The sequence below is a fragment of the Etheostoma cragini genome, chromosome 24 (assembly GCF_013103735.1).
Source record: "Etheostoma cragini isolate CJK2018 chromosome 24, CSU_Ecrag_1.0, whole genome shotgun sequence".
NCBI lineage: Eukaryota > Metazoa > Chordata > Actinopteri > Perciformes > Percidae > Etheostoma > Etheostoma cragini.
Genome location: NC_048430.1, coordinates 7,369,055 through 7,511,624, shown reverse-complemented (window position 1 = coordinate 7,511,624; position 142,570 = coordinate 7,369,055). Strand labels below are relative to the sequence as shown.

The following is a 142,570-nucleotide window of genomic DNA, read 5'->3' as shown; positions in this document are numbered from 1 at the left end:
GAATGCTGTCACGGTGTTTTACTATGTCATGCTGTAGTATTGTTTTATATAGTTAAACCGTGTTTATATTCACTCATATTGCATAGTTCATTTTGCATATACTTTACTCACTGACAATTAGGGGGGAATTCTCTGGGTGGGGAAGCAGAGAAAGGGGAGGTAACCTTGCCCCTTATGAGGTCATGATTCCAGATCGGCCCATGTGAGCTTTCATTTTATCAAAGGCAGAGCAGGATACCCAGGGCTCGGTTTACACATGTCATCATTTCTAGCCACTGGGGGACCATAGGCAGGCTGGGGGAACTCATGTTAATGTTAAAAAATATGAAGTGACATTTTCATGCCATGGGACCTTTAAGGCTGTCAAGTGGCTTTTAGGTGGGTTTTTATAAAATGTTTAGTTTGCTCACATTTATCTATAAAACTAATGTCTATGTTGATCTACATTCAATATCTGGCACTAAATATGTGAAATGTACCTTCATAATAGTGAATTGGTGCGCTATGTAAAACAAAGCAACCACCTCCAATATTCTCTTTATACAGAACAAGAACAATAAAACTAAGCACATGGTTCGCTTTGTGTGAACTGGATTATTCAATCAGCGATTCAAATATTTATCCAGGCTTATCACATTGTTCTGAAGCAGTGAATCCTGTTTGCCTAAACAATGCGAACTCAAAGTGCAAAGCATCCCAAAGCCACTGGATGCAGCAACGCGGGCCGACAAAAACAGGGGCGCTGCCGTAGATCTGGTCTGATGTGAAACGCTTTGAGCTGAGTCAGTGACACGGCGGGAAGGCTCCAGAGACTTAACAGGAGTTGTGTATTTTACACACGGCATAACTGAGTCATATCAAACAAGGTGCACTTTTGACCTCTGAAATAGTGTTTTTATGGACATGATGTAATACTCTGTAAAATCAACCAAAAAAAAACGCTGAACAAATATACCTACACATCTGCCAACAATACTGACTAATTAAAGTATTGTTAATGAGCATTAACAGTCTAACAGTAAATTCACATTGTGGAAACTGATTGGCAATCTGTATTAAAATGATCTGTCCATTTATAAGTATCATTACAACATTTACCTCAGATATTTCTAGTCCCCAGAAGATGAATCCTAAATTATGTAGTGAGCCACCTGACATTTCCTGTCGTGCTGCCATCACAAAAAATGAAAATCTCAAGGTGGAGTTTATATGGCACCACCCTCAGGTAAAAGGTAACATTTTTGAACTGGTAGGGATGAAAGAATACTGTAGGTGAATCAACACTTCAACACTGAACGATGCAGCTACGAGTGCAGGGATTTAGATATGTAGCTTTTTCATTGTAATGAAACACAGCGGACTTACTGTACATACACGTGTGATCTCTTAATTGTTGTAGAGTAGCCACGGGAGGTATTTAATTACTGTTTTAATTCCTGCATTCTTCTCTTGTAGGAGTTAAAGCATTGAAATGAGGTGCAGTATTGTTTGGAATGAGAACACTTGGTCATATTTCATCATATTTGATCCTGACTGCTTTATTATTGCATTGTCTGACGTTATCAAGCCCTTACCTCATTGTCAGAATTTACTGCCATTATCTTTATTAGGCCTACTTTTACTTCTTTATCCTATTCTTTAATCTTTGTTCTGCTCTCTTTTTTTTAACAAGGTAGAGTGGAATGCATCTATGATGAAACTGACTAACAATCGACTGGCGATAATGAGACATTTAAAAGGGTCCACCACTTTATCTTGTTGATGTCAATTTACTAGTTTGAGTTTAGAGACTGCAAATTTATAACAGGAAAGCGTGTGTTACAATCTGCAGACATGGAGTTTAAGAGGTGTACCAAGCAGGGAAAGTCTAAATAAAGAAGCTGCAGAGTTGCATTATGGGAGGGATGCCTATTTTTAACTTTGTCACTTGCAAGTTCGCCTAAATCCGCGTAGTAACCCGTCAAGTTGTGTTTATGAGAAAACAATGTTTTAGCATTTACTTTCTCAAATGATGTGATCATTTATGTCCATTATTGCAAACTAGTGGTCTTGCATGGGACGTTTTTTACAAAAAACTACATAAGAACAGTCAGCGTTTTGATTTCTCATTTATTGATGGTGTTGTGTGAGCGTGGCCATTTGGAAAGGTCTGGATCCCTTTCCTGGTCAAGGCTGAAGCTGAGGTAGGGTTAAAACTCTGTGATCCTGCGGAAGGAGCCGACACCAGGCAAGGCTGCCCCCCAGTCGCCGTGCTGCCGGTACTCGCCTCGCTCCAGGAGGTACTGGTGCCCCCTGTAGTTGGGGAGGTCGTAGAACACCCAGGCGCCATCGGTCACCACGCAGGAGTAAGCCTCGCGCATCTTGTAGGTGTCATACACCGAAGGACAGTCATCGGAGCACTCCACCACCTGCCCTCCGAAGTCCGGCCTCTTGTACAGCCTCAGCTTCCACGCACTGCCATACGCCTAAAAACACAAGAGAAAAGAAGAGGAACTGAGGTTCGATCCCCAGCCCTGTTACTGGTCCAATGAGATGATCCATTTGTTCTGGGAAACACACAGGAATATCGAGTGAAAGGCTACATTTGGCCCAAAACACTGATTGCCAAATATGATATAAACCCACAAAAACGTTGATCTTTAAGTGGAATTAATACATTTATTCTGTATCTTTTTAATTTGTGCTAATTGTTTGGGCACCACATTTGTTATCCATATATAAGCCTCATTTTCTTTAGAATTATTTAAACGTGGCATGCAAGTTTATGGTTATTATAAGTCTCTTTAAAGCTGTATTTAACTCTACAAGAAGTCACACATGTTTTGTGTTGTGGTTGATGTGTTAGGGAACCATTGCCAGTTCTTACAACCAGCAGACATTTGGAGTTGCATTTCCGGCCTTTGGGTGAATTTAAGTTCAATTTTCACTCTCCTTTTTAGCTTAGTTTGGTCTCCAGCAGCTCCTGAGCAAAGAAACCCTTTAGATGTTAAAAGCTCCGCCATTTATAGCAGCTGTTTGCTGTGTCTGTCTGTCTTGGGTGCGATGCATGTAGCAGTTCATCTGGACGCTGAGAGACTGAGACAAAATACATACGATATGGTGCCTAAAATCAGAGACAATGGGCAGAGACACTAGAGTTAAGGTGAACTGCGGTTATCTATGGGGAGAGATGAAAAACCCCTTTGACATTAGTCACTTGGCCCATTGTAAATATAAAACTATAAGTGTAGCGTGGACATTTAGCCATGTTTTTCAGCTTGTATTCCCCTTTAACGTCTTTTTTTGCCAACTTATACTGCCAAATACTTGTATTGTCTGCCCATTTAGTCTGTTGTGTTCCCAGAGCTGAGTCCTGCTCTGTTGACTGCCCAAACACTATATCAAACCTTAAATCCTCTATTCTATTAGACCCGAATGAAGACTCTTACGTTCTTTATGGGGCGGCAGGATTTCACGTTTTCGCTGAAGGCCATCCATTGCTGGCTGTCTGCGTACTCCCCCGGGCTGAGGATGTACTGGAAACCCTTGTAGTTGGGTCTCTCATAGATCACCCACACACCGCTCTCCACCCTGATGGAGCTGCAGAGGCTGAAGTACGTGTGCAGGTCGGGACATTCGCTACTGCAGTTATAGCAGCGGCCCTGGAATTTCTTCTCCTCGAAAAATGTGATCTGTGGCAAAAGAGAAAAAACCTTTACTTATAGGGAGTATTTACTGAACATAAATATCTTTAAAGGAATTTTAAAAAGCACACGAGCTGTAGTAGGTATTGTCTTACCTTCCCCATCTGAATGCACTGTAAACCTCATTCTCTGCTGCAGCCCCATCAAAGTATTTATTGATTAACAAAATGTGCAGAGTGCGGCAAGTCTTTGATACCCAAATGAGGTAGATTTACATATCAGCAAAATGGCTTGGTGCTGTTTGATTTGGCTTTTGTTCCAGTCTGATGGGGACTCTGTATCAAACACATGCTGGAACAGTGAAAGCAGAGGGTCAGTGCAACAGTGACTCGGCTACGGTAAATGATCTCCTGTGTGTTCACAACGAGGTGCAAAAGATAACATTACAACAAGCATGCAGCAAAATCAGACAATAAAAAGACAATAAAAAGACACGCGGACCAGAGGAGCCTATGTCTACATCTACAGGTGTTACACCAAAGAGTTGTACGTTAGCCAGTTAAAAGGAAGCAGGAGGAGATTTTTATTTAGAGAATATTCATGTTTTGTGGTTATTATGGCTGACACTGGGGCAGGATCCGCAAAGACAGAAAATAAGAATTGACCGGAAAACTAAATAAAAGCTAAAAAGGGACAGCACGGGTGAAAACACGAGTCAAACTTGGACAGTCATTCAACAGATTGAGATTGGAAGTCTTCCTCTTAGACAGGTATGTACAACGTCTGTTACATTTAGGAAATACGTTGTGAGACGCAATCAAATACCTCACCATTGTCATGTGACAGTTTTTAATCTTGCATAGCCACAAATAGATACATTACCTAAACACCATCTTTCCTGCACTTGCTTGCCAGATCAAGGTCTTTACGACACAAGGCGGTGGTGCTCTATCGCTTTTGTCCACACAGGCTGTCCAAAATCAAAGTTCCATGTAGTTACTGTAAACAATGTCTACAATCTTTGCCAGACCTTCCTCCACAGCGCTGTGAAGAAAGGTCTGGCTAGTCCACAAAGCATTCTAGGATGGGAGAAAAACATGCTCTGGTTTATTGGCATTTCTTTAAACCAATCACAATGGACTTGGACCTGAAAAAGACGATTTGCCTCTGCAAAACAGCCTCGGAGAGGATCTTGTTTTGATAGTCTAGCTAGCTGTCTGGGTTTACCCTGCAGAGATCTGAGGAGCAGGTAACCCTAGTCCTCAGAAATCCACCAGAGGTTAAAATGCCAAGACAAAGGAAGCCCAAGGCAACGGCTATCCGGCCTAAATGAGTGAAATCCGATGGAATTTCCATCGGCATTTGAGCAATCCCGAAAGAGGAACATCATGGATATAGACTACAGCCATTCATTATTTCTCTGTTGTCAGGTTGTCAAGGTGAGTTGGCATGAAATCCCCAGTTTTAAATGTTCACATCCACTGGATTGTAGAATTTTCTTAAAGATAATAATGAAAAATGTCTCTGCATTTCTTTCAGCATTAGAGTAAACCTTAACTCTTGTAGTCTTCACGTCAAAACTGAAAATCAACGCTTTTATTGAAGCGTTTTCTCAATGTTTCTCAACTTTTTCCCTTGTTTTTGTCCCTTGACAACACTTGACACGTTTCTCACTTTTTTTAATGTTTTCAACACTACGTAACACTAACTTCTTATCTAGTTTTACAGTTATTTTTGGAATTTATGGTCAATAAACCAAACTGTTAGGAAACCAATAAGTAACTAAATTAATAAAGATAATAAAGGTGCTCTAAGAGATGGAGACACTATTGATTTTTAAAACAATTGTCATTTTTCACCAAATAACAGGCCAAGCATAAGAAACATTGGATTCCAGCATGTTTTTATTTTTCCTCCCAGTACATTTGGAGTTAACAGGAGTCCATGATGCGCCTTATGGAGCTGAACCTCGTCATGTTGCTCATCGCCATCTCCCTGAGGTTCCTGTACTCTCCTGGCCTCAGGTACAGCATCTTGCCTCTGTAGCTGGGCTGCTCGAACATGAGCCAGTGGCCGTCTATCACGTTGCACGACTGGCAGTCAGACATCCGGAAACGATCCATCATGTTGTCACAGTCGTCCGTCAGCTCGTGCATCTGGCCTCCAAAGTTCTCCTTTTCATAGATCCTCATTCTGAAGGGTCCCCTGTGCTGCAGATGAAGAAAAAACATGGAAGGGACTGAGGACTTCTGAGCCTAAAAGAAACCCAACCTTAAGATATACACATTAGTGGTTTTACACTGGTGCGATACGACTGGTGTGGGAAGAGGATGGCCGTGGTTACCTTGGGATCTCGAGATTGATCCCATTGTCTCCATGATAACATGTTCCATCTCGTGATCGTAAACGCTTTTACAATATTCATTTGGTAAAACTAGACCATGTTTAAAACTGCCCTGGCCACATTAATATTCCCATCAACCACATAGCGGGTATGCAAATACCAATGATGACAACTCTGGGCAGAATCACTCCATCTTTGGGATCTGAAAAAACTGAGAAAACAGTGTCCGCTCAAGGTCCACCTACTTGCTTTTCCAGGAGCTTTTAGCCGAATGTCTCAGCCTTGTAACCTGCTCAGGAGTATCACTTAGTCAAAGATTGTCACTTTGCTGATTACGTGATTCCACCTGTGCAGGTTCCATTTGTTGAAGAAGGCTGTGAGATACCGTTGATTGTTAGTAAGTGGACCTTGAGATGAGAATATTTTATGATGTGTTGTCCTACAAGCCTTTTGCAATTGCTCAACTTCCAAATTTGTTCTGAGGGCCAATAGAAAAGCAGCTTTTAAGTGTCCTCTCAGCTCAGTCACTTTACAGAATCCTCTTTGGGAGATTATTTACTTTAGTTTTAGTTGCAATGTAAAGGAATCGTTCTTGTAATTTGTGGTGTGCCTGGGCTCTAACGCAGCTAAGCGTGGTAAACCTACCATGGGGATCAAGCGACTGGACCTGATGCAGTCACTCATACTCATTCCCATCAGGCGCTGGTTGTCTGGGTATTCGCCCCTCCTCACCAGCATCTGATGGCCCGTGAAATTGGGCTTCTCGTAGACCATGAAGAGGCCACTCTCCACCCTGCAGGAGTTGCACCTGCTCAGGTAGGAGGTGAGCTCGGGGCAGTCACTGCTGGTCTCATATGAGCGACCCTGGAAGTTCCGGTCCTCATAGAATATGATCTGCAAAAAAATGTGATAGATTAGCATTTTGTCTGTACGTTTTTATCTGAATTGTTTTTTTTTTCTGTTATTGTGTCACAGATGTTTAACTTACCCTTCCCATGGCCATGATCTTTGGGAGCTAATTTCAAATGCACTGCTTCAACATCGACCCTTTTCCCTTTTTATACATTGCACAGCCGTAGTATTTCCACATGGCTTGTGCTGAAAGCTTTGACTCATCACTCTATATTGTGGCAGAGTGCAGCACTATACGGTGGCAGACTGTACTGTATGTCAGAATCTGCAATAGTTAGTTATATTAAATATTTGGTTTTATACGTGCTTCCAGAAACTTGAACTATGCAATTCACATCTTGTCTGTAGAAATCTACGTGGAGTGATTGATGATGTGATCCGAAGAAGTGTCTTAAATTTACGGTTACAATTAAAGCAATCAGCAAATGCCACAAAACAAAAGCTCTGGCCTTCTAGCATTTGAAAACTAGACTCAAAACCAAACCAAGAAGACATAAGACAAGTTTAGTTTTCTGTGAGTCCACTTATATTACAATATGATTCAAGGTTCTTATAGAATCTTTGACCAACAGCGCGGAAAAACAACTGCCCTCACCAGTTTTAAATTTGGAAGGTACTTTGGAATGTACTAGGTCAATTTCATGGAAATCTGCATTTTATATTTTGAGATATCTTGTGTACAAAGCTGTCCTAAGGGGGGTGGTAGAGGGAGGACACCAATGGGACTGCCTATAATAGGAAGGTTTCATCCTCTGAGGAGCATGAATGTGTTCAGAAAATGTAATAGTGATCTGCTTATTACATTTTGCCTAAGTGGACATTTTGGCCTCATAATGACACACAAGGAAGGATAAGCAGGTCACAAAAGATATTGGGATTCTTCTTTTGGGCAACAAGATGTTTTGCATGCAGAGATTATGTCAATTTGGTGGTAATCACAGCATATTAGAACAAATATATGTCTCCTAGTGAGGAACGCTGTTTACTTCTTGTGTTACTTTTACTTAACAAGACCATTGCAATATTAATTTTAACATAATGAAACGTGTTTAAGGTATGTCAATGACGACCTTAGTGAATGTTAGTTAAACAGCATTATCTACCATAATCAAAAGTTTCAGTTACTTGCCAAGTTGCCAAGATAGGCTGTAGCAGTATTAAACTGAGTTTTATTTATTCATTTGTAAAAGAAGAATTATGATAGGTCCGACTTCAAAAGTTGCATATTTTTTCTTTAAATCAAAGCATTTCATTTAATCTTGCATCTATCTACATGTCAATCTGTTGTATAACGTTATCTAAACAAATGTGTCTGATAATGAAAATGCACAAGAAAACAAAAGTAATGCAATAACCAGAGTTTGCTTTGTCACTGGGAAATCTGCACCAATACGGTTTAATGTGTTCCAGCGTTGATGTATAATACAGTAGGGACTTCCATGCCGATGGGCTGACTCAGTTATTTTGCACAATTGAGGGGCAGATTCTTTTGATGTCACATGATGCATAAAAGGCAGCGCGCCAGTGGGAGGAACAACAGAAATCTAATAGCGCGACCATGAGCGGAAAGGTATGAAGGGTACAGATCTCTGCACCAGCCTACTCACTGATGCACACACTGCATCAAGATCATTCATAGCTTTATACTGTATATGTCCCAAAATAGTATAGCACATAACTTCTGCAATGCATCAGTGTGATTTGTGTTAGTTTATGAAAATCCCACTTGAACATATAGCTCTGGAGGTTTTCCTAATGCTGTGTCTTTCTCTCTAGATCGTCTTCTTCGAGGGGAGAAACTTCCAGGGCCGCTCGTATGAGTGCATCAGCGACTGCTCTGAAATCACCTCCCACCTGAGCCGATGCAGCTCCTGCAAGGTGGAGAGCGGGACGTTCATGGTCTACGACCAGCCCAACTACACGGGCCAGCAGTACCTCCTGACCAGGGGAGAGTACCCCGAGTATCAGAATACCATTGGCTTCAATGACTGCATTCAGTCCTGCCGCATCGTCCCTGTGGTAAATATGAGCATGGTATTACTGTGACATGGGCGTGAGAAGTATGTTTGGTTGCTGTCTTATCCAAATTCACATGAGAATATTGGGATTGGTTTCTCCAGGACTGTTTGGGTGGTGGGGGGCGGGAGCTCTGAACTCAAGGACCTTATGTTCGGTTTTCTCTCATCTTATAAGAGTATTTCACAGATTTGATATCTCCATGACAATTGTGCAAACTCCATCTGCTGATTAAGAAAATGGGATGAGCTTGTAAGGAAAAAAGGGGACATTGGGTTATGATCTTTTATCTTCTGTCTTGTAGCTAGAGGGCTAGCCTTGTAGCCAATGCTGCATTTTTCTTCTTATATTTCTCAACAGGAGGACGTTTAAGAGCTTTAAACGGATATTTAGCTTCTCGTGTGGCATGGCAATCAAGTTGATTTCTCAATAGAGCTGGTTCCTATTTCCTAGAATGATCTTTAGCTGTTTTTGGTAACATCGGAGCAGCAAGGTGAAACTCTAAACAGCATCTATACACCATGACTCATGCATATAGTTCATTGGACATGTTGTGTTTTAACAGCACAAGGGGCCCTTTAAGATGAGGATCTACGAGAGAGCAAACTTTGAGGGGCAGATGCATGAACTGACCGACGACTGCGACTCCATCCAGGATCACTATCACATGTCTGACATGCAGTCCTGCAACGTGATGGAAGGCTACTGGTTGATGTTCGAGCAGCCAAACTACGAAGGCAAGATGTTTTATCTGAAGCCAGGAAAGTACAGGAACCTCAAAGAGATCAGCAGCGACGACACGAGGTTCAACTCGATCAGACGCATCACTGAATCTTAACTAGTCTAATCGCTCACATTTAGCTAATGGGTTTTGCAGATGCTTTTGTTTTATTAACATTAACAAGATGTCGAAGAGGGAGGCAATAAGAAGGAGCCTTGTTTTTATCCTGAAACTGTGATTTGTGCATTGTTTGCATGTAGTTCCAGTTTTACTGTGCAATCCAGCCACGATGAATTTACCTCTATAACTGTGTGATGCACACAATAAAATGATTTGCTGCATATGTTGTGTGATTTTTTTGCCCTGAACATAATTTTTTATTAGTGACTGTTTGGCCAGTCACTGGTATTTATTAGATTTACAAACACTTAACGTCTGTTTTAGACTCAACTAATATGAAATGCTAAAAAAAAAAGGTTGTTTTCCAATAATTGACTAAAACAGAAAGTGCAAACTTGGTGGTGAAAGCATGTATAGCAAATTTACAGCAATGTGAATATATAACATCTCAAATGTGAGTATACAGCACAACAACACACTATATTTTAGTAACACTCAAATCCCTGCTTTATATTTGTTGGGGGTGTACGTATGTGCAATCTATGTTAATGAATGATGCTATTGAGATGTGAAGTCATAGTCATAGACTGTAGAAATAGTGGACATAGCATCAGTGACATCACTCACTGGCTTGTGGACTACTATTTTAAAGCCTCAAATTAATACAGCCATGGATGTATAAAACACACACACACACACTTGAACAAAGCGAGGAGAGTTGCTCAGTGGTGAGAGAGTTGCTCAGTGGTGCATGAAGCCGAAAAAGTTCAACTTCCTCATATAAAATTACCCCGATTGATGGGTGCTGCTTCAGCACTATGGGGCCCACAGACTACACTAGAGACCTCCGGTTTAAGGCTCCACTAACTTGAATGGATATTAAATGATTTAATTGTGCGTCTATTTTAAACTTTCTAAATATTATGGACCAAATGGATCAAATTCTGATCGTGAAATTAGTCATTTTGTGGGGTTGTGACGCTTCAAAACAAATAGTCCATTGATTTGAAGACGTCTCTTTTTGGGCCCCATTTCATGACGGACGTAGTTGTAATTCCACTGTTTAGCCACCATGTCAAAGGTACACTCAATGGGGGGGAATTTGCGATTCCCTGAATGGCGAAGGCATGTCCCGCCCTAATCTGCCTCTTTTTAGTTTACCCTGAAATTCTATGTTCGTGCCTGAACTTTACCAAGAAGAAGAACTTTACTAAATTAGATAGAATGCAGATTTAAGGCAATTCAACAGTGGCTTCAGTTTTTACACATGGCAGCATTGTCCACTTATTTATTTTTTACACAGTCTATGGTTAGAGTGGATGATATTTGTGCAGGTCTACAAATACAGTAACTTGTAAAAAACTTTCAATTTAAATGCTTAATTGACTTGATCATATTTACATGCACACCAAAAATGTGACTGTTGCTCACATCTATCTGCAAAGGGAAGAGGAAAAGGACTGACAGACATCAGACCAATCAAATACACCAAATCAACCAAATCTATGCATGTTGCATTGACTAATTAACAGATTATATATGGCTTTAGAGTGTAGAAGGACAACAGGAAACACCAATCGACTTGTGCTTTATACACCTTGGCCAACAGGGCACCCCAAAATATATAAATTAGACAATTTGTATTTTTGCATAATACAGTGCATCAACACTATAAGAAATATGGGTTTTCTAATACAATCTAAACTATTTTTAGGCATCTTAATTTGATATTAAGAATTTAGAATCTCAATAAACTTTTGGCAGTTGTACTTAAAGTGTAAAGTTAAAGTGCACACTGACAAATATGGGTTTATATGTGAGTACATTTAAGTAACTTGATTTTCTGATGTACTTCAGAACAGATATTTTAAATTGAAAATTTGATACATTTGCCTTTAAGTACTGTTTACACTTTGATGTTGTTAAATCAATTATATGCAGACTTTACCGAAATGGCTTTCTAGAGCTTAGTCCATAGATGATATCACAATATGGGGGGGGGGGGGGGGGGCAAACAAAAGCTAAACTAGAAGTTCTAGTGACTGCGTAGAACAAGCGGTTATGCTGACGTGACGAGAACGACGGCATCTGATTTGTAATTCATATAAAAGTTGCTGCTGAAATGCAAGGCAGTGGTTGTGATCACTTCACAGGGTGTTGAAATCACTCTAGCATTTAGAAAGTTAAATTTAACATCAACTGGACAGCATCACTACAGCCTCCTCACAGGGTACATACAGTATGTACAGTAGCATATTAATCTGCATTAACAGGGATACTTTGGATTGTACATGTATTTTGTGTACATTTAAAAGTATGTAAAATATGTGCTTTCCCATGAGTTTGACTTTCACGTAAAAAGGCCTTTTCAATAAATATGTATGTTGGGAGATTAACTTCTGGTTTATTTGTAGATTTTATATCATCGACCATTCAAAGGAAAGCCTCTGCTCAAAACAGCTGATTTGCTCAGTTGACCACACAGGACAAAATAGTGTCCCGTAAAGTGCTGACGAGCCTTCTCATTGTTCTGGATCACAATGACCCAGGTCATCCGTGGGTTATAAAGGCAGGGAGGAGCCCAAGGCTGCTGAAAAAAAGGCTAGGCGACACAATGGGCAAGGTAAGGCTGCTTGTTTTGCTCTGTGCCTTCTGTGCTTCTTTATACTTGCACAGATCATTCAGCCGAAAACGGTGAACCGGAAGCATTCTTTTCATGTGGTACAGACTTATACACACTTATAAACAAATGTTTGAAATTCCCTCTACTGATCTTTTCAGATCGTCTTCTACGAGGACAGGAACTTCCAGGGCCGCTCCTATGAGTGTAGCAGCGAATGCAGTGACTTGCATTCCCACTTTAGCCGCTGCAACTCCATCAGAGTGGACAGCGCTAGCTGGATGGTCTACGAGAGACCCAACTACATGGGCTACCAGTACTTCCTGAAGAAGGGGGACTATTCAGACTACCAGCGCTGGATGGGATTCAATGACTGTGTGCGATCCTGCCGAATGATCCCTATGGTAGGCATTGGTTCAAGCGCTTTAGGTTTACAATGAGATGTCTTGTGGTGACCCTTAACTGAATAAATCTTGTTTCTGCAGCACAAAAGCGCTCACAAAATTATGATCTACGAGCGCCCAGAGTTCGGAGGCCAGATGAAGGAGCTGACAGACGACTGCCCCTCCCTGTCCGAAACCTTCCACTTTAACGACATCTCCTCCTGCAACGTGAAGGACGGATCCTGGATCTTCTACGAGCATCCCAATTACAGGGGGCGCCAGTTCCTGGTACGCCCCGGTGAATACAGGAGGTTTAATGAGTGGGGAAGCATGAGTTCTAGGGTGGGGTCCATTAGACGCATCACTGTGTGAGAAGCTGATGTAACTCTGTTTATGTCAAGTACTGTCAATAAATAAATCTACCACATAACCACTACTCTGTCAACTGCTTTAGGTTTCTTAGGGCCAGTCAATAAGGGGGACTTAGTGGATTGAAAAGTTCGGTTAGTTTGCAAATTAGTCCTCATTGCTGAATATGTTTAAGAGGACAAAGCGGTATGCAAGTTTTCAAAACAATGGGGTGGAAGAATCTATGCCAAGCCATACTAATAACTGATTTCATGAGTGGATCAAATATTACAGAAGGAGGACAAGAACTCAAGCTAAACACAGAGACACACAAACACACAGTTTAAGTCCAGCATGTTTATTGAGAACAGAGAGTGGAAGAGGGTCCAAAAGACTTCTAGTTTAAGTCAGTGATCCGCCTGAGGGAGCCGATCTTCGGACTGGCGGCGCCCCAGTCGCTGTACCTGCGGTATTCGCCGGGTCTAAGGTAGTAGGGTCTTCCCCTGTAGTTGGGCTGGTCATACATGAGCCAGTGGCCGTCAACCACGTTACACGAGTTAATGTCAGACATACGCAGGCGGTCCTGGATGTTGGGGCAATCATCGCTCACCTCCTGCATTTGGCCGCCCATGTCTGGACGCTCAAACAGTTTGATTTTGTAGGAACCACGGTGCTGCAGGAAAAGAACATTTATGAGTCACACATGTGCTATACAGCTGTACTTTTTGGTGATTGTGAACATAAAAACAGTCCAGGGATAGTTCTAAAGTGTATTCCCCACCTTTCCAATCCAATTTGCAGGTTAACACAGTTTCACCAAGAATGTTTTGCAAATGCAGTTTGAAGCCGAAGATTCTCCTAAATTTAGTTTCTTTCAAGCCACGTGTAGTTACCAGATATCCTTATGTGATAAATCTAAGCTATCCTCTGTTTTTGCATTAGGGACATTATCTAACATGAGTTGTTGAGGATTTATATTCCTAGAAAAGTCAAACTAGTCTAGCTTCGGCAAAGCCGTTTTCACCTAAGGTTATTGTACTGTATTTCAGATTTGAGGGACATGGTTTTTTACTAATTTAAATTTCCCTAAGGACAGATGTGTCCAAATCTATTTCCTTTCCTTGTACATGTTTAGTATATTTTTCTCAAGCTGGGTGTGGACATACAAGCAGGATAAAGATAAAGTAATAACATTCTGTCTTGTTGCTTTTGTTTGACCTTTGCTTCTTCCGTTATACCCTTTGGTGTTAGTCAGTTTGACGTAAGTATAATAGGTTTTCTTTCCTTGATTTATTGCTTTTCACATAACACAATAAATCAGTGTGCACATGTGAATCAACAACAATACATTTCTCCTAATTAATTGCCTAGATACCTCTTCTATAAAACGTTAGGCTTACCACGGGAATCATGCGACAGGAGCGGATGCAGTCGTTGATGCCAATCATGCGCTGGTTGTCAGAGTACTCCCCCCTGCGGAGGAAGTACTGGTGGCCCAGGTATTGGGGTCTCTCATACACCATGAAGCAGCCGCTCTCCACCCGTACGGAGTTGCAGCGGTTGAAGTAGGGGTGCAGGTCAGCACAGTCGCTCATGCACTCATGATGCCGACCCTGGAAATTTCTGTCCTCGTAGAATATGATCTGCAAACGTTTGTCAAAGTACTAATTCACTATCAACTCCCATTGTTGAAACATCTAAAATGATAACAGGTTTTAATTCGGTATTTTCAGTAACATTACATAATGAGCTTACCTTTCCCATTGTGACATTAGTGGGGGCCAGACTGGCGCTCAGACGCTCTCCGTGCCGCTGTCCTTTTATATAAAGTAGCGGTGTGATGGCACAGCATAAAGTATTGTCATCCAAATTGGTTTTATAACACAAATCTGGTTATGTATAGCGACGCAGCACAGGGTGATGACTTATTGTTGTCCACTTTTCACATGTTCATCAAAACACCGCAGAGTGCTAAAGACCCGGGGGACACCACTCTCAGTATCAGCAAAACAAGCATTATTTCTGTCATTTTCATTCAAAAACGTTCCTAAAGTTAAGAGTAAGAGTATTTTGACTGTTCACAATAACTTAAGGAGACACACATTGTTATATCCTTTCAGATAACCCCACAAAACCATAAATTTAATCAAATAATTTTGCGTGAAATGTCCCCAGCTGGAGACACCTGATGGTTAGTGATGCTTTGGTGCACTTTTATCAATATTTTCTACAATAAACTGATAAATCCTTGGTCACATGACGATGAAATCTATCATCTAGCACCATCATCAGGTCAAAATGTTATTTTTCAATACTGTAGTTTTATGACCAAATACCAGCAGCCTCAGATATACTTTGTGGCTAGTGCTGTCCTGCTAACACACCACACTAAGCTAAGATGGTGAACATGCTTTACATTAAATATGCTTTACCAATAACATCAGCAGGTTGGCTCAAAGCACTGCAGTGGCCAAATACAGCCTCACGGAAACAGGCCAGTGGAGCTCAACAGTGACTTCCCAATGTTTTGAACGGGTCCAGTCCTGGAAGCAAATTTCCCATTCATTCATTCCATTTACGTTTCATAAAAGCCCAAAACCCTAAATTCTGAAAATGAATGTGATGTTCACTTTCGGAACTTCACTGCTGAGTTCTATTTGTCTGTTAATTTGTCCTTTACTAATTAATGATGTGTATTTGTAGGCAGACATATAAACAGAGTTAAGTGCCTTATACCACAGTATTTACGGTATTTGTTATGAATGCGATTGTGTGGTTGCTGCAAAAGACAGGCTTCCTCTTAGTAATACTTCCCTGAATAAAGAAATATAATAATGAGGTTAAATAAAAAAAACATTACCTGTTTGGCACTAAAGCTACTAAAAGCAAACTAGTGTTTTGGCATGTTATTTATCTATTTCATTAAATTCAAAAGAGCTTACATTCCAGAGTACTGCCTGGATTTTCTGCGCTGTAGTTGACATGTTTCCTAGCACAGACCAAAAGATTCTGTAGATTAATAAATTTTAAAAAATCAGTATGCGTGTGTGCAATTAGCATGTTACATATAGAATAGTTTGCTTATGTCAGTTAAAACACCATCAAATTTCCATTCAAAATAGATAGATTTTTTGACTTATTGTTTGTGTTGTTCCAGTATGATACAATACACACTAACCAGCAAATGTACTGTAGATGGACCCTTCACCTCAAACTTAACAGTTGAATTTTTTATTTACCAGCAAGTTGACAAATTGAAGTGCTGCAGGTGACTTCCCCAGCACTAAACTTGCCGAGTTGGCCCATGGACTCATTCGATGTTTTTATAGGCCCCAGAATCTAATGACAAGACAACAAGTTTAGGTTTTGTACAAAAATCTGCATTTGTGAGATCCGCCTAAACACACTTTCAAACTCAAACAGCAGCTTATTTGAAATATTTCGTTTTTTTTAGTTTGATGTAAAGGAGGCTTTTGGGATATTACACACATCTGAAAGGTTCCTTGAACACTTCTTTTGCAGTAAACCACATTTTGGAACCAGTCTAAAGCTCATGTACAGACGGTGGACCCAGACACACAGCTGTTTAATAAATAAACCTCAGAGGTCACGTGACTCGATCTTTTGTTGTTCCAATGAGCAGGCATTCGGTGCTTTTGCCACCCTGCCAAGGTCTGGATCCCATTCATACAGATAAAAACCCTGATTCATCATCTCTTTTTGGCCTAGAGACTGGCACATTATTATAGGATGCCCACAGAAATACATTGGAGTTGGTCATGTTTAGTGTTTCAAATGCAGCTGACCATTTCAACTCTCATTGACAGAAGGGTTAAACAATAGCCAATAAACAAATGTGTATCTATATAACAAGGTGGTCAACAATGGCAGAACACGGTGATTTTATAATACCGCAGTCATTATTTGGCTTGATTGCAGCATGCAGTAATGCAGTAAAATGCAAGTTGCATTGTGGGAAATTTAATATTAAGCATTTCTGTAACACAACCCATTACATTGAGTATATCTCGGTCTTTGCTGGTATAATTGACTTCTTTTTTTAAATCTGTCTCTTGTGAGCTCCATTCTTATGGAAATTCCATAAATCATTTGAGGAGTCCTATAATAAAGAGTTGAATTACCTAATTAGATGTTGTAAAAAGCATTTCACCGGTTTTGCACATTCACTTTCAATCACATGTTTCATTTCATATTTCATTTTTTCATATTTCATTTTTTCCATCCAACCACTGGTCTCCATTCACAAACATAAAATCAACTAATCACTCATGCAGAATTTTTGCGTATGAATGCAAAACACCGCTGCTATACCAAGGGAAGCATTTATTTCCATTCAAGAACTGCAAACACACTGAACTTAAAATGATGATGTTAAAACAGAGTTAAATATGTACTGCACATATCTCTTTAAGACAATGTAAAGAAATCACAAAAATAGGTTAGATTTGGTTATTCTGGTTATACTGTTTTACCATTTAACGGCAGACAAAACCCAAGTTTGAGCCAAGACTAAATATATGGAGTTAAAAATACAATAACTGAAATTGCAAAGGCATGAAAAGCACACTGAAAAATGTACATCTACATTTTTAACTATATTAAAAGCAAAAATACATCAAACTGAACAGAAAATGGATAAAAAGCATTTAAATGTAATTCAACCTGTAATGAGTTTCAAGGCAGGCTTGTGAAATATTTAGAAACAGCAAACTCAACCACATAACCTGCAAATCTAGAACAATCCAGAACTTTTAATAAAACTAGAAAAGAAACTAATTTACACTGAAAAATAACTTTTGAGAGAATCTCCCAATCACTTACAGTTACTGAATTAAGTATTTCAATTATTACTTTATTATTACTAAAACTACCGAGCAAGGCCAATGAATTTGCGGTTACTTGGAAGGTGCAGTTTAACAAGCCAAGTCCAGCTTTGAAAGCAGTTAGCAAACAAGACCCAGATCCTCGAGGCACACTGGTTTCTTACATGTTCTGTTCTATAAATGCGTCGCTGTGTGGATTAAAATGGTCATGTCGCTGTTACTTCTGTACCGTTTCAACAACACAGCCGCCTATTGCTGCTACTAAATTATTAAACCAATTAGAGCTGGTTTAAAAACGATAGACAAATCTCTTCACATCAGACTGAATGGATCAGAGGACGCCAAAAGGTCCCATCACCGATAAAGCTGAGCAGAGGTGATGCAATAAGATGCAGCAGCTCACTCACAGCGTCCAAATGTTGACTTAGTGACTCAAATTACTATACCAAAAAAATCTGCGTTGCTTCTTCATATCCTGCCAAACAAATGATGCAGAGGATGTACAGCATTGCTTCTCTGCACATTAACGGTGAAAAGGGTTGACCCAGCAAGAAAATACATCTTTGATATTCTCGGCTCTAGCATGGTGTCTGTATGCATGTAGCTAGGAGACTTATGATGCTGCAACAACGCTAAAAATGCAAAACTAAAAGTAGTTTAACAATCGAAAAAGGGTTCAAGTTACGCTCAACTTAATTTGGAAAGACACTAGATCTGGCCTTGAATGTCCTGCTCATATTGTTAACCAAGAATAAATCAGGTTTTAAATGTTACTGCTTAAACCGACTTTGTTCTCATATTGTACAGTTCAGGTTTTAAAACTAAACTTGAGTTTGATCAGCAAAAAACTAAAGAATTCAAGCTTGACATTTGATGGCCGAATGCCAACATGCTGTGGCCATCTCCTGACTACGTCACGGATCACAAAAGCTGAAGAACTTAGACATTTGTACCTGGAAATCTTGAGTCACAGATTTCAAGATGGATTGTTTAGTCATCTTAGTTAGAGTTATTGTGTTATCACAACTAGCAAAATAAATGATTTAGTGTAAACTCAAATCATTGCTAAGTTGATGTGTTAATTGAGGAGACATTAAGCCCTACTTCTGTAAATACTATTATGCATTGTGAGCCACTGTAATGGAGTGAGTTAATCTCAATCAACCAACTGTATTAAACGATCAATACCGAAACAGATCCGAGCGCTGCGAGTCTTACAAGGTGAGAGCATTCCTGGAGTTGGTGGCAACAGAGAATCTCTCAGCAAAGAGGCCATGAAAACATGTCATGAAACGTACTGCATTATGTTGCTAGGCACAGGTCAAACAGTTGATAGATTATTTGTCCGATGGATCCGAGGAGAAGGAACTAAACTCACGAGAGGTTGAGGTGCTGTGAGTGGGATTTGTCCCTTGACCAGCAGTCAGTGGGTTTAGCCTACATGAGAGGCGTCTGGAGGCGCGGTGGCTTCTGGCAGGTAGTGGTACTCCTTGTGATGGATGTAGCGGCGATACTTTGGCTTCAAATGGACCCGCGAGTGCGGAAACATCGGATTCTGTCGCAAAAAAATAAAAAAGAGTGACATTAGGACTCAGGGAAGGTTTAATTAAATGGAGAGGAATACACAAATTGTGTCATGTCCAAAATGTTTTGGTTATATAAACAAGGCCCCCCTTTTCTTTACCTTTCCAGGGTTATGTTGCAGAAAAATCGGCGTCAATCCTTCAGTTCTCTGAGGATAAAATGGGTAAACCTGCTGCACTGTCGTTGGCTCTACAAACTGCAAAAGTGTGAGAACACGTTAAAGTTGTAAGTTCAGAACAAGTTTACTAACACCAGCAGAATCACCATTAAACTAAAAGTATATGTACTCAAGTGCATTACATATCTGAAAAAAGCATGAAGTTGGCAGCTAGAAAATGAAAGACATTTTCTTGCTTATAAAGTCATACCAATGCTACAACATAACATTTCAAAAATAACAATGTATGTCTTTGCACCAAACAAACCTCTGGTGTGGTGTCCTCCATGGCAGGCAGAGGAGGCTGGAAAGGGGCTCCATCAGCAGGCTGGTACACATATTCTGACTGCTGGGGGAACATGACTGGACTGGAGGGCATCGGCGACTGAACAAAAACATTCACAACAGGTGAATATTGGCCAAACTCTCCAGAACTAAAAAGGAGGAAATGGCTTTATTTTGCCTACCTGGACCACATTCCAATGACACTGGTTTGGGGCACACTAGGCAGAGGGAAAAGAAGAGAGAAAGCAGACCTAAATAAAAGTGGTCATGGACATGGTGAGAAATCCATGGATCGCTACAGGGCTGGGCTGACCTGGTGGTGGTGATAGGCTGGTGGCTGGTAGACCGGCGGAAGGGACTGAGGAAGCGTCACTGGAGGAGCAGGTTGCTAGAAAAAACAAAAAACACACTTACAACATTTGAGTGTAGCGACCATCCTTAGCCTGTAGTAAATGTTCCACCACACAAATGGATCCTTGCTTTCCAAGAATGAATTAATTGTGAAGCAAATATTCACAAACCAGAACATAAACTTAAAAGGTCCCCTAATATTGTATCTAAAGTTTCTTTTATATAGACCTTAGTGGTCCCCTAATACTGGATCTGAAGTCTTTCAGTCACTAGAGCCAGTCTCACAATGATATTTCTTTAGGCTGTGCCATTTCTGTAGCTTTTAAAGAGGAGAGGGGGAGCAAGGTGGAGGTTGGGGTTGTGGCTTTGACCAACTGACATTTTGCTTGTTTTAATGCTGTCTCTCTCTCATGGGCCAAATTCTCTGGTTAGGCAAAGCGGAGAAAAGGGAACTCATTAATGTTAAAGTTAAGTGTTAAGTTTGAATTACATGGTTTTAACAACGCTATTCAAGTCAAGTGTTAGGTGGGTGTGATATCAGTGACAACTGACAGGCCAGTGGTGGGCAGGAGAGCTCATGTTGGGGCAGTGGAAGTAGGCCACTCCGTTGTGGTAGGTGTAGGGATAGCCTGCAGACGTGGTCAGGTGCAGGGCCCCACAGGACATCGGCACAGGTATGGCAGAGTCAGGCATGGTCACAAAAACACTCTTAGCTGGGAAAAGAAGGAAACCACATAACAGTTAACTGGACATTTCAGAACCATCAAAAACTAATTATGTCACCTGAAGGGCGAGAAACTGTTTGAAAGAAGCCAGCATTTGTGCCCTGGAACGCAAATGTGATTCAACTTAACCTTCCTACTTTCGTCCAGTTGTAAAACAGTTTTCCTTTACTTTGTTTTTTATCAGTAAAAAAGTGGGATATTTGGCTTCTGAAATTGTGACAAAAATCCCATTTAAGGCAATCACAAATGGTGAGTGAATTTGGTTGTCAAACGGGTGAACTACAGCTGCAATGCTGAGTGGAAGGTGATATACTGGAGCGTGGCAGTGCCACTGTGGGATGAGGGGAATGCCTAGTATCACACAAGGGAATTCACACAGTCAACTTACTTTGTCCTGGACCTTGCTGCTTGCGGACAGCCTGACCAATGCTCAGCTTCTTATCGTTAAAACAGATGCCATTAGCCTTTAATATTGCAGTTTGAGGGGGGGGGGAGAGAAGATGCCACATTAGATAATACATTTTGGCAGATGAACTACATCATTATATGCACCTTAAGTTTAGTTTGAGACACTTTTAGCCTGCTTCACTTACATTATGAAGGACTTTCATTGCATCATCTTGAGTCTCAAATGTAACAAAGCCATATCTGTTGATGAAAGGGGCAGAATCAAGACCAATTATGTTTTTACTTGGCGGACTGTAAATGTGTGTAAGGACAGAAAGTCATGGCTGCATCCATTAATAATTCAGTCACCAACAGTACATGACAGGAATGACGACATTAACTCACCCCTTCGACATTCCTGAGCGATCTATCACAATCTTCACCTCTTTGACGGCACCATGTTGAGAGAAGACATGTCGCAGGTCGTTCTCATTGACCTTCATAGACACACACATTTTTCATGTTAATTCAAAAGAAGGTATAGCGGTTGCTGATTTGTTTTGGTTCATTTCCAGAATTTTGCCCATTTTGCAGCAAATATTAGTCGGATGCACCAAGAGATCTGTAAAACATCTGCATAAAAGTTGGTTGGAGAACATGTAAACGCCATACTTTAATCTTCACCTTACAATGATAGTTATATACAAGTGTTGTTTTTGTGGTACACTTCCCAGCAGATTTTGGACTAAATGATTTTGTGACTAAATGCAAATGTTCAAATTAGAGCCAACAGGACAAAGTTAGGAAGGAGTGTTACATAAAGCCAAGACATGGAAGGTTACTTAATGATAAATGCAATGTGTAACTTTTAATGCAGAATTTAGAGGAACACTAACAATTGACATTTGATTGTTGACTAAGTTTTACAAAGCATGTTTTTTGCTTTTTTTTATGGCTGAATTAGCCAGTAGAGAGCCGTTAGGAAAGAAGTTATTTATTTCTGTTTATTGTACAGTATTTATTCTCATCTCACAATCTTATCCTCTTGACCTTTGCTTATTTTGCGTGCTTTGCTGTTGTCTAGTTTGTAACCCTCTACAAACAGGAAACTTAAGATCAAAAGATGCCAGTGTACGTCTGCAGCTCTCACCCTGTAGTCAATTCCCCCGACAAAAATCCGGTTGGGGATAACCGTGCCGTGGCGAGGGGTGTGGTGGGTCAGGCTCTCGTCGTGGTTTTCTGCAGGTAGCACATCAAGCGTGGAGGAACTGCTGCTGTTCTCAGACGGACAGCTGGATGTGAACTTAAAATGATTAAAAAACATTTTTTAGTATACTTCAGTGCCAGTAAGGAACAACCGCAATCACCTTGTGGAACAGTATGAAGTGACTTGACTCAGCATGGATCTGGTGTGATTGAGTCGTTTCCCGCTAGGATGAAGTCAAGCACTCAGTTTTAAAGAGAAAACAAGATCAAAAAGTGGCTGATGATCAGCCACTATACTACATAGGCCAATGTTGACCCCCTGGTGTCATGGTAAAACGGCGTGAAGGGGGGACAGTGAGCGGCCAGGGGATCGGTTCGTGTCGCTGTGCAACAGTGGCAAAAGCAATCAGCCAATGGCAACTGCTGTTATAGTGAGCGACACGTGCCCCCAGGGGATTGGCTCGTGCTTGTACCACAGTGGCTGACCATCAGTCACTTCACGATCTCTGCGCTACTTCAGTTTTAGTACTAGTAAATCCAATTTTAGGTACACAGGAAGAGTTTTAAATTTAGTGCAAGTGTGGTAATGAAATCAAATCAAAAGAAAACCACCAGCATGATCCATTCTGACCAGACAACACTTACTGACCACTATTTAATCATCACTCATTGAAGTCCAATAACTAAAATAAACAGTAGGTCCTTAGGTGTCTTTGAAGTCTGACTTAGCTGATGCACCTGCAGTCACTATCATTACGGACAATTGTTCATTTCATTTGAGGTGTCCATTCATTTATTAATGAGCACACTCCCCCCCAAAAAACTCACATTTGTAGCTATTAGCAAGCTAGTTTTGACAAACAATGATACGGTTGGACAAAAAGCTCCAATGTTTAACCAAGTGTCACTCTTTAGTCAGCTTAGCTAGCTACTTTCCTAAAGTAAACTAGCATGGTGAACCTCAGGCCATTGTTACATTATTTTTCAAGCTTGGTCGATTTTAAGTAAAATGAGCTAAACGAAAAAATTAAAACGTTCACAATGTGTGATGGACTAATCTGGCAATGAATATATAAGAACGTTAAATTTGACACAGACTTAACGTTACTTAAATACCATAACATTGTTATGCTAGCTAGATTTGCTCTGACGTTGCAGGCGGGTAACAGTTAGCTAACGCTAGCATTAAGGGTAGGCTTTGCAGTTCACTCACCCCGTTTTGGTTCTCCGCTTCCATAGCCACATTCATCCGGTTAACTTCTGCCTCCAAAAGACGAATGCTGGTTACAATCGCAAATTATTCATGGCCTAATAATATCTCGTTGAAAATGTAGTTAACTACTTTGTTTCATGAGCCGCCTGCTCCCAAATTTCCCAGAGCCCGCTTGCTCCCGCGCCGCTAACTTCACGTATGATCTCATCACTCTGCACGTGATTCGGACACGCAGCGTTGCCTAAAGTGGCGCAAAGCGTGGCTCCTTTTTTCGAACAAGACCAGTCAATTGTGTTTGTTTTTATGATGTCTGCATTTTATCTCTGCAACATTTCACATTTTGTTTAGTTATTGTTTTAAGACATTTTAAAAAGACCAGTGAAATTCACTTCAAATCATACAAAAGACTTAGCTACCCATGTAACACAATTGTTTCCAAATTTGACATGGTGAATACACTTTGTATTTATTTAATTATATTTTTTTCTTTCTTTGTTGCTGTAGTAGACTACATGTATCCAATATCCTGAGAATATAGCTAGTTAATGCATCGTTTTTCGGGGCCAGTGTTAGCCAGTCGGCTAACTTTCAACCGTAGTCCTAGTTACCTAGCAACCTATCTTATCTTTAATGAGTATGACGCCGAGCTGTTTTATAAGATGATTTATGAGAATTTACACAATATTAAAGTTACTGAGAAAGAAATTAAGCATGGTTCCCCCCTCTTTTCAAACTGTCAGCTAGCTAAATTTGTTTTTTTTTCTACCTGTTATCTAGCAGCAGGTTGTATCTTCAGCGGTGTTTTGTTATCCCACAGATGTCGTCTTTCCATCCGGAAGAATAGAATGTTTGCCCCGGGGGTTGTGGTGCAGTTTGGGGGGAACCAACGTTTCAGTTGCCTCTCGATTCTGCCTTCATCTTTAATCAAACGTAACCTACGTCGTTGCACATGTTGCGGCCTATGCACGCGGCACAGTGGCTGGGGCAGTGCGGAGGTTACATAATTAGTTGAATTGACATCACGTGTGTTCATGTACAACAATAAAACCTGAAACCTTCAAGGGGGTGTACTTTCTATGCACTCTGTGTAGGCCTAAGAAGATATGAATCCTGCACATTCATCCTATTGGGACATCAGGGGATCATGGGTTCCCTGTTAAATTAAGTTGTGGTAAACATTTGCACACATTTATAAAAAGTATACAAGCAATGGAAAATACAATAAAGAGCAAAACATTCAAATCTGTTACTGTCTTGCAAGTACAGTCCAAGCCAGGTTGGTGCAGTAGCCTACAACATAATTTCCACACAGGGGCGACATTTCTCTGGGAATAAAAATGTCTTCATGCTGTCTTCAAGAGGAAATGAAACCTGTGGTTGTATTTTACCATTTTTTAAAGGACTGACCTACACATATTAACCACTTTACAACAACAACAGCTTTGGTCTTTTGGGTAAATTTACAAGACTATGTTAAATGAGTTTGAATTTCCCTTTAGATTATTCATCATTGTCAACTGTATATGAAAGGTCACATAGATGGCTGCTCACTCACCCTGAGTGAGCAGCACAGAATTTTCACAGGCGGAAAAATCCTACCAAAAATCACCTAGATCCACGTAAAGCAGAACCTCAACGCGTCTACTTTTCCTCTCTCGGTCCTCAAGAAGCCAGTCCATGTTGAGTTTAAGCCTCATGGAGATATACTTTCTCCATGATTGGTGACAGTGCTCTGAAACACTTCCATTTGCATCTTTTCCCCTCCACATCTACCTCCTACCCTCTCATACCACAACAAAAGAAAGTACAACGCCGAACAAAGTGTCTCAGAAAAAAAAAAAACACGTCCAGTAATGAATAAACAACATATAACAGGGACAACTTACATTCTCCCAGAGCATGTGCATACTATTGCAGATCTATTTGCAAACCTCATTTTAAATCCCCCTTTGTCTTTTCAAATAACTCATTACTTTTTCAGTGTGTAATTCCTGTTGCACATTTCCCATCATTGCAGCCTCCTTTCTCCAGATTGTTGGTCGTCATCTGAGCAGCGGGCCGTGCCATTACTTGCCATTTATTTCCAGTTATTCTAAATTGTTGGACACATTTGCCTATGAGGTCTGTCTGACTGCAACATGAGAAGTCAGCTGAAAAGTCCTTTTATACTCTGCAAAGATCATTTAACACAAGTGCTGTCAAGGCAACTTGCCTGGCTTCAGTTTGCACAGAAAACCAAAGAGCAGGGTGTTAGGGCGTCATTTGTTGGCTGTGTTCGCTCTGCTCGTTGTGTTGACGAGTTTCTAGCATGATTTCCTGTTATATTGTGTTTTTTGTGTGATGACACACGTTAAGGCTTGCTGAAAATGTAACTTAAATCATACAAATAATGAGCACAGGTGAGCATGGCATGGCACATTTTCCTCCCGTTCATTTTCTTACCGCTGGACACAAACTCCTGAGCTTTACTTCATGTGTTGATACAACATTTTGTTTCCTGTCGTTCATTTCGTCGTCTGCCTTGTTTACCTGAAACGTCAGGAGGTGAGTAATGTGGCTCTGAGGTGAGCTGTGTGCTGTTGGAGGAAAAGGACCAGAGCAGGCCAGCCAGCCGTGCCAAACAGAGAGCCCCAGATTTAGGATGGTAAATCCCAATCAGCACTCCGGCTTCTCCAGACGCGAGCAATGGTTAATGTCGGAAATGTTTGACGCAACTCTGTGACACTGATGGAAAAGCTGGGGTTGTGGACTTGAAGAAAAGATGTGTTTTTTTCTTTCATATCGACAGAGCTAAGCTCTCAGGTTGCAGTCTTTGGGCTAAGCCCGGCTAAATATTAAACTAACATGTGGATTCTGATCTGATCAACAGCATTACAACGATGAAACTGCATCCTTTTCTCACTCAAATCTGGGTTTCACGATAAACCAGCGTATTTCTCAAACTGGTCCTTTAAATCTTGGGAATCTTGAGTGAATCAAAGCACATATAGAAGAAACAGAGGTCAAATATCAGGTCAGACATGCATTTCCCATCGAGAAAACAGCTATTTTACCTCAGTCGGTCAGTCAGTCAGACAGTCGTGGAGACAGAGGTTGATGAAAAATGAGCCATAACAGAAGGGTTCGACTCGGGCTCTGTAATTACTCTACAAATCTCTGATTTCCCCTCCTTCATCTCCTGACTATTTATAGCTGCTGCATTCCTCTTGGAGAATAAAATGATCTCTTTGAGACAGTACAATGCCAGAAATAACAGGTTTGGACAAACATTTGCCGAGGCGTGGTGGGCCTGGCTGACCATTACTGAGTTCCACTGTGGTTTCAGTCCACTGTTTTTTCCCCCTCGTCCATTTATTCATCTGTTATTCTAAATGGCAGTGGGTTAGTGGGGGGGAGGTGGCGGGTAAGATGTGATGGTTCAACAAAAGAGCTTGCATGAACTGTGATGAATTCATTTTGTCTGGCAGAGAGCAACAAGGTCACCCGGTTTTCTTACGTGCAAAGGAAAACACACACACGTAAACACACACCTTCGTGTCTGTGAGTACTCAGGTGACTACAGGGCTCAGACCTCCCTCTTTGTGCTCCGTTTTGTTTATGTTACAATCATAGGACTTCGATGGCAAATATGATCAACTCAGACATGCGGCTGTGTATGTGTATATGCAATCATGTGTGTGTGCGTCTTTGCATGTGTTTAGGATATCAGAGCAGGAAGGCTTTCCTATAGACTGTGTTTCTTGTCAACTTTTGTTTATCAAGACGAAACGAAGATCATGCGTAGCCTGCGTAGCATCCAGGCTTCGTATCCAACATATTCCCACCAGCATTCGTACCATGTCGCACTGGGAAAATGCATTTTAACTATGCACTACTAACCAGATGACCCACCCAAATTCAAGTTAATTTACATACTGTACTATGCCAGAACCTAGCTGTCTTTAAAGGAATAGTTTGACATTTTGAGAAAAAAGTTTATTTTCGTTATTGGCCTGAGAGTTGATACCAGATTGATAAATTGATATCAGATACATATGCTATTGCTTTAGCACCAACCCCTGGCACAGTTCCAAAGCAGTTTAATGGTCATAGAAACGTTAACATCTTTTTATCACATCTGAGACCAAATAAATGTTGTATCTCCAACCACAACATGTCCTCGTTGGAGTATTATTTGTAGCTAGGTGGGTGTATTATAGCTGTTTTGTGACTTGTTAATTGAGTTTTTATATGATCTGCTTTCCATTTTAATACATTACTTTAGAAATCGTCCTAACCAACATAAAAAAATAGACGTGTACATGATTTCGTAGATTAAATATTGTGACCATTTCACAAACTGCTGTTAGACCGGGTTGATGTTTCCTACAGCATACTATAAAGATAGTAATATTTTGATATTTGAGCATAAAGCCCTGAGTCTAGCTCTATATCCAGAACTCTTGTCAGTGTACCATAGTTCTTTTTACAATAAGAGTCTAGTTTTGGAGGGGCTATTCTGTCCAGTTCCCACACTGTTTTCCTCCTTTAGTGACACAGTACAGTATGTACCTTATGTATGTATGTATGTATGTATGTATGTATGTATGTATGAGGGTCTGAGGGTTTCTTTGGAACAAGGTAAAAACCCTACACTCCAAGCCAGAGTATATTTTCACTTCAAAGGTGTAATAGAGCAAGGCAAAATGTCACAGCAGACATTTTGACTCAAAAGGAAAGTGTTCCTAAGACAATTTGTGACGGCTTCTAAAAGAAGATTTAGACCAACACATGATACTAAAACACCCTTGTTGATTAAAGCCGTGAAATATATGTGTCGATCCCATTGTATCAACGTAACTACAGATATTGTCCCTTCTCTGGCTTTCTCCGCTTGTTGTTTGCTCTTTTGTGAAAAGGCCTCACCACAATGGTGTCGCATTCCGCAGCGACACCCGATGATTTCTCTAAATGCAGACATATTATTTAGGGTTTTATATGCCGGGGCCCTGGCTGTAGTTAGTGGGTGTGCACACACTGACCTACAATGAAGCAAACACACTCAACATGGCTCTGGCCAGTGAACTTAAAGCGAAGCCAAGTCTCTGTGATGTTTCTTTTTTACCTCTCTTAATTCCTTTATTAGATGTAGCAGGTACAACATTGTTATCCATTCAAGTCTGGCTCTGTGACATGGAGTCAATCCAGCTGGAGCCCATTTTATAGTATTTGTGAGCTCCCACTATAATACAATATTTCATCTGTGAGTCTGACTGGTAATGGTTATTTTCAGGGGTGTGTCATTCATTACATGATCCATGTTGTTCTGTAAAACTGCAGAAAAGGTTACATATAAGTCAAAGCCCCTTTCCTTTGGCTCGAATCGGGCTTAAGAGTCATGTGGGAATAAAAAGCTGGGAATTGCCCATTGTAGCTGTACTTATTTACTAGTTTCTGCTCCATGTGACAATTTAAATAAAACATGGTTCATGGGGGAGAGTGACAGAGACCGAGGGGAGGACAAGTCGAGTCGTTCTGCGATCATTATGGATGCGGGATCATGAATTATTTGCCACGAAGATAACACAAATCTTTCATTAGATTCACGGCCCAGTGCACTTACAGATTTTCACCCCCAACACACACGCATTTGTTGCAATGCCCCTCCTGACACCCTGTTGTTTGTGTACAGTGAATGTAGGTCAGAAATTTGTGTATGTGTGCATTTGTCGGTCTCTGTTGTGTGTTTGTGTGTGTGTGTTTACTGTGTGTGGCGGCAATGGACACACAGTGTGCTACAGAGGAGGTCTGTCGTCTCTTGACACAACTGCAAAAATTAATCAACACACACTCACACGCACACACACACACGCACAAAGCGTAATCCATCGGTAGGTCAGTTTAATATTTCATTTGGCTGATGGACGGCGTCTGCTGCTCAGTGAGCCAAACATCATTACAACACTCTAAGTGACTTAACTCTAATTAGAGCTGAAAATCACATTAAGGCTGCTCTGTGATACAGGAAGCAGCTTACCTTTCCCCCCTCACTAGTTTGGGTTTCTTTTGAAAACGCACGTTGCAGATATCAAACAAGTAACTGTAACACCTTAAACAAATTATGATTAAAGCACAGCAGAAGTTATGGGCAGCGGTGGGCAAACTAAATCCAGATATCACCTTATTTTATTATGATTAATCATCATTTAAATCTTCTTCCATTACATAAATCATTTTAATCTGCCTATTGATGCACATTTTGTTTATTTTTTATTTAACTTCCACTATTGCTGCTTAATGTTACTTATTTTTCGCTATAATTTGACACTAACACAGCAAAGGAATACAACAATACCTTAGCGCTTTTATCAGTGATCCTGTGCATCCTGTGTGTTTCAATGTGCTTGTTTGTGTGTATATTTTATTAATGATGAGGGAGTAAACAGCTTCCACTTTGGTAACATACTTTTGCACTTTAAATGCATGTGTGCGTGTGTATTTGTTTGGGTGTAAGCGTGTGCAGTTCTGGTGTGAATGAATTAGCAGCCTGTTATATGTCTTCTGTTTCTTTGTTTCCTTTTTTCCTTTTCCAATGTGTTATCACATCGCAGCAAGGACCATTACAGCAAACACACACCAATATATCCGCCATTTTACCACTGATCTGTAACAACAGAAACACTGGAAAGGGCCCGTGGCGTCTCACAGTCATATAGTAAACCCTGATACGCATTTACGAGGACAATTTCATTCAGAATGAGGTGAAATGAGCAGTGCAAAACAGAAAGGTGTAGGACAGGATATTGCAGCGCTTTGACGAATTGGAGACTTACAAGGTGAAAACACGCTGGGGCAGGAAACAAGAAAAATCAAGGACCATAATTCTTGCAGGGGAACAAACCACAAAACAACAAATTTGTCCGAGGCCCTGGGTGTAATTTTGGGGCAGTGAGCCACTATTTATTCGGAAAACAATTGAAATCCAAAGAAATGGACAGTTTATGGACAGTCCCAGGTCAGGGTTAGTTAACTTCCAGAAACGGACATCTATCATTAATTTCCCTCACAGTGAAGGTCCTTCCTTATCTTTCTAAATAAAGGGCTGTATTCTTTAAATATAAGTGTTTCTTCTTCTTAAACTAGCAACAGTCACTCTCTCCATCTGGATTAAACCTTCTTGGATTGCTACTTTAAGCACCCTTATGAAAGACAAGAACTTGTAAAACCTCACCAACCCCTTTCTTCATCCCCCCATCTATTCCCCTGCACAGCACCATGCTTCACCCATCGCGGGAGTCAGAGATGTCCTTGTTTTCTCCTCCCTCCATCCCTTCATCTCTCGCTGTGTTTGCGCTGAACAGATGCCAGCGCTGGGTAAAGTCCTCTCCAGAGTGGCTGCCAGCGGCATATTGGTTTATAATTAATGGAATTAGGGCCGCTGTCTGCCGAGGAGGCTTCGGTCCCAGTGTAGGATAGACCGCTGCCTGCCAGGAAGACAGAGGACTGGAGAGATCGAAGAGGACAGACAGAGAGGGACGGATGTAGTTGGATCATCGTCGATCCACTGGAAGGCCTCGGTGGTTTGCTCAACACCTTCTGGATCTGCATCTTCTTTATCAGTTGGTCTTCTTCTTGTCCAGCCGGCGACACAGTTAACTTTCTATTTTCTTAAAGGTACACTACCTAGTCTTCAAGCACACAATTGACACAAATTTCATCCCACACAAACTGTATTTTCTGCAGTGGACTCCGTTTTGACATTGCTGACCTTTGAGGGACCAGAGAGTCCAAAATGAAGAACGCTATCTGCAAATTTTTGTAACTTTTATTTGAGATGGAAAATTCAAGAAAACGTCACTTCCTAGACATAGATACAACGGAAATAATCAAGATGAACACTTGCAAACAGCTAATGCTAGCCACTTCATTGTTATACATGCTTTTAGAGATAGGGAGACCCCCTCAACCCACCTGGCCCACATGGAGAGGGACTCATTTCCAAACGTCAAGATATTGATAGACCACACTGAAATCACATGTTTATGCACGGCTGGGGAAAAAAATTAATCGTTAATTGATAAAAACACGTCTTTTATTACCCCTTTTTTCCTTAAGTAACATCATGGAAGGTTGTTATGGAACACAAAAATACCCCATGGACTGTTAAATAAAAAAAAGAAATTGTCATGCTATGCAAATATAGATGCATATTAAATTTTGATACTTTAATTAATAATTTGGTACATTTCGAATTAAATATTTAACATTGTTTTGTGCAGATTACTTGACATTTATCAGCGGAAGTCCTACACGCGCTGCTGTAAAAATAATGGCCACAGTCACCGGAGAAGATGTGAGGATAAAAAGTCTAATAAAAGAGGAATGTCGCAGCCTTTTTTCACAGCAGACATTTTGACTTGTCACAGGAGGAAAAGCACAGGTGTTACTAATAACATTAATATGGTTTTGTCCCAGTAAGTAATGACAGTGTGACAGTCAGCGAGTCAGCGTGCACGATGGAAGGACCCTGAAACTGAAGCAGCTTAATGAAACTCAGGAATCGTTCATTTTTTTATTATTCACACCTGTGGTTTCCTTACTGTGGCATGTCAAAATGTCTTCTGTAAGAACACCTTTTTCTGTTTTGTTGTCCAGAAATAAAGTTACAGAGGTGTGTGTGTGTGTGTGTGTGTGTTTTGGAGTTTCCAAAAGAATAATGCACAGACAAAACCAGTTTTGATCCATGGATGATGGTGGGTCATCACACACACACACACACACACACATTTTATTCACTTGTGACTTCTCCTCCCCGTTAATCCAGTTAGAGCTCCTCAATTCAGCAGCAGCCGTGAATGCGTCTCCTGCTGTGCCCTGATGCAGCCGAACCTTCCATCCCTCTGAACGTGACATGATGCTGCGGGCACACTCGATACACACTCACCTGCACAAGCATTACACACTCATTTGACCTTCACCATGTTTTGCTTTTGCTTTTTGCAAAGTGAAATCTCCATGAAAGCTGCTGTGGCTATTCTTTGTGGATGAATGTGAACATTTCTAGATATATCCTGTGCAATGAACTCATCATCAAACATAATCATTTACACGTAGGCTTTTCCTAATGTGACAGGTCAAAATGTCGTCTGTTAAAAAAAAAAAAACTACAATGCAGTATATTAGATATATCCTATGCCCGTGCAACCAGACAACTCTCCACAGATCCTTCTATTCAGTTAGTCTAACCTTTTTGGTTTGCCAGCTCTTCAGATCCCACCTCTGCATAACTAATCTGTGCAACCCCTGATACATATTTCAAAGGTGAAAAAGAAAAAAAAGAAGAAAGAAATTTGAGGGCTTGCTGCAAAAGGTTTAATAAATGTGCAGACTTCCTCCGTTCTCCGGCTCCATAACATACCCGTTGCACCAACTCTCTCTTTTCTATATTTTAGTGGCCACGTGACTTTCAGGCATCATGTTGATAATGCAGCTTGTTTGTCTCAAAACTTCACTGTTATGACATTTGTGTTCGATCACATTATAAACAGGCAGTGTGGCTGGCTGGCAATGCCGAACCACTAATTGTTATAATTGTTAGCAGACTGCAAGTATGGGGCTGCCTGGTCGGGAGGTTGTGTGTATATGACTTTGTGTATGTGAACATGCTTATGAGTGTGTGTGGATGTGTGTGTGTGTGTGTGTGTGTGTGTGTGTGTGTGTGTGTGTGTGTGTGTGTGTGCGCGTGGCTTTATGTGTTACTTCAATATAGTATACGCCTACAATGAGTGTGCATCATGCATGTGGGTGTACATGTGTGTGTATGTATTGATTTGTGTGCATGGTGCTCTGAAGACCTCCTCTCTCTGTTTACATCCCAGTTAAGCTTCAAACACTCATGATTAGATATCAGGAAGGAAGGAAGGAAGGAAGAAGGAAATAATGAAAAAAAGGAGGGGGGAGGAAAAGAGTAAGGAAAGAAAACGTAGGAGGGCACTTAGGAGTAGGAGGGCAGAAGAGTCTGGCAACAACGATCTCTATCTGTTATCACACCACTCCTGTTGCAATACACACAACTAAATTAAAAGATTTTGGTAAATAAGTGTATTTGCTTTCGTGCCGAGAGTTAGATTATAAGACGGCTACCACTCTCATGTCTGCATGTGTTAAATTTGAAGCTAGAGTGAGGTGGGAGTTAGCTTAGCTTAGCTCTGGTCTGCAAACAGCTTGCACCCCTCACCAAAGAAACGTTGCAAAAATAGTAACTCAAAGTATACACATACTCGGTTGTGTCTTGTGGTAGGGGGACGGGGCACCACTCGACAAGCAGCAAAGAGCGGGCCCTCGGCGGCACTGTGGATAACAGCCGGTGTTAATCCAGCCCGGTAATGGTTCAGCAGGCTGCAGTGGGAACCAGTGAAGGAGGGAAGGAGCGTGAAATCCCAGACACCTGGTGGCTCTTTCTGCACAAGAGTGTGCAGCTGGTGTCGAGAGCCCACAGCCACCCAGCCAGCTGTGCTTCCTCGACGGCTGCACTGGCTCACACTGAGGAGGTATTGACTTAAAGAGTTAAAAAGTTCCCCTGCTGTGGTCCAGTCAAATCCACCTTCTATGACATGGATGTGATGCATCTTGTTTGATTAATTATCCATGCTTATTGGTTTCAGTGTTCTTAGTAGTGTCCGGCTCTGCTTACTCTGACAAAAGAAAGTTTCATAAGGAAACAAATAATTCTTGAATTCTGAACTTTTTTTGCTATTAGCTTTTATGTTTTGGACCTACTATGATCAAAACTATACTTTGCATAGCGTGCTACTAGCTTGTAAGTTATATGTTTGAGATTGCCTTAGTTTATGACTTTATAACTATTATAGAGGATACTACATGCAATTTCCATACAATGGAATTATATCAATATGAGAAATAGAAAGTTGTTTGTGTTAGTGTGAACTTATTACCTAACTGGATTTTTCCATGATATGGTTTCCCCAGTGCCGGATTTCTATTGAAAGTCACCAAAGATGGAAGTGGTGGATATGGTGTGGAATCCAGGGTTGGTGAAGCGAACTCTCTGTGCAATGACACAATTATTTACAGAGCGTGAGTTAAGCCACTGCTGCCTTATGTAATCACAGAATTAATAGCTCATTGACTCTCACTTCTGCTAGTCAGTAGGCCGATGATGTGGTTGGAAGCTCAGCGAGGCATTAAGAGGTACGATGATGCCGTTAATACAATCGCTTTAGTTTTACCACCATTGTCCATGATCGATCTACATTTCCCAAGACGCCAAATAGAAGTTTTTAATTGGGCTTATGTGCAAGACCGTGTTGCACCATTCAATTTCATACAACCCACTCTGTTGCATGAAAATCAATGCCATTATTGTTTTTCTCTTTTTGTGCATTCTCCCGTGAGAAATATTTAAGAAAACCTCTGTCTTTGCCTCTCTTTGTCTTTTGTCACATTTAGCTGAAATGAGCTTCCTTCTCAAGGTGTCTACAGGGGACCCAAGACACTCCCCTGTGGGACTCCACATGACGATTTCAAAAAGAACTTAAGGATAAAATGAGTTTTTGGCATGATTTCCATACAAAACATTCATCAGTTGAGAAAACATCAATGCATCAAAAAGAATTTGCCCATTATTAAAATTGTTTCAAGACGGAGACTGAGCACTCTAATTAAACTTCAAATTTATTTGCTGGCAAGTTTTTTTTACATTAACAAGCCTTGTACTACATTAAATAAATGAAAGATTCCAGACTTTTAGAAGCCATATTAGTCTTTAATTGCTTTTCATTTTTCCTCCTAAAAGGAATTGCTTTGAAATGTCTTTTCGTGGGCGTAAAAATGTTACTAGCCCAATGTAACGCGATTTAGAGGCGCAGATCAAAACCTGCTGGTCGGCCACTGATGCACCAAAGCAGCCATAATGAAATGTTTGTTTTTTAAGGAGATGTGATGTGGTTGTTTTCTGACTTGTTTCATCTTTGGGTGTTTTAGGGATGTTTTCACAATCTGTGTGTGTGTGTGTGTGTGTGTCATGGACCAAAAGAGTGTTTTTTTCTTGAAAATGTTCAATAACAGCTAAGTTTCTAATTGGCTTAGCCTTTATTCCAACCTGTAACATTCTATTCCCTACTTTCATTTCTGAGTCATGAGGTTTGTTGCATTGCTAGACACAGTTCTAAAAAAGGAGCAACTTTAAGTTTTACAATGAAAACCTAAGTCAAGCAATCAGAACACCAGAGGCGTTCTATAATTGCTCGGGTTTTGCCTGAATCACTTCCTAGTATGTAGAAGTAAAAAATAAAGGAGTAAAACCAAATGTTGACAACTTACAGGCAATAACTTTAACAATAACTTTTTAAAATTACTAAATTAAAATTGAAAAAAACCTTTCCCCAATTCCCTAATAAGACCTTACTGTACCCTTCTTGTTGCATACATGGCATTGCAAAACCCAGACACACACACACATAAACACAGAAGTCTTCAAACCATCACACATATCGCCATGTGTTGGCATCACTGACTTACCGTGTGTTGTGTTCAATGGTGTGTAAAGTGCTGCCGCTGCGAGTATTAGCCTGTTTATCAGAGTGTGTATTAACGTGCTGCAGCGCAGTGGGCTGGGGGCACAGTGTGCGTGTGTGTGTGTGTGTGTGTGTGTGTGTGTGTGTGTGAGTGAGCTTGCTAGCAGGGGATCACAGGTGTGTTTGCGAGCTCCACCGAGAGCCTCCCCACATCACCCCTACGCCCCCCACCCCTGAGCATCCTGGGTAATATCAGCGCACCAAGCACCTGCGTCCCTATCCCACACAAACACACACACACACACACACACCTCTAATGGCCCTGTATCAGCTTGCCATACGGCTCTAATAGCCAGCTGTGTGAGCAGAATTCCAGTGGACCGTACCAACACCGTCACTGATGCAGTCGTAACTTTAAATGTGAGTTAACTACAATGAACACACTAAAGAAGAACATCTTATGCTTTAGCTCTGACTAGTTTTAGGAACACATGGCTCATGTATATTTAATTTCTGAAGATGAAGAGTCCGTGTCAGGCTTCCCAACTGCATTCTTTTGTAAAATTCAGTCACTGTACTTTTCCATGACTTTCAATGACAAAATCCATCACGTTTGGCATTCTGGCTTCCACTCCAGTCCAAAACAAAAAAAGTACCTTTGTTTGGATATTTGTTAACCCTTTGCTTAAGTTATTGGGAGCAAGATCAAGTAAATTACTGAGATCAGAGAAGGTATCACTAAAAATCCAACTGAATTGAAAGCGCCGTTTCCTGCACTTACAAGCTCTGCTAATCTAATGCTTGAGGTCGTGGATAAAAGTTAGATAGTAAAGGTCAGAGCCATGGTTGAGGATAGGGGAGGGTCTAATCCTAGTGAAAGAGGCAAATGTAGCACTGAGAGGTGTTAGTTGTAGTCTGTTTAGCAGTCATTTCCCACACAAATATTACGTTTTCACTCAACACCAAGCACTTAGTCGAGGAGAGGTTGACAGATGGCGATACAGACATTTGCTAGCGCGGCAGTTGCTTAATTGTTTCAAATTTTTATCAGGTGCCCTGGCAAGTAGACGTGAAGCTGCATGGCGTTAGCTACAACTCGTAAATGAATCTGTTTCTAATGATTCTCACAGCAAAATAAGAGAAATCTGCATACATCATATACCTGTCGTATGTACATGAGATGTACTGTATATTATATGTATATAGGGTACTATAGCGTGACCGCAGTAATAGGCATGAACACGGGGGCTGGGGCTCAGTGGTGGTGCGGTTGCCTGCCAGTTGGAAGGTTGGTGGTTCAATCCCCCCCCCCCCCCCCCCCCCCCCCCCCCTGCAGTCCCATGTTGAACTGTCTGTGGACGAGATACCAAACTCCAAGTTTCCCCTGATGCATCGGAGTGTAAATGTATGTGTCTATCTGTTGGAATGTTTCCTGTACTATGTAAAAGCATTATATAGAAACTGTCCATTTACACATGCTACATTCATTTCACATTGTCTGATCTCTGAGTATTATTGATGTAATCATTGTCCTCGGTCATGAGATGATGCACGACAGATTGTGGACTGCGGATGGTCCAGTGCGGGTGTTGATCCCATCCAGCATCACCTTTATCTCCATAGCGACAGCTGCTTCTGTACATTTCTTCCTTTACATTTCTCATATCGTGCTCAAGATGTGTGTTGTGTAGACTTAGAAAGACTAGTCTGTGCCCCCCACCCTTCTAATTGCATTGTACATTTTCTATTTTGCATTTTACTGCTGCTGTTTATACATTAATGTGTCTGTGGGTTGGTGAGGACTTTGTATGTGCATTCAACAGCTGTTCCTTCTATAAAGTTTGTGGTTGAAGTTGAGGGCATAGGATCGGGAGTGGGATGACAGTTTTCTTGCCAACTTTTAAATGACAGCAATGAGCTTCTCTTTCACATCTGTGCCCCTAAAATCCTTATCTTGTATGACTGTGTTGCACGTAATGTACGATTAGGGGACGTTTGGTGCATCTACATAGTCTGTGTGAAGCAGGTGCAGGTCTGACAAGTGATAATTACAACAAGAATGTCTGATTTTATCATTCCATGGAAGCAGTTTGAGACACTTTGGGTCATCAGATTGGTTCGAAAGGTTTTATCAGATTTTCATGTCCTGCTCACAACAACAGAATCAAAGAGTAATGATAAAACATCCAAGTGGAACCAATCAGAAACCTTGTGTGAGTCCAGGACCGGCATGATTGTCAAACTGAAATACTAATAATGTGCATTCATCCCCTGTTCCTTTGTGGCACAAAATACACAAAAAAAAAAACAAACAGTGTCAGTGACAGTGGTTGCCTCCCACAAAAGACGACAGATTCAGTTTTGCAGGTGGCTTATCAACATTTACATCTTAATGTACTCGCACTTCAATAAAGAATCTATTAAACTGTGTAACACTGAGTTCACACTTTTTCAGATTTTGCTATTTTTAAGTCACATTTACAAAGACATATCAAAGAAAATAAAAAAATAATACTCAGATTTTAGCCAATATAGAGTTAGTAATAAATATCAATGGGACGGTAGTGTGGAACTGAGGTTCACATAGAGCTCCGTTGATAAAAGGGCCCTCCTAAAGCATAATTATACATTTAAAAAAAAAAGAATGTAAAGTGAGCTTCAGGTTGGGTGGAGGTGCTCATGTCATTGCCCTGTGACTGCCTGTCTCATGACGTATGCTGCCAATGTCAGTTCAGTGTATTCTTGGTCCCAATATGAACAACAACAGCCAAGAGCTGCCACCTCTGCTCAGACGAAGGTTCTCTGACTGCAGCTACTCAAATTAATATAATGGATTCATCGTATTCATTTATTTCTAATATCTTAACCAGAAAAATGGGAGGATTTTACTCAAAAGCTTAAGAGTGGTGAGTTTGGAAGGTTGGCAGTAAATTCCAACTAAATCGGTTTGGCATGTTATACGCGGGCCATTCCAGCTCTGTTCATTTTACCGTATCCATGGAGAGCCACAGTAGTACTTTAAAGTTAGCTTTCTACTGTGTAAAGCACAACAAAAAGAAGCTAAACACTTCCCTTGCAGTATTTCTCCTTTTTTTGCTGTGAGAACATGTCACATTTAATTACATTTGGACTTCACTGCCAGTTTAACGCCTACAGTGAAACCTCCCCCACCCCATCTTAAGAGCCAAACTATTGAGTGTTGAACACAGATATAATAAACAACGTAAGCTTAAAAAAGGTGGATGAAGAGTCCCAACTTCTCCAATCACTCGGGCAGCTAAATCCATTTCTCCTCATTCAATGTATATAATCTGTATCCATTTGCCATAATACTTGGATACTAAATACACAGCTTCCATGTTGCACTAGTGCACTTAGATGATGATTGTGGATGAAGCTGTGTACTTAATCATACTTTGACAGAACTGTAAAAGAAATGGATTGTGCTGCTGGAGTAGTTTAAAGGACATTTTACAGTCACCTCCATAGCCTACAGAGGTGTTCTGAGATTTGTTTGTTTCATTTTTATTTCAAACCCAACTCAAGGAATTTGTTGTTTTTCAGCATAGTGCAGTGTTGATCTAATGCTGCTTTTTTTTTACGTGCAGCATCAAACCAAAGATACTGGAAGTCTTTGAACGTAGTGGTAGTACCGTCGGATCCCTTTTTAAGTCAAACCTTGCTTAAATAGTTCTTCAGATATTAACGAGCTCTGATCATCAGCTCAGGTAAAGGGCATAAATGTGTGTGTGTGTGTGTGTTTATTCACAGGTCCTCTGTGTGTTGGCGTCACAGTTTGATGGTGTCCTTTGCTTTGAATGTTGTCCTCAGTTCTTGCTTTGCTGCTGTTATCTCTGCTGCTCTGCAGAGGGGGGGCTGTCCAGGCTGCTGTAGGGGGACAGGGAGGAAGTTGCTGGCCCTGAGGCTTTCCCATCATCCCCATCTTCTTTCTCCATCTCCACATCTCTTTCTTCTCCTCTGTCTTCTCCCTTTGTTCTGAACACCTTCGCTGATCCTCTCCCATCCTCGCTCGACTCCTCAGACACAGAGAGGCCCTCGTTGTCCCCTTGACTCTCCCCCGCGCAGCCCCCGTCACTGGGGCTCGAGCTATCCCGGTCGTCCTCCCCGGGGACGGGCTCTCTGACCAGGCTGTGGTGCTTGACGTTGTAGCGCTGGTTCTGGAAGAACTTGACGATTGTGTGCTTGGGTAGATCCAGCTGGGCTGCCAGGGTGTGGATGGCCTCCTGGTCAGGGTAGAGCCCCACATCACCAATGAAGCTCTGCAGGATTCCAAGGGCCTCGAGGGAAATCCGCGTCCGTGAGCGGGCCTTCTTCGGTCCGCCTCCTCCGGGGGTGGGACTCATGCCGCGCTCCTCTGAGCCGTGCAAGACCAGCAACGGGATGGGCTTTGGGTCTTCGTGAATGGGAGATGGAGTGGTCAGAGGGGGCAGAGGCTGTCTGTGGAGGACCTGGAAAGAAAAGAACATGAAGGAATGAAGAGTTTTTGTATGTGTAAAGATGTTACTAAGAGCATTTGAAAGATTACGAATGGGCGTGGAAGTTAGACTTAAGGTCCATTTACTAGCTTTCATCTAAATCTCAGTCTTAATCAGCAGCCGCCCCCCCCCACCATCACTGTCAAACAATCAATTATAATATATCTCACTTTCCCCTGATGGTCTGGAGTTGCTTAATTTGTCGCTAGTCACTTTTAAGTTGGCACGTCAGAGGTTTGGGAAAGTTGTTTTGGGAAACAGGAAATACAGCAAACAGATGCTGAACGTTTTAACATCTGCACATAGCTAAGATCATTTTAAAACCGAGCTCAGAACTATTTTTCTGTATCATTTTAGTAATATTATAAAATGTATTAGTGTAAATATTTCTCGGGTTGGCACTGTGTAACACATTTATTGCTGCTAGGGCTCGGTACAAAAATGCTTTTTAAGCACTCTAAAGTATTGAAAAATGCCTCGCCATTTAACACCTAATAGAATGCCTAAGGAGTAAATCTCATCAGAGTCAGTTAGCCAATGAGCACGCAGCATGCTTCCACCTAGATCTGACGCTTGATTGGCCGTCTAATGTTACACGTCGCAGAGGCAGACAGGAAAAAGTCTGTTATATAGAGAGACGGGGCTCACGTAGTAGGAGCAGAAAAATAAATAAAACATTAGTGATGTAATGTTTAACATTGTAATTTGTGTTTCATAAAATTGAAAAAACTATTGTTTAGTAACCAGTAGAGAAGCCACAGTATTGATATTGAAGATTTTTGAAAGATCCCTAGCCCTGATGGCTGCAGATTCCTTACACTGTAAGGGTTGAAGGAAAAAGTATACATCACATCAATGTGAACATGCCTCATGATGAAACTCCTTCAACTCCTTAGTCACCATAGTGATAAGTGAACCACTTGGCTCCTCTTCCAGTTCTCTTGCAGCTACATTATGGGAAGTGTAGTACAAGGGGAAGTGTCACTGACCAGCTTCCATCACCCGCAGACATGCACGCTAAACTCCCAAATTCATCACACAAACAACCACTACTAGAGCTTGTTAACAGGGTGGGGTGGCCCGCACACTCAAACACAGGAATCCAGCCCCATAAATCTGTGGTCCATCAAAATTAAAGGACCTAAATAAAGATAATGGCAATTCCTTTTTCTCTGCATCAATAATTACAGGGAATGTTCTGAATAATATTGAGGTTAGGGCCAGACTGGAGAGCATTTTGGTTTTGGGGAGAGGGTGGGATGAAGGAGTGTTTAGCAGGAAACGTGTGGGCTGGTCATTTACCACTTCTATTTTCAATAACTTATGGGACACAAATATGACAAAGAGGAGGGCTGGGGAGAGGAGCAGGTGCTGGGAGCGGACGGACGGAGATAGACAGAGGAAACTTTTCAGAAACGGCACATCAAGAAATCACACGCTGGGGTTCACATTTTCTCACTTGTAAAACACTTTGATCCGTGTCTTTCGCTTGCACATGGCTGCAGCGTAGCTGTGAGGGGTGGTGTATTTTCATTTTTTATTTTTAAAAATCAGATTTTCACACAGAATTTGCTCTTTTTTTAATCTTCAAAATAACCACAGATGAATTCCCTGATTGCTTTGAAAGCAATATGACCTACAAATAATTGATTAACTACATCTGACAATGTGGTGGGACAAAAAAAAAAAAAAATTCAGATTACAGATTATATAGATAATAGTTCCTGGCTGTCTGTACCTGCTGGTCCGGGATGTGCAGGACGTTGTGGAGCCGCTCGCTGTGCTGCTGCCTCGACTCTTCTTCGTAGACTTGATCTCTATCGGCCGGCGCCAACGCCAGGAACCTCCTGATGGTGCACAGGTTCTCCCACAGTGTGCGGTTCTCAGGGCTCGGGCTCTCTTTCCACCTGAGCAGCTCACACAGCCAGCCCTGGAGCAGATTTGGGGTTTTATTAATTATGTGATGATTAAATGAAAAATGGCTTTGTTGTTCCGAGCTCTTCTGGATTCTGGTTTTGTTTAAGGAAGCTTTTTTTCTGGCAGATTTTGTTTCTGTGCTTTTGTCCTGTAAGCAGGGACTATTTGAAAAGCTTCTGCTTGACTTGATGCATGCGATTGTTGTTTGTCCGGTGTGTGTTTGGAGCAGACTGCCAGGCTGCGTGTGGTTTCCATCACTGCTGGGCATATGTCACTTTGGTGTGTTTGCTGACAATACGTTCTTCTGAAATCAGCAAAGTTTTGCACATGCTCACATATCTACTCAGCACATGTTTTGGTTCTGTTGATACAGCCTTCCTTTTTTTTAAATATATATTATATATTTGGTTTAAAAAAAGCAAACAGGGTTTAAACATTGATCAGAGTTGTTTTCCAGGATTAATGCTAATCCCTAAAAGGATTTGAGTCGCGAGGAGTCGACTCTTTAAGAGTATATATATAGATTCAAATTCTAAATTTTGTTTGAATAGAACAGACGTTCCCTGAGAGGACAAGAGAAAAAGTCTGAGGGTAGGAATGAGAGTCTGCAAGTGTGTGTGTGTGAAGATTAGATTATCTCTGCTAGGCTGACCCAGGATCTGCCACCAGCTGTTGTTTATGCGCAGCCTTCAGCCTGGAAATTAATGGTAATAATGTGATCATGCCTCCATCATCTTGTCTCCCTTTTCCTCCGTCTTGCATCCTTCTGTTCCTCCTTCTCCACTGTGTTTCCTACCTCATCCCTCGCTCAACTTCAGTCCATTTACTTCTTTTCATTTCGGACGTTTTAGCATCTCTCAGTGTCTCTCATACATCGCTACACACTTGCTCTCAGACCCTGTCTGTCTGTGTAGGTAAAAATAAAAAAAGGAGAAGGCCTTTAAACTGCTTTTTAAAACATAGTCTTCCTCTCTTTGTCTCCTCCTCTCTCTCTCTCCAGTGCAGACTCAACTTTGATCTTGCCGTCCATCGCCCGCATTGTTTAACCGAGGACGGAGACATGATGGCATGCCACAGGGTGTTATCAGATCCCCACACGCCCACACACACACACACACACAATCACCCCTGCTTGTTAACCCTCATCAACTCTTTCAAACATCAACCCAGCTTGAAATCAAACGCTCATTCAGCATGTCAATAAGACCCTGTACAGTGGAACTTTAAAAGCTGTGCATACAACATAATATATAAGAAAAGTAATCTTTAAAAAAACGGTCCAATAGCAAGAAAACAATTTTTTAAAACGTTATTATGCATTCCCCCAGCTAGCCTATGGTCCCCCAGTGGCTAGAAATGGGGATAGGTGTAAACCGAGCCCTGGGTATCCTGCTTCTCCTTTGAGAAAATGAAAGCTCAGATGGGCCGATCAGGAATCTTGCCCCTTATGAGGTACTAAGGGGCAAGGTTACCTCTCCTACCTCCACTTTGCCCACCCAGAGAATTCGGCCCACCCTTGAGAGAGAGACATCATGGCTTTCACACAAGCAAAGTGGCAGTTGTTCAAGGCCATATCCCAAGCCTCCACCTTGCCCCCCCCCCACTCTCCTCCTCAAAAGCTACAGACTCAGAAATGGCTCATACTGTGAAAAGCTCATTGTGGGACTGGCTCTAGTGGCTGGAATTCTGAACCTGACCAAGGCTGAATTTTGGGAAAGAGACTTCAGATCCAGTATTAGGGGACCACTAAGGGCTATATAAAAGAGACTTCAGATCCAGTATTAGGGACCACTAAGGTCTATATAAAAGAGACTTCAGATACAGTATTAGGGGACCACTAAGGTCTATATAAAAGCATCCAGAGAACACCATGTCATGGGACCTTTAAAGAAAATGTTCTTTGGGACTGACCTGACTTTTATTGGCAGCCACTTTGGCGAACAGAGCCTGGGAGACCTTCGCCCTCTTCATCTCCTGCTGGATCTCATCATAGATGCCTGACGAGATGTTCACCAGCGAGTCCAACTTCAACGGCAGCTCAGCAGCAGGCATGATGCACTTTGTCTGCTGCTGAGTAGGACACGGAAACTGAAATGAAACAGCGAGCATGACAAAACAAATCTAATAGTTAGATCACATAAAGTTCTATGGTTCCAGGTGTCAGGTCCTGTGAGTGTGTGCGTGTACCTGTGGGGTTCTGTGTGGGTTGCTGCTGGAGATGTGGTTGGTGGGGAGGTTGTGGTTGGAGTTAGTGCTCCTCTCTCTCTCCTCCTGGTAGATGCGGTCTCGCTCTCCCTCTGGCAGGTTGAGGAAGTTCTGCATGGCCTTCAGGTTGACCAGCAGCGACTGTGAGGCCGAGCGAGGATCTTCCTCCTTACGAAGGATCTCTGACAGCAGTCCCTACACACAGACACACACAGACAAACACAGGGGTGAGTTAACGTAAACGTTCATCATCTCTAGAAAACAGTGACTTCATTTCATTTCAATTGACCTGTGTGCGGTTGAAAGCCACACGGGCGAACACCGCCTGAGAAATGCTGGCCCTCTTCAGCTCGTTCCTGACTTGCTGGTAAATGGCGGAGGAGACTTCGGCCCCTGAGCAGTTGAGGCCGTGCTCTGTAGCGGCCCCGGGGCCCTTGCAGGTCCGTGAGATGGGCGGGTGGTGGAGAAACTGCTGGCTGACTCCCTGTGGGTGCTGGTGTGCGAGCAGGCGGCTGACGGCCAGCTGCTGGTTGATGAGGTGGGCCATGGCCAGCTGCTGACGGACGAGCTGAGGGGACAGGAGCCCGCTGTGGCCCAGCAGAGGTGGACCCTGGGGACGCAGCGGTGCACCGGGGTGGTGCTGGCTGGCGTGCTGAGGCAGACACTGAGGCTGGGTGGCGGTCTGAGAGTCCCCGAGGCTACCCTTGATGGACGGAGCACCAGGGCTGCCTAGGGTGCCCATATGAGTGGGGGAGGGTAAGAGAGAGGGGGGACGCTGGTTGAGGACGCTCAAGTCCAAATCCCTCTCCACTGTGTCCACACACACACACACACACACACACACACACACACACAAGTTTGTGTTGATTACATTTGTCTCCTAACACAAATCTAAATCATGAACCTCTACATGCACTAGACTAAATCTAACTCATCTATTCTGGTGCCATGGTACATGCTCATGCAAATTGGGCCTTTAAAGAAATTGGTAGACTGCAACAGCATTAAAACGTCACTGAAGCCCCAATGGCCACCTCAAGGTGCCTTTTGTCACTAGAAAGTAAATAAAGAATTTAAAAAAATTCAATAAGAGATGAACATACCTTTGATATCTGATTTGTCCTGTGCTGACCACATCTTCTCAATGTATTCACCTGATAGGGGACGGACACACACACGCGGACACACACACACGCGGACACACACACACACAAAATTAGGACTGTGCTGTAGAAATCCTTTCTAATGATCGCTTTACAGCACATGGCGGTCTAATGGTTCAGAGGACCACCTTATAATCACAAAGTTATTATTTTAGGACACTGAAGTCCTACTCTCACTTACTTTCTCCACATAGGATCAAGAGTGTTTCCTCTGTAGCACTGCACTGAACTTTTCTATTCTCCTGGATCTTAAGGGCCTCTCTGCTCGTCTCCACATAAATCTGCTTCTTATTATGCTTCTGCTGGGTTTTGGTTTAGAGTCACATTTTAGGTTATTAAGGGAATAAAAGTTCTGTGAGTGGGTTTGGCAGGGCTTCAGATTTTTACCTTCCCAGCGTGTGTGTGTGTGTGTGAGAGAGAGAGAAAAAGTGTTAGAAGAACTCTTATCCCTGGGTTTTTGGGGAGGAGTGTGTGTGTGTGTGTGTCTGTGTGTTGGGGGTTGCTGCTGTTTTCCATTAGGAGTTAAGAGCATTTAAGTCTTGTCATGTGTATTAAGGGCGACATTAATGCAAACCATGTGTGACAGTTCCTTCCTATTGAGAGCTGTCAGTGACAGACGTCTCAAGCAGCAGATTAGAGACATACAGGCTGACACACACATACAGGGGGTGCACACAAGAATGGGAAACCTTCATCAAAAAGCATCACATTTAAAGCAACTAACATCACGAAAACAAAAGGCTGCCAGGCAGGCGCGTCACATTAAGTGGCGTTGTGATTAGCAGTGAGTGTCAGCTCTGACAGTCTCCACCTTTATGACTTCTCCAAAGCGACATGGGGCAAATAAAGTATAAACAGCTGAACAGTTGGTCATTGAAACTGTGTGAACGTTTTTAACAAGGTGGGAGAATTTAATGAGGACAAGTGCCAATAACAAGGCAAAGATAGACAGACACTTAACAGGGGAGTTACCGAGAACATTAACCATCGAAGAAAGCCAACACCTGTGACAGACTGCAATTACATGCACACAAGGAGCCGGATTACTTTGAAGATTTGTGTTTGCATGCGCCACATTAGTCCGATTGCAGTAGGACAGCACAGAGCTTTTCATCTATGCGTGTATGTGTTTGAATTTTACAGATTTCTGTTACTGTAGTCACCAATTTACTAATTCTTTCACTTTGTGCCATTTCATACGAGGAAAATCAACGTCACTTTGTTTTCTTCATGTGTACACAGCTGCTTCAGGGGTCAGTGTTTGAAAGTAGATGAACGAGAGACGTAAGGGTTACCTTTGATGCGTTTGAACCTCTTGTACCAGCGTCCAAACTCCTGGCATTTAGAGGTGGAGACGTTAATGTAGTAGGAACTGTTCAATATCGCTGAGATCATACTCTGACAGAAAAGGGACGGAGAGAAACGGACAAAAACACAATTACTTAGACAAAAGTAGACATGTAGCAGCAACAACAATCTGCAACACTTGTTCTATCATTGATTACTGTTTTTTGGATGGGACAAACAACACAATTTTTCTTGATTCACGATGAAAAGCCTGTGTGAAGTGTTAGGATTTTTGTTAGAGAAATGAGAAATCTCAAGCAGCTGACTAACTGTCTAATTCTTCATTCAGCCTTCACTCCTTTCCCAGCATGCATTGTGGTCACATCTATTGCGCAGTAGATGCACACAAGCCTACATGTGTAGCTCAACATGGGAAACACTAAGGATTAAAACTCACATGAGTCAGGCTGCAAACACACACCACCCACACACTTCACCTAATCACTAATTACATCATGACTAAGTCCTGTATATAAATCACAAGTCGAAATGACACGCTCTCAAGACTGCAGGGTGTGTGTGAGCAGGGTAATTGAGGTGTGCGTGTTTGCATATTTTCCCATGGGATGGTATCAATACGTGTGTGTGTGTGTGTGTTAGAGAGAGAGAGAGAGATTACACAGTGCACTAAGCGTGTGGTGAGTTGATGATGAAACCACCTTTTGAGAAAATACTTAGCAGCATTTTGGGTGGGTGTGTGTGTGTGAGTGTCTGTGTGTGTGTGTATATATCTCACCCAGATAAACATTTATCTCTGGAAAAATGAATTTAAACTAAAATCTCCTTACTTGTGAGGTCAATTTTTGAAATTATGAATATAGACTTTATTCCACTGAACTGCACACTGAAGACTTTATTTACGGGAACCGTGGTGCAGTTAAGAACTTACCTGGGAGAGAGGACAGTCCTTGGCCAGCGAGCACTGGTTGGTCTCTCTGAGCAGCTCTCTGAGGGCGTTCCTCACTGTGGCGTGGGTCCACTGCTCCGACGGCAGCTCCTCCAGCCGGGCAAAGCTGCACACCAGTCGTTATACACCGAGTTAAACTTTCATTCATTTAAACCAGAGGCTTTAACACTGGTCAACCTGCTGTACTCAGTCAAATACAGTTAATTTATTCAATTGCGCTTATAGTCTCAAACAAAACTATCTCAAGACACTTTACAGATAGAGTAAGTCTAGACCACACTCTAATTTACAAAGACCCAACAATTTCAGTAATTCCCCCAAGAGCAAGCAACTAGTGGGATAGGAGAGAGGAAAAACTCCTTTTAGGCAGACACCTCGGCCCGACCAGGTAGTAGGCGGTGTCTGACGTGTCGGTCGGGGGTGTGATCAACAGTGGCAATAACAGTCACTGGAAAGAAAATGGAACAGTGACTACGAATGGTAGTCGTATAGTTCATGTCATAGCAGGGCACTGCAGGGCGTTACAGGGTGGAGCGTGGCATAGCAGAGCTTCTTTGAAATTTAAAGAAGCAGTAAGTGATGTCTGTTATCAGTCACTTAGAAGTCTTTAGTCCCTGTTCAGAGCTTTTCATCTTGAAAAAGTTTTTTTTCAAAGTTTTTTGTCTTTTACTGTGTAAATATAGATTCTGTTACTGATCCTTTACTGTTGTGTCTGCCAGTTACCAAACTGACAATACACCAAGCTGAACTTGCTGCATCAGACTTTACGTCAGAATTGACACAGTTACACAGCTTACACTTTAAACTAACGTATTTATTTTTTTAAACCACAACTGGATTATGCTGCTTGGTGGACCGGTAAAGATTTGTTGTTAAAACTATACCAATGCTAAACCAAACCCAATGCGCGGGAGCTTTTTCAAGCCTTGTCTAGTCTACATTGAGATAGTTATTCCAGATGAGATAAAAAGGGATACTTAACCATTTTGGGTGACTTTCTTTGTGCGACAATAGTCAAAAATGAATGATGTATAAAATCAGTACAAAGCAGCAACTAGGAAATTGACTCCCACATGATTTGAACCTAATGCGTGTATGATAAGCATGTTACCCATGCTGACCTGTGCAGTATGATCCGCAGTGTAACCATGTGGTAAACGTCCAGCAGCATGTCCGCCACTGTTGCCTCTGGAGCGTCCGTTAGGTAGTGGATGGGCATCGGCTTCCAACGGCCCACTTTAATGATGCCTGCACACAGAACACAAACAAATGGAGGACAACGAATACAGAAATAAAGCACGTGTTCATTGGCAGTTTAAAAGTCTCGATTTAAAATAAGAATATTCCATTGGGCTGATAGACATCTAGCCTCCGTGTATTTGCGTTTTTCTTATTGACGTAAACCAAACCGCTGGTGTTGTGTTGTGTTGTGTGTGTTGGGGAGCAGAGTTGAACAGATGACCCGCTTAGTCTTCGAGCATCATCCTGGGTTCAACATTCCCCTGGCTTTCTAACAACTGACTGGAAGTGCAAATCTAAACAGGCCTAATCGCGTTAAGATCTTCTAAATCAAACACAGACCCTGCCTGGCCTTAGCCTGGCAGTAGAGAGTGTGTGTGTGTGTGTGTGTGTGTCTCTTCATTGCATGACAATGGTGGTGATGGGGGCAAAAGAACAAAGGCTGTTCTCTCGGGACTCCACAGTTGATTAATCAGAGGAGAAATGTAAAATCAGCTCAACATTAAAGACTGAAGCACGCTGTGAATGAGATGTTGATATACTGAATAAACACTGAGGTCATTGTTCTCCTGTCTTACAGAACAATATTTCCTCTCATAACTGGCAGATATTATGTGTTCTGCCGCTGACTTTGCTTTAGAAATGATTAATACTTTGACATGTCATCAACCGGTTACTGATATGAGTTTACAGATCTACTTTTACATTTTTTAAACTCGTCCTGACCTCAGATATATTAGATTACAGGACTCAAAAATGATGTCAATGCAGATTAAATCTCATTTTACCCACCAACCACCACTCCTATCTAGAAACCAATCGATATAGTGGATATTACCTATGGATTTATACTCAAAGACATATCAGTATCTCCATACATGTTGGTCAAAGTAACAATATTTTGCAGTACAAAAATGCTAATATTACCCAAATATAGAAATGGTGCAGAAATGTATTAAATAAAATGTATTGACACAAAAATAAATGTAAAAACACTGTGCCTCAGCATTGGAGCAAACTGCCCATGTCAGAGAAAGTAATGACTGAAACTAATAATTAACTTCACAGGCTGTGTGTATTTGAAACATGTTCAAAATAATTTGGTTCAGAAAAAGAGAGAGAGATAGTTTCTTAAAATAATCTTTGGGTTGTTTCTGGGAACGTCTCGTGGTGTGCGAGCCTAAAAATACGGTAAATGGTTATTTGTAATTGAGTAATATCAGTGAACGCTTCCCAAAACATCGCCTGAAGTTAAAATTAGGGATTTTTTTTTTTTGCTCAGCAATTCATCTAATCCCATGTTAAATCCAGAACAGTAAACCCTAAACAAGACATAGCTGGTTTTTAATTAGCCATAATGTTTAAGTTAATTAGAGAAAACCCCCTGCCTGTGCCAGTTAAGAGTTTAAAAATACTTGTCCAGCCAAAGTTATGCAAGATGCAATTCAATGGCAGAAGAAAATAGAAGAGACTCTGTATAATTTTGGTTGTGACCACACTGGGGAAAATATGCATGACTCCAGCCAAAAATTATTTATTTGAAAAGAAAAGGCTGATTTCTCAGAACAAAACCTAGCCATTTGGTAGAGGCGAGGGGGGGTCGCAGGGCGTTGGCCACTTGGTTAGAGTGCCCTGTGTTTACGGGACACACCAGGAATCTCAAACTGCGCTCTGTGTGTGTGTGTGTGTGTGTGTGTGTGTATGTGTGGGGGGGGTTGTTGTTTCATCGTTGACTGGATGTTGTCTGCCGTCTTGTTTTGATCTGGAGTGATGATTGGTGTGGCACAAACACAGACTTGGCGTTTGTTTAACCTTCATGCGGCCAGGTGAGTGAAGTGCATCCCATCAGGAGATAAGTGTTAGAGCAAGCAGACAGATTTATCTTTGAAATACCTTCTCGGTAAATACTTTTTCTGTGAGCGTCCAAACATTTCGGTACTCTGTACCCGCTCTTGTACTCATATGGCCAACCCCACCCATCTGGAAACCACTTATACGCTATTAAACAACTGCTGGAAATAATTAATTTCTCATCAATTACCAAAGAAAGACTGAAGCATGAGATGTTTCCCATTAGCAATGTAATATTGGAAAGTTTTAGAATTCCTGCGTTTCCCCAGATGTGATGTACAGAGGCTTCAAGTTTGTCAACAACTGAGATTATTATTATTTTTCTTTCATGTCTAGTTTTATGAAACTGTGCCCCGCACAAAAACAGCGATGCAACATAACTGAAGCTCAGATTTGGGTTCACTGCTCGCCCTGATCTTGGTGCCAGGAAACAGACATTTTGTCAAAGTTGAGGACGCCAGGGTGGAGCTAAGAAGGAAGTGGGAAACACCCTGGCTGTCAATCAAGCAATGTGCCTTTTAACACGTCCTTTATATCTTCTTATGGGAGCATAGATAACAATTTAAAACAAAGTTGCCATTAGCAGACTTTTTTGGGGGGGAATGAAAGTTAATGATTTGACATTCTCAGAAAAAGATTTTGCAATTTTCTTGAAATTCAAGAAGAGGAAGGGAGCCAAAAACACCACACCAACAAAATGACATCATTGGACAAACATGTTCACTAGCCGTTTTACGTTTTCAAAATGCACAGTTGTCATATTTGAATTGACGGACAGGGTTGGGTTTTGACTGCTATTCATTGCCTCGTGCTATCATTTCCAAATAGGATTTTCTTTTAATACTAGTCCATGTCAGTATGAGCACAGCCCATTCTTCTGCTATAGTATGGCTTACCATACTATATAACTTACCACTTGCCTGTACAGCTGAGCTGTGGGAGTATCCCAGAGCGACCAGTGCCGTCTCCACCAGCTGCGTGAAGAGGACATCCTTATGAACCAACACGAACTCAGCGTGACGGTCGCCGTGCCCCTCACAGTCACCAGCTCCGCCCACGTCGGCATGCTCCACCACACAGTAGACTGGGATCATCAAACCTGGCAGACAGACAGAGAGACTGTCAGAGGAAAGGTTTGGACAGGCCATGTGTGTGTGTGGGTGTGTGTGTGTATGTGTAGTCGGTTTTCTTTCCAGAAAGTGAAGGTGGCTTAAGTGTTTTACCATGATGCATATTCACCATACATATGTCTAAATTCAACATGACATCTGGAAACGGTACACACAGATAGCTGTATTTACAGCAGTACACGAAAGCTGCATCATCATGGTCTATGAGTCGGACAGTCAAAGTAGTAAAACCTTAGCAGAGGTTTCACATATAAAATTACAGTTCATGAAATCTGCAAATTTGAAATCCAACAATCTGTAAATTGTTCATATGAAGTGGGGAAAACACAGTTATTCCATCCATGGCCTTTCTATGCCATGGCGGGGGCCTGCAGGTTAGAAACTAGCCTTGAGATTGGAAAGCTCCCCATTTAAATCTCTGAATCAGTTTGGAAAGTGTGGCAGGATTCTTTTACTCATTTTTCTGTTACCATGCTCATGAGCAAGGCACAGAATAACTACAGAGCAACTATACCGTTTTGCAATGAATAAATATGTCCGCCTCTACATTTTCCCTCTGTGAATTTGTATTACAATCTGTCTGGGAGGAACTTTTTTGGGGGGGGATTTTTCAGCTTCTTTTTGTCATCCATGTTTCAGCGTTTCAAACATGATCTGTGGGAAAGGGATTTCTACAAATACTAAAGATGACAGCAACAGTTCAACAAATGTCAGCCTGCTGTGTGACGTAACGCGTTAGTGTTTGCAGCAGTGTAGCTGCGTGGGGGTCTCAGGGGAGGACTGGTTAAACTGGGCAGCTGCCAGTGTGAATGTAAGTCTTTATTTAAGGCTTTATTTGTGTTTGGCCCACACATTAAGCCCCACAATGAATAAGTCTCGTTTCCAGAAAAGCCCTCAGAGCCTTGCTGGAGACAATGCCTATATTATTTAGCGCTCAAGAGCGATGCTATAACTCCAGCGGTGGATCTGATTCCAGTGCGTTGGTCTAGACTAGTTACTGGGCAAGTCCAGAGAGCTCCTCCTGGAATCATTCACACCCATCCAGTCCACTGATCTGTCCCGCAGGAACTGCTAATTAACGAGCTATCAATCCTCCTCCAAATGAGGCAGAGACACATCAGCCGGAGCCAAACCAAGGCAGCATCAGGCACGCTATTGACCAATAAGCCAACCACTCAGTGGAAGGGTGGAGGGAAGCAACCGATTATGTGTGTGTGTGTGTGTGTGTGGCCAACCAACCCACAGACAGTAGACAGCGACATCATCCACATGGATGGTAGACTTCATTCTTGGTGCCTTGTGCCAAAACTTCAGCATCAATACAATTACTGATCTTTATTCTAACATTTTAGCGAGCCCCCAGCTAGCAAAAGAAGGCCAAAGCCCATTGGCCGTCAGAGGCATTCGCAGCGCTGGGCTCATTTGCGCATGCAAAAAGTGACAAAGTTGTGTTTGAAAGAGAAGTTCAAATCCTGCTGACACTTGGGTTGATCCAGACACATCTTCTCAAAAGTATGGATAACGTTATTGGCCTTCTATCATTCTACAATTGTAATTGCACGCCGAGTCTAACAGGATAAACTCAGGAGGAAGGTTAAGGCAATGAGGGTGGCCAGGATAGCCCAGTTGGTAGAGAGGTAGCACATGTTCAAGTTCACTCTCAACGCAGCGGCCGTGGGTTCGACTCTGACCTGTGGCCCCTTTGGTGCATGTCATTCCCCCTCTCAATGTTGCATGTCCTCACTTTTCTCTTCCCAACAACAGTTTCAACAATCAAATTGTACAAGTCCCAATCAAGCCAAAAAAACAAACATTTTGTGCCTCTGGCTTCTTAAAAAGAAGGATTTTCCTTGATTGCAGTATCTTTGGATTTTTTCAAAGACAACCCCAGAAATGTAAAGACTCACCTTGGGCTCTGGGAAATTGTGATGGGTACATTTTCAAACAGGAAAGATACAAATAAATGAACAGCAGATTGAAAGAGGCCTCTGTGATAAAGTGGGAAAGGAACAAAGAGGAGTATTATTGAGTATATTGTGTCAGCGTGGACAGACATCTGAGGAACGATTCCAACATCTAACTTAATCCAGGCCTTAAAGCGTGGAGGTTCCTCTCCCCCACTAGTGGTACCTACATTCTGCCTGTATCTCTGCTATATCAATCAAATCAAAGCCAGTGTGGTTTTGAAGAGTGCAGGTCAACACTTCTATTATTGCTACAATTCAAAATGTTGCCAATAGACCTGAATTTGTATACTTCCTTATGTGAAGTGATGTTTTGTGTTTTAACAAGAAGTATAGCACTTGTTTTATCTTATAGTTGAATAACTACTTCTTTTGGACTTATTCCTGGGAGGGAGTTACTTTAAGCAAGTGTAATGTGAATGCATTGTTTTAGGTGCTGAAGGTTTTTATTTTTAAATTTATTTCCATGCATGAATCTGCTATCTACGCACCGTTGTGTGTTTCAGGAGCTTCAGTCCGAATACATGACTGTACACTTGTATTTAAGCAAGCATGTGCGATCTGTGTTAATGCTGCACCTCCTAGTCGCCTCAGCGGCGTGCCGCTGTGTCTGGTCCGCGGAGCTGCCGGGCTGCCGTTGACCTCCAGGAGGCCCAACTTGCACGGCGGGGGGCCACTGGAGGCAGGGCTTTCCCCTCCTCTCTCCTCTGGACTGGTGCTGTCCCGAAGACTGGGGCTCTCCGTTCCCCCGCCTGCACCGCCACGCTGCTCCATCACCCGGAAAACTCCAGGAGGAGCACCCGGCACGGAGTGTGAAGCTGGGAGGAAAAACAAGGACTTGGTTCAGTGCTCAAGAAGAATTACAGTCAGGTCGCACGAAGCATAGGACACGCTTTTTGGCATGAACGCAAGCAAAAAAAAACAAATTAAAGCCTCTACATATTCATAAAGCCTTGGCTTCAAGCCACATAATTTAGTATCCGTTAGGTTTTTGATGTCAGATCCTAACTGGAGTATGTGATTGTTTGACTAAGCTTACATCAAAGAAAACTGTGACTTCACTGACCATGATCCCATTGAGTTTGAGAGGGGTAAGGAGGATGAGTTATGCAGTTATTATACAGTACCAGCGACTCTTTCCCAACTCTGATAAAACAAAAACAAGCTGAAATGGCCTTCCTACACCTACACACTGGATATCAAGTACATCATCTTTTATACATGTTTACAGTGAAAAGCCATTATTACGGACTGCTTCATCAACAACTGGTCGCTTTGTTCAATTCCTCCCCGGCTGATTCGCCAAACACACTTCTTTGTTATTCCCATTGAAGAGAGGCAGGGACGACCACAACAGACAGCGAGTCAGAGGCATCTGGGACCAATCACAGGTCAACAAGTGGCGTTCACTCAGACTAAATACAGACAAGTATATTATTCTCTGTTTACACACATCGGAGTAAATGATACGTTACAATGACAGCCGTGAGGGAGTGTAAGGAACACGGTGACAATGCACTCTGTGTTCTGTAGGTAAGAACTAACCTAATGTAAAAAATATACCATTTTCCTGGCAACAAACTTGATGATACAAGTGGTATTAACAGTTACCATGTACTGTATGTTAAATCATAAATGTAGTCTCTATTGTATGTTTTATACAGAGCCATTTGACTTTAGTAATGTGCTGATCTATGTGGATTCAATATACACAGTACAGAAACAATGAGCTCGCACGATGACTTAAAGTGAGTAGACTAGCTTAAAGTACAATGGATATGGTTTAAGCTTTGACTTTGTACAAAAGGAAAGGACAGAGTACATCATTAATACAGGTCACAGTAGTAATATTCCATGGCTCTTCAGAATACCAGATGACAAGACACAGCAGGACAGGACTGGACTCAGTCAGCAGAGACTACAGGAAGTCATTGGGGACTTAGGTTTTTGTACGGCTTAAACAACATATCATTTGTTAGATAATTAGTCCTATATGTGCTGGTTGGTGGATTATTTTGTGTCCCACTGGCAGACACAGCCAGGCTATTTGTTTCCCCTGTTTCCAGTGTCTATGCTAAGCTAAGCAGTGAAAAGGGCTATTTCCCCAAGATGTCAAACTACTCCTCTAAACGCTGACATCGTCACATGAGATCACGACAGATCCAAACATTTATAGGTGCTTTAACTGTAAATGACTGTCATTTGAAACACAGCACTCATATACTGTTATCTGCTGAGGCTTGTCAACCAGATGTGTATGCATTAAACATTTCAAAACTGAAATGTTTACATCTCAGGTCTCCATGTGGTTTCTAAACTTTAAAAAGGTTTCTATGCACTGGTTTATTGACAGAAAACATGCAGAAGTCAGTAAAGCCTCAAAATATATATATTTAAACAGGATACCAAAAACCTGCAGCATCATACATGGCTAAATAAACTGCACAGCATGGCTGCTCTTTCTGCTTTGTGTTTTTCCTTATGCTGTGTGGTTTCCACTGGTAGGACCTGTTAAGCCAGCAGAAACACATAAATCTGAACCAAAAAGAGACACATGATTATAATAAAGCACACATGAAAATAAAAACCATCCAACACAAACAAGACAAAAAAAAAATGAAATCACAGCATAGAGCGGCGCGCACCTTGTGTGAGAGAGAGAGAGAGAGAGAGAGAGAGAGAGAGAGAGAGAGAGAGAGAGAGAGAGAGAACATGCATTTCAGAATGTGCATTCACACTCATATTTGTTAAGAGCAACTTTTATAGTGTTGATATCGGTCACAAAGATGGTGTGCTACATAGTATGCATGGATATTGGAACGCAGGGACAGTCCCTGTGGGTCCTCTACCCTGTAGCCTAACTTCTCCTTTTTAGCCGTCCCAAGTGGAGCAACAAGGAGAAAGATTCCTTACACCATGGACGAGATACTTCAGATGTGGGGTACCTGGGTGGCTCGCCTATTGGAGCGTGATCCCCATGTGCAGAGGCTCAGTCCTTGTTGGACGCGGGTCCACATCTATCTATCTATCTATCTATCTATAAATAAGACACTTCATATGTGATTGTGTCCTGGGAAACGTTAACCGAGCAGGAACCCCGGGAACCCCAGCCATGAATTAAACCATGAGTTGAGCGCTAGGCTACGGTTCACTGCGCCAGTATTGTTGTAGGTAAGACTTTACCTATATCCTGACAATCAAATTCAAAACATCCCTTTACAAAACAGACACGTGACAGCCACTATGTATTTCTACAATATAATATTTATATAAAAAGCGGGGTTTTATTTCTAAAAGACCACCATGTCAGTACTGCTGCTGGTCTCTGTCCCTCTGGGTGCAGCTGTCCCTCCCACACTGCCTTTGCTGATTCACCCATTAATCCTTTTGATCATACAACAGATTTAATGACTGCTGAGCATTCTTCAGGCCACCAAAACCGAAAAAATTGAAAAAAAGAATCCATTTCCCCATGGTGGGACTCATTTTCACTCCATGGACAAAAAACAAATAAATGCGCCATCAGTCATGTTCTCAAATCAACCCACACCAAACAATGACTATGAAACTATGCAATTATTTGTATAACTGAGCTCAACAAAAGATCTAGCCTAGTTTAGACCATAGACTATACAAAACTGGGTCTCTCTCTCTCTCTCTCTCTCTCTCTCTCTCGCTCACTCTCCAACCGGTTTAAGTCATTATTAAGGTGACATCAAATGTGGAGTAAAAAATAAAAAAGACGATTGTGGTGAAATCAGGCATGTGTACAAGCAGTAGGCCCACATACAGTAATAGAACATGGTGTGTTTGTCTCTCTATGGCAGCACACTGGATCTGAGCTTGCTCACTTTCAGCCATAAAGATATTTATAGGACTTTTAGTTTCTCAACATACGCACAGTACAGCATGACAATGATCCTAAACATATAGCCATGGAAGGCCAGGAGGTAAGGGCCAAACGGTGGATCATTCTGAAAAAGGATGTGAAGATGGCTGCATCACCTGAGAGGATATCAAGTTAGTGCTGTTGAATAAAAAGAGTTTATCACAAATGTAAATCAACATGTAAATCAGTGTAATATTTTCCAGTTTCATTTTAGGTCAAAATTCAATAATTTAGTATTAAATATGTTTTCTACAGTACATGATATAGGTGAGCTCCTGTGTTTGTCCTCTTAACGTCACTCACCACCACTTGTAGTCACTTTATCCAATGGTAAATTATTTAAACTGTCTGCCTAGCAAATTTACCATTGGACAGTCAGAAAAAGCCACAATGCATTTTGGGGCAGTTGAGTATATCCAGTAAGCTCACGTCTGATACTCAGAAATTCTAACTAGTGTAGTATGCATTCGCATATTTCTCACATACACAAAATCCTCATTTTACTGTATGCAGCTGGAACGCACCACATAGTAAATTGTACGTCCTAATTAGTATCAATAGGATGTTTGTTAGTATGTGATTTCCAACCGACCCAGTGGCTGAGTTCCAAATCTCATACTTTTTCTTTTTACTTTTAGGATAGACAGCAGCTGCCCATACAAAGTACATACTGTTGCAAGCAATTTGCATACAATTGGGACTTCATAACATTGCTCCTTGAACTTTGACCGTCTTGCTCATTGCGCACAAAGGATTGTGGGTCAGAATAGCCATAAAAGCACATACTGGAAAATGTGACCGGATGCAGTAGGACATCCTGGTATTTTTTGGCGTACTAAATAGTATAATAGCAAGGGTATTTGGAACTCATGGAAGGGAATTCACTCATTATTAATGTAGTCATTTACACCTGTGCTTTCCTTACTGTGACAAGACCTATGTTAGAAAGTCCTACTGTATGCAGCCACACATAAAAAATGATGGCTCCTATAGAATCTGGTCCCCTAGAATTCTATCCATCTGCAAGAAGGTATGACACTGAAATGATGGTTTCATTTGAAATCATATGTGCTCAAGTACAGAGAAAAACATTAAAAGCACGTCATTGCTCTCATTCTGTACATGTTTATTTGGAGAGGCTGCAGGTTTTAATTTATAAAGTGAACCTGCTCTTGGTCACAGTACTACAACTACAATTTTGCCATTCATTTTTTTTAACCTATCATCATATCTGTATGGCTGAGATCCATTAAGCTACAGTAGTGAATCAAGGCAAGTCTGTACAGAATACACATATTTTTACATACACCTTTGTAAATGTTTTGAGGCTCTTGTGTAATAAAAGGGCTAAATAAATGCACCTGAGCACACTGTGTGGCTAACTTTTTTTTTTTTTAGTGAATTAATTTATAATTTTCTAGTTTGTTCTCTTGCTTTTATTCCTTAAACACTGTATTTCTTTGACTTCATACTTGGACCTTTGCCTTCATTTGAGCATTATGAATCAGAGTTAAGATTAAACATTTGTTTTCATGCCGTACAGTAAATAGTTATTTACTAGGCTACTATAAATACTTCTAATATCATCAGTAGAGTTTTAAAAAAAAAGGCCTCGTTATGCTTTAAAAGTGTCTTTCACTCACTTGTTCACACACACATGAAACCACTTCAAGTGACACATTCAGACGGTGTACAGCCAAGAGACCACACACTCCCAACACACACTTTACTAGCACACATGGAGGCCAAATGTACAGTCACACTCAGTAGCCTCCGACTGACAAATCACATAGAAACACATAGAAAACCTCAGCTTGCTGCAAAATGCTGGATTCATTTAGGCAGGGTCTAATTTAAGGGGTCTCCTGAGTGTCTTTTAGAGAGCTTCAAGGGCCTTTAACGGCATTTAAAGGTGTTCACTGTAATTCAATCAACTGTGAATTCTCCAAGTAGGGATACTAAACTGGAGTCTGATGACACCGTAAGAGCCCTTGAGAGGGTTCACAAGGTCCTTGAGGCAGGTTACAGTTACAATAGGACCAGCTGAGTTTTACTAGAGTTTAATTGGGGTCTGGTGACAAGTCATAAAAAGCATGTGAAAAGACAGCAAGAGGTCAAAATCTCTGGGTCCTTGTTTTGTTTGTGCTGTGCACAGAAATCCGCTTTGTAAGTGTTTTATGAGGAGGAAATATCATTCATCACATTTGATAGATCTCAAAGACACAAGCAATGAGTTCTACTGTGTAACACTAGACGTAAACGGAACTTTTGTTTACAAGAAAACTCCACAAGGCACCTTTAAAGCCGCTGAAACAGCCTCCCAGTGAGCTCTTCCTACAGTCAAATTCCACATACTTGTGCTAAACTGCTTCAATTTGTAGTTGATTAACTCGTAACCAGTGAATAGGCTACGTATATACTTACTGCATATCATAGCGATGCAATAAAAGCATATTTTATAGCAGAAGCGGAGGAAAACTTTGCTCACAATACAGTCACCAGATCCTACTCGGGCTCTCAGATCATGCAGGTACATTAAAACCAGCACAATAACAATCAATTATTCACCTGACCATAAACCTAATTCCTCATGTAAAACCCTGGGGAAAGAGACAAAAAAACACCACACATCTGTATTTGGATCAAATGACAACAACATCATCAAAACTAATGTTTAGTTTAGTTTTATCGCAATTAATACGAGTTGAAAATTACATTTAGGTTTTACATTAGACCACCCACATACCTGAATGTGTATATAGAACAAATATAAATTCCCATTGTATATTGTATCAGGGACCTATCTTAAAAAAAAAAAGTTATTTATTAGAGTCTTTATTTTGAGACTTTGCTTTTTGTTTTTACTGCTTGTATTAAGTGAAATATATACATTTTAGTAGGCTATATATGAGACTGGGGGAATAATTAATTGTCATTTTCATCAACATGTTTTTAATTTGCTTGCAAGAGACCAGCATTAACATAAATAAATATAGCACATTCTTCCATAAGGCCTATAATATCATATTAGGAAATCACATAACATTAATAGGTCAGTTTCTGTTTCTGAAATGTGCATTTTTTTATTACCTTACCGGCTCTGTGAGGTAACAACTTGTTTCAGCGATAAGGTCCCTACTTGGTTTAATGCGTCTACGAATTCCGTTCAAAAACCCACTTAAAAAAATGTGTTCTTTATTTTTTACTCATTACTAGCAAATAAACACCTATTGTTGTTACTTACTAAATCTCTAGGACATACTGATAAATTCGGCATGCATGTCAAATGATGACTTACTTTATTGTTGTTGGGTCTCAACTTTTAGAACTGTTAGGCTACTTGACTGTCGCGGCCCCGGCAGCATTAACGGTACGGATATATTAGCAGCTAGCTTCTCACCTGACGTGTCACAGCAGGCAAACGCAGCTGCAGCTAATACAATTAAGCTAATAATGGCACCGTTTGATTCAGGTGTGCCAAATGAACCGCTATTGACTAATGTATGTCAATGAGCACTTACAAAACAACAGCGCTGACAAAACAGTCTCTTATTGTTAATGCTCCATAGCACATTAGACGTTTTAGCTAGCTTATGTTAGGCTATACTGCTAATTGTTAATTCCATTAGCGACAGCTGTGTAAAGGGGCAGATAAACTATAGGATATTTATATAATTGATAAGTGGTCGCTTGCCAAATGAACAAAATGTCGTTTTAAAGAATTCACACTTCCAAAGAACTTTAAATTGAGATTGGCTAGTGGTGTTGAGTGAGGAAAACACACTAAAAGGATTGGAACCAACTTCCCAACTTTAAAATGTTTTTCTATAATTTACAGTCTATGTATTAGCATTAGGAAGTGTCTTTATGTGTTAATAGCAGTTTTTTAATTGAAATAAAAATGTTAGTGATAGGATATCATTTAAATTGATGGTAAAAATATATTTCCCTCAACTCCAGTTAAGACAATAAATAGTGTTTTTTTTTTTTTTCTACATCCTAGGCTACATACAGTAACATTTTGAGTCATTTCTCTATATACCAGTTAGCAAACTCAACATGTTCCATTTTCCTCACAATGTGAAACTTGACAACATGCCATTTCTATTGCAACATGCCAAAGCTGTAAAAAAAAAAACATGTGGCTGATGTTTTCAAGTTAAAATGAAGCTTCCACCACACAAGGAAAGCATGTCATGGTATATTGTAGGCATATATATATATGCCTACAATATGTATATGCCTATATATATATATATATATATATATATATATATATATATATATATATATATATATATATATATATATATATATATATATATATATATATATATACGTATGTGTGTGTGTGTGTGTGTGTGTGCTCCAACGTGTTTTTAAGTTATTTGAAAACCACATAGAAAATCTTTTAGTAAAGCAAAACAAGACACTTTAAAAGTTGCAATGGCAGTGCTTGAGGAAGAATCACTCCACAATTAGAGAAATTCTATTTTATAAGAATAAAAGGCTATTAGCTATTTCACTCTGATAACAAGTTATGAAAATATAATAATCCTTAAGTTGATCAAATAAAAAATGAAGTAATTCAAAGCATCTCATGTCTAATAAAGAGAAAACTTTAATGCTCACCTTTCAATGTATCTGTGCTATATATTGGATAATGCAACAACTTGTGATTATTTTCACCATTATTAGCACACATTAAAGTCATGGTGACATCTCACTAAAAGTGACAGCTCTGTCTTTGTGGTAAAACTATGAAAATCTATTTTTTGTCAAATAATGACAAAAGAAAGTTTTTAATGGTCAGCGTCACATATGGTTATATAAAAGGGAGGACTGAGTTGTAATAAAACCAACTACCTCCATAAGATCCACTGTTACTTGTACATGTGGTGTTAAAGCATTACATTTAGTTACATACAGATGTGCATTTTGACATGACATATTAGTCTCACGTTGCATATGTAATGTCCCATACAACTTATATTACTTTATGTCAGGCGTGTTTGCATCATCAACTATTTTCTCTGCAGTTTTGAAACAGTTGTTACAGTGCGAAGAACTTTTTAGTAAATGCTCACTCACTTTTTAAGAAGTCACTGTGCTTGCTGGGGAATAAACTCCATCCATTGGTGTAGACGAGAGAATCCAGCCTGAGACAGTAGGAATTTCCCAACGTTTCCCTTTGTGTCACAAACAGCACACCGGCATAACGGGCAATGGCGATATAAAGACAAGGAGGGATGAGGACGGACTGCTGCTGCCTGCTGAGTAAAGAGCAGTAAAATGACACATGTAGAGGGAGAGAGGGAGAGAGAGAGGGAGAAAGGGAGGGAGAAAGGGAGGGAGGAGATGGGGTAAGGGAGGGAAACCTTGAAGACAGATTGACACGCATGAAATAATCGTGACATTTCTTTGCTGTCTTTAAATGATAATCTGTAATATTTTTAAGCTCTCCAGCAGAAAACACAGAGTTTAAAAAGTAAAAAAAGACAAAGCGGAGCAGAAGTTATGCAGCGCGTGGGTTGAAAAAAAATAGAAAAAAAGCTACCTCTTTATTCTAGAAAGCCGTGCACTAAATAAATAATGTGATCACAGATTTAGAAAGGATAATTCATTTCCCACATGTCGTGATGGCAGAGAACAGGAGGAGAAGAAAATGTCAGAAGTTTATCATTGTAACCATGTCACACATCTCACATAGATACACTAAAGAGACACACACAGGGCTTAAAAGTTATTAATAATCAGAATAGATATAATAGAGAAGCTGATTGTCTGAGTCCTACTGGTGGAGAAGGTGAACGTTGTCCCTTAGAGAGGTTTCGGGGACACATGTGGTTTTAAATGTCCAATCCTCATTGGACTGCTGTGTTTAACCCCTGGAAAAGACGCCACTGTTTGCTTGTTTTCCCTTTTCTTTAACACGTCTTGCACAATGTGTCTCTAGAGTGATCCTTTTGGTCTTTGTTCCCTTCTTTATATTAGATGGAATACACTGCTGCAGGATTTATCCTTTTGCCATCCGTATCTATTCTTTTCCGTATCTCTTGTTCCATGCAAAGGGACGCCGTGGAGAAGAGACCTAACTGCGCTTGTCGAAGCCCCCTTTATAAATAAAGGTTGATTGAATGAATAAGCCCAAATCCATTTGATGGGCACTGTTACAGTTACAGAGAAGACTTATAAATTGTCTGACAACCATTAGGATGGAAGACAAGTCATTTTTATGAGTAAAAATATTTTCTTTTTTCTTAAGTCACTTATACCTTACAATGTTAATGTGCTATTTTTTTCCAATTCTGAATTTAGTCTAAAATGTGATTCATTTATTCTCCTAATTCTGATTCCTTTAACATTTCAGACTCAAAACTTTACCAAAAGCTCACTATACTCTTCAGTTGGGTGCTATTCAAACTATAAATACCAATTCATTAATGTCAATGCACAGGGTATTGTCCTTATAGTGAAAACTCACTTCTCTTTTAAAGAAAAGAGATGAAGTGTGTGTAAGACATTATTCCATATATTCTGTCCATTCATTTCTAAGTTGTTTGTAAGTCTTTCTGTCCAAATAGCAAGGCTGGTGGTCAACGTTCCTTGATTTATTCTAGATGGAAGAATAGTCACCTATCATTACTACTCAGGCTGTCTGCCTTCCTGTCGCTCCTCCTCTGCGGTGTGTGTGTGTGTGTGTGTGTGTGTGTGTGTGTGTGTGAGTGTGTGTGTGTACAGTTGTCTGTCCTACATCACCCTAAGTATCTTTGACAGCTCACCACAAGTTGCAAGAAGTGTGTGTGTGTGTGTGTGTGTGTGTGTGTGTGTGTGTGTGTGTGTGTGTGTGTGTGTGATGGCATGTGTGTGTGATGGCTTGTGTGTGTGATGGCGTGTGTGGCGATTAAAGAGTGCTTTCACAAGGCTCAAGCCAGCTCGTATTACCTGTAACAGCAAATATTGATGTTCTGGAGCTTTACATCTACTTACAAAAGCATTTGTGATTAACTAATATATAATATCATAATTAATATATGACCAAAGGCTGTATATGAGCAGGGGAAATTATTATTTTATACCAAATCTGTTCAAAATCATTTATACCCAAAATGACTGTTAAACTAGCCAACATGTATATCAAATTACAGTTTATGTTGTTCTAAACCTGTTCTTTGTGCCACACATGTCACACCAATCAGATTGAATTAAGCTGCCCCCCCCCCCCCCCCCCCCCCCCCCCCCCCCCCATCATCCCTGTCTGATGAAAATCTTCCAGATAAATCAATCATCTTGAATGAAATAGGAAAAAATAAAAGATCACAATTTCTTCCATGGAGCCTTGTGTAAATTCATTAAACGTCTTGTTTTGTACAGCCAACCAGTCCAGATATTCCGTTTTTATGCCTTTAGCTTTGACTTATCACAGCAAACAATTGTAAAATACCTCTGAGGAAATGCTGCCCTGATGTGGGAGCTTTTGGTAATGACATGTAGGTCACAGCCTCCCATCATATCTGACAGCTGACCCAAAGTACAGACCAGAGGTGCCCAAATTCTTTCATATGAAGGGCCAAAATGTATCTGGATGGGCCAAAAATAAATGTTGATGTTGTGGAATACCGTAATTCCTGCCATTCTCTGTAGGGATAACCTGCGTATGTAATTTAAATGAGAAGTTTACCAGCACTGTGTTTTACATTGCGGTTCAACTCATATTATGTATTTTTTAACTACAAAAAGTGTATGTTTCGTAGTCATTACTTTTAAAATAAAAGGAAAATACGCATGCGCGTGTCAAATCCAAGGCGGGCCAAAACAAAGAGAGCACCTGGGCCCTGAATTGGGCATAGTCTGTTACATTATTATCATTTACTATAATATTTTACAATTCAAACGTTGGTTATTCCTTATGACTGCCATAGTAAAGTCGTTTTATGTCATCTTTTAAAGACACTGTCTTTGAGACATTTTAAGTGACTTTAATAATGAACGTGTCTTAAAAATGGGGGAAGAAGCCAAAAGTAAAAAAAAAAAAAAGTAGAACAAAAAAAGAAAACTTAATTCAACAGCAGTGTTCTTATAGCTGCAGTTGGTTTTGACTGATTTTTGGAAATCATACATAAGGACATATTCTGTTCTTTTAACAGTATAGAACTAAATAGAATTGGATTCAGGTCAAGATAAGAGGAATATTGGAGAACATAAAATATGAAACAACACCGACACCTAGTGGCCACCTGACGAGTGACAGTGTAATGTATTGATTATCATTATTATCACTATTGTTATTATTATTCCCACAGTGCATGAGAAGGAGAGTTGAACATTTAAACAATCATATAATAGAGGTCTATATGTTGTATGTCAGTGTGCTTGTGCGTATCTGTGTGTGTGTGTGTGTTTGCAGGATACACACACGGTTCCCAGCTTGCTGTAAAGGGTTGCTCAGCGGCGGAGGTCTTTATGCGGTGTAATCCCACGGCCTCTTTCTGGAAAACATGACCAGCAATGGAAACACTGACACAAATTTTGGATCTCATTCTCATGACAAAGCAGTTGTCTCGATTACAGAGGGCTCTGCAGGTATAAAAGACAACAAGGTTCACATGTGAGCGCACACACTCACTCACACACACACACACACACACACATACTTGCACACACGGTGGCGGCAAGTCGCAGGATGGGCAGGGTAAGTAGTAGCTAAAGATGTGTGTGTGAGTGTAGTAATATTACAGTCACATCACTTAGCATCCAATTTTGCACACAATTACATTTACTGCAACCATTGAAAAACCCACAAGGATTTTAAAGGTCCTTTTATTTTGTAAGCTTGTGAAATTAGTTTCTTGCTTGCAGCATTTGGAAGGTAGAGAAGTAGTGAGGATGCTCTTTTTCTCTTGTGGATCTGCTGTTTCCTTTACAAAAACCTCATGATTGTTGAGATCTGTGTCAAAAGTCTGTGAGTGTTTATCCACATACCTGTTTACAGGCAGGAACCCAAATGTTCAGAGTATTTAGAGTCTACGTATACAACCTTTATTGAATGATATTACAGGCCCAAACTCCAATTCAAAGCACCTTTTGTTATCCAATTATTATTACTTTTACCTGACATCAGACTCACTCATACGCCTTCCCCCAGATCATATTCTACGAGGACAAGAACTACCAGGGTCGCAGGTATGAGTGCGACAGCGACTGCACCGACTTCCACTCCTACCTGAGTCGCTGTAATTCGGTTCGAGTGGAGAGTGGGACCTGGGTGATCTACGAAAGGCCGAACTACATGGGCTACCAGTACGTCCTTAGCAGAGGCGAGTACCCCGACTACAAGAGCTGGATCGGCCTCAACGATAGAGTCTGCTCCTGCAAGATGCTTCACATCGTAAGCCTCCGAGCCTGTTTTCAGTATGAGAAAAACTCACATGTCAAGATGCTGAATTATGTCACAACAAAACATTCCTGCACCCCATCTCCTTCATTCTGTCTACCATTGAGTCATAAAAACTTATTTTCATAAAAGTAGGGAAAATGTGCCAATGCTTGGAGATTTTGTTGAAGTCTTGAAGGCTAAATATCAGACAGAACGACTTAGTTAAAAAGATGCTTGTTCTAAGTTAAAACCTACCCTGTCCCTGCACTTCTCCATTGTGCCATCCACTTCTTAGTCCTCATCCATTTCTTTACTCTTCCACCACACACACTCTTCATCACAGCCAAAAACTGCATCCATCTCGCAGTCAAACTTTTCCCCTTTTCTCCATGTTTGCACCACATCTCTCCAAAAACCCTTCTCCATCTCTCTGTTTCCTCTTCTCATCCTCCTCCAGGCCAGTGGAGATCCTTACAAGATCCAGCTCTATGTCAAAGGGGACTTCGCCGGTCGGGTGTTTGAGGCGACTGAGGACTGCCCCTCCGTGCTGGAGAACCTCCACTGGAGGGAGGTTCACTCCTGCAGGGTCCTGGGAGGCTGGTGGGTCTTCTACGAGCACCCTAACTACAAGGGCCGGCAGTACGTGCTGGAGAAAGGCGAGTACCGCAAGCCGGTGGACTGGGGCGCTTTCTGTCCCACTGTACAGTCTTTCAGACGGCTAACTGAGTAGCTAATGTCCTTTTTTTTTTTCCGCCTTGCTGATTGGCTCACGGTTGTCACCTGAGACACCAAAACGCACACAGCAGCCATGGCTTCAATTAAACTAAATGATGAGAAACGACTGTGTCTTCACTGTGTCTGAGTGTCTGACAGTGCAAGTGCAAAATACTGTCCATAATGGACTTGAGGCTAAACACACATCCCAATAAAATACATCTTAAGAGTATGCCTTGGATATTGGTTAGTAGTAATTGAAGTAAGCACCGTTTATAGTGAAGGGCCTAAACTCCTACACTCATGGGTCTTGTCCTTTAAGCTTCTTCCTATGCTTGTGGGATGTCTCTGAAAAGCAATGACAGAGTGGCCCAATGGTTAGCACTGTGTCCTTGCAGCGAGAAGGTACAGGGTTCAAACCCTGGTTGTCCCAGACTGTTCTGTGTGGAGTTTGCATGGTCTCCCTGTGTGTGGGGCTGGTCTCTCTGGGTAGTCTAGTTTTCCCCAACACTAAAAATATGTTCCCCTCCCTCTCTACCAAGCTGAGTGTGGTGAGCGTCTGGTGTCGTAAGGCAGGTGGATGCTAGAGAGTGGTCCCCCCCGAAGTGCTTGGAGCTTCTTACTGATCCTGTCAAACAAATCCAAATGAAACTGTAAAACCTACTATTTTATTATTGTATCTGCATACAGCTGTTGTTTATTGTCATAATAGTTTAAAGTCAATGTATTTACATCTTAACTCACATGCCAAAATATGGACACATGATTGTCATGCAGTAAGTGCGGCATGCTGGTTAGTCCTGTCTGTCAGGATCTGAGTGTCTGGATCTTCTTCCAGTGTTCACATCGGGGACTGTCCTTCATTGATGAAGCTGAGCTGGGTGGTTTGCTCCCCCCACTCCACCTTCTGCAGGTTCAGGACGGCCTCTCCAGGGTGTGAGGCCGTGCTGGAGGGCTGGAGAAGAGGCTGGAGCTGAGACTGGGTAAGGGTATGGGGATAAGACGAAGACATGAACCGGGACTCGGACTGGGACATGAACAGGAGATGGGATTGAGGCTGCTGACTATCAGGTTCTGATAAGTCTACCAAAAGGGGGGTGATGGATGATGGATGGCTTGATGAAGAAAGAGAGGGGGTGGAGATGGAGGAGGGATGTGGCACAACTCTGCGCTCCTGAGGTGAGGTGTTGAGTGACGGGGGAGCCGAGCGATGGGACACTGGGGGGGGATGGGAGGGGAGGGTTTGGGAGGGGGGACACTGAATCGGATCCAAATCTCCTTGCGAAAGCTTTTTCATGCCGGGCTGTAGAGAGGACGGTTCAGGTACCAGGATGGAGGGAGAACTGCGATCATCCGAGCAATCCACAGGTGCATGTTGGGTAAAAGGGGGCGGGGCCGGGGAGCAGCTGTGCAATGACACGCTGGAAGGCCGAGTCCAAGTGCCGGCCATCAGCAGTGTGGAGGGGTTGTGGAAGAGCGGTTTGAGGAGATTGGTCATTTCTTGCAGCTCCTGACTGACCGAGGTCACCTGGCGGGAGAGGACGCTCATCTGGAGAGACGGGAGACAGGAGACAGGAGTCAGTACTAATGGGTTTGGGACAGTCCCTGTAATACAATGAAGGTCAATCCTGGCTTATAGCGCTGCATGGATTGAGCTAAATTAATTCTTAATGCTCCTTTTTTAATTTTAATTGGGATGCAAACTGCATCCCAGTCTTTCATTAGCTGTAGATATGGACTACTTCTTCTTCTTTTTTAAATAACTAGGGCTGTTTGAAAATGAAGAAACATTTATGTGAATAGTTTTCTGACAACTGACAGAAAATATGGGCTGTGCAGTCAAAGTGCCCTCATCATAACAAATAAAAACCAGATAAGCCACAATTGGAACTCACAGAAACTCACAGACTCACAGAAAAGTACTAGTACCATACCTTAAAAAAGTAAAAGTCCTGCATTAAAAATCTTACTTAGGTAAAAATATGTAATTTATGTTAAGATCAGGAAAAAGTATGTAACGTAAGTAAGTGGAGAAAAATTCTCACATTTTAAAAGCTGGAAACGATCAAAATTGTTCAACAGTCAATCAACTAAGTGTTTGATCGTTTAATCACTTCATTTCAATTTGTAAAGTAACTAGTAACTATTGTAGTGGAGTAATGGAGTAGAAAGAACAAAGTGGCATGAAACGAAGTACTTGAGTCTTGTCTTTCATGCTTTCAAGTACAAGTACCTCAAATTGGTACTTGAGTACAGAACTTGAGTCAATGTACTTAGTTACATTCCACCACTGCTGACAAATAACTATGACATTGCATTTAATTTGTGGACCACACAAATGAGCATTTGGCCTTAGTCATATATTCATTAAAAAAACTCTTTTTTTGTCATTTCTGATCAACAATGTTACAGTTTTTCTCTGTGAGACCAGCTTTACCTCATGCTTTAGCTTAGCGATAGCCTGCATGGTGTCGCCGTCATCATGGGCCCCTGTGGACAGACACAGAAATGCACAAATGCATATACACACGTAAACATGTAAGTAAGGACTACAGCTGACTGATAATTAAGAATATGTTAGTGATTTATTCAAAAAATGTATCTTTGCAGCTGTACAGACCACCTAAACAAAAGTGCAACCACAGTCACACATGGATGATTTATATGCACTATGCGTGTGTGTTTGTGTGTGTGTGTGTGTGTGTGTGTGTGTGTGTGTGCTAACCTGAGGCAGCTGAATCAGGGCTGGGAAGAAAACTTGGAGAAGCAGTGGGAGAAAAATGAAACTTTCGGTCATAAACACTTTGATTTTCTGCCTCGATCCCATCTACAAGCCTGGAGACAGACAACAACAACAAGAGTGAGTCAATGTCTTGCACACAAAACAAGAAGTTAAGAAAGTGATGATATTCATTTTTAATGGCTTTTCCTTGTTTAAGACAACATATACCTAACCATAGAAAACCCTTTAGAGTCAGGGATCTCCAGGACCCCAATTAAGATCACGCAAATACAAATACATCTTCATTTCTCTCCTCATTGCTGATTGCATGATTTGTTCTTTTAAAAGAGAATTCATGAATGCTTCTCGTAGAGAGATTTGTCAAAGTAATCAAGATTTATTTCCCACTATGATGCAGCTTTTTTCCCTTATGGTGCTCGTATTTTGCTAATTTTCCAGTTCATAATTGTATTTAGAGGTTGTATCAAAATATGTGGTTCATTTTAAAAAAACTAAAACAAAACACTACATTTTTGCTGTACTGCTTATTGCTGCAGCTCCTCTTTTCACCCTGTGTGTTGAGCTCTCTGTTTTAGCTACAGAGTGAGGCATGTCCCTTCTGTTCCCATCTACTGTACGTTGGGAGTGGCACATGCATAGTAGCAAGGTCAGCACTACTAGCCAGTCAGAAGCGGAGCATGAGGGCGTGCTATGCTAGCAGCTAGGCGAGCATTATGACGCGTGTTACAAAGTGACGCGCGTTTGTCACGGAAGTAAAGGCTGGACTCCAATAGAGCTGTTTGGAGCAGTTTGTGGACAGTGTTTTCTGTTAGAGATGGTAAGTCTCTTTAGCACTCATAGTATGAGCACCAACATTTTTTGGGAAATCCGACACAGTGACACAGTTTATGCTTGCGAGCACCCTCACACAGCTGTAGGCTACTACAGTGAATGGATTCCTCCAGCCACCTCTCCAGGGACTCAAATCAGCCTGTAGATGGTTTGTGTTGTCACATGTCAAATTGACACAGTGGGATGAACAAGGTAACACTCGGTCCCTAAACCAGCGACTGCTTCCTCACCGAGGGCTGAGGTCCGGCTGCAGGCAGCTGAAGCTCAGCGCGGGGATCTGCAGGCTGGCGGGCCGGGTGCGATCGCTCGCCGGTCTGAAGGTTTTGGCCGGCAACGGTGGTGACCGCAGGCCTCTGCCCTGCCGGCTCGGGGTAGGCATCTTGGGGAGAGGGGAGTTCTCACCCTCGGACCCTGATCCCTCCTCGTCCTCCTTGATGGACGGAAGCTTCTTCATGATCCCTCCGTTGCTCTCGCAGCCGGCCTGAGGATTTAAAAAGAGGACAGAACACAACAAAGTGTAATCCTTTAGTATGCATGCATACTGACGGTGTTAATTCCAATGCTATTATGCTCAGCATTAGTGTGTAGGTTTGAATTGGCACACAGCGCAAGAATTATCAGGTCAGGAATGTTGAAGTCAGTCTTTCACCAGATGGGGGGGCTGCTGAGCCATTGAACGCATCACCGAGTGAACAGTAGCCATTCACAATCTGCAATGGCGCCGATATTCATTCAGTTTGTCAGCAGCGCTGCAAAGGAGCGCTCTCATTCAAAACCAAGCAAGCATCGACGCCATTCACTCCCAAAGACATTCAGCTCTGAAGGGTCTCCATAATCTCAGATGAAAGAATATAAAAGAAGAGGTTTTGGATGTTTATGACTCCTAAGAAGTCATATCCAAACAGATTGTTCTGTTAAAGTAAAAATCATGCTGTCACCGGTCGTTACTGGTGGCTGCCTTTCGGATGTATATTTCCTGCATCTTCTGTGGACTTTAATTTAAAGCTGATTAAAACACTGGCAAACAACTTCAGTTTTCTCTTTAACCCTGCCCCCCTTCCCCTCACCTCCCTCACCCTCCCCTCACACCCTCCCCTCCCCTCCCCTCTGTTTGTTGTCTTCTCCATCATGTCTTTGGCCCACGTGCTCGACTGGTATTTTTAGATCACAGAGGTTTAATTTTAGCAGTGGCTTGCCTGAAGGGATCCGAGTGGAGAAGGGTCTGTTTGGCATTTCATCAGCACGTGCCACCCTTGATATGCAGCGTGCCACTATAAGGCCTCCATACAATAATGTTGGCATAATTATGGATGTAAAGCAAGGGAAATATGTGTATGTTGCATGTGAGAGATGTTGAAATATGGTTACTCACCGTACATGTAATATGTGTAAATGCATCTGAGATGTATTAGGCATGAGACAACATTGGACAACACAGTGTGTTTATGTACGTGTATGTAAATGATTCTGTATCTGCATGCACAAACATGCTGTGTAACGGTATGTTGGTACGCGAGAGCTGCATGTGTGTCGGCACGTGACGGCAACTATCAGCGAGGTTCCTCCTCTTCCTCACCACTGCCTTTCGTCCTGATGTTTTCTCGTCTCATCTCCATCTGGTTGTTGTTCTATATTTATCCAGCCAGGGATGACCCACTCCTCCTCCATCCCTCTGCTGGCGCTATTTTTAGTCCCATGCCCATCTCAGTGCTGCTGTCGCTCTAGGTGAATATGGGCACCCCGGCGTATGGGGTCAAGGGCAACTCCAACACACTTAAGGCCCCAACCCGTCTTTCTTTTCATGTCTGGGATTCCTGAACCCTGCAAAAGCTACTTTATTGCAACAGGGTTAAAATATGTCAGAAACGTTTTGTTACGCACGTCTACGTATATGATTTCACTTTTATCTGAGCAGCTGTTTGCACAACCTCACCTCAGCTGTGTCTAACGGGCGACCTGAACTGAAGCGTTTATTCATGCTTAAGTCTATTTTTCCGACAATACACGCAAAGGCGAGGATGATGCTCAATAAAAAGGCACCGAATAATATATACAGTTAATCCACGTTTTGCAACAGAGGGTTTGAAGAGCGGCTCAAGTGCTCCCTTTCCTTAACGGAAAGATACAGATACAGAGCTAGAAGCACACCCAATTCACATATTATTTATGTCACGTTTAAACTGTTTAATGGGCTTGAAAGTCAAATGGAAACATTAAAAAAATGGCCAGTGAGGCCTGACAGCTGAGCAAATACAATAGCTGCAAATGTCTTGCTTGATTTCTCTATCCATATGTGAGCTGAATCCTTTCATGTACTTACACCTTCTCCCTAACTCGCTCGTTTTATAGAGCTAAGCTGTTTATCATTAAAAAAAAAGGACTAAAACTAAGTGGACTTACAGCCAATCGGGGGGGATTAGTTGTCATAATCAAGCAAGAATCAACATGTTTCCAGAGTAGATATGATATACAGTAGATGCCTCCTTCAGCAAAGAATAAAGGATTTCCTGTATCCCATGGGCCCGTATACTAAAGCTAGAAGGTCCATGATGTATAATTTAAATAGTTTTCATGTTGCTATACTGTCTGTCCCCTGATATTTCTCTTGGACTTACTCACTCACACTCTGACTTTTAGCCTGGCTATTTCCAGTACATACTGGTTATTCATGTGTACGCTGCAGCTGAGATCCATCTGTATGTTACAGGCATCTGAATCGGCCATGTTTAGCTCATGTATTTATCTGTTGGCTGCATCTCAAGCAGGAGCCGCGGCTTCCTCTCCTCACTCCCAGTCCAGATGGCTAATCCTTTTTAAGTGCAAAGCCATCACTCCAGCATTGCATAAAATGTTGGGTGGAGGAGGTCACCGCACGGCTGAGTCTCACATAAAAACAGAGGGAGTCTTCTTTCTTTAAGGCATTTAGAATATGATTTTACTTATCTGCAATACACTTTTATGATGATATTAATACTGATAGTGATCATATCACATACCAGGAAGCTGGACAGAGAGACTGGCTGTTACACCTTACAGATTCTATATAGGGTGATGTGAGAGTAAGAGGTTGTTTGGGTACCTGATCAGGATGCTTCAGATCATGTTTCACTAGGAGGAGATTCACCAAAACATGCATGAGGGACTACACATCCCATCTGGCCTGAGAACTTCTTGGGCAAGCTGGAGGATGGCTGGGAAGAAGGATGTCCGGGCTGCTTTGTTAAGCCAGCTGCCACTTTGACACAGATTCAGATAATTGGCGGGGGATTGATGAATGGACAACGCAAAACCTTTCTGACACCTTATGTGTGTTTCTTTGTCCCCAACTTTTCAAACTAAGATTTTCCCTGTGTGCAGAGTGATCAGTGATCAGAAAAGCATGGGCCATTCACGTACCTCTGTGTTGTGTCCCTCCCGGAGGTTGTAGGTCAGGTCATGCTGGATCTCAGTGATGAACTTCTGGGCGTAGTCAGAATAGAGACAGAGCACCTCGCGGAGGCCCGTCAGGCCGATGTACTGCAGGTCACAGTAGGTCAGGGCCTTCACACAGGCGTTGGTCTTAATCACTTCCTCCTGGGTCAGACAGTCGGAGCCAATCAGGTCGCCCCGACCTGGAAAGCAGACACACATACATTGTGGGACGTAGTTAAACTGGAAGCTGAAGTATGAGCCATAAGATGAGACACGCACGATCACAGGAGGCTGTACCATGCGTATGCGCCGACAGTGGTGTTGTCATTACTTAGAATTCCTCATGGGGGCCACAGAAACTACGCTCTATAGCTTCAACTGACTCCTATATTTTCGATATTGGCCCAGCATTAACATAATTATAAAATTCTCAAAAGAAGCCAAAAGGAAACTCTAAGCATTGCCATCTGTGTTCATTTAACCAGTATTTTCACTTCGTTACTTTACATACAGTACATAAGGTACATTACATAAGTACATAAGTACATAGGTACATTTTGCTTCTACCACGACTGGTGGCAGTCCATTGAAAGACTACAATGCAGGAAGTGTCCCAACATAAGGAATAGTCCACATCAAGAAAACACAGCAAGTAATAAACATGCCGACAAGCACAACTCGGCCACCCTGATAGCTCAGTGGTTAGAGCGGGTGCCCATATACAGAGGCTTGCTCCTCGACGGAGCGGGCCCGGGTTTGAATCTGGCCTGCGGCCCCTTTGCTGCATGTCTCTCCCCCTTTCACACATCTTTGTCTGTCTGTCTAATTAAGGGAAAAACCCCCGGAAAAATAACTTTAAAAAGCACAACTCCCCAAAATGTGAATATGCAATTCGTATCCTGTAGTTAAATTACTGGCAAGTGGCCATGGTATTATAATACTTCAAGTAATATCAATCCAATGCGGTTATTAAGAAAAACACAATCCAAAGCAAATAGGTTACGTGTTTGGTTTGACTATTTTATATTTCTCTTATAGTATTCACCATGAGGTACACATGGATGGATACAGATTATTGTGTTTTTCTGCTTCCTCTCTCTACCTCACTGTCTTCTCCACAGCTGTAAAAGTGGCAATACCAAAGAAAGCTGTGTCTGTGTGTGTGTGTGTGTGTGTCTGTGTGTGTGTGTGTGTGCATACAAATACACAGCTACACAGGAGAGAGAAAGGAGGGGAATGTGTTAGTTTGTGCACCTCAATATTCACGCAAATGTGCATGTATATACACAGCAGGTCGAATATGCTAATGTCTTTCTTCTATAGGCAGCAGTCACTTCATTATTTACACCAGTTAGATTATTAATATGAAAAAAGAGTGTTGCCAATTTGCTCCCTGCGCTTCATACCGTTCTGAACTCATTCCAGGGCTGTTTGTGTTTCTCTATTCTGTTTCATCGATGTTATGCAGAATGAAAGCGTCAGTGTTGTTCTCGCTGTGCGAGGCTGCTAGAATCCTCTTCCTGTTTTGTTATCATATCCACCTATTTATGATGGGTTGCTGGTAATATTGGACTTATATTCATCAGGAGCCCAGAAATATGATTGCATTACATGAATAATTTTGTTGCTCCATGTCTGCTGGATGTATAACACCTTTGCCATGACAACTTTATAAAGGGATTCTTTGTTAATGTTGTGTTCAAATCAGTGAAGGTTTTTTTTATGGATTCCCTGTTCAGGTTCTTGCTGCTCCCCAAACTGTTCAATCTTTGGGTCGCAGTCTTTGGGCAGTTTAATATGGGGATAATTGCAGTTTTTAATCATAATGTAGCACTCGGCTGCTCTCTTTCATCATGTTCTTCTTAATAAAAGCCGTCTGGATGGCTGTTAAATTCTGGATGTCTAATATCTCCCTCAGAAATAAAAAGCCCTTTCTTGTTTTCTGCTCCTAATGCTACAACAACTCTGGTATTGCTACAAAGTATTTTGTAGATTGTATGCCCCTATGAACAAACTCTTAAAATAAGAGTAACAACACCCTAAAGTTTTCTGTATTGTGTTGCTTTTTATTACGGTGCCATTAAATCCCTGAGTCTCTTACATGTCTTTCATCCTCTTAGATAAGAGACATGAACCTTTCGCAGTAAAAAAGCGTGCAGATCTCCATTATTTACTATGGGAATGGCCCTGGCGGTGGTTAGGTTAGCTAACACACCGTCTTCTTTTTGCTTCACAGTGGTTTATGAGTTACTTTACTGCCGAAATCTAGCAGGGCTTCTATGGTTTGGAGTCCAAGACGGAGAAGCCCTTAAAGATTCAGGAAGCAAAAGGACTCTGCACTACAACAGAAGCCCACGAGCTCAGGTGGGTGAGGTGTGGCAGTAGCTTAGTCCGTTGGGTTGGGAACCAGAGGGTTGCTGGTTCAAGTCCCCATACGTACCGATGTATGGTGGTGGCTGGAGACGTTTCAGTTCAATAACTAATACATTATTACATTTAATAATATAACAATATAATAACTTACCTACTTATTTAACTAAAAGAGTGAGTGTGGAAAATGGATAAATAGAAGGAGCCAGTCCTCCTGTAGCATCTCATTGTGGGTATGGGTGCTCTCCATGGTGCTGAACCTCAGTGGTGTTGGCTATATGATTTAGAGTGTGTTTGGCATGTATTGCATTATATTTTATTATATATATTTTCTTATGGTTTAATTATCTAATATGTGCATTTTGAATTTTAATATATCTGCACAAACTAAAATATGTATATCCCGATCATTTTAATTTCCTTTCAACACTATAGGTGTTTGATGGCTGGGATTTGATAGTTCGTCTGTTTTTACTAAAGCAGCTCATTTCCGTTTTTGGAACAAAATCTTTCAATTTTCATTCCAAAAAATCCTAAATTTGTCATATAAAAAATAAAATGAGGACAATAACATAAATACACATGCTGTTTTTGGTTCTTTACCAAGAATGGCCAGCACAGTGTTGTCCTTCAGTACTTCCATGGAGCCTGAACATACGAAGTAGATAGCCTGGAGGGCGTCACCCTGACGTATGAGGAACTCCCCAGGAGCGCAAAAGGAGGTCTTGATGATGAGGGAGAGGGAGCGCAGACACCCCCTGCTGGCCGATTCAAAGAGCGGCAGCTGCAGCAGCTCGTTATTCAGATGCATGGCGATGTCGGCCCTCAGCTCATCTGGGAAGTCCTTCAGCAGCTGTGGAGGGAATGGGAAGAACAGAGTGTATATCCCCTCTGCACTGAAACAAAGATACAAAGAACACAGTTCTAAAACTATGGATGAATCCCTATCTCTTTTATAGTTTTATCTCTTTGCGTGTCGTCATTTCAATGTGACTGCTAGTTCTGGGGAGTTTACTTTGTTTTCCTTGGATTAGGATGGCACCATGCTTGCTCTTGGGGGATTTACTTGAATTGTTGGGTATTTATTAATTAAAGAGTGTGGTCTAGACCTACTCTATCTGTAAAGTGTCTCGAGATAACTGTTGTTATGATTTAATACTATAAATAAATGAAAGTGAATTGAAATTGAATTGAATTGAATTGGGAAATGGGGGGTTAAATTAAAATGCAAAATTAAACCTTTAACTTTCCCACTTAGTCACAACTAAATGATACAACCATGACAGTTTCTGGATGAGCTTTTTTCCCTTTTATACATTAACCCAAATATCGTTCATTACAGCAAATGCAACAGCTCTCTATATACTTTACTATACCATATTATATAGTGAATTCCCACTGTATGTGTGGCTAGAAAAGCAAAAAATCAGGGGTCAGTACCTTAGTATAAGCGTCTTTCCCCATCATGCCATCTCTTTAAAAAGGATTATCTAGATTTAAAGCCATGGTAAAACACATCAAGAATGAGTTTAGTGTCTATGAGGTCATTAATCCACAAAATTAGGCTAGCTGCCCCAGTTTATAGAACCCAAAACCCAAATCCTCTCATGACTTTGAACAGTTTCCTTAAGGAAAGTCCCAGAATTTCCACTTTCAATTGGAGAAGCCACGCAAAGTTGATCCCATTGTAACTGACAAGGTCAACCCAAGACACATACCCGTCTCCGAATGGTAAAGGAAGAGTCGGACATTCTCAGAAATATGCCATCTAGAGTAACCTGATGCCATCATATGTTCACATTCTCTGTGGGCAAAGGCATTTAATCACTTATTCCCGACGCGGTGAGCCCCTTTTACCTCGCTGACGTCGATACCGTTGTTGACAGACCAGGTCGTCTGGAAACATTCCATCATGCGTTGTTCAAGGGCTTTGGGCAGCCGGTGCACCCGGATGAAGTCCTTCAGGTCCTTGGTGCGGGTGTGGTAGAGGGAACGCCGCGAGTACATCCTCTGGATGATGGCAGTCACATTACCAAACACTACAGCATGCATTAACGCTACAGACAAAGAGACAAAAGCACCAGAAAAGCTTAGAGGATTTCTGCCATCGTTCAGTTTTAGGGGTCACTGTACTATTGTTAACAAAATGGGCAGTTAAAGGCGTTGTGTAGAACAGCTTTTAGTACTGTGTAAGTGGCTGCTCTGGTCAAAGGTAGAAAAATAATGCTCAGTCCACCACTTTGGTTCAGGTTGAAATTTTAACAAGTGAACAGAAAAACCTATCAGTAAAAAATTGTGGATTTTAAGTTTCCACGGACAACAAAGTATGACTTCTTTGGTGTTGTGTTTTTCCTACCTCCGATCAGCATGGTGCAGATGGAGAAGATCTTCTCAGAGTCGGTGTTGGCTGACACGTTGCCGAAGCCCACGCTGGTCAGACTGCTCAGAGCAAAGTACAGCGACGTCACGTAGGAGCTCCTGACGGACGGGCCGCCGCTCAGCGTGGTCCCCGAGCCGCTCCTCGCTCTGGTCCTGCTGCCATTCCATTGGCCTAAACCCAGCAGACCCGCCCCGGTCAGCGGCTCCAACCCCGAGCCGTTCCGCTGGCTGGAATTGGTCAGTCCGGCTGTCATGGCGCCTTGAGGTGAATCGGAGACTCCCAACAGGGAGGTCAGCGGCGCCAGGAAGTATGGCGTTCCCAAGCGTTTGGCAAGTTCATGAAGCCAGCCTGGAGGGAGGAGGGAGGAGGGGCAGTCCACAAGAGTTAGTCAATTGAATGAGATGCAATGATAGATTTTACTAGAAGCAGTGGTACCAAGGCTGGAACGGCAGATTAACTATTTCAGTGTTTGTGTATTTGGAAGGAGGACAGGCCAGAAACTGCACACTAGCTTATAATGTCAGTTATTATTTGAATCCATGCACGGTGCCTTTTATCATATCTAAATGTGTCCATTTGAGATGTTTGTTCTGATTGTATTCTTCATTGTTTAACCCTTTTGGGACCAAACGCCATTGTGATGGACATCTAATGTTTATGGTCTCAGCCAATTTATGCCTATAGAGGTACTATTTTAAATTTTAACTTTTAGACTCTAACTTACCAATACTTGCCACGTTTTGACATTTAATTTGTCAGAGGACAGAGATAGCTATGACAAGACCAGCATGGCAGTCAGACAAAACAGGAAGTAGAGTAAGGAAAATGTCTAGTCTTTTACATTACCATTGGATGCTACATTGGATCAATAGTGTAACCTCAAGAAGAAGTGAATGCTGTTTTAATGAATTTCCATCCGAGTGATAAAAACCTGTGTAATTATGGTCGCTCCATGAGGTCTTTGGGCCAAGACCTTTAAACTGTTCCCAGAAGATCTTTTAAAACCAGAGGTGATTGTGCCCTTTCTTTGGTCTCTCCGTTTAGCCTTGAGAGCCTTGGATTCTATGAAAACTTTTTAGAAAACACCTAATGAAACATCTTTTTAAACAAGCATTTAAGTAGCCAGTGTAGTATTTTATGTGCTGTTGTTTTTATTTGTTTTACTGTAAAGCACTTGGTGACCCCTCTTGTCTATGAAAGGTGTTGTCAATAAAGTTGACTTACTTACTAATTGCATGGATATAGCGTTTATAGTGCTTTTCAAGCTAAGAAAGACAAAGCCTTAAAAGCCTCTCATTCACCCATGGACACACTCTCATTAACAATAATGGAGCGCTGCCCTGCTCATTGGAAGCAATTTGAGGTTCGGTGTTTCGCTCAATTACCACCCCTAGAACTCGCTGTTCCACCTGAGCCACAGCCCCCCCACGTCCATCTGGGTATCAGCGAAGGCTCTTTCTGTAAATCTTTCCACCCCTGTTACCCCTCTTCTCTCCTCCCGTTTCATTCCAAGTTGCTGATTTAAACAGGCCCAATCCACTGAAGCACATCACAGTATTGTTGGTGTTTGGCACTACTGAGCACAGTAGGAGGGGAGACAGATCCCCATAATTAGAAGTGTTTTCTCAGTAAAAAAGACACAGACCGCACACTGAGCATATACAAGCATGCCTCAAACTCTGGATTGGATCAAATCATACCGATTGTATTGGCTTTGGTCTTCGTCGTTCCATCCATTAAAATCCTTCCATGAAGTTGCAACACACAGGACTAAACAACACACAGACACAAACCTATATCCCAGGAGGCGGGGCTATTGCTTTCGATCTCGCTGCGGCCGATGAAGTACCAGACGCAGGCCATCCAGTGGCCCAGCAGAGCGAACGTGGACATAAGCAGGGTGAGGACCACGGCGCTGTACTGGGAGTAACGGTCCAGCTTCTGTAGGAGGCGCAAGAGGCGGAGGAGGCGCACCGTCTTCAGCAGGTGAACCCCAAAGTTCTGGGAGACAGAGGAGTCGTACAGTTGGACGTATGAACATCGCCAACACACAAGACTGCTCATTAGGATGGAATTAGTTAGCAGGCTTTGAACCAGAATTATATTTTATGTTTCATTTTTAAAGTGTCCCTAATAATTAGAAATCACCCATGCACAGTGAGAATTTCAATCAGGCTTCTTGACAGTGAGCCACGACACTAGTGCGGGGGGGGGAAGTACTTTCTCACAGAACATAAAAAATATATAAATTTCAAATTTTTTAAAAACATTTCTCAGAAAAAAAAAATCTCTCTCAAAATACGTTTTTTTTAAACTCTCAAATATATATTTTTTGCTATTTTCTCTCAAAACCAATGTGTTTTTTATGTTCCATGAGAAAATACTTTCTCTCAAAACTTGTTTTAGTCTGAAATATAATTATTTCTGCTATTGGTATGAAAACTCTCATAAAATCCTTTTTTTCCTATCAGTGTGATAACATTTTCTTTCTCTCAGATCATTAATTATCTTGCAGGTAATAAAGACAGAAATGTAACTCCATAAGACCTGCCCTATGATCTCACTCCCAGTGCAGAAAAACCCATCCGTGGATTGTCTAAATCTTAGATGGGATTAAAAAAACTTTAAAAACGTGTTAACTCGGGATTAACTTTTGCTTAAAAAGTCGCAGCTTTTACCAGAGAAGCATACACTACCTTATCAAACACTGTTCCTTTATTGATTGTTTTCCTCACCTCTGTATTAACTGAGGTTGCAATTCCCTGCTTGTTCCATTGCCCTATAAGTGGTGTGTTAAGCAGCTCTGGATTCAACACAGATCAATTACACCCCACTCAGATGGGATTTAATGAATCCAGATATCTAGATATGGATCCATTCAGACTAATGAATTCAGCTCAACCATTCACTCTGCCTTACAGACACAAAGACCTACTATTTCTGAGCAGAGTCACTAGTCCCCCAACAACTAGCTCGCAACGGAATCTATTGTACTGTATCTGCACTCAACATCATCTGGCTAATCTGCACGCCTGAACCGGTGAATTATAGTAAACATACTTCTTTTATCATCTTAATTAAAGGTTACTCCATGAAGATTTTGAAGCCAGAAAATATAGAGATAAAAAATAGTATTTTGTTTTATATGCCTTATCTTTGTAGCATAACATTAGCATTTGTAGGTCTTATTAAATTGATGTTGAGTGAGAATCGAACAGCAGTAGAGTGTTATTGATGAAGCAATGACGTCTATTACCACTGGCAGCGCCCATAGAGTCTCTGCCTACACAATGCACGTAAATCAGACCAATGATTTATATGCACTCTCCCAACACCCTTATATACACAAATATGCATATGCATGTGTGTGTGTGTGTGTGAGAAACGCACCACGCTGATATTGAAGGCGTAGAGCAGGTCAAAGGGCAAGGCGGCGATCAGATCCACAAACAGCCATGATGTGACATAGTGAATGCAAATGCAGCGGGCGTCGTACACGACCTGACCAGACGTGCTCACAAAGGTGGTCCGGAAGTTCAGCACAATATCTGCCAACACAAAGATCCCGAATTAACACGTTATTTCTCTTTCTTTCTTTTTTTATTCCAACAAACGATAAAGAAACAAAGTAAAGTGGCCTTTTTTTTGCTTACATCAAACAGAGACGTGTTTCCAGTGTTTGTGCTAAGCTTCATATCGAGAACGGTTTACATCTCCTCAACTCTCTTTCCTCCAAAATATCGAAACTTTAAAATGAAAACCCCATGACAGTAATCCAGGTTGTGCACAGATTCCCTTTAACAAGCCTTCCTCAAGGCAGGATTAGTGGACTGGGTTGCCAGAGGGGAGATGGCAGGTTGAGATTTACAGTAGAGAAGAAGTGGAGATTGTTAAGGAGGTTCAGTTAGCACACAGCTCCTGTGTGATGGCAGGAGATGGAGGCACTTGCAAACTAAGGTGCAGCTAACTGGGTCAATTAAAAGAGACGGTGTGGTGGTTTCAGAGCTGCTTGATTTGATTATGTAAACCAGCAGGGGATTACCCCTTAAACTGATATTAGAAGAAAGTGGAAAAAATATGCTTAAATAGGTAAGAGCAACATAGGAGGACATATTGTTCCTTGTTATTTAATACAATAAATCAATAAAAAGACAACAAGCATTGCCCGTGTAGCTAAAGCCTAATATAGTTTATTCCTAAAACACCAAAGACAAAAATCAAGCAAACAACATATGCAAAGCATGTGAAAGAAGCCTTACCGATGATGAAAAGTATCTCCACCAAGATGTCACTGACACTCGGAGGGTTACGCGCTGCTGAGGCGCCGTCCTCTCGTATCTCCACAGCAGTGAAGCAGACGTTATAGGGAACGGTGACGGCGACGTAGAACGTGGCCAACAAGATGAGCCAGTCCCAGCCGGCCTTGAACGCACCGTAGTGAAGGAGGAGGAAACGGGATTTCTGGATGTCCGCCACCTTGTACTCTGGGATTGGGTTGGCGTTGGCTCCAAGAACACTCTTGATGTGGAAACACACACACAAACATTACTAATAAAGTCATATTTAACAATACTGGGTTAGATTTCTTTTTATTAATTGATCAATAATTGTAGCACTGACGGGTTATTGTTGGAATTCTACATAATTCAAAAGGAAAATTTAAATTAATCAGTCAAACTTGGAAATATAAACAGAAAATGAGGTGCCTTCAAAGTATTTATCAGTCATGTACAAAGTAATGACAAAACACAAATGTGTCTCTGGTAGGGAAGTAAGAATGCATTGAGATTTTAAAAAAATCAGTAATCTACTTATCATTTCACTTGTTCGACTGTTTTCTATTTATGTGGTAATTATGATGTGTTTTTTTTATAAATCCAATTATACATTTTTAATTAATTTTATGTTATTTAAAAGAAAATACAAAATCAGTTGCAATTTTTTTAGGGTGCACATTTGTTGTCCTGGGAAAATCATATTGTAAACTTAAAATCATGAATTGCATAAAGTTGTGATTTGAGTGCATTGTTACGTCCCTGGTCTCTGGTGGTTTAGCTGAGCATCAACTTAACATACTCCTCATGCAAATAAATAACCCTGTGTTACCCATGATACCTGATCAGCTGGCCCCACAATAATTCCAATGCCTTTATGCTATGTTCTTCCCACTAAGGTCCTGGGTCATTAAGATCACACTGCAAGGGTATGTTTTATCACACCCCTGTTGCTTTAATTTCCAAATTTTCATCTTATTAATTTAGAAATGAATGCAAATCAAGTTGTGTTGCAAATTAAGCCCTTAAAAACAGAACTTGTCAAGAAAGTTGTCTCTTTTAGAAAACACATATTTTCAAGATGAATCTGCTGACCCTTCATCATTTGCCATGGGGTCATTGTAATCAAAAGAGTTATCCTCCAAAAATATCAAATGAAAAAACACCTTAGGTCAAATCCTAACTATGACGGAAGGTATACAGGACAAAATGTCTCACATTGTTGATCTTTAGCTTGCTCTTGGTTTTGTCCTGTTTCTGTAGGTGTCCGGACAGCTGGTAGAGGACCGCCCGACTGCGGCGGCGCTCCACGTTGAAGCCTGCAGGGCGGCTGACGGGGCGGATCTCCAGGCCGGTTTCCTTGTCTGAAGACAAGGACACAAAACTATAGAGACATCGTGGCAGAAACCGCCATTCTTGACAAAGTTGGATTTAGAAATAATCATTTATTTTGTTATTTACCAAGGCGTTATTTACTTAGTGACTACTCTCAAACCCCCTCAATCATATCACGGATCACACGCTCTGCAGTGCCCTGCTGCGCCCTGCTACGTCCTGCTATGCCCTGCTATGCCCCTGCTATGCACTGCAGTGCCCTGCTATGCCCTGATACACCCTTCTACACCCTGCAGTGCCCTGCTACACCCTGCGACGTCCTGCTATGCCCTGCAGTGCCCTGCTAGTGTCTATCTGTACAGTGTCTTTTTTTAAGATTATTTTTTGTGGCTTTTTCCCTTTATTAGATAGTGAGAGTGGATAGACAGAAAAGCTGGGAGAAAGATGGAAGATGACACGCAGCAAAGAGCCGCAGGTCGGACTCGAACGTGGGCAGCTGCAGGACTCAGCCTACATGGGGCGCATGCTCTTACTGGGTGAGCTAGAGGTCGCCCCATCTGTACAGTGTCTTGAGATAACTCGTTATGATTTGATACTATGAATAAAATTTAACTGAATTGAAAAAAAGTCTGCTGATAGATTTGTGGCCCAGCTGCAAACCTCTATTGGATAATTTCATGTGAATTATAGTGGTAATTTTAAAATGCCTCATTTTCTTTTCCATGCTGTCTCTTACCAATGTCAGACTCATTGTCATGGTCCACGTCCTTATTTTCTGTGACATCCTTATGTGAGACCAGGAACATAACCACTTCACTCTTCTCATTCTTTATGGGCACAATGTCCAGCAGACACCGGAATTTTGAGCCTGTTCAAAGAAAAGAAATTGGAATTTTACAGCCTACATTAAAAACTATTTTTTGACTGACACTGCCAGTATCAAACATGATGCTGGCTGATGATGATGAGGTTAACTTGACAATATCCTCCAGCCATCCACTGGCTTACCACTCTTCTTGTACAGAATGATCTCAGTCTTGAACTCCCGTTGTTCATCCAGAGCTTTCTGCATCTGTGAGGTGAGGGGCTCGCTGGTCTCGCTACCATACAGGAAGTGACACATGCAGCTCTTCTGCATCAGCTCACCGCGGGCGAAGCCAGTCAGTTCACAGAAGCCATCGGAGCAGTAGACAATGGGATAGAGGGACTGGACTTGGGCGTTCCCCAGGACAAAGTTACTGTCTGGTTGGAGGAAACATGGGCAGGTCACAGGGACAACAAGAGGCAGGACAAGGAACGGAGAAACACAATAGGGATAAAGCACAATTAGGAAAGATGGATAGCAGTCTATGCACAAGCATCCATCACTTCAATCAAAGCGGGAGACACTTTAAATGGCGTCTCTTCTTCTGCTAAATTTTATTTTATTGTCACAAGAGAGTAGCTCAAATCATCAACTAAAATCTTCTTCGAGGACCAAGTGTTGGTTCACAAAGGCACAATTTGAACCTGTCATTTTTAGAACCTTAAAGAAGAAGGTAAAGTCCGCACAACAGCATAATACTCTAACTTATACTACTGAGTTATTATACTATTATACTAAGTTATAGTACTTTATTAGTGCAAATTAACACACAAACAATGTTTTAGCCCGGCCTTCCTGAGGAAGTTTACCTTTTTTGAACATTCACTTATTTTGTTCTGCACCAGCAACTAGCTACATGGATGTGCACAACGTTGTCTTTTTTTCAAAACCTTATAATCTTCTTTTCACTTGTTTTAGTTCGGTTTGCTCACTAAAAACCCCATAAACAATGTCCTCTTTTAGACCAGCTGTTAAAATTCAGATAAAACTGAGTTGAAAACATGAGTACAGCCATGCTAGCAGCTAGCTATGTAATCATTCTCGCATTGCCCGCATTGCCTGACCTATCTCCATAGCGCTGTGGAGACTGTCCTAATGCTAAAATAGCTACATGCTAACGCCAGCATGCTAACATGCTCACAATGACAATGCTGCTGATTTTTAATTGGCAGGTATACGAGTGTTAGCATGCTAACATTATCAGTCCAAAGCATAGACTGTATAGTAGTATAATAATATACAGTCTATGGTACAAATGTATAACTGAGGAAAACAGGAATGAAATACTTACTATTACAGGTATTTGGCCATAAACCCAAATATTTGATTGATTTAAATTGCTTAAATGTTCAATTCTAGAACAACTGAACACTGACAACAACAAGTATGAAACGATCACCTCACTTTTTTGCATCAAATCACTCCGCAGATTGGCAATCTCAACCAAGCAAGACAAAGTCCACCATTTTGTCCACCATATTTTGTAGTTTCTGATCTAAATGAACTTAATGAGGCAATCTACAAAATAACACTTCATAAAATAAAAATCTAATCTTACATCACCATTTGTTAACAATAAGTAGGCTATACTGAATTGGGTACTTACATTACGTTTTTTCTTTTAGCCAATGGCTAGAAATGTGTAGTGGTTTATGTTGGTTTACAGGGTGTAGCCTACACCTTTTTCCCCTATGGCAAAAAAGCCATTGGAATGTAAACAGGACCCACTTCCTCCTTGATTACCTCCTCATAACCACCTCATCAATTACCAAAACACCACATAGGCCTACGTGTTGACCTATCACTGTGATTGGTGGGGGGAAAAAAGCGGTTTAGTCCTAATTCTTAATATTTATAGTTTATATTAATATTATTAAGACAGCCAGGTGACTATATTGCACTTGTGAGCTGACCCTTTCAAGTTTTATGGCACGTTCAATCACATTCACTCAGGTCATCTGTAATTTCACTTAGATGTCATCCTAATTCAAAGAAAACAAAATTAAAATGTCATGCACGGCTCTCTTTTTCCCCCCACTGCGTTTATTCTCGCTTCATGTTCTCCTCTGCACACCGATAGGCTTCGGAGTAATTCAGCTCACTTTGAAGAGCATCTCCTCAGGGAGAGTTTTACATTCTCGCTGCTTATTTTTCAATGATAGTCACTTCACTTTCTTTTTCTCATCTTCTGCTATTGTTCTCTTCAATTAATCTTTTCTTTCTCTATAGTTTGTCCCGTGTGTCTTCCCCACCTCTCTCTACCTCTATGCCCTCCAAAATATTTCCATCTTCTATTAACATGGCCTGCACAAATACATTTGACTTCACAACTCTGTAAAGCTCAATCACGCCAGATTGTGGAAGTAATTTCTGCATGTTCACAGCCTCGAGCAATAGTTAACATAGTTATAAGGAACTTTGCAAGACAGAAAGATAAACGCAGGGGGAAATTGAGATCTTGCCCATCACAATCAATACGACTCTCTCATGAGTTCTCATGTAACATATACTTGTGATATACAGTATCTGTCAAGCAACTCAAAGCACCAAACTGCCCTGTGTTCTTTACCTACTTGTCTTTTGAACATGTTTTGTTAATTTAGGAACCGGGTTCACATAATCACTACATCACCAACCTTCAGGACCACCCCTTTTTTCCTGATGACTGAAACTACATTCTTTTTTTATAATAGCTCAATGATAACTATATCCCCCCAATATAACATGATGTTAAATGATTCTTGTGGGGAAGTTGGTCTGTGCAGCAGAAGTAAAAGCATGCACAGAAGCATACTGTCTGTCAGATTGCCATAATGTGATATAGGCAGGAACTCTGACAAATGGTTTGACCGTCTGAGTTACGCGGACAATCTTGAATTATTCATGATTTTCTTTTTATGAAACTGAATAAGGTATGACAAGGGACTCGCACAGCCAAGACATTCATTCCACTGAGATGATTAAAGTCCATACATAAATGAGTCTGTGAGATTGCGCTTTGGTGAATGGGAGCAATATAGGACGAGAGAGGGAAAACATGATTGAATGTGAGAAACAGACAGAGTGGAAGATGCATTAACTGAGACACAGAGAGAGTGAGATTGCACGACGATGAACCGGGGAAAATGAATTGTTAGAATCTATATACAAATAAAGCGTGTTCGGTGTAAGGGCTCCGGCCGAACCTCCTCAAAGCACCAAGAAGAACAAACACGTTATGACTCACAGTAATACAACTGAAAGAATGATGACCTGCAACATATGTTGTGTTTAAAATGATACATTTCCATTAAAGATGTATACACATTCGGATCGCAATTAAAGGCTTCCTCAGAGGCAGAAGTAATCTCATTGGTCAAGGTAAACCTCACTGGGTGGAGCTTAACAGACACAATTTGATGCTCAAGTTACCTAATTTGCACATTTGCATACATACTGCTATACTATAACTATTTTTGGTGGAGAAAAAAAGGCCTTTTAAAGGATAAATGTATGGCTCTATTAAAGTGTCACATGTTCACAGTGAGGTATCTGAATTTCTTGCAGCTACTTTTTGCTGCTTATGAGAACAAGAACATCAACAGAGAACTGTGGGACCAGAGCTGCAACACGTGTGACGCCGTGTAACTCATACATGCAGCCAGATGGATTTGTGGTGACAACAGCAGCAGCGGTGTTGACTGTGTGTGGCAGCGGGGGGGGGGGGGGGGGGGGGGGGGGGGGGGGGGGGGGGGGGGGGGGGGGGAGGCTGCACAATTCTGAACATAAGAATAATGTAGCCGGCAATTCTGAAGAGTGTGACAGAATATAATAGGATTTAATGATTCCCTTCTCCCATTGAAAAGGAAAAAAAGGGGTGCACTTTTGAGATGAATACCTGCTACAATGTAGAAATAAATCAATAACAAAGAGCAGCGAGCACATTGTGCGTAGTTCATTAGGTCCCTCTTACATTGAAGCTTTCAGAAGAAAAAGAACCAATCTCAGATGCCGTTGTTAAAGATGTTATTCCAAGACCATGGGCATTAATATGCCGCCTTCATTCTCAGATGAAAGCTTTCTGAAATATTTTGGAACCTTATTTGCTTTTGATCAGCCGCATGATTGCGTCAGATGGGGTTAAAGTCAGATCACACAGGCCGGGGAAGTTCTTCCACATCGTTTCTATATGGACTTAGCATTGTGCACAGGGACATTGTCACGTTGAAACAACATATGACTGTTTCACTTCATTGTTCAGCATGACATTGTGTTTGGTGCTAACTGTCTTTTGCCGTAACCACTCAATAGCCGGTGACTCATCTGTTTGTGAATGTCATTTCACTTGACACAGACAGAACCTGCCGAATGAAACAATATTCAGATTTGCAACAACCTGTACAATCTTCGCCATGCATCCATTACTAGCTGTTGCCATCTTAGTGGACATTTTTCAAGTGCTATTTTTCAAGTACAGCATGTGGATATTTTGTGGTCTGTATAGTAATTAGAATATAACTACAAAATGAAGTATGTTCTTATGACCACAGCACAGGATTACATCATTACTGCACTTTAAATATCATTAAAATATGAAGGATGCAGCATTGTGTTTTTTGCACTTGGATGTTCATATGTATGCAGTATATATATGAACATCCAACATGTATACAGTATAAATGTATATATATACTGTATCTATATTAGTAAGGAAAATAAGAACACTGTTCAAAGCAAAGTATAGACGGACAGTTATGTAGCACAGGAACTATTTCTCTAGATCTTTGGGGGGGAAATTTTCATGTTATCACTATAAATTAATAGTGGGCGTTTCTATTGGTCAGATCCACACTAACATGAACATTTCCCTCCCAGACGTGATCTTATTTAGAGAAACAGTTCCTGTGCTCCATAATTTTCCTTCCATACTCGTGCTGCATGCCGTGTTCTTATTTTCCTTACTTCTACTCGTTTTCTGCACAATCCTCAGGCGTGCGGCAGGCCTGTCACATCCACACTACAATCTAGGTGTAATAAAATGTGAGCTTAAACTACAAAACCACTCAGACTCAGCCGCCGAGTAGCTAAGGGAACTCCCATACACCCTGGTGCTGACAACACTGACAGCGACAACCCGCCACAATACTGTACATTCACCACCGTGCACACAATCTTAAGCCAAACACACACACACACATGCTACACATGGTTGGTAATGGATCTAAAGACAGGGTTCAACATTTAAAAATACTGTATATTGAAAACTGCGTGCACGGCAGAATTCTGCACTTGTGATGCATCAAGTCCTCTGGCGTATATTGTTGGTATAGTAATATTAATGTCAGTATGAAAACAAGCTAAACTACGTATTCAAAAAGAATATTTATTCAATACTAGTCAGCTATGATCAATTTATAACGTCACATAACAGTGGATGGTTGAGAAAAAAACTGGCATTTCAAATAAGATGAAAGCCCATGATGGCTGGATGATTCCTGCGTGCGGGGTTGTTTGTTAAACCAGCTCTCTCATGTGTTTCCCAAACTGGACGTAAATCCCATTTTCACTCTGCATTATCTTCAAAACTTAAAGCCCACAGCTTTGTGCCAGAACTCTCCTGACAAGACACACAAAAATCTGTCATTTTGAAGTCTTGCTCACTTCTATAGAGTTTTTTCAGAAGATGTATGACCCAATCCAAACTACTGTACTAACAAATACTCACATATCGTGATATGTATTAAGCTGGCATTTATTTGTGCTCTTTTCTATCTGCATTTAAGCCCCTTAGTTGCAGCCATAGCTGGGCTTTCTCTTCTGGGCCAACGCTGCCATCCCAAAGTGAGTAATTAAAATCTCTTTATATAAATATGTATGTCGTGCATTGAGATATCTCTGGGTTAACAATGATCTCTTACTTAATCTTTTTACAGCAATGCCAGGGAAAAAAAGGGAGAAAGAAAAACTAGAGAGATTTCCCTGGGGTCTCCCTGGCTATTGTGCTGCATTAATGTTGTATGGCAAAGACGGAAGATCCCAGCATCAGTCCTAAAAATCCTTTTCTGCTCTGCTGGTTTTTAGTACTCGCTTTCAGTCACAGCGAACATGCTCAGTATCAGAATTCCGCTATCAAGTGTACACAATGACAAATCAAAAACAAAGAGTTGGTCACAGTGAGACTCAAAGTGCCGCCCCCGATGCTTCAGACTTGGCATTTCTCAACTTGAGTCATTAGTGTGATGATTTGATAGCATCATAAAACTTTCCCAGTTCATTTTGCATGCTGTGTTTTTTTGTCTTTTTTATCTCATATCAACTACCAGCTACACTGTTATTTGGTTGGAAAAGCTCCTCATTAAAATTTCACCACTGTGTTTTTTCACCACAAGAGTGTGATCATGAATGAAAAGCTCGACATGAGCATCCAGACCTTATTTCTCACACCAAGCATGAGGAGGTGTTATTTATCTCTCTATAACCAGTTAAAGTAACATCCATTCACCGTTTTTTGGTTCAGAATAAATCATCCTTTTAGACAAACAGAGTATATTACAGTATGTGCTCATGCTAATTGATTAACATTGATAGTGGCCTTTGTTGGTGAGCTGCAGGAAAGGAGGAGTTGACTGATTCTCAAATCTCAGATTCAAGAGGGCCAGTGTGGATTCAGTCCTGGTTGGGAAACGGTGGACCAGCTCTCTTCTTATACGCTTGCAAGGACACACACTGGAAGGCCTGTGGGAGTTATCCATGTGGGAGTCATCCAGGAATATAGAGTGTGGGGGCTGCTACTCAGTGACATCTGATCCTAGAATGACCAGCCATTAACTGTAGAAAGTCAACTTGTGTTTGGGATTTTTATGGACAGAATATGAAGGCAAAGCCAAGGAGCGGACAGTATTTTAAAAGGTGTTAATCATTATTCTGAGGGCAGCTCTCAGGTGAGGGGACTATTACTTTTGTGAAGCAAAAGCAGAAAAACTCATCAAGTCTCCAATCTCTGCTCAACCATGAGAGTCCTTTGTCTAATGGATCTCCTGCACACCGAAGCTGCCCGGCTCCAGATCAGATACAGGGAAGTGCAATCTGGTCCACTTTCAGATTAGAGCGGAGCTGATCACTGTTGACAACGAATGAAAAAAATCTAATTGAATTAAAGCTATTGCACAAAACATTGTCTTCAGGGGGACACACGGGACACATCAAATACATGCAGATGCCACTGTAGGTGACACCTGTTTCCGAAAAGAGACAGATCCCACTCTGACTCCTTGTATCTCCTTCATCCACACACCGCACATTCTGTCTGTTGCTCAGCCCTGTCTGTTAGTTTGTGCCTTCGGGACTGGGTTATGCAACCGTGTTAAGCTATAATAACTGCAGTTTGCATATTGACTGACTGACTGATTTCTGTGTAGGTTTACACAGGCTCAATGACTTTGTATTGATTCCTCTGTTACAACTCGAATCAATGCCTTTGATTGGTAATTGATACACTGACTCAGAGCATTAAATATTATAGGCCTTTTTTCACATTCAAATGGTTTAAAGGTTCATCTGTTTAGATTAAGGGTAAACTATCACTTTATTTAATGTTCCCACTATCTGCATTTTTGTCCACACTATTGTCTCTATAATTGTCTGCATCCGGTCTGTAAGGACCCGTGATTAATTCATCTTGAACTTGCTGTTTGGATGGCTTTTGCTTCATAAATGTTTAATATGTTAAACATTAGGCTGTGCTTTCATTCATCATAAATAAATGTACCAGTCAGAGTATCAACAACGTGTCCTTAATCCTCTTTAAGCACTTTGGAGGAGTTTGTATTTTAAACAGTGTTCTTAGTGAATAATTCACATTAAAAAAAAAAACTGCTCCTGAAATCCATTGCGCAGCATTTCATTAATGGATCATTCATAATTACTCACGGGTTCCATCAAAACGAGTGGCGATGGTATCCAAGAAGGTGTTTTGTGGTGCGATCAGACCCCGCATCACTGGCATCCGGGAGCGGGAAGAGCTCGAGCCGCGTCTCTCCCGCCGCTCAGAGCCTTGGCTCTCGCCGGCGGTGGCCACGAAACCCGGCAGGAACCTGGACGTTGTACCCGGCGCTCCTCCTAACCCCTGGAGGAGGGCGCCGAGCCGAGACACCCGAGACTCCACGGTCCAAAACTGACCACCGACCACCGAGCAGGTGATCCCGGTAAGGAGGAGTAAGAGAGAAGCCGCTGGAGGCTGGAGGCTGGAGGCTGGAGGCTGGAGGCTGGAGGCTGGAGGCTGGAGGCTGGAGGCTGGAGGGGAGAGGACAGAGGGATGGAGGGACCACGGCGAGGATGGTCACATTTACGCACGGGTCAACTGCGTTGCAATCTCCTTCTCTCCCCTCCCTCTCTCTTTTCTCTTTCCTCTACCAATGCACCGCTCTCTCTCGCTCTCTCTCTCTCTCTCTCTCTCTCTCTCCCTCTCTCTCTCTCTCTGTCTCTCTATCTCTCTATCTATCGCCATCTCTCTCTCACCTCTCATCCTCTCATGTTTTCATGAATGTCGTTTCAAATGAAAGTGGTTTATTGTCTGAAAGACTGGAGACCTATCAGATGTAGCCATCAATATGAGCAGGGAAGGCCGATTTAGATAATGGATGGATGGATGGATGGACAGAAGGATGGACGGATGGATGGATGGGTGAACAGATGAATGGATGGACGGATCGATGGATGGGTAGACTTCAAAGAGAATGCACCCCCTCCAATCAATAGATGCTCTGTGTCTAATTGCTGGTGTTTGTGGCATCTTGCATCTGCTCATAAAGTCCTGATAGTGTTCATGTTCCCACACCTGTAAATAGGAAACTAAAAACATTACCAGTTGTAAAAACGTATTGTTTGAAGGATGCTGTTGTGCTCTGTGAAGCAGTGATGCTGAGCTCAAGATAAGTTTCCCTAAGGGGACAATTAAGTATATCTCATCTCATCGAATCTCAACGCATCCCAGCACGCTGTTTGGAACAGGTCATCTGTTTGCTGCTTTTGTTCCCACTGTCATCACATTTAACGCACACTGTTTTATCCTTTCATGACTTATAAAAGCTCCATGTGCACTTGGCAATTGGATCTGTTAGTTAACTCGTAGTAACCCCGTCGCTTCAAGCCTTCAGGAGTCATTCAAGCACAACAAATTGGATAGAAAAACACTTTATTTATCCTGAGCTACTTTTTTCCAGACATGTTCATATTTGGCTGCCGGTGGTGGAAAGTAAGTAGCATATACCTTTTCTTCAATGTGTACTTTGTCCTCCACTATGTAAATGACAGCTGTAGCTGTAGCTGTAGTTCCTTTACAGAGCCAACATGATCCTCTAGTAAAAATATGATGAATTGTTATGTATTAAACTCTCCAAGACTATGGAAAGTTAAGTTGGTAGTTTACATAAGTACATATGTGAATATTTATCACTTTCTTTCAACAGTCCATGTAATCCATTTCAGCCAGCGTATATAGGTCAAAAAAGTGAGAAAACAAAGCAGTTGAGTCCAAAATGAAATTAAGCTTGTCTAGCATTGTGTAACTGCGTCTAGCAAAGCATGCTCATTGTAGGAAGAACCGAAAACCTTCTGGTCTGCAAATAAAACTATCCATTTTAAATTAAACCGTCCACACCTGGCAGTGCAGGTGTGCAGGTGAACTCCTCACCAAACCGATGCAGCAGAATGGTGTCAATCCAATGAGGGTGGGGCAAGAAGGAGGGAGGATTGGGTGGGTGGGTGGGTGTGTGGTGATGGGGGTCATTATGCGGTGACAGGGAGAAAAATGTTGAGTAGCCAGTTGAAAAAACGGATTCTTGCAATTTGGACATCATGTTAAAATAACCTGTGTGCTGTTATGTTGGTCCTGTGAGTAGTATTAGTAAGGAAATACTGTCCTCTAGAGGACATGAAGATCAAGTGAAGCAATATCTACAGTATTAAAAAATGTCCCTTTGGGCCTAATAAAACATGTTCATGCTTTTTTTTTTTAAATACTAACCAATTAATTATATTAATAATAACCTACATCAGTTTTAGAAGGTGTGTTAGAAATATTCGTCATGAATACAGTACTTGTCAGGGCATTTTTGTTAGATGTTTTTCAATTTTTTTTTCTTCTTATCAAGTTAAACTGCTGTCAGAACCAAAAGTGTTATTAAGATGTGTAATGCCTTCATCGGTAGGGTGGAATTCAATACTTTTAAGGCACCGATTGATTTGCCTTCCCCCCCCCCCCCCAGCTGCCCCAGAGGGACACTCCATCCTGTCTGAGAAGAGGAGTTGTCAGGATTTATGGATTGTAATTTGTTGTCATGCTTCATCCAGTTCGATCGCCTAATTGAAGTGACAAGTGATATGCAATTGTGGTGTGGGTTTACTATCGAAATGCCTTTGGTCCTGCTTCAAAGAAACAATGTTGTTGAACTGTGGAACCCAATATTGATATGCATCACAGCATAATATTGTGATATGTTAGAGCTGAAATGAAGGGAATAATCATAGGACTTTGGAACTAGGTCTCGGTTTGTGTGAGATGTTTCTTTCCTGCTAAGACACCTCAGTCAAAGCAACGCTCCTAATGTAACAAATAGTATTGGTATTATTGCTGGAGTAGTACATTCACAAAATAATCTGCAAATATCTTGGATATCTCAAACCCTCAACATGTAAAACTGAAATGGGTGCATAGCAATACCAAAAAGTAAGAAAATACTATTTTTGTGATTTGGATGGACTATCCTTTTAAATCCACTAAAGTGATTCAGTTTAGGCTGAATCTCATTTCTCCATCTTACACCTACCCCTTACCCCCTACGGGTGAAAACAAACCCCTATGAAATGGGACACCACTTGGTTACGTCACCATACAGAATTAATCACAAACCTTTTATATGCCGTCTCTGTCTGTTGTTTGTGTGGGTTTATACAACAGTGTCATATGCATTTATACATTTATACATTTATATATTTTGTAGTTCTTTTACGTTCACTTTAGTGGTGGTGCAGAGGCAGGTGTTATCTGTGTAGTACTTAGGTCTGTTTGCAATACACATGTGTATACACATGTTGTATGTCTGTATCGGTTGTCACCGTTTTGAATGTCATTGATGTTCAGAAAGAACATTTTGTTAACAAAAATCTGTCTTTGTTGCTTAATAAATGAAACATAACATGCAAAAATATTATGTAAAATGATGTTACAGAACCATAATCAACTATTAGAACCATAACTTACATGTCAGACACATGAAAAGGCACTCAAATTAAAAAAACTAAAAAAAGACACACAAGACCACAAACAAATAAATGGACTACTTCTACGTTCTCTTATCGGAAATTATTTGAAAGTGTTGGCATCAGAAGCACAAGTATTAAATTATAAATTAGTATTTAAATTAGCATCAGGCAAATGGATGGAAAGTCACACCCCAGGCTGTATTCTGGGAACAGATCTAAAAGAAGGCCTTCTGCCATTTGATCAAGGCACTCAACGTGATATGCAGTATGCTCCGTTTAAGATAACGTAGCAGAGACATCAGTGCTGCACCTATAAGTGGATGTCTAGACCCAAATTTGGCACAAATTGATGTAAAAGTAGATCCAACTGGAGTTGATGTTATAAAAGCAAAACTATCAGCTAGGAGACTCAAAATGCAGCTTCAGGAATAGTGATGTCATGTCAGGCCTTGTCTTTTATGCACATGCACACACATATATACACTTGTGCAAAAACACCCATACAGAAGCCTGTAAGCAAGCGATTACTTCATTTTCTATGTTATTGAGTGGATAAACTGATCCTTTAATAATCATGTTGCAGTTCCTACATCCTACCAGCAGATGTCAGGGCAAGATAAGTCACTGCTTCAGCGTCTCCAGCGTGATGTGTAATGCAATATTCAAAAGTGTACATAAACATACATTTACAGTTTTCAAGCCAAAGCTACATTTTCCTTTCACATATTCCAGATTGTTTATTTGTAAATTTCTGACTGCTTCGAATTCAATTTCAGACTTTAATAAATTAATTGCAGACACTCGGAATGAGTGTAGGCTACTGTTTAGTGATAAAGAACAACTACAGGTTATGAAGTATGAGTACAGATTTATTTTTAAAATGGAAAAAAGTAAAAAATTAAAAAAGTAAAACATTTGAATGTGAAAAAAAGACAGCTAGGGGAACCAAAGGTTGCAACGTTAGGGGAAAGTTAGGGGAACGTTCTCCAAAGGTTACAACGTTAGGGGAACGTTCCCGCAACCAAAAACGTACGTTCCCAGAACGTTCTGGGTCTCACCTTATCTTATAATAATACGTGCTTTTACTTTACACATTGCAGCATAGTTTCAGGACTGCAGTTTAAGACAATGAAATCAGACAATTTTAAAACAACAATAATAAAATACCCGGCAATAATACGAGATTAACACAATATTAATAATTAAATAGATAAAACATGTCGGAAATAAAATAGTGTGCAGGCATCTGGCTTCATTCTTGTCACAATAACTCACAACAATATCTTTACTTTTTATCAATTTATACAGCTCTGACAACAACTTTCAATATTGATGAATTAATTGAATGATTTCAATGATGACAGCTCTCGCTAGCTGTTATCAGTCTTCAATTAAACACTTTAACAGCCACAGATGTATGGAGGAGTCAGAGAAAGAGAAAGCGGTGTTGCAGCTATAGACAGTTAAAGAAAGGCTACGGCCATAGACAGCCAATTGAACCTGCCATTGGCTGAGCATCTGGCGCGCGTCTCCGCCTCTCTCATCACTCCGAGGGCTCGCGCCCGTTGCGGATGCGTGCGACGGGACGGTCTCGCGACCCGCTCTCCCTGCTCCCCGTCTTTCTCCGTCGCTGAAACGGAAGATTAACTACAAACACAACGATGAGAGGATTTAACGCGTAGCGGCCACTGCTCCATTTTATTTAAGTTGAAAGCGTCGTGTTTGGGTTTATTCCCCGTGAAAATGGCGACGGGTTCAGGTTGGCAGCCTCCGTACAACACCTCGACTAGCAGCACCAAATATACCCCCTCTCCAACGTCCAGCATGTTCTACGACGGGACGTTGACGCTGGAATACACTCAAGACCTGCATTTGAAGATGAGCAAAAAGATAGCCCAACTGACCAAGGTGTGTAGGTGTGAATACATGATGTAGGATGGAGTGGACAAGTCATTCCGAGCCGGTCGGGATGTAGCTGGAGTGGTGCTGTGGTGAGGACTATGCTGGTACTGGTGTGGGATGTCAGTTGTAAACATAGTGGTGAGGCAGGATATGGGAGTATTTTAATGCTATTTTCAACATGTACTTTGGTGCAGGTCAGGAGGTTAGATGCTAATGTCAGATGTGTTGGTATTTTGGAGCAGGTCTGATGAAATTTCACTGCTCTGCATGCTCGCAGGGTTCATAGGTCACCATTTAATACTAAGGAAAGGTTTGTTTTTGATGCTAACAACATGTAGTGGTAGCTATTTAGCAATTCTGTGCAAGCCTACCTAGAAGTCATTTGTATTCCACATTGATCTTACTACTCTTTGCAGGCTGGTAGTACACTGTAGCTGCTCTGCATGTAATCTGCTTGTGAAAAAAACAGTGACCACACTGGATTTCATGAGCGATTACACTGATGGCTGAGAGATTTCCAGCTGTATTGCTGTATATTTTTCCCCTTCTAACAAACCACTGTTTAACCTGTGCATGTTTTTCTGCACTCGCAGGGCTGCCATCGCCAAGGGCCGAGGGAAGTTATGTAATCTCGGAGCGATGCAGGGATTTGGCAGAGCTGCTTCTTTGTAGTCCACCTGAAACCAGTGTAGGATGCAGGGGACACTCTTTTGCGCTGTAATGGAAGATGTAAGGTGGCAGTGAAAGTTTACCACATAGGCTATAGTGGAAGGGTGGATAAAAATGTATATGAAACAGATTATACTATTATGCTGTACAGGGGGAGTAAAAAGCTAAGAGTAGAGGACAGAAGATTTTACATAAGAGGCATGGTAATACTATGCCAATACAAAATTAGACACTGTGTACACTATACAATGCAGCAGTTAATTAAAATGGTTTGTGAGATTGGCGAGACATCGGCGGTGGAATTAAGGTCCACAAACAACCAATTTAACACTTTAAAGGCAGTCCAAGAATGAGTTTTAACCCAAATCAGTTCACTGGAACTTTGCTGTGTATAGTGATAGACCTGACACCCTTTCCAGGGTATTTCTTGCCCAGCGCATGCCGGGACAGCATGCATCCATAACCCAGGAGCCTGAACCGAATAGTCTTATGTAGAAAATATGTGGATAGATGGATGGTTGGAAGCCACAGTCATTAATCCAAATGAGAAAAACAACATTCACCAGAACACTACAATTCACAAAGATAGAATTGGGAACTGCTCTCCACCTCAAGTTAACTGACCTACCACAGAGACCACAAATTCAATATCCAATCTTTGGTGTTATATTGTGATATGTTACTGATATTTAATTATATTCTTAGCTCCGGGAGTCTATTTGTAGCTGTCTGTCTTATGCATGCAGCTTGGTCTAGTAATATACGTTCAATTAGAATAATCAATGCAAACATGGCCCTCCTGGTCTGAGGCAGAAACAAGGGAAGAGCTTCCACTCTCCTGAATGTGAGTGGCCATGTTTCTGCGTACAGAATGTCAGTAGGTTTGCAGACTCACATTTAAGAAGCTGGAATCAGAGAATTTTTTTATGAGAAAAAAATAAAAATTCTCATAATTCTTTCTCATAATCAGAAGAAAGTAGTTTAATAATTGATTAATTAACCAATTGTTACAAGTTTACAACCAACTGGACTTTTTTTAATCTCCTGCCTCCAAGCAACATAAATGTATGACCTTTGTGGTCCCCTAATACTGAATCTGAAGTCTCTTTTATATAGACCTTAGTGGTCCCCTAATACTGAATCTGAAGTCTCTTTTATATAGACCTTAGTGGTCCCCTAATACTGAATCTGAAGTCTCTTTTATATAGACCTTAGTGGTCCCCTAATACTGTATCTGAAGTCTCTTTTATATAGACCTGAGTGGTCCCCTAATACTGTATCTGAAGTCTCTTTTATATGGACCTTAGTGGTCCCCTAATACTGTATGTGAAGTCTCTTTTATATAGACCTTAGTGGTCCCCTAATACTGTATCTGAACTAGTCTTTCAGCCTCTAGCCTCCATGGCCATACTGTACATTGCGCCATATTCTTGATCCAAGCACCAAATGTAAGAGCTCGAGCACATTTAGCTTGATATAAATAAAGCTAAATACATATACAAATATCGTATTTGATATTTAAACATTTAAGCGACTAGTTAAATTTAGTGACATCCTAACATTTGTTGTACCGAAATGATAGCAGTTGTGCTCATTTACTGTAGCCTCCGCCTTCTCTAATGGTTGGTGAGAACTATTTTGCTGGGATACTGGGAAGTCCCTCCACTTTCCCAAGTTCAGCTCCCAAAATAAGAACCTATATTGAGGCCTACTGTACGGGTCATGCTGTTGTGTGCAATACGGCGTCAGTGAAGCTCCTTTTAGCTTTATTGTTTACATTAAATGGCATAGATTTTTGAATGTAATGGCTTTGTTTATAGAGCTGGATCAGAAGATGTTTGCTTCTCCATGTCTTAGTTTGTACCCTGCTCTATTCTGAATATCACAGAAAACACTTTTGGTGTTTTGTGTGCTCTTTGTTCTTGTCTGCTGTGTTTGCGAATGTGGTTGTCATGTGGTGTAGTGATGCTCAGGGACGAACGCGAGGGTCCTTGGAGCGTCAGAGCAGCACAACAACAAAAAGAAGGAACAGATGCAAAGTGCTTTTACACCATGACTGGAAGGACAAAGTAAATGCGCTGTGTGCTTCAGCTAATAAGTAACAAAGACTGTGTGGCCACTTCATGGAGTGCCTGGTGAAGTAAAACAGTAGACTAAAAGCTCAAATGGTGAGGGATCTCTTTAAGACTACAGCGCCTCTGAGAATACGACTTTCATTAATCCTTTAATTAGTGAATATGATGGTAATCCTCTGAAAATGATGAAGGCAGAGCAACAGGGTTTTGCCAGAGCCAAATGCTGCTGCGGTTTTACTCCAGACATCCATCTATGGCCTCTATTCTGTAGTTCAATCAATAGTGATCGACTGTTCCAAATGTCCTCCAGCCACAGAAACATCCCTCCAGGGTGCCCGGTTGTCATTTTCACCATCGTCCCTTGGGCATCCTGCAAAAAGTAGCTTTACCTTTGAAGTCTTGATGGTAAAAGGACTCAGGGTGTAATTCCAGTTGTCAATAAGCCTTTTGATGACAATTTCAAGCAAGCCAAGTCAAACCAATAAAGAGGGTAGAGGAGTTTCACGGTAAATTACTTACTGCTCACTGAATGACTGATTGGAACTGTAGTAGCTGCAGGCTGTTGTGTTGCCTTCTGGCTTGGTTTCAATGGAGCGTCAGGCTGGAAAACTCTCCCATGATGCCCCCAGTACAGAAGAGAGGAAAAAGCTATTTGCTGTCACTCTCTTCATTTTCTTTTATTGTAAATATTGTCATATCTAGGGATGAACACATGCATGCTCTGCTGCACATTCATGTGTATGCTCACTGGACAGGTGCTCAGTTGGTTGTTACAAATCTTCTGTATACAGTATAATGTTCTCATCTCTGTGGGGGGGGGGGGGATTGTTAAACAAAACTGCCACATTTATGATGGCTGGATGCTTCTCTGCTACTGCGGATGTTAATCAGCTTGTTATGGCTTGTGATGTTGCACCAATCTGATCGACAGATGCCAATTAAGATTGTCAAAACAGATCCAGCTCCAGCTCCAGCGCAGTGGAAGCAACTTTTGCATTTTAACACACTGAAATAGGGTACGAACTCGGTAGTGTCGGAATACACAACAGCTTCACCGTCTTGGCTGTAAACCGGTCGCTTCTGCGAAGGTGAATAAAGTTATGGATTTGAGTTTTAAAGTTGACCATTTGCATGTCAAGAAGTTTTGACAAAGTCTTCCAGAATGTCAGGGTGGATGAGCCTTTGAAAGAGTATTAAACCACAGGACATAAAAAACATCCCATCAAATTACAGCATTAACATCAGTATCAGCTTATTATAAATATAATCCATCAAATGGTAGAATAGCTGTCATATCAGCTCTAGGCAACAATAATGAGTCTTTGACCACGCTACAATGCTTAAAGTTTCATGATACAGTAAGAACATGGAGTATTATTAATGCATGCGCCAACTAAAGGCTCGGATTTCAAGTAGAGCTGCGCAATTAAATAATTTTTTATCATTATAACAATTTCTGCTCCTAACGATCCCAAAAACAGAGTAATCAGGAAAGACAATTCTTTTGCGCATTACATTTTGCAAGTCTGTCACATTACATTTTTGCAAAAACTGTTTCACTTTTGTTTTACATTTTTTAATTCAATAACTGCAACGTCTTTCCAGAAGTTGATGAGTAATTGTGTAAAATAACAATAATAACCATAAGCCGTAGTTGCCATGCACAGATAATGTATCAACATTCCCACAATGGTGGTGGGAATTCCTTAGAAACAGAGACCGCCCAGGTTTTTACTTTTTGTCTCCTTTCACCTAATTAGGATTATTTTCATTATGGATTAATTAATCTCCAAAACCATGTTAGCACTCTTAACGTAATTTATCATAACAAGACTACATTGTTATTCATCACTGGTTATTGTGGAAGAATCAGTTCAAGAACCTGAGTAAAATTGCATTGTGAACAATTATTAATGGAAAGCAATCTTTAGTGTTTAAAGTACACTAAAGATTGCTTCCCGTTTCCACTGCTGGTAGAGGAAGAAGAAACAGAATAGAAAGGGGGAGAGATAAAAGGAAGAAAGCGAGAGGGAGAGGAGAGAGAGAGAGATGAAAGCAGCAGGCGCACCAGCATCATTAAAATAATCGTGTATAATTGAAGGAACGTCTCCGTGGTTGGCTTTCTGCTGGGAATCAAAGGCTTACACTGGAGAACAGAAGGCTCACACCTGCCTTACTCTGACTCCTCTCACTGCCAGCTGACACGTACTGGCGAGGTAACACCCTAGGGCCCTGGATGAAATGCTTCTAAACATGGGTGCCCGTTCGATTTGTATCACGATTTGACAGCATTGAATAACGCTAATTTCTTTCCCTTCTTTTAACAAAACCAAAAGTTGAATAAGAAACTTCTAGGGACTGTAGCTGGGTTAGCTCAGTTGGTAGAGCAGGCGCACATACACTATATAGAGGGTTGCTCATGATGCAGTGGTTGTGGGTTTGACTCCCGCCTGCGGTCTTTCGCTGCATGTCATTTCCCTTCATCTGTCTCGATAGACTCAAAACTATAAAGTCCATTTCAAGTTCGGGTTGCTCAATTATGGAAAGAATCCTTATCCCAATTATTTGGGTCAGTAATGAAACCATGATTATTTTACACGATTACTTATCTACATTTGGAAGGACGTTGCAGTTTTAGAATTTAAAAGGTGTAAAATGCCCAAATAAATAAATAAACTTCTAGAGGCAATATATTATGAGACATTTCTAGTAGGGCTGCACAATATGAGGGAAATATCTAATTGTGATTATTTTGACTGATATTGCGATTGCAATATGATTCACAATATTTGAGGGAATGATCGTTTTAGTATCATTATTCTCATTTTCATTGAAAATTATTAACATTGAGAGAAATTGAGATGAGTATAGTGTAAGATATTTTTCTGTATTTTGCAGGCTGGGACACCTCTGCTGCACTTCAATACTTCATCAGGACGGTCAGACACATATTTTGCCATTAACAAATACTGCGCTCCCCCGCGATTTGGAGGTTGCACTAGTTCATATTCCAATTCTGATCCAATAATTGATTAATGATTTAGTTCTAATGTCTAAAAACAAATTGTTTTCTAAGAAGAATGCACATCAGATATTAGTCAGACATTTATATATATATTTTTAGAGGTTACTTTTTGGGCTTTTCCACCTTTCATTTCTGACAGGACAGCTAGGGGAGAAAGAGGGGGAAGACATGCAGGAAAGGTCACAGGTCGGAGTCGAACCCTGGACCTGTGCGTCAAGCCAAAAACCTTGAAGCACATGCATGCCTGCTCTACCACTCAGCCAGCCCATCCACTTTCTGCTTTCTGTCTGCTTTGCTTGAAAACAGACATGATCGATGACGACGTTGACGAAGTGCCGTATAAACCGAAAATATTTAGATGAATCATTGGTAAAAAAATTATAAATATTGATTCTATGTAAAAGAATTGATTTTAATCATCAGAAAACATCACAATACTTTCTGTAAAAATGTTCTATTTCTTTTTCTTTTTTACCCCTACCTCTAATGCACCGGTAAATGCAAACATCCAGATGATCGGGGTAACACCCAGGGAGAATGAGCAAGCATCCGTTATGTTGTTACACTTAACAAATGACAGCTATCACAGGCTACAGGTGAAGGCTGATGGTATTTCTGTATACATGAGTGTTTGTGCTGCGTTTCCCTATTCCGGTCATGCAACAGTTAGCTGCAACGGTGCATGGACATACATTTAGTGTGATTTCAGTAACCGGGACTCAATTGTGATCACTAGGGTGGCTTCAGGGCCTCAGTATGCTTCAAACAAAGGGCTTGCCATCAAACAGCCTTCTTTCTGACAACAGAATAGGGGTGGCGGTGACAATCGTTTCCTATCCGAAAAGCAGACAATCTGATAACTACAGAGGCAGGGTTTAATCTTCTCTTTCTTATGTGTTTTCATTCATTCTTGTGACTTCTTCTGTCATGCTGTGGGTGAACAAATGAGTGCAGCACCTATAAATATCTTATGAGGAGAGACTGACACTTTTAAAACCATTTTTTCTTTACATGCGGTTGACAACAACAAACTCCTAGCTTGTATCTCAGCTTCAGGTATTCACTCAGCCCTACATGAAACCATGACACAACATATTGTAAGTCAGAAACATTAATTTACAAACATGATCATTATGAGAATGAGAAAGGCAAGTAACCCAAAGCATTGTCGACGAAGCCTAAAATGTGAAGAGATTTAAAAAAAAAAAAGAAAAAAAAAAAAGTTGCCTTTAAGGGCATTTGTCAAGTTGGCAAAACAGATGTCAGTACACTTTAGGGACCACTACAGTTAATTGATGAGGCACCTAAACAGTGTGTAACAAATGGTTTTACCAAAAAAGGGATCAACGTTTATTCTTAATCATCAGGGACACTTTGACATGTGGCTGGAGGACCTGGGAGGACCTGATCCGCTAACCTTGTGATTGTGGGGCAACCATTTTACCTCCAGGACGCATGCCCCCACCAGCAGTGGCTTTAGTCTTTGGTGTATAGTGGAGCTTTTAATAAACTAGAGAATTTACAGCCGTGATTATTACTTTGGTGTTGATCCAAGTGGTGTTTAAAAGCCAGAAAATAATAATTACATGCCAGTATCATTACGCCTTACAGAGGATAATAACCATGCATGTGTCCATTACGTGCTGCATGTATTTCCCCTCACCTTTAAGTGGAACAAAATGTGGAGCCTCTAACACAGCTGAATCACAGCTGACCATGACTGAATATTAGCTGCTCAAGGGGGCTTCAATTTGCTAAAGCTTAAGCTTTTTCAAAGCTCCTTCTGCACATCATTTACTTGCAGCACCTACAAAACCTGCCTATATATCTGGGACAGAGAGTGCAAGCATGACCGACAAGAAGTTTTTCACTTAGGCTTGTTTCGTAGAGAGCGCTACAGCCTGTAGGGACTGTATCTGAGAACCATATCGATTGACTGAGAAATGTAGAAAAGGCAAAACAATTTCAAACTTTACTCCTTTGCACCAAATGTGTTTTCTAAGCTTTTTGCCTCAGGGAATGCCGTCAGGGCTGTGATTTCACATGTTTGGCTATCACAGCTTTCTCTTTCTGTCTCCATCTTGATTGTTGTGACTTGCTGTGTGTGACGATGGCTCATTTGGCTTTGTGTGTAGTGTAACCCTGGCTCAGTTTGTTACTGTGGGTCTTCCCATGTCAAGCTTATTTCCGAAAAAGCCCAGCTTTCCTTGGCTTTTGTTATGAAACACTCAATGGTAAAGAATGATATAGACACGAAACACTTAAAAAATAAATAAATAATAAAGCAGCTGCTGTGAATCTGCGACTCTGTCTTTGGATAACGCTGTCTTTACTCAGTGTGCGAAACCTATTTTTCTCCTCTGCTGATGCTAATGCTATTGATTATGTTGCACTCTGAATACAGAACTAAGCTTCACTCTTCACTGTAGAACTATTGATCTGATATTGAAACAGTTAATAAGAGCTACGTATTCCATCCGCATTCTGTCATCAAATTCTCTTCCTGTCTCCAGGTAATTTATGCTCTCAACACCAAGAACGACGAGCATGAGGAAGAAATTGAGTCTCTGAAAGAAGCCCATGAGGACGAGGTACGGACACAACAGAGCAGCAAACATCTATATTTATTATATAAAGCACAGAAATGTTAATACAGTCACTACCCATCACAAACACAAACAGTCATACTACTCCAGAAATGAGTGAAGTTGTCACGAGATAGCGAGTATGTGTTTAAATGTCATTTTATTATTTTCTTTGGAGAAATGTGGTGAAGGGACATTTTCTTGATTGAGGAGCCTTTTCAGTGTCTTAGTGACTGGCAGTGTGCTGCAGTGGGTGTTAAGGGGCAGGAGGCAATCCTGCCACACTGCAATTTTGGTGTCAAGACTGACCGTACTGTATTTTAGCTGTCTGCAAGGAGCAGGTCAATGCTGCACTGTGCATGAAGCACCCTTGTTTTAGTCATAGTTGGGGGAAGTTGCGCCCACATAGACGTCTGCAAAATCGCGCCAACCTAGTTTATACATGCTGCTTGTCTTTTTCACCTTTATTTTATAAAGCTTAGCGGTGATTTATACAGGCAACGGAAGTCATACGCCCGCTAATTGAAAAATCAATCCTATCAGACACATACTAATTCAGCCATTCTCACATCCAGGCGGTCCTTTTAAACATGACTCCCTCCTCACTGGTCCCTGCTACACTGACGCTGCTTCACTCACTGCTGCTGCTGGCAAGGTCCAGCATAGACTGACTCATGTCTAACAAGCATACCACATTTTCTTTCAACTAACTTGGAAAATCTCTGAGTATCCTTTGCGATATGTCACAGCCTTTGGTAATGTGTTTATTTTTATTTATAAAAAAACAACGTATTGTGCAGCCCTACTGTAACAACAGGATTGGAATCACATCATGTTCATACTCCCCATGCCGTATTTAGAAGCATCTCCTCTTATTATGCTTCAGTTATCCCTACATTCAACATTTTCCTTCAAAGGGATGGTTTGTCAGTCATTTATGAGACCAACGTGTGACTTGAATACTTGTGTTCAATTATTTCTGCGGCTTTCAAAATGTGTATTTCCCCCTGCTGCTCAGGTCCAGCACATTGTGACCGAAACCAGAGACAAGATCATGCAGTACAAGAGTAAGATGGTGGACGATGCGGACCTGAGGCGGCGGCTGGCCAGTCTGGAAGAATCTGTGGATCTCCACGAACACATGAAGAGACAGGTCATTCACTGCTGCTGGTCACCACAGGGGCTTCATTAAGTGGACATTTTGTAGAGATTCACACATCCATAAATGATAGACAATTTATTCCTAATGGCATTATTTTCATGTCATGTTGTGTCATAGTTCTGCAGCTGTTAATATAATGTAACCAAGTTGTTGTGATGTTTTGTTACTGTCAGGCTTTAGCAGAGTTTGAGATGTACAGACAGAGAATGGAGGATTCACAGCTCTGCACTGAAGCCCAACACACACAGAGAGTGGTTTCTATGAGCAGAGAGGTAAGGCTTTCCACACACTCTCTCTCAAACACACACACACACACACGCACACACTCACACTAACACACACATGCACAAACGCACAGACAACATATAATCACACAGTCCGTAATGTTCTGCTGTTTTTGCACTGGGAGGAACAAGAGGCGTTGTGATTCACTGACCCTGTTTAATGCAGGTAAACATACATATTATCTACTATCGTTACTTAGTTGTGAGTTGTGCTGATTAGTACTAGCATGCAACACTGACAAGCTGCCTTATGTCGATCCTTTAACTGGTATATGCCACTGCTGTGCTAACGGTATGTCACCCCTGTTCCGCTAATATACGCTATACCACTTTTTAGATGAAAAAAAGAAAGATAAAAGATATTTATCTATGAATGGTCAAAAGCTTGACATTGACTGTTACGAGATCAAATCTTCTCTGTTAAGCATCAGCATCTTTTAGATGTACTAGCTATCCAATAATCCAATAAGCCATCCATCCATTTTCATCCGCTTATCCGGGGCTGGGTTGCGGGGACAGCAGGGTAATGTTTTCCAACTCTTCGTGAGAAACCTGAGACGATGCCAGGCCAGATGAGATACGGCTAATCCAATAAGCATTAAGCAGAAATTATATATAATGTACAAACATGTAGGAAAACTAAATAGCAATCCAATATGATTAGATATATCATGTCATGTATCATATCATACCGTCATACGTATGACACATTGTACGTCTGCTTTTGTAGAGTCTGATGGCAGTGGGCAGAAATCAACTCCTGAAGCGCTTTTAGACGTTCTGAGCTAGTGACTGAATGAGCTCAGTTCGTCTTCAGTTCATCTTTGTTGGGATTGGTGTATGTTAGCGTCGGTGTTGTCCCTCGTCTTCCTCTCTGCCACTGCCTTCACACTGTCCACTTACAGCTTGACCAAAGAGATGCCCTCTTGACCAACCTGAACGAGTCTGCTGTCATCACATCCCATCCCATATGACATTTTTGTATATTTTTCCACCTCATGTCTGTCAGATCTTTTCTTGTTACAGCAAGTTTTTTTGTTACTGTCGTTTTCAACACTTTAGAGAAGCTGCAAGAATTTGTTTTGGCACTGAGAGAAAAAACAAATAAGTATACTGATGGCATAAGGTAATAGACTTAAATATTTTTGCACTTCTCCTATTACCATTACAGAGGGATTTTCAAGAGATGCTGTGAGCATTTAGCTTGGCACAGGCTGAGACTGAGTTGGCAATTACCACATCAACGATTCAAACAGAATAGAATATGTTTCGTGGTTTCAATAGGTGGAGGAGATGCGTCGGGATTTTGAGGAGAAGCTGCGAGCGTTCAGCCAGGCTCAGGCCCAGTTTGAGGCGGATAAACGGCGAGCGCTGGAGGAGCTGAGGGCCACCCACCGCCAGGAGGTGGAGGAACTCCTCAACAACCAGCAGAACCAGAGCGCCACCTCCACCGAAGACCAGGAGAAACTGGCTGAGCTCCATAGACAAGAGGTGGGCTGAGAGTGAGAGAAGAAGGAAGATAGATAGTGTTTTGAAAGCCCAACATTTCTGGATGGAAGCATGGTATCTTGGGCTTTTGTGGAGAGTTCATACAGCAAGTTACTTGAAGGGGTAATTGCTGTTTTGGAGGCTTATTAGTAAGTGTTTTGGTATCTAAAATTGAAAACCATAGGGTTGTTTTGTTAGTGCAGTTGGCTTATAAGTATAATATAAACCTGCAGTGGTTATAATGCGGAAATGGACCTTTGTTGCATGTCATCTCCTTGTTTTATTCCCATTTTTCCTTTCCTCTCAACTGTTTCAATATAACAGATTTACCAAAGAATAGTCTTCTAAAAAAAAAAGATAAGATGGTTAATGTACATGATATATTTACAGTGTAATGGCATTTTCAGGCCAAAGATTTATGAATGTATTGTGGCAAAACACAAAGACTTGCTCTCCATTTTTGTGCCTCTCTGTGTAGGTGGAAGCATTGATGGAGAGGGTGGAGGAGATATCAAAGGACAAGGTCCGTCTGGTGGAGGAGTTTGAGGCCAAGCTGGGCAAGGCACAGGAGTATTATGAGAGGGAGCTGGAGGCCATGAGGAGAACGCACCAGCTCACCACTGAAAACCTGCTGGCCTGGAAAAGGACCGAGGTTAAACAACAACACAGACACACAGTGTTGATGAAAAACGATACAGCACACAAACCAATAAAAGTTGGCATTACAACAGATACAGGTAAAGTAGGATGGCCGTCAAGCTTCATTAATTTATTTGGATTGGTCAATCGCGGAAGCAGAACAACTGATGACACGCATCCACTCAAAGCGGATCACCCTTAATTATACATAACGTTAAGCTTGAATTTGATTCAGTTATTCAAGAAGTCACCACCCCCCACAGTGTCCATGAATGATGAACTACATGTTTAATTCTGCTGTAACATAAGGCATTTTAACATGGGGGTCTGTGAAGATTGACTCCTATTTGGCTGAGCTAGCCTTATAATTATTATATAAGTAGCCACTCTATGAACAGCAGTTTTGGGCACTTCTGCATTGGCTTCATATTTTCAGCACCGGAGGTTACTGCTTGGTAGCATCCAGTGGATTTACTGTATAAGAGCTTTTTCACAGCCAACTGCCCGGATGTCTTCCTCTCCCAGAGTGAATGATGTAAGTCTCTGCTCATGTGAAGGTTGAGCTTCGTAAGGAGTTCCAGGCTCAGGAAGCAGCGCTGCAGCGCTCTCTGTCCAGGCTGAGGAGTGAGCTTCAGAAAGCTCAGGAGGAGGCCAGAGAGAACCGAGACAAGACCAACAGACTGCAGACATCGCTGGCCAACGCAGAGGGAACTATCAAGGTGTGTGTGTGTGTGTGTGTGTACATGATGCACTTCTTGTTTAGGTAAACCACACACTGATTTGTTAATAACCACATTTTAATAGTGCTTAGCCATGTTGACTACTGCTGCTCATACATACAAACCAGCCATTTCCTCTTGTATTTACAGTATTCCTTACAAAGCACAAATAGTATGAGAGCTCCTTTTGGTTAAATGTGGATAGGAAAGTGGACTAAATTGGATGAAAAACTGTTGCAGAAACCAAACACAAAGATGAAAGCCTCAGGGCGAAAAGGATTTTTAAGAATCTCTGTGTTGGTGGGAAATTTAATGTGGTGTGCACTGATGGCCCTGCAAGCAAATCTGCAGAGTCTGAATAACTGGATAGGTTTATGTGACTCTAGGCTGCAGAGGGAGAGATATGACTGGGTTTTAAAAGATGTTGTTGCATTGCTGTCGTGTATTTGTGAGTATGCCTGTGCGTTTCTGTGTGTGTTGCAGAACCTGCACAAGCAGCTGGAAGAGGCCATCCAGGACGGAGAGATCTGGGTGATGCAGCTGAAGGACACGGAGTATGAACTAGACGGCAGCAGGGAACGAGTACAACAGCAGGCAACTGAAATCCTCCATAAAGCCAGTAAGATGCTCCTCTACCTATTGTCATTGACTAATCAAGTATACAGATGTTTTACACATCTGTTTAAGGGAAGTATTTTTCTGCCCGGGGCTTATTCTCTCTGTGTGTTTTTTTCTATTATGACTATAGATGTCATTATAGCATTTTAGTCACTGCTTAGTGTAGTCACCTGGACATTTATGTGCTGTAGCTGTTGCAGTGAACTACATGAGGATGTCGATTTTGTGTTCATTCTAGAGAAAGGTGTACTTTAGCAAATGTTTTCAAATGACCAATTTGCAAAAATGAGATGAAAAAGGCACACAGTGTACAGTTGCCCTGCAGGATAAGGGAACTCTGTGCATGTAGAGACAAATTTGAAAGCAATAACTATTGTCCACCCGGGGCCACTTAAAACTGTGTAGACTCACCACTAAAAAGATTAAAAGTCAGATTTATAGAGCCATACATGGTTCTGTTATATTAATCTCAGTCTGAGAAACTGTGCAAAAGCTCAAGTTGTTATTTATAAATAGATTTACAGATGCACCTAATTACCAAATTGCATATCAGTTCTACTGTCTGCTCTACCAGTCTTTAGACTAATGGCAATTTCACAGACTGTAAGGGCCCCTTTGTAGTTTTTTTCACATGCTGTTGTAACAGCTAGTAACGTTTGAAAAACTACAACACCAAACCAGATCTAGCTAGACAGGAAACAAAATTGAGCGTATTGTGCATTGTACCATGCAGTACCCTGTGATTCCCACCCCTAGTCAGAATAAACAAAAACCTATAGTGTTAATTTACGCTGTTTTACAGTCTTTAGAGCAGGTTCCGTAAACACATTGCCATTCACATCCTGAAGATCTTAAGACTTTGTGACATCATAAAGGGCCAGGCAGTAGAAGGATGCTACATTCCCAGACAGGATCGCCAACCATATCACAAAATGGCTGCCGGGGCATCCACTACAGCTCCCAGAATGCCTCACCACTCACCCAGGTGTAGGTGTTTAAGCAGTCTAATTGAAGCAGGATTGAGGTTCACAGAAGTCCTAACGGAGGAGCTAGGGAAAGGGCCACCAAAGGACAGCGAATCACTGGACACTTAATGTCGATCACTCTCTTTCGTTTTGAAGAATCTTTTGCTTCTTCAGGAAGTTTTAAGTTATTGCTTGGAGTTTGATTTGGATTTTAAAGAAATTAACGGAGTTACCTTTTTAGAAAACCTCCTAAAGGAAGAATGAAGCCTTTTTTGAACCTTCTGATTTTGCCTGTTCTTCTAGCTTTATTGCACCCTAGCCCTCCCTAGTTACCTCTCATGACATCACAACTCCTTCTGCCTCACTGCATCCTCATGGAGCGTTTTTGCTACAAATTAGAAGAAAAAAAGCCCTTTAAAAAAAGCCTAATCGAAACTGGTTTGTTTGTGAAGAAGTTTAATGCACTGGATTAAACCTTTTTATAATTCATTCAAAAAAGGAACGTTTGTCATGTAAACACTACTTTCTCTTTTTGGAACATCTGCTCTCTTTCCGCCCACTCAATTTTAGTCAAAAAGCTAGCGCACTTCTTTACCGTCCCATTTACCGGTTCACTACAAGTTGCATTAGCAGTGTGTTGTTTCTTACAAGAATTTGAATAGTGGATGCTTTTTGTTCGACATTTCCAGTTGCAGTATATGTTGATGAAATCATTGCTTAATGCAAAGACTAAGACAAAAGCTCAAATTTTAAAGGGTTGCCTGTAGTGAAGAATGGATTCAGTGTGGTGAACAGATCCGAACGGTTGTTATTGCCTACTGTGGTGCCTCTTTGACACAGTTGGGATTTTGGTTTGACTGTTCCCAGGTCAGATTGGCTCCCTGCAGGCCACCCAGATGTCCCATGAGGCGACCATCAGGAACCTGGACGTGGAGCAGAGCCGGCTGAAGGAGAAGATCAGCCGGCTGGAGGAGGAGAGGGAGGCTCTGCTCAACCAGAGCCAGGCCTCTAATGAACAGCACAAACAGCAAGTGCTCAAACTAGAACAGGTGCTTTTAACCCTTCCTTAATCCCAGTGCAGATTGTTATTGGGGGGACGGGCTATTTATTGTATGAAGACAAAACTTTTTTGTAGGGCTGCAAAATATGAGGAAAATATCTTATAGCAACTATTTTGACAGATATTGCCAGATATAATCCCCGATTTTAAGAGGAATAATCATTTTTTTTTTGTTATGTTGCGAGGATCTGTACTTGTTGTATCTGTTGTTGTTTTTTGTCAGTAGGATACATTTTTAGGCCGAGACATCTCTGCAGCACCACAATACTTAATTCAGAACGGTTTGACACATCGTTTGCCTTTAACTAATATTGCACCCCCACCCTCCGCGACTTGCGATGTTGCACTAGTCCATATTGCGATTAATACTTTTTGTCCTCGATTGCTTCTCCTCAGTCTCTGCGTGAGGAGCACCAGGGTTATGAGAAGGAGCTCTGCAGGCTGAGAGCACACTACGAGGAGGAGATGCATCGCTTCAGGGAGGCGCAGGTCAGAGCACTGGAAGAGATGGAGGAGAAACACCAGGCCATGAGGGAGGAGGCCCAGCAGGAGAAAGAGGACGAGAAGAAAGTCCTCATGACGGTAAGTACCATGTTTATAATTTCACTTTTTTGTGCTGGTGTTCTTTTTTTAATTCTGGAAAATAACGAAAACAACTCATTTGAGTTTTGTAATGATACAGGGCTGAGTAAAAATGTACAACAGGACATTTTTGATACAGGGAAAATCCTCAAACCTTGTAATCACTACTACACAATGTGGCAAGAATAATGGTAAAATGTTTTCCCCCTGTGGTTTGAGATGTTGTATGTATTAGGAGTGTTGAAATGAATCAGTGCATCCCAAAGCGCACCTAGGCAATTCAGCATCGATGCAGTGCTGTGTCTTTTTTAAGAGCAGAAACAATAAAAAAGGAAGTTCATTCTTGACTTGGTTGATGAAAACCATGTGTACCAGTATATAATAACATTGAGGAGTAGTATACATCTACGTATTGGTTCAAATGAATGCTGTAGGAGTGACAAGTACTTCATTCTTAAAGAAGGAAACGCTAACGGCTGTGTTTCTCCTTAGCATATGGCTGAGTCTTCTATTTACACTCTGCTGTCAAACAACGCTGTCAATATTGCTGCAAACAAAATCACAAGCTCAGCGTGAGTTGTTCTCTTGTGGTTTGACTATTTTAAGATATGTGGACTCATATAAACATGGTCCAAGAAAATGGTTTCTTAGATTGTTTGTCTTAAGTTTGTATACCCTTCTTATGAAAATAGACATCCTTATTAACCTTATACAGTATATAGACGCCCACGGTGGTAAGACATGCAAAAGGACGCAATTGAAGTTCCCAATTTTCATATAAAAACAGTAATTGTATCCAATTGTTGAGTGTTGCTTGAGAGGATTTTGTATCTTTCTTTTTTGTGCCGCACCAACAGCAATTTAATGTCTTCCTCACAGTGAAATGGCCTCAGTCGTATAAGAAATATGTATCCCTGAGAAATGAGCAGCTCCCTTAACTAACTGCACACATTTAATTAGGTCAACATTCAGACTAAGACGTGAAAACAACATCACTCTCGCCCTGTGTTCCCTCTGCGGCTTTAATTCAGTTAGGTCTTTTTTCTTTCTTCCTCCACTCTTCTTTTTTTCCCTCATTCTCTCTCCCCTCTGAGTTCAAAGGGGCTGCATGAAGTGAATACAAATGACCTTCTTGCCAACAACAAACCAAATTACACAGTTTTACCTAGTGATTAATTTACCACAACAGCATTACATTAGCAACAACAAATGGTTGTAAGCAGCGAGGAGGACTGTACTGTTTCGTACTCATGATACTAGCACCCTTAAAGTAATACTAATACCAATAGAGTACTTCATTTGATACCTATGTTTTTCCATTTCCTATATATCTTTTTGTGCACGTTATAGGTTTACGAAGTGAAAAAGCCAGAAGTCCCCCCCCCCCCAGAGGGACTTACCATCTTCCAGAGAAAACCCTGTTCATAAACTACTCCAAGCTCTATTGTAGTCCGGCGTTTACTTCCGTAAGGAATGTACGACGTTACTTTGTAACATGTGTTGCTCTAATGCTTGCAAAACTGATTTAACCTCAATTATGAACCAAAAATTAGCATAAAATGAGCACTTTAAAATCTCCTTTAGTGATTCATATCAGTTTTTTTCAAATTTGTGCTGAGAATGATGCCACACAACTGGGTTTGCAATTTATGAATGAACATGTAAAAGTTCTGTCCCAAAACATTGTTTGTTGCGTAACACTTTGTAAACCTATAACGTGCACAAAAAGATATATAGGAAATGGGAAAAAGCAAAAAAGCCTAATATGATCACTTTCATCAGCCTGCCCCTGAAGCTTTACTGCCACTTCGAGTGAGACTGCAGCAAAAGTTACAGAAACTACAGAAAACGAGACAGATGCTGAACATTACAACAACAACAAAAAACATATAGGGTTGTCTCTCTGGGATGCGTCACTCTGAGACAGGCGAGTGCAAAGCTGGGAGTGAAAAATCGCAGCATACGCTATACAAAACACTAGACTACACTACTGGTGAAAGAGGATTTAAAACTAAGGTGTGTTGTATATTTACACATGCATAAAATTTCTCTTGTGTTCCTCATCATTGAAGATATGAGGTCCAGTTTTATTTTGGACTAATAATGCTCATCTGTTATTTCTTGGTGAGCCCTTTTGTGATGCCATAAATACATAAACGAACACACATAAGGAGCAGTTAGGTGATGCATGACCCGCTGTCAGTCACCGGAATAATGATTTCCCCACGTGGGTCCATGTCGGGCTGGCGATGCAGGATGACATCACCAGAATGCCACTAAGTGATTGGCGTTATCTGATTGGTCAGCAATGTTAATTTCTCCTCAAATGATTAAAGGGGAGGAGTGCTTGTTTTTCTCCTGCCTGCAGCCCCGTACAGCACATTACATCCAATTTCTTCACGCTGGCATGGCCCCACCTGCATTTAGCTTTAACATTAAGAATCCCATTCCTACTGGAGCTTGTTGACAAACAGCAAGTGAATGAGCTCAGAGGCATCAAGGCAGCATGGTATGTCACTACCATAGAGGAATTCCCAACAGTGGGTCTCAAAAGGACTATTCCTTTGACAATACATCTTATTTTATGCCTCTGAAATGATTACACACATTTAGTTTTAAATAATTTTGAACTCAATGTTCCCCCTCCGTCTCTTCCTATATCTCTCCTCTTTCATAACATTTCTCTCTCTCCCTCCCCCTCCCCCCTCCCCTGAGCTCAAGCTTCCTATGCTGTTTGAAACTAACTACTAATTGGTAGATTTTCATTGACATTAAATCCTGCCTTCAAGCCAACAGAGAGCGCTGTGTGTGAGCATGTGTGTGTGTGTGTGTATGTTTATAGATTCCCTGAAAGAGAGCGATGGAGAGAGGGGCGAGAGACAAATGATGAAAAAGGAAATATTATGTAAGCCAGAGCGGTGCTGCGCCTTCTCGTCTTTAGATTAATGTCAGCTTTTATTTAAAGCTAAATTAGAGCGGGTGTAGGAAGACGGCAAGGGTGAGACAAGGATGTAGACAGAGAAGAATGAACAGATAGTTTTTAAAAAGTCATCATCTTCATCGTTATACTTTCAACTTTTATGTCTGTCAGCAAGATATTAACGAGTTTCTAAAGTGAGGCAATAAAATGATGAATTCCACAAATTACTTGTATTGTATTAATTCAGAATTCACCAGTCAGCCCAGATGAGATGGCTTTCCGCTCATATCTCTAATCCCCCGCCTGCTTACTGCTCTTCTGTGAATGTTAATTAATGAATTCATGTGGTGGGGTTGTTTCCGGATAAATGTAGCTAAGACACAGTAAACTGTCTTTGTCTTTAGCTATTGTCTGGAGTCTGCCGGTGGTCGGATGTTGATGTAGATCAGTGTCAACAGTAAGGATTGTCTTATTAATTGTTAAGACTAGGTCAGCAATAATGATAGTTGAGTTGGTGGATTATTTCCTTTGTTCATAGTTTTGGTCTTCTTACATAATCAGAAGGTAAGGAATCACAATGTCGAGGTCTCAAACCCAAAGATTCTTCAATTGACTAGAAACACAAAAAAACTGCAAATTGTTACATTTGAGAATCTAGAGCCACCAAATGTTTGCCCTGTATATTGTTTATTAATGATGAAAATAGCTGCAAATTCATTTTCTGTATTTTGACTATGAATCCTAGCCGTTGAATATGGTTATATATCGTAGATTTGAACCAATCATATTGCTTGATTTGAGCTACCAGTTGTATAAGCTCTGTTACCCCACAGGGGACACACGCAATCTATTTCAATCCTAGTTTTGAACGCTCTATTTTCTATTGTGGAATACAGTATAATTATCTGTGGTTTTCTTCTGGTGGGTGTTCTCAAAGTTTTCATAATTGGCATTGGTTGATTGGTAATTTTTTTTTTGTCTTTTAGGGTACTATTGTGCGGTTCATCCAGCAGTACAGTATTAAACATTGCAACGCAAGCAAAACACATTGATAAAACATTTCCATTATTAATATCAGTGCTAGTAATTAAAAACAGAAACTAAGGCAAACCAAGAAGTAGACAGAGGGGGGAATAAAGAGAATTTCATAAGAGAAATACATAGCGGTGCAGAAAGGATTTGGTGATGTGGTTTGAAGGATTATAGAAACCGGTTGGCTGGTTGAATGAGATGGCCTTTAAAGTTTAAAAGACCAACTCACGTGTCCCTCCTTCATTCAGTAGCCATGCTTCACACTCAGCAACTGCCACAACTCCATATTACGCCCAAATGCTATTTGCAGTGGATTCTTAACTCCCCTCTTTTTTGGAGATTACATATTCAGGATATTTCAGTTGGAATACCGCAGAAATTAAAAAAAGCTACAAGGCACTTTATAGTAAACACATGCATAATAATTTGTCTTTTCAAGGAATGATCAAGGAATGAAATTGTAGTTGCTTGTAGTTTTTGGTGATGGTATTTGAATATAACGTTTTTAGTCCTCTTTCTTCAATTTCTGATTGTTGTTCCTCTTTTTTTTCTTCTTCTTCATTCTCATCAAAAATTTCCAGAAAATGAGTCAGGAGTTTGAGATTAAGCGTATGTCACTGGAGGAGCAGCGTGATCGCCTTCAGCAGCAACTCGACAACTTGAAAGAGGAGCTCTCGGCCAAACTCAACATGGCCAATCAGGAGGTACCAAATGTCACGTCAACTCTACTCAGGGTCCTAAAACATAAAAAAAAAGCTGTATTAACCCCTCTGTTGATCCCTTTAGGTGTCCCACTTCCAGGAGCAAGTGAGAGAGGGGGAGCAGAACATGAGTTCAGCTCAGGCACAGATCAGCTGTCTGAGGGAAACTCAGGAAAAACTCAAGACTGAACTGGACGCTACTCGAGCCCGGGTCCGAGAGACCAGCAACCTGCTAACTGACCTACAGGTGAAGGAAATACTGGGGATAAAACTAAGAGGATAGAGAGTTTAGTAGTACCTTAATACAGGATTTATTTCATAGGTTCATAAATTCCTGGCACGTTTTCTGGAAATAACTTTGTCATTTGTCACCAATTACAGGGAAATGTGAATGTGCTTTTACCGCAAGGAAAGATTCATCCATTATTTACTTATTATTGTAAACTTTACTCTCAATATACTATAGGTTAAATTGTATGCTTGCCAGTAGACACATTTCAAATTGTTGCATGTTTAGCTGAATTAATCAAAATTAAATTGGAAGAGAAACAATTGAACTGTACTTCTTAGTAATAAATGGCAGTTTCCAGGAAATGTCTTGGATGCTGACCAATACAATAAAGTGTTAACAAAAGTTTATATTGGAAAATATATTTACTGTAGATTTTATGTGTTGGTGTTAGGTATATGGCTGTCAAATAAGACAATGCATTGCTGCTTGTGTTTGACACATGGCACTGATTTCCAGATAGTGCCACTGAAAACTAAATGAAGGTGTCACAGGAGTATTTTCTCAGATGTTTGGATCTAGTGAAATCAGCAAAACGGTTACGTTTTAGTTGAGAAAACTCTAGGTGTGACTTTAATTTCTCTAATATGTGTAATTTTCCAGTTCCCTGTCAGTGTGATGAGCTAAGTGCAGGAGTCCAGCTGGTCAGTGTTCACCCTGGTTATGACCATCCCAATCCTGGTTTTGTTTTACAGTGTAATAAAGAGTCTACTGTAGCCCCAAATATGAGTGTGCAAGAAGCTATTAACGTGCCGAGTCACTTTCATTTCACATGGACACTCAAGCTGTCAGTCAGATATTTGCTTCGTCACCTAGTGTGCACCATTGGCTGGGGACTACAGCTGGAAGTTAGCCGTAGAGGCTGCAGCTGCTCCTTTTACTGTACAGTGACTTTAGGGGGACTGTCCACGTCAGTTGTTAGTCAGTACCACTAGTTCAACTAGTTCTTTCCAAGTTTCAGTAAAAGAGGGAGGGAGTTTGGAAGAAAAAGGAATGACGGATGGCGAGATGAGTGGGGGGGAGAACATTTTGTAAGCGGGAAATGAGATTCAACTGAAGAAATAAGTGCGTTACTGAAGGCCAGCTGTGAAATAATGATGATGAGGCTATTTTGGGTAAAGTGGTCCTGTGTTTGAAAAGAGCCCTGCTGGTATGGAGAGACAAGAAGATAGGAAGCGTGTGGGTGAGTGAGAGAGAGACAGGGAAAGAGACTGTTATTTCTTTTTGAATAAATATTTATAAGGATAATATTGGGAAAATTGAATCATTGCAAAATAATTAACTGATACAGCAAAAGTGGTTGAAATGTAAATAGGAAAGCACGTAAATTGAATGTGACGCTGTCTAGAACACAAACATGCCCAAAGATGAAGTTAAAATATAAATGAGGGAAAAAAGGTCGCAGCTGGTGGAAACTCTCACGTAAAATCTGTGAATACAAAAAGCCCAATAAAAGACAGAAAGAGGGATGAGAAAAGAGACGGAGAGACTGAATGGGGAGGGATAATTACATGAAATTGCAGAGTGCTGCTCCTTGCTTTCCCACCAGAGCTCGGCTTGTATACAAGAGGATTTGGACTGTAAAAAAAAAAAAGGCCAGCCTCACACAGGATTGCATCTTGTGTTCACACTGAGCTCGTTGCGGGAGACACACAAGCACTGAGACAGCCGGGCCCTGTGACTGTAGATCAGCTGTTGTTTAGCAGGATGGGAACCCTTGAGTAGCTCATTACCTTTATAAAAGGTTAGAAAAAGTTCAGTGAAACTTTTGTCAGTTTTTTGTAAGATTATATTTTAGGCATTTATTTGACGTAATAACATGCAGCAAAGGGCCGCAAGTCAGAGTCGAACCCAGGCCCGCTGGGTTGAGGAGTGAACATCTATATATTGGCACCCACTCTTCCAACTGAGCTAGCCAGGCACCCAACTTTGTATAATTTTTTTTTAAATTTACAGATTATTTTCCACAAAACATATTGTGACTATTTAGTGCTAAAATAATCCATTATTGATTGTAAGAAAAAGATATATTTGGTTGGTAAATTTAGAAAAATTGATACAAATGAATACAAGAAATGATCCAACAATGCACAGTATATAGTGAGCTTCACTAATGTCACATTATTTACAGTATTTTTAGTTTAGTATATTTACTTTAAGCACCGGTGGTAAGTAACTTAAGTACTGTACTGCCAAGTATGAATTACAGGTACTTTTACTCAACTACAATTTAGAAGGACATATTATTGGAAATATTGTACTTTTTATCATTCTGATTAAAAAAACTAAGATGTGAGAAATGTACAAAATATGAATGTAAATGTCTAGAGTTGAATTTTAGTTTGGTCTTCTTTCCCAATAATCATCTCACAACCTTTCAGATTTCTCTTTTGGAGGGGCCCAACCTCCAGGTTGGAAACTACTGGACTAAACTTCCTAACAATACACAAAGTAAAAGTAGTTCCAGCTTGACCAGCTACAACAGTAAAATGCTATTTTCTTCCTTCAAAAATATAATTTATTCAAACGTCTAAATCATGGTATATGTCACAGTACAGTGTATTTAAAAGTATTAGGATCAAATTGCAGGACTCAGTTACAATAAAATGGGACTCATCTCCACTGAGTGACTGTGCTTGTCTCTAATGCAGATGACACCATTAGTCACTTTCTCTGAGAGAATCAGCCCAACGTGGACCAAACTTGGCTTCCTAAAGCATCTCCATCACAATAAGTACCCAAACCTCCAGATAACCTGTGCAAGAGCCCTTTAAACAAAATACAAAACAATGAAGAAAAGCAACAAATAGTAATGTTAGCTCCATTCCTACCACAGACACCCCGCCCAAAATTATTTGTGCCTCAGTGATGACCAATATCACACTGCATCATTTGTATCACTTGTTTCCCCCAGATTTAGTGTTTTTATTTTGTTTTTAGACTACTCTTTTTGTATGCACAGTGAACAAATTTAGGTTCATTGAAATGGAAAATGTCTTCTTAAAAACATAATTTTTGGGATCTAAGCATTTGAGTCTGGATTAAACCACTCAAGCACTTTACCCTGAAGCCAAACAGAGAAGCTTTTAGGTCTTTTTAATGAACTCCTCAGCAGTAAAACCCCGGAGCCTCTTCAGCAGCAGGAAACGGCTGACCCGGTGAAGTTTACTTTCTGCCTCGGAACCAGCATTATAAAATGCCCTGTAGCGGTGACATTATAAATAGATGTGGAGGTGGACATTATGAGTCATCCAATGTTCAGCTATTGAAATGCTGCATCTGGTCAAAGAGAGCAATTTGTGAAGATTTATTTACTTTAACTTGCTTTTGTATTGTTATTAAGGATTCAGCACTTTCCCAAAGTGTCACTCACTTCAGCACTTTATTGGAACGGGGATTACAGCAGGCATTTCAAGTACATACATTATCACACATTTTAAACTTAGGTCTTTATTCCAACTGAAATTTTTGCTTAAAATATAAATAGTATTTAATAAGGATTACCTTTTTATAAACTCTTACATATGGGGGTATAATGGCCAACCTGTTTGTGTTTGAAGGAGGAGATCGAGACCCAGAGACAGCAGCATGATGCCAGAGTGATGTCCATTAGAACAGAGGAGAAGCAGAAGATGGACAAAATGGCCGATGAATTGGACCAGAAATGGAGAGATGCACTGCGGTAAAAAAACAACAACAAAAACCTTCCTCCATATGTGTTACACTCTACGTCAGCCTGTCGGTCTTAGTTTGTCGAGTTTGGCTTTCCCATTTGTTTTCTTATTCATCTGTCATCTCTCGCCCCCTCTGTCTCACAATCACACTTGTTATAAGCATAACAAGTCCACTTGTTTTGCCAAAGTACCCATGGATATAATAAGAATTGGAAATGAACACAATTGGAAGGAAGCTTATAGAAGCAAACAATATTTACTGAACAGATCTCCTTCAGCAGGACAAATGCAAACTAAACTCTGCCTCTCCGTAGGGAGGAGGTGCGTTTATTGAAGGAGGAGTTGACCGAGGAGTATGAAGCAGATAAACAGGCGGAGTTGACTCAGATCTCCCAGCAAAAAGAACTGGAGATGATGGCGGCAAGAGAGGGTTGGCAGAGGAAGGTGGAAGACCTGCTGGAACAGGTAAAACACATGCACAGCACTGTGTCCATATAGCAAAAGCTGCAACATACAGAGCACACACACGTCACGCTGCGACCAGTGCAGTTTGCTGGATCACCCGCCTTGACCTGGGCAGGTGCACAGTCTGATACGTGCACATACGGTATTTGCTTTCAGAGGCGTTACAGATATTCTTTATCCGTGTTTTGCAGTGACAATAGCTGTCATTGTGCATTTTATCTCATTTCCCCAGTGGTGGAAGAAGTATTCGGATCCTTTAATTAAGTAAAAGTACTAAAACCATACTGTGAAAAAGACTCTGACAAGTAAATGTGCTGCATTGAAAATTTTACTTAAGTAAAAGTATCAAGTATCATCATGAAAATATACTTAAAGTATTCAATCCAGTCTGGGAGTTTGATTGACAGCTCCACTCGATGTTAAAGCCTGGAGCAAAGGTTGTCCGTCTGAGGAGAGATACAACTCCATCTATCACACACACACGCACACACACACACACACACACACTCACACTCTCTCTCCCAGGCTCCGCTGTCTCTGACTGCCTGTGAAGGAGATTTACAGTAATGCGAAAAACAACCACTTCACCTGCTTTACAAATCACATAATTCCCACAATAACAATAAATGGGCCTGTAAAGAGCTAAAGGGTTAAGCTTCTCTTCCTGTGCTATTTTGGTCTCAATTTCTCTGTTCTTTGCCTAGAGTGATACAGAATTAAAAGAAAAACATTATTCTGTTTTTTTTAATTAGTTTTTCCTTAAAGCCCATATCTCTTCTCATACACATGTATGCTGTATATACACATACAGAGTGTGTGTATGTGTGTGTGTGTGTGTGTGTGTGAGTGTGTGTGTGTGTGTGTCCTTATAGCTACAATTGCTGGAGATTTTTTTGAATGGGAGTGGAAGTGGAAATCAGCAGAGACTGCTCAGGCTGGAAATTAAAGGTCGGCAGCAACAGAGAAGCATTTGAGGCTGAGTTTCAAACTCAGACGCCTGTCTCTTTATTCTCATGCACCCATCCGTGCTGAGCATACTGCCTCTGGCTAATTCCGAGCCCAGCTGAGTCACAACTGAAACTTGAAAGAAGCTCGTCCTGATTTTGCCAAGACGTTGATGGGCTCAGATAAATATTTTCTGACAACCTAGAGCCAGCAACCACCAATGCCAGCTTGGCAAATTTTCAGACGCCCTCAACACCCCAGTAAGTAACAAAAGTGGCTTAGGGTGAAACACTATAATGTAAAAGGAACTGCCTGACTTTATGTGTAAAATGACAAAAAAAGAGGATTTCCTACAGTCACAAGAGAAACCTGTGTTTTGAGGGCAAAGCCCATGTATCTGTGTTAGCTCTGTGATGGACCAATGGTCTGGCCACGTTAGTGAATAGCGATAAATCTGCAGAACATTTTTAGAAAACAGAACAATATTGCCCTCCATAGTTTTCCAATGTCATCAGTTCAAAACCCAAAAGTCATAGATTTGCAATCGTAAACAACAAGAACATTTAGAAGGTTGTTTAAGCTCTAGCTATGACATTAACATTTTGAAGACTGGACAGGGAGGAAGAGGCTGGCCTATATTAATTATAAAGCTATTATGCGTAGTTTCTGTCTCCCTCGTAAGGAATTCTAAGTAGACATGAAAACTGTCGGCGCGTCCACATGATACAAGCCTTCCGGGATCGCGCACGTGCCTTCACCCCTCCTCCACACCGTTGCTAGTAGCCAAGGAGGACACAGAGGATTAGACAAAACATGATGGACTCTTCAGAAGAGGTAATTTTCTTATAAGTCACTGGACAACACAATCTTCTGAACACAGACGTACTGAGAAATCCAGAGAGAGTTGTGTGGAGCTGATAGTCCTAATTAGGTTTGTAGCAACTCATTTGGCAATGGCTTGACTGATGTTTAGTAGGATCAAAAAGTTACGCACTAAGCTTTAAACTTAAAATTTCATAAAGGCTTCTATAGTGAGGCTATCTGAATCTGCTGCATTAGTTTTGTTAACCGCACAAATGTGAATCGCAGTACAAAGCGCTGCATTTCAAATTGATCATGCAGAGTGGCTGAAAATAAACATCAAACAATGTCACAGACCAAATACCTAAGGAGCTTACCTGTGTGTGTGTGTGTGTGTGTGTGTGTGTGTGTGTGTGTTTTGTCTCATCAAAGGGCTTTTGGTGAATTGTGTTTTTTGTGGTAATTTTAGCTACGAGAAGACACAGCCCTCTTTGTTCTAGAGAGAATTGGTAAATTAATTATTTTGTGTGTATGCAAAGGATTATACTGTACAACACACCATTTTTCATCTGAAACAAGAAAAAGAAAAAGAAACTAACAAACCAAAATGTTGAACAATTTCTGTAAAGGCAATGATTGAAACTGCTATACAACATATTCTCAAAAAATAACGTGCCCTGGTTCGATGGTATTTCTTTAAACCAATCACAATCGTAGCATCGACGCAGCCTGATTGGTTGGTATTAGGCTTTGACCCCGAGTAGTTAAGGTTAGGATTGCCAACTGGTCAGGGGATTGGGATAGGGGTTGTGGGTCTTGCCTAGAAGTTGCGTACAATTTTTTGAGGGTTATACTGTTTTCATTCACTAATTATTTCCAATGGCAACTAGTTTGCCTTTTTGTTTTTTCTCTCCTTTACCTGATAAGTTTCTCTTCAACTGTGATTTCCTTAAGGGTCAGTATTGACTACAAGAAGTGCTTGAACACCCAAATGAATCCAAACAATTTTGACCTTTGAGGTAAACAAGCTAAAAATGAAGCATGCCCCATCGCAAAATGAGGACTCTGGTGTCTGTCGTTACCTGGTCAAACCAAACATCAGCCTCGAGCATTTTGATTGACACAGCAAAAGAAACATTAGTTACTGAATGCATCCCTAACTGAGTTTTGTTTGTGTGCATGTGTGTGGGTGGATGTGCCATCCTTATCTATAATGACTTATTTTTCATTACAATATTTTCATTACAGCTCCAGGCTGCTATTTGTGTGTTTAATTAAGACATCAAGGGTTAGACGAATGCAACTGCAGGTTATTAAGATATTTCCACATCAATAATTTTGGATGTCCTGGTATTTTTCTGTAAATGTAACAAAGTATCCATTTTAACAGACACATAACGGACACAGGAAGGGAGGATAAACTGTAAAGGTCATACTTCTGTCTTTTTAAGTCCATATCCAGTGTAGAACCACACAAACTTGATCCCAGCCTGGGTCCTCATCCTCTCATTTTAAATCCATTTTTCCTTGCCGTCACTATGTAGTACTCCTACAGCAGAAGAAATCCTGCCAGGGATTTATATCCCTGCAGCCGGAGCTTGAGGAAGAGTGGCGTGTGGAGGGCCAGAGCCGTCAGTCTTGCCCCTAATGGTTCCAATATCTCCACCAAAACAAAACTGTTTAGTGTGCAGTGGTGGGGATTACGCTGGTTGGCTTCATGTTATTTGGTTCTGCGCGCTGTTGTCTGACAAGCTGTCAGCTCCTGAAGATGAGTGGCGAAATCGCCCAACTACAGCTCTGTGTTTGGCTCGTATCCATGTGTCAATACCACCACCAGTGAATAAGTGTCCAAACAATCTGTAGGAAAGAATTGAATGAGAAGGCGCAGGTGGAAACACAAAGAGAGCAAAAATGTAGTTAATGTTGACCTAATTAAATGTGTGTATTTATTTATTATTTATTTTCTGAAGATAGGTATTTCTTAAACGGAGCTTTGCTCTTCTTTGCTCTAAAGAAGAATTTGCGAATGTGATGTTGCAGCACAGAAACAAAGCCAATACTGACTTCTTTTTTGTTTTTGTTTAGTGTGCACACTGACCTGTCCACATCTGCTTTTATTACCTACACGTCTGTCCATTTCTTTACAGACTTGCAGTACTGTTTTGCCTTTCAGTATAAACATCTGTAACTACTGTACATCTGTTTTTTTTCTCTTTCAGATCTCTCTATTGAAACAGTCCCTGGAGCTGCAGTTGTCACAGTCCCAGTCAGCTCTCCAGCAGCTGCAGTCTCAGTTTAACCAGGAGAGGGAGCTGCTGAGCCAACAGCTGAAAGGTATGCTGGCCTATGCCGCGTTGAGCATGAACGTCTCCATGCAGGCTCATTGCGCTCGCGCCATCTACAGAGGCCCACGCACAGTGTCGAGTATAGCCAAAGCTTTATACGTCTCAAACACCAATAACGATGGTCGGACCAGGGCTATCTGACCTGTGTTCAACCCTTCTTTTGTCAATTCAAACCAAGTTTGAGTTAGGACCTGGGTCACAACCAGGGAAAGGTGCACAACATTTACCTCACCTCACCTGCTGGGAATGGGCAGGGGCTTTACACGTCATATTCAGTGAACAGCTAACATCACACACTGCAGCTGTACACCACCAGAACTAATGTTTTGCTCATGGATGCCTTGGATGTACGCTATCGATTTTGCTATAATCCGACCCACCTCTCGACCTGGGTTGCTAGGCCAAGTGACGTGAGCCAACCCTTCCAAACACAATGTCAACCCTGGTTGAGCTAAGGGGTTTAAGGGGGAAGTGCAACTCCAAGCTGGCAGCACCAGTCACTGTTCCCTTAAAGTTACCTTCCTTAAGATATTTGATTGAGGAAAAATGGTCATTGGCAAGAGAGGACTGGTTTAGGCGGACTTAGTGAGCTGTTAGATGAGGAGGTGCAGTCAACACCCTCTCATTGGGGTTTGTGCAAATCAACGGGCGATGATACATTGGGATGTATTGCAATAAGACAAAAATACAGGGTTAGTTGAAATGGAAATGCTTTGTTTGTTTTTTTTTAGCACATTTGAGCCATCCCAAAGATATGCATGATAGCTTGCACATTCTGCTCAGCAACTGGAACAGATTGTCATGTCATCTGTTGTGTCAAACAGAATAGAAACACGTCTGTTTTTAAAGATACCGTGAGGTATCACAGTGTACATGTGTAGGGCTCTTTTTGTGCGTGTTCTCAGAGATGCAGAGAGAACATCAGAGGAGAGAGCATCGACTACAGGAGGCCCACTGCTGTGCCCTGAGCACCATGGAGGAGGCCAGACAACACCAGATAAGGGTAGGAGTTACAGACAGACACACACACACACACACAGACACCTAGCATGTACAGATTCCTAAATCTAAAATTGAATTCAAATCAGTTACCAAAGTCAACATATGCACTCAGACAAGCACAGTGGAAGCACTGTTCCTGTGGATTAAATTGGCATTTTTGCAGTCGTTCACAGGGGCTTTTATCCCCCTGAGCTACTCAGGGACTGTCTTTAGTTCTGGCACCTTTTTAAAAAGATATTTTGCCGTTTTTAAATCCAGCTCTGTGTCACGACAGTGTGGGCAGTGTTTTTTAGATGAACAGTGTTTGGCTTTCCTTCGTGGCGCTCCTCTGCTCTTCTGTGCACGCTATAAAGGGAAGCCAAACACCGTTCATCTAAACACACTGCCCACACTGCCAGGACACAGTACTGGTTTAAAAGTATCCATTGAGGTGGCTGGGTTGGGTCAGTGAGTAGGGCAGGCACACGCTTACAGGAGGTTTATGCCTCGACGCAGAAGTCCGGGATTCGAATCTGATCTGTGACAATTTCCTGCATGTCTTCCCCCTCTCTCTCAGCTAGCTGTCCTTTCAAATAAAGGCAGAAAAGCCTAAAAATATGATTGTGTACACATGTGCAAATGTGCTTTTCAGTAGAGAAATGTGCTGCTGCTGTACCTATTTTTTACTGTTCTCACCTGCAGTCTATGGTCAGCGAAAGTCTGTAAAATGGTTTCTGGTGCAAGATGAGATCATCCGTATGAGACTTTGAAATCAAGATTTTCTCTCACATGTAACGCGATTTGGTGTCATGGGATTCTCTACTCGAGACATTATCCTCAGGTCATTTCCTCAGGAAATTATAGCCTCATACAGTAGTCAGTGTTGCAATTTAGACTTATTTTTCCTAATTGAATCTGTAGCATATCTCTGTATGTGTAGAAGAAAGGTAAATATTGGTTGTGAGACTCTGAAACTACCAACACATTGCACAGACTGACAGTCTACAGTAAGTGTAGGGGAAAGCGTTTTAGATGTAACATCACCAGTTTTAATTTGATAATCCTTCCATTCCTGCTGCAGGGTAAATTGGAAGTAAAAGATTTATGAAGCAATTAAATCAGCTGAGAACACTGCAGCTATGTGAAACAATTCATTAGGTTCATCTACTTTAATTTCACCCATTTCCTTGTTAAATGATATTGAAAATGAGCCAGTGTGGTAATAGCTTATTGTTGACTTTATGGTTCAAGCTCTTTATATAATTATATATATATATATATATATATATATATATATATATATATATATATATATATATATATATATATATATATATATATATATATATATATATATATATATATATATATATATATATATATATATACACACACACACACACACACACACACACATATAATTTTACTGCTTCAATGAACAAAATGATTGTAGCGCTGTGTCTATGATGGGGATGTGGTACATCTTTTAATGTTGGTTAAGGTCATGGATCACATAATGCACCTTATGGAAATGGGTCTGCTCAGTCGGTGTGATTTCATGCATGCTAAATAAAACAAACTGGGCCAGGTTCTTGCTGTTTATTCTAAGTTGGCAACCAGGCCAATCTCCCCAAAACAGTTTGCGGATTCCTTTCAGCAGGAAAAAGCATTAATAATGCTCCTCTGAAAAAATACCTTTTTTGTTTCGGCCTTTTTTTGTGATCTCAAACTGGAGATCATAGTTTGCACTTGTTTTCTCCAACATTACACCACCAACTATAAGGTATATTAAGACTGCATAGTGCGCATAGGGTTTAGCACGTATAATTTACACATGTTTAGCATATAACTCACTTGACTCATGACGCCCTCTCCCTGCTGGTGCCATCAACAATTCTCTGACTCCAGAGAGTGTGTTGGCCACCAAACAAATTCACATTATCCTTTTCACAATCCCACTTCCATTCTTCAAACTGATTTTTCTGCAAGAAATCAATTTCCATTACCAATGTGAGTCGTCGTAGATAGCGGCTTTAGATTGATACTGCCAAATAAACTTCACAAAGAGAAAGCTGAATATTCTTCCAATAATTGTATACATATTGCTAAGATCTAAATGGATTTTTTAATGTTTTGTAGCTATGAGCAGCTCTTCTTGTTTCTTTTATGTCATGCATTGTGGGACAAATAGTGTAGCACACACAATAAACAAGCAGATGAAGTCTACATACTGACTGTTTTGACTATGGTCAATGTTGTCGTATTTGTCATTAATGAACACACTGCTTACTCATCCTGATGGGAATTAGTAAAGAAATGGGACACAGCTACGGTGATAATTTTTGCTTGTCGTTTTGTCTTCCGGGTTTAAAGTCCAACAACATCATCATAGATAAATTATTTATTTCTGCCAACTCTCAAATTCCACCTATGCCAAAGCATCCTTTGGATTCTCCACAACTGTGTCACCGCATGGAATAATGTATTTTTGATCTAGCATGTTCTATCATCTTGATCCTTTCCTCCTCTCTCTCCCCCCCCTCCCTAACCCTGTGCCAGGCCCTGGAGGAGCGTCTAAAGCAGGAGCAGAGGGAGGAGGTCCACGCTTTGAAGGAGGCCCACAGGAGGACCTTAGACATCCTGAGACAACAGTCGGACCAGGAGCTGCAGACGCTGCGATTTGAATTGGAGGACGAAGGAAAAGCAAAGCTGGGTAAATGAAAATACAAAAACTGAATTGCTGTAGTTTAAGAACACATCAAACAACAACACACGCAGCATGTTTTTTAAACTACAGCAAGTATGTTTGAACTCTTAGCAAAGATGTTACTACATGTACTGATAAAGATTCTACCCTACCTGCTGTGTTGAGGCTTACTCCCGTAATGAGTAAAAAAAAAAATCCTCCTCATGTCGTCTCTTGACTATTAAAAGACTGGAAGGAAACCTAACCATCCATGGCCGGAGACGCGATGCATACCTCTGCAAGATGTTTCAATTCACCGGTTGAAATGTAAAAGGCTCTTTGAGAAACTCTGTTATAATGGGACTAAATCAGCAAATTGCATTTAAGAAGAATAATAAGCGATAGGCTAATCACTTGGCACAAGAATGACAACACTTTTACCCACTACTTTTTTTGCCGTACTAAGGCCTTCTGTGTTAAATAGTGTCAAGTTGTCAACTGTCTGTGGTCTGTGAACAGGTAGTACGCAAAAAATTAAAATTGAACCTTATGTTGAAATATCTGACTGAAATAGACAAAAAATTGCCTTTTGATGGTAAAATGAGATTGAGATTAAATCTCTCAAAATGTAAGAAATTTTAAAAGAACTCTTCTTCCGGGATTTGCTGCCAAGATTCACAAGGAACAAAGAGGATCATTTATGATCGGCCCTCGTGATAACTTTAGTACAAGGTCAAACCGCCATATTTCTTCTCACAGTGATATTCCTACCCATGATGCTGAGATGTTACTTGTCACTTCTACCCAATGTCAAGTCAAGTATCTTTCTCTTAAAATGGAAATAACAGTGCTCATACCTGCTGTAATACCCATAAAAACAAGAGCATAACCACAATACAATAAACCCACTACACAGTACAATACAACACATAGTCTAATGTGTACATTTTCTCTCTTTTTAACTCCGGTGTCTCTGTCTGCCAGCATCTCTTCGTGCAGAACTGAACCACATTCACGCTGCGTCAATAGAGCATCTAAAGCAGATCCATCTCAAAGAAAACACATCCGCCAAAAGAGATCTAGAAAAAGCTATGGAGCACAGCCGTCAGCAGGTAACTGCGTTTCTTTCTTTTGTCTTTGTCTGTTTCCTTCTTTGCTCTTGTGTTTGTGTTTGACCAGCATCTTCTAGCTTACAACTTATTCTCCTCACATGGCATTTGTACACTGTTAATGTAATTCTTCTAGGAACAAGAGCTCCTAGTTCGTATATCAGACCTGCAAGCAGAGCTGTGTTCCCGTAGCAACCGCATCACCGATCTGGACCATGAGATCCACTCCCTGAACGAGACCATCGACACTCTGACCAGAGAGCTGGAGATAAAGGGCAAAGAGGTGCTGCGGGTCCGCAGTGAAGCTAACCATCAGATAAGGTGCATAACACCAGAATGGTCCATGCAGTTGGAAGTCAAACATCAATTTCACAATACATACTCTAAAATATGTGTTTTATAACAAAGGGGCAGAACTAAAGTCTGACTCAACATTAACTGACCCAGTTTTGCAGACGACTAATCCCGCACTCATGTCGAATGGGAATAACATCTGAACTGTTTATGATTAAAAGCATTATGCTTTGAAATTTATTTATGCCTCAATGTGTTTCTGGTGTATATATACAGCATATCATTGTATTTATTATTATTTAACACATTCAACAGCAAATCTAACTCTATCAACAGCATTTCTAAACAACAGTAGGTACAGAACCTCTGACCTGTCATTTTGAGAGTTGGGCCGGGACCATCGTATTCAACCAAAAGATGTCGTATGGCAACATACATCTCAAGTTGTGTAATAACAATTGTGTAATGTGCAATATATTGTTGTACTTTCCTAAAGCTAGGGGACTTTACTTAAAGAGACAGAATAAATTAACTAAATTGAAGCAGCCAATATTCTGATTTTTGTCCCTTGTATGGGTCAAGCCCCCAAAACACTTGATCCTACACTTCCCAGGATTTAATTCTGTAGTATATTGCATCAAGGTTTTAGGGTATTTATATAGAGTAAGACCAGAACACTGACTAGGGATTTTTTTATTGTTGTTGCGATATCAACTTGTGCATTAAACACACACGCACATCGCCAAGGGCTGTGACATATCGCAAAATAAACTTTGTTTGTGCAGTTGGTTGAAAGAGTATCGGTAGAAAACTATACTTTAAAATGCGACTGTCTTTTTTCAGTGGTGCATTTTATGTTTAGTTCGGTGTACAATAAAAAAATGTTGGAAAGGAATTTTTTGGTAAAGGGTTATGCAACAAGCAATTTATTTTTAGAAGAATACTGATTGCAACAGAAAGCCTGAGTAAACCTTATTACCTCGCACTGACCAGTTGATTTTTACACTTGTAAAATGTCCCGCTTGGTAGGCATTTTGGTCACTTGGTCATGCAAGCTTTTCCATTGTTTCCCTAAAGCTATAATGTGCAACTATTTTATAATAAACGTCCGTTACAATCAAGTGATTGCCAATTGAGTTGATACAAAGCCCATCAGCTCCAGAAACTCTCTCTGTATTTCTCAGCATGGCTGTGTTTACAAAATGGTGTCGTCAGGTCACACACAGGCGCTTGAGAAATGCTGAGAAAGAACAGCAGCGTTCAGCTTTGAAGACAAAGAGGACAAGCAACTTACAAGATAATCACGTCTTCTGAAGAGTCCATGTTTTTTTAATCCTCAGCGTCAGCAGCAGCTTGCCTCATTTGGCTGAGACAGTGTTCCTCAATTCCTCATGAGGGCGACAGAAGCTACGTACTGTAGCTTTAAAGTAAATGTCCCACATGTAACTGCAGCACCCTCTTCATGACTTCATTCCACAGTAACCATGGATACCATTTGTTTTTAGCATAACAATAGAGCCCACGTAGTAATTAAACTTGTGATATTGCCCATGCATCCAACACACATTACATGACCTACCTTCCTCGCGTTTGTTTGATGAGTTTTGTCTGTCTCTGCTGCAGGGCCCATGAACAAGACCTTTCAAAGAGACACGAGAGGGATCTGGGGGATATAAATATAATGCATCAAAGAGAAATACAAATCATGCTTGCAGACTTCAATAAGGCCCAGGAGGTCCTCAAAGACAAGATCACTGCACTACAAATACTGTAAGTCCCAGTAAAGTGTGATTACTTCTGTTGTGTTGCTCCTTTAGGCTGCCACGCTTCCGAGATTTTTTAACATCGTCTCACAGTTGTCTCTTTTTCTGTCTCTGCTTTCTCCTTTTAATGTTATTTACCTACCTTCCTACTTTGCTTATGTATGTCATGTCTGTTTGTCTAGGTTGGAGGGGACAGAGGACAAGTTAAGACACAGAGAGAGCCGGCCAGAAGACCTGCATGTTATAGCAGAGCTCCGAGAGATGGTCACCGAAAGAGAAGCACTGGTGAAAAAGCTGGTGGTGAGTACACAGGGTGGCATCTGGGGTGGGGAGGGGCGACATTGTGGTATGGTTGTTATTGCAAGAAAAGCTGAAACAAATCTCAAAGCCAAAACGAGTATCGCAATATTCAAAGAAACCCATCTCCATATTGCAGCATAATCCTTTTCTCTGCTGTCCATGCGTACCACTCATATAAGATTTCTTATTTGTGAAACTGCAGTCACATATATCACCGACTGACACCGCAACAACTGTAGCTGGCAGATTTTATCATCCGGAGCCGACAAAGTACCACTTTAAAACGTGTCGTCTCTTCCTCAGGACGACAAGAAGTTCTACCAGCTAGAGTTGGTCAACCGAGAGACGGGGTTCAACAAGGTCTTCAATTCCAGTGCCAATGTTGGTGTAATCAACCCTCTTATCAAGGTAAGTGGTCTCATACCCAGAAGCCCTTGTCAGTGTGAGTGGCATGGCAGTCGGAGATCGAATGGGTGTTTATGACATCATCGGCCCCCTTTTTTTGAGGGGTGGTTGCATGAAGGCCACTCAGCTCAGACTGTTAAAATCACAAAATCCCCAGAAAACAAACAGTCTGGTACACACTGTAATCCTTGATTTTCTTTTTTTATTCTGGTATGTTATATTGTTTTCATTCTATTTGATCTACTTCTTTTTTCTCACCTTAAATTAAGCCTATTGTTAGAGGACTATGAGAAGAACTATACAAGAAATCATCCCGTTCTTTCTGAAAAGCCGCTGCATGTGTGAACATTACTAACAGCCTCATAAAGACGGATTGTTCTCTGTGCACAGAGCTGCTCATCATCCTTCTTGTGAGCACACAGCTGTCATACCTACTGTTTTATTCAGAATCAATGCTTGATTTCAGCATCATATCATCAGTCCTCTCCTCCTCCTTCCTCCGCCTCATGCCACTGTTGCTCACCGTGGGTTTTCAGGATTAGATAACACACACATCCTCGGTTCCCTCACTTACATCTTAAAACTTTGGTGTGCAAGATTAGAACATTTCTGTCTTTGGCCACTCCAAGTGATAGTATCAAGAGGGTGTCAGTGTAGGCAGCAGTACACCTCTCTTCGCCCAACAAATCCGCATTTTAGGCCCATTTGTGCCAACACAAATTTCCCTAAAATTTTTATTTCTTGCGAGATGCTTTGTACTCTTCTCATTCAACAAATTTCATCAATTTTCCCTTACTTTTTGATATTCTACCATTGCTACATTTAGTTTTTCAATCAGTTGCAGTCCTCTTCCAGTCGTGCATTTGACTACACGACGATCCCGAAAAGCGATTGTGCAATCATAACTTACCAACTGTAACTAGGCATGTCGGGTCTGTCAAGCTTTGGCTTTCTGTACATGTGGAAGCGATGTGCATGTTTCGGTGGTGAGAACGATACTTTAAAGTGTAAAGAGTTTGTGAAGAGTGATGTAAAGAGTTTGGATGGTCTATTTTGACCTTTTCAACAGTGTAAGGACTGGAGAAAACGGAGTTTATCTTCATCTAAGCGTAACTTTAAGGCCAGGGAGGGTGTCATTAGCTAACTGTGTGAGGGTTACAGGTTGCATTAGAAAAACCACAGGTCAGGACTGGCACATACTGTACACTGTGTTGTGTTGGAAGTTGGTCCTGGATGCTTCTATACCTGAATGTAGGCTAACGTTAGCAACTCTGTCCTGTTATTCATTGGATTTGGGGAGGTTTACGTTTGCTCCAAACTAAATACATTCCTCTAACACGGCATCACCTTCCCCGACTCTGCCTTTCTATGTGTGTCTGTAGTTAAAAACAGGCAGCCAGTCAGACCACCGCTTCACCAGCTTTTCTAGCCAGTCATCTCTCCGATTGGTCGGCCCTCCCGCCATGAGTCATGAAGGAGAAGAAGAGGAGGGACGGGAGCTGGTGGAGGTAGGACCAGGTGGTGGCTTTGTGCCTCCTCACTCTCCCCTCCATAGCTCCCTCCCTAGTCCTCTTGGGAAAGCCCTGCCACTGTTCAGCCCTCTTTCTACTTTTCCTCAGCATCATCTTCCACTTCCTCCTCCTTCTCCTCATCCTCCACATCATCCCATGCCAAGCCTTGCTCTTCCTCATGCTCTTCATCCTCAGGAAGCCCTGGTGCATCATCAGGGCCTACAAAGCTTTAGGAGGTGAGAACCAATCTGTCTTACTGGCACTGCTGCCCTCAGTTCACTTTCACTTCACCTAATTCAGGGTGCGAATTAAGTGATGTTTGCTGCCCGCACTGCAGTGTTGTAGTACTCAAGATCCTTCTTGGTCTTAAGACCACTTTGTTAAGGGTTCTGTCTCTGAATCGGCCACATTTTTACTGAGTCTTGTCTCTGTCATGGATAAAGAGGATTTTATTTCAAGACCGGTCGGGACCACAACTGCAGGGACATGACTAAATTGCCTGTGCATTGTCTAATTGGATGTGTTACCATCATTACTGAGCGTGCATGTAAAACTCTGCTTTAAATGCGACCAATAACTTCACTAATTTGAAATTGGTTACCGGCCCTCCTAATAGGCACTCCCAAGAATGTGAAGAATGTGAGGAGACAGAGAAGCTCTCGCTGTCTGCCACTGGTCTTGGTTTCTGTGTTGACTCGGTCTCAAGACCTCAAAGTCCGGGTCTTGACTCGGTCTCATTGATAACTTGGTCTCGGTTTAGGTGGTCTTGACTACAACACTGCTCTAATGTCTGTTTCTCTCACCTCACTGCTTAGTTTGCCTCCCTTCAATCCTCACTCCCCCCCCCCCCCCCCCCCCCCCCCCCCCCCAAAAACAAACAAACAAACAACAACAACAAAACCAGAAGGCAGGCTAATTTTCTTAAAAGGCAGATATTGGCCTTCTCTCAAAATATAGTTTATTACCCATCTCTCTTATGACAGATGTTCATCTTCTTTTCTGCTCTTCAGGAATGACAATCAGCATGTTGCAATAACTTTCGAGGCCAGCTATCCATTACATAGACAATTGTAGACCAAAATTACATAGACACAATGGTGAAATTACACTTTTTGTCATCTTCATTTTTCCTCACCAGACGTCTGCCGCCAAATGAAAAAGAAACAGTCTGGTGCATTTGATACCAAAACATGTCTTTTTAGCAACTTTGGCCACACTGTTAGATGTACAGTACCTCCTGAAATTTCTGTAAATTATTTTGTGAGTTTTTTTTTTGTCTGATGACACACAACGTGGTAGATTCGGTTGCAGTGTCTGTTGATCTGTTGTGTGCGTGGGGGTTGCATGGGAATCTTTTCATTTCACAGAGCACTGCAGTCTTACTCCATAAGTTCAGGATCAATAGAGAAATATAATGAACATATAATCTCTTTTGATCCATTATGCTTCCACATCTCGTTTCCCCTTTTCGTACCACTGAACTATCACACAATCTCAGACACAATCGTCTTTGAAATATACTCTCAATCCTCAATGGCTTACAAAAAGGGAGCCAGCCCTGAAACTTTGCAATTACAAGTCCGTCTCATTGGGACTTCAAACGCAAAGACAGTGAGTGATTTAAAAGCACGGCAGTTAATTAGAAGTTGCAAATGTGGAACCTTTAAGATAATGCTTTGGTGCTTTGTGTTCTCCCCGCAAACAGGCAGTGGACACACAGTATAAGAGGAGATGAAGGAGAAATCAGTGGGAGGTCTGCAAACCCAGCTGAAACAAAGTTGGTTTCAAATATAAATGTTCAGAAAAGCTCACTTCAAGAGTAGAAACACACATTTGTTATGTCACTGTTTTTATCATGATTTTAGATTTGGATTTAGATTTTAGAAAAGTGTATTTCACATTCCGTACATCTGGGCCCTCGTGGGGTTTTTACTCTTTTTAATCTCTGAAGCAGGGTCAGCAGGTAGGCTGGGTTTAGAAAGTGGATGAAAGCGTGCTGGTTGTGGTTTGATCCCAAGCTCCTGCTGTGCATGTGTCTAAGTGTCCTTGTATGTGGGGGACGAACAACGTAAGACCCAGTAAGGTCATGTATTGTGGACATCACACCAGCCTTCACTTGTTTGGCATCTGTAACAAGCACTCACTGGACCTCCCTGATTACACTCTGGTACTGCCCTCAAGCACTACACACAAGGGAATCTCACTTCTGTGGGTGTCTACTAAGCTAGAAGGCTGAGACCAGATGCTTTTGTTTTGATTCTTTCTCAATACATGGGTACCGATTCGATTGGTATTGCAATTTTCATTTAATGGGATTCTAGAAGGAAAGCGATTTACAAAGACTAAAGTTGAATAATAAACTTCTAGAGACAATATAATATGAGACATTTCTTAAAACTACTAGTTTTCTAATAAGAATACACATCACATGTCAGTCAGTCTGACATTTATTTAATTTGTGAAGAAGTACATAACATGTAATTTCTGTATTTTCTGCTTTCGGACTGTTTTGCTGGAAACACACATGATGTAGTCGAAGTTGGCAGTATAAACAGAAAAGATTTAGATGAATCATAGGTAAAAACCAATATTGATTCTAGGTAATTGATTCTAAAAATGGTCTGCAAAAAATCACCATACATACGATTTTTGATTAATTTATTTCTGGCAAATGCCACTGCGCTACCATACGCGCATCTGATTGTACACATCTGTATGTTCAGTTTGAGTATCTCTCTGTCTCTTCTCACCATCCTAACAGACCTGTTTCTCTTCCCTCCCTCAGCCTTCCTGAGACCAACGCCACGACACCATCTGACAGGAGGGGGATGGAGCCAGGAAAAAGCAATGAATCTGTTGTAAAAGACGAGGAGCTGTACGCCCAGTACTTCACTTTCTAACCGTATAAAAAAATTCCTCTTCTTTAAAAAAAACAACAAAAAAAACGAGGTAATGGGACAGAGAGCTAAAGTTGGACAGTCAATCAAACTGTAGGTTTTGAAAGTAACTTAGCCAACATTATTTTCAAACGTCCACTGCCAATCCCAGCGCTCCCATCAATCATATGCAGTACTGAGATCCCAGTGTGGCATTAGGGCTTCCATACATGGGGAGCATGATGAGGAATGGGGCTCGTCAGTGCGTCTTCATGAACGTGTGCATGGTAGCGGGAGGTGAAGCAATATAAACACTTTTATACCATCTGCAGTTGTGCGAAACGTAACAGATTTGTATGAGCTTTTAAGTGTGGAGGATACACGTATAGTATTCATTTTTTAATTTTGGTAGACCCAAAAGTTCACCAGGAAATGTAGGTGGTGTGTTTAAGAAACACATTTAATTCCCCACAGGGATTAGATTGCATTATAAAGTAATTGCGTGGATTTACTAAGTTTTTCCTCTGAAATTAGACAGAGAGGAAATATTAGCTTTCTGATTGTCACGACTAATCACATTGTTGTCTACTGATAAAATACCTTTTGAAGTCATCCAATCAAGACGAGGGCTGTATTAATCCTCTTAACAAGAGATAGCAGAAACATTTCAGTATTAAAAGATGATTCCGACGTATTACAACTTTTTAACAGTTCTATAAAAGTGATGGTCAGAACTTTCAAAGTAGCAACCAGGTTGTAGTAAATTTGAATGATCCTTTTAACTAGCCAGTGTCAGTAGCATGAAACCTTCAGAAAAATACACAAACCTCGAGAAAATAATTTCCTCTTTCCTTTCTGTTGTCCAAACCACAGCTGGATTCTTAAGCTCATACAAAGACGCCACACAGTGTTGCTCTGGGTATAAAGTGTCTCTAGTGGTTAGCTTACGAGGAAGTGTTTTCAGACTTTGTCCGTTTTTTTGTACATCATGTGTCTTACAAGCTTTAATCTGACTGGGAAAGCTTTGAAAGTTCAGCCAGGGCAAAGTGATTTTTGCCTTGATACTCGCCTTTACTCATTCATGCTGTGTTCCCACGTGTACATACATCACAAACATGTTTTATTGGGGGGGGGGGGAGACCTAGCTGTTGATTCCAGTTGTTTTTGGGCCTCTACAGTACGATGAACTACAGTATACCACAATAACGACACCAGCAAAAAAAAACAAAAAAAAAACTTTAGCTTCCTGTCCCAGGGCTTTGACTGTGTACATGCGGTACAGTGTACGTTTGAAAGTCATTTTCAAATGTGTGAGCTAGCTGAGGGACGCTTGATTTACCACTCCAGACACCTCAACAGTCTCAGGAGGGGGGAGACCAAGAGAAGCTGAATCAAGCACCCCTCACATTTTTATTATTCCAGTATTTATAATGTAACAAGTTCCTGTTTTTCTACGGTCTGTTTGTGATGCCAGTGGACCAGAGACATCCAGAGAGAGAGTTCTGTCAACGACATGTAGAAGTTGGATGACTCCCGGCGACTTTTTTTGGTTAGTCGCTAAGGAGTCTTTTTATTTTCATTACAAGCTAGGGTTCATGTCGGTGACTGAAGTCTTTTGCTACGTGTCTCTGCCTGTGGGGCAGGCCATAGAGCATGTGAAAACAGATCCACTATCATAATGCTGCGGCCACTCACTTG

At 41.2% G+C, this 142,570-nt stretch overlaps 10 protein-coding genes across 19 annotated transcripts; 4 read left to right on the top strand and 6 right to left on the bottom strand.

The window, feature by feature from the left end:
- Positions 1–2,089: 2,089 nt before the first annotated feature.
- Positions 2,090–3,982, bottom strand: LOC117939657 (gamma-crystallin M2-like). Its single transcript, XM_034865135.1, has 3 exons — positions 3,779–3,982; positions 3,429–3,671; positions 2,090–2,465 (listed from the first exon to the last, which is right to left on the bottom strand). Exons 1-3 carry the CDS (start codon positions 3,785–3,787, stop codon positions 2,190–2,192), a joined length of 528 nt encoding a protein of 175 aa, XP_034721026.1. The 5' UTR covers positions 3,788–3,982; the 3' UTR covers positions 2,090–2,189.
- A 1,527-nt stretch (positions 3,983–5,509) lies between these two features.
- On the bottom strand, positions 5,510–7,135 carry LOC117939649 (gamma-crystallin M3-like). The gene is made up of 3 exons (XM_034865119.1): positions 6,956–7,135; positions 6,613–6,861; positions 5,510–5,833 (listed from the first exon to the last, which is right to left on the bottom strand). The coding sequence occupies exons 1-3, from the start codon at positions 6,968–6,970 to the stop codon at positions 5,555–5,557; spliced, it is 543 nt and encodes a 180-aa protein (XP_034721010.1). The 5' UTR covers positions 6,971–7,135; the 3' UTR covers positions 5,510–5,554.
- Positions 7,136–8,315: 1,180 nt separating this feature from the next.
- Positions 8,316–9,959, top strand: LOC117939655 (gamma-crystallin M3-like). The gene is made up of 3 exons (XM_034865134.1): positions 8,316–8,449; positions 8,656–8,898; positions 9,461–9,959. Exons 1-3 carry the CDS (start codon positions 8,438–8,440, stop codon positions 9,731–9,733), a joined length of 528 nt encoding a protein of 175 aa, XP_034721025.1. The 5' UTR covers positions 8,316–8,437; the 3' UTR covers positions 9,734–9,959.
- Positions 9,960–12,150: 2,191 nt separating this feature from the next.
- Positions 12,151–13,169, top strand: LOC117939633 (gamma-crystallin M2-like). Its single transcript, XM_034865104.1, has 3 exons — positions 12,151–12,359; positions 12,518–12,760; positions 12,842–13,169. The coding sequence occupies exons 1-3, from the start codon at positions 12,351–12,353 to the stop codon at positions 13,109–13,111; spliced, it is 522 nt and encodes a 173-aa protein (XP_034720995.1). The 5' UTR covers positions 12,151–12,350; the 3' UTR covers positions 13,112–13,169.
- A 260-nt stretch (positions 13,170–13,429) lies between these two features.
- On the bottom strand, positions 13,430–15,023 carry LOC117939632 (gamma-crystallin M2-like). The gene is made up of 3 exons (XM_034865103.1): positions 14,843–15,023; positions 14,488–14,730; positions 13,430–13,760 (listed from the first exon to the last, which is right to left on the bottom strand). The coding sequence occupies exons 1-3, from the start codon at positions 14,849–14,851 to the stop codon at positions 13,485–13,487; spliced, it is 528 nt and encodes a 175-aa protein (XP_034720994.1). The 5' UTR covers positions 14,852–15,023; the 3' UTR covers positions 13,430–13,484.
- A 2,394-nt stretch (positions 15,024–17,417) lies between these two features.
- Positions 17,418–24,060, bottom strand: LOC117939653 (protein boule-like). 5 transcript variants are annotated; one of them, XM_034865127.1, is made up of 11 exons: positions 23,840–24,060; positions 22,571–22,712; positions 21,826–21,917; positions 21,627–21,681; positions 21,422–21,497; positions 20,861–21,021; positions 20,271–20,345; positions 20,140–20,175; positions 19,941–20,057; positions 19,616–19,711; positions 17,418–19,486 (listed from the first exon to the last, which is right to left on the bottom strand). In XM_034865127.1, exons 1-11 carry the CDS (start codon positions 23,869–23,871, stop codon positions 19,364–19,366), a joined length of 1,005 nt encoding a protein of 334 aa, XP_034721018.1. In that variant the 5' UTR covers positions 23,872–24,060; the 3' UTR covers positions 17,418–19,363. The 5 variants fall into 5 exon arrangements, with proteins under 5 accessions (XP_034721018.1, XP_034721020.1, XP_034721017.1 ...); XM_034865129.1 differs by having other exon boundaries at positions 19,605–19,711; positions 22,571–22,723; positions 23,840–24,046; XM_034865126.1 differs by having other exon boundaries at positions 22,571–22,723; positions 23,840–24,046.
- A 15,891-nt stretch (positions 24,061–39,951) lies between these two features.
- LOC117939627 (DNA-binding protein SATB2-like) lies at positions 39,952–63,753 on the bottom strand. Of its 2 annotated transcripts, none has more exons than XM_034865095.1 (12): positions 63,554–63,753; positions 55,152–55,391; positions 52,393–52,578; positions 49,511–49,637; positions 48,372–48,495; positions 47,431–47,533; positions 46,076–46,126; positions 45,262–45,782; positions 44,955–45,167; positions 44,679–44,855; positions 42,589–42,780; positions 39,952–40,823 (listed from the first exon to the last, which is right to left on the bottom strand). In XM_034865095.1, exons 2-12 carry the CDS (start codon positions 55,345–55,347, stop codon positions 40,203–40,205), a joined length of 2,511 nt encoding a protein of 836 aa, XP_034720986.1. In that variant the 5' UTR covers positions 55,348–55,391; positions 63,554–63,753; the 3' UTR covers positions 39,952–40,202. The 2 variants fall into 2 exon arrangements, with proteins under 2 accessions (XP_034720986.1, XP_034720987.1); XM_034865096.1 differs by having other exon boundaries at positions 44,679–44,834.
- Positions 63,754–66,966: 3,213 nt separating this feature from the next.
- On the top strand, positions 66,967–68,676 carry LOC117939662 (gamma-crystallin S-like). The gene is made up of 3 exons (XM_034865142.1): positions 66,967–67,154; positions 67,608–67,850; positions 68,296–68,676. Exons 1-3 carry the CDS (start codon positions 67,146–67,148, stop codon positions 68,566–68,568), a joined length of 525 nt encoding a protein of 174 aa, XP_034721033.1. The 5' UTR covers positions 66,967–67,145; the 3' UTR covers positions 68,569–68,676.
- A 525-nt stretch (positions 68,677–69,201) lies between these two features.
- Positions 69,202–95,141, bottom strand: LOC117939608 (potassium voltage-gated channel subfamily H member 3-like). Of its 2 annotated transcripts, XM_034865066.1 has the most exons (16): positions 95,039–95,141; positions 94,670–94,983; positions 86,905–87,138; positions 86,633–86,764; positions 85,780–85,925; positions 84,547–84,805; positions 83,678–83,835; positions 82,081–82,288; positions 80,264–80,635; positions 79,765–79,964; positions 78,511–78,760; positions 75,523–75,737; positions 72,357–72,607; positions 71,278–71,387; positions 70,990–71,042; positions 69,202–70,101 (listed from the first exon to the last, which is right to left on the bottom strand). In XM_034865066.1, the coding sequence occupies exons 2-16, from the start codon at positions 94,743–94,745 to the stop codon at positions 69,394–69,396; spliced, it is 3,372 nt and encodes a 1,123-aa protein (XP_034720957.1). In that variant the 5' UTR covers positions 94,746–94,983; positions 95,039–95,141; the 3' UTR covers positions 69,202–69,393. The 2 variants fall into 2 exon arrangements, with proteins under 2 accessions (XP_034720957.1, XP_034720958.1); XM_034865067.1 differs by lacking the exons at positions 70,990–71,042; positions 95,039–95,141 and having other exon boundaries at positions 69,647–70,101; positions 94,670–94,977.
- Positions 95,142–99,550: 4,409 nt separating this feature from the next.
- Positions 99,551–140,919, top strand: LOC117939192 (protein FAM184A-like). Of its 4 annotated transcripts, XM_034864258.1 has the most exons (25): positions 99,551–99,910; positions 108,187–108,264; positions 109,277–109,411; positions 109,594–109,692; positions 110,989–111,195; positions 111,671–111,844; positions 112,389–112,550; positions 113,034–113,169; positions 115,001–115,182; positions 115,590–115,775; positions 120,309–120,431; positions 120,514–120,675; positions 124,278–124,399; positions 124,706–124,856; positions 128,822–128,936; positions 129,853–129,950; positions 132,488–132,641; positions 133,599–133,726; positions 133,860–134,044; positions 135,641–135,787; positions 135,963–136,080; positions 136,384–136,488; positions 137,868–137,993; positions 138,105–138,232; positions 140,782–140,919. In XM_034864258.1, the coding sequence occupies exons 1-25, from the start codon at positions 99,746–99,748 to the stop codon at positions 140,894–140,896; spliced, it is 3,501 nt and encodes a 1,166-aa protein (XP_034720149.1). In that variant the 5' UTR covers positions 99,551–99,745; the 3' UTR covers positions 140,897–140,919. The 4 variants fall into 4 exon arrangements, with proteins under 4 accessions (XP_034720149.1, XP_034720146.1, XP_034720147.1 ...); XM_034864255.1 differs by lacking the exon at positions 137,868–137,993; XM_034864256.1 differs by lacking the exons at positions 110,989–111,195; positions 137,868–137,993.
- The last annotated feature ends 1,651 nt before the right edge of the window (positions 140,920–142,570 follow it).

Excerpts from the sequence above, each read along its gene's own strand:
- LOC117939657 (XM_034865135.1), bottom strand. Across the intron at positions 2,466-3,428 it reads CCTGCCGCCCCATAAAGAAC|GCGTATGGCAGTGCGTGGAA; the intron begins GTAAGAGTCTTC and ends TTGTGTTTTTAG.
- LOC117939649 (XM_034865119.1), bottom strand. Across the intron at positions 5,834-6,612 it reads CCAGTCGCTTGATCCCCATG|CACAGGGGACCCTTCAGAAT; the intron begins GTAGGTTTACCA and ends CTTCATCTGCAG.
- LOC117939655 (XM_034865134.1), top strand. Across the intron at positions 8,899-9,460 it reads CCTGCCGCATCGTCCCTGTG|CACAAGGGGCCCTTTAAGAT; the intron begins GTAAATATGAGC and ends GTGTTTTAACAG.
- LOC117939633 (XM_034865104.1), top strand. Across the intron at positions 12,761-12,841 it reads CCTGCCGAATGATCCCTATG|CACAAAAGCGCTCACAAAAT; the intron begins GTAGGCATTGGT and ends TTGTTTCTGCAG.
- LOC117939632 (XM_034865103.1), bottom strand. Across the intron at positions 13,761-14,487 it reads CCTGTCGCATGATTCCCGTG|CACCGTGGTTCCTACAAAAT; the intron begins GTAAGCCTAACG and ends CTTTTCCTGCAG.
- LOC117939653 (XM_034865126.1), bottom strand. The coding sequence starts at position 23,875 with ATGAATGTGGCTATGGAAGCGGAGAACCAAAACGGG. Across the intron at positions 22,724-23,839 it reads AAGCGGAGAACCAAAACGGG|TTCACATCCAGCTGTCCGTC; the intron begins GTGAGTGAACTG and ends AATCATTTTAAG. Across the intron at positions 21,918-22,570 it reads TCGGGGGAATTGACTACAGG|GTCAATGAGAACGACCTGCG; the intron begins GTGAGAGCTGCA and ends GTGTCTATGAAG.
- LOC117939627 (XM_034865095.1), bottom strand. The coding sequence starts at position 55,347 with ATGGAGCAGCGTGGCGGTGCAGGCGGGGGAACGGAGAGCCCCAGTCTT. Across the intron at positions 49,638-52,392 it reads CTCAGCTGTACAGGCAAGTG|GCATCATTAAAGTGGGCCGT; the intron begins GTAAGTTATATA and ends TTCTGTGTGCAG. Across the intron at positions 42,781-44,678 it reads TGGCTGCCAATAAAAGTCAG|GGCTGGCTGTGTGAGCTGCT; the intron begins GTCAGTCCCAAA and ends AATCTGCTCCAG.
- LOC117939662 (XM_034865142.1), top strand. Across the intron at positions 67,851-68,295 it reads CCTGCAAGATGCTTCACATC|GCCAGTGGAGATCCTTACAA; the intron begins GTAAGCCTCCGA and ends ATCCTCCTCCAG.
- LOC117939608 (XM_034865066.1), bottom strand. The coding sequence starts at position 94,745 with ATGCCAGTGATGCGGGGTCTGATCGCACCACAAAACACCTTCTTGGAT. Across the intron at positions 86,765-86,904 it reads CATTCTGTACAAGAAGAGTG|GCTCAAAATTCCGGTGTCTG; the intron begins GTAAGCCAGTGG and ends TTCTTTGAACAG. Across the intron at positions 83,836-84,546 it reads GGAGATACTTTTCATCATCG|ATATTGTGCTGAACTTCCGG; the intron begins GTAAGGCTTCTT and ends TTGTGTTGGCAG.
- LOC117939192 (XM_034864258.1), top strand. The coding sequence starts at position 99,746 with ATGGCGACGGGTTCAGGTTGGCAGCCTCCGTACAACACCTCGACTAGC. Across the intron at positions 108,265-109,276 it reads AAGAAGCCCATGAGGACGAG|GTCCAGCACATTGTGACCGA; the intron begins GTACGGACACAA and ends CCTGCTGCTCAG. Across the intron at positions 112,551-113,033 it reads ACGCAGAGGGAACTATCAAG|AACCTGCACAAGCAGCTGGA; the intron begins GTGTGTGTGTGT and ends TGTGTGTTGCAG.